The sequence below is a fragment of the Nycticebus coucang genome, chromosome 2, assembly GCF_027406575.1.
Source record: "Nycticebus coucang isolate mNycCou1 chromosome 2, mNycCou1.pri, whole genome shotgun sequence".
Lineage (NCBI taxonomy): Eukaryota > Metazoa > Chordata > Mammalia > Primates > Lorisidae > Nycticebus > Nycticebus coucang.
This window is the reverse complement of record NC_069781.1, coordinates 114,310,933-114,432,828: the sequence shown is the minus strand read 5'-3', so window position 1 is coordinate 114,432,828 and position 121,896 is coordinate 114,310,933. Positions and strand designations below refer to the sequence as shown.

Sequence of the window (121,896 nt, the reverse complement as noted above, 5' to 3'; positions counted from 1 at the left end):
GCTCTGGTGTCACTTCTGGTACGCTTTAAGTATACCAGTTCCAGTGGATCAGAGCTCCACCTTTATGACTTCACTAAATCCTTTTTTTTTGGGGGGGGGCATATTCTCAAGTTGTCTCCCTGGGTAGAGTGTCGTAGGGTCATAGTTCACAGCAACCTCAAACTCTTGGGCTTAAGTGATTCTCTTGCCTCAGCCTCCCAAGTAGCTGGGACTACAGGCGCCTGCCACATGCCCAGCTATTTTTTTTGTTGCAGTTGTCATTGCTGTTTAGCTGGCCCGGGCTGGGTTTGAACCCACCAGCCTTGGTGTATGTGGCCGGCACTGTAACCATTGTGCTATGGGCACCGAGCCCTGTGTTTAATTTTTGAAATTATTTTTATTAAGATAAATTTTAGCCAGGCGCGGTGTCTCAGGCCTATAATCCTAGCACTCTGGGAGGTCGACGTGAGTCGATTGCTTGAGGTTGAGACTAGCCTCAGTAAAAATTGAGACTCCTTAATCTCCACTAAAAGTAGAAAAACTGAGGCAAGAGCATCGCTGGAGCCCAAAAGTTGGAGGTTGCTGTGAGGTATGATGCCAGGGCACTGTACCCAGAGTGACAGCCTGAGACTCTGTCTCAAAAACAAAAACAAGAAAACCCAAACAGGGTGGCCCCTGTGGCTCAGTCGGTGAGGCACCGGCCCCATATACCGAGGATGGCGGGTTCAAACCCGGCCCCGGCTGAACTGCAACCAAAAAAAATAGCCGGGTGTTGTGGCAGGCGCCTGTAGTCCCAGCTACTCGGGAGGCTGAGGCAAGAGAATCGCTTAAGCCCAGGAGTTGGAGGTTGCTGTGAGCTGTATGATGCCATGGCACTCTATCAAGGGCCATAAAGTGAAACTGTCTCTACAAAAAAAAAAAAGAAAAGTAAACCCAAACAAACAAACAAAAAAATCCCAAAGAAAAATTCCCATGAATAAGGATTTTTTTGAGATTGAAGTACTATCTTTGTACTCTGTGATAAAATTCCTCCATTCGTTTCTCCAGAAGTTGATATAGGGTTAGGGTTAGAAGTTGATATATAGAACCCAAACTTCTCACTAACATCCACAAGACATTCTGATAGGTCCTCAGTGGACCCCTGCTTCTCCCTCCATACTCCCTCAGTTGACCCAGAATCAGAGGTATGTACTTGCCATCCCCTCTGCCCTAGATGCCCTCCCAGGGCCCAGCTTACTACATTGGCCAACTTCTCTATTCATCCTTCAACTCTCTGTTTATAGTTACTTCCTCCAGGAAACTGTCCATGGTTCCCCAAATGGACTAAGTCACCTCCATTATTCAGCTTTCTTCTTCAGCACCCTGGTTCTTTTTTCTTTTTTCCTTTTTTCGGGGGGAGGGGGGACAGAGTCTCAAGGTGTCGCCCAGGGTAGAGTGCTGTAGCATCACAGTTCACAGCAACCTCAAACCTTGGGCTTAACCAATTCTCTTGCCTCAGCATCCAAGTAGCTGGGACTACAGGCTCCCATCACAACACCGTTATTTTTTTTTGTTGCGGTTGTCATTGTTTAGCTGGCCCTGGCCGGGTTCGAACCAGCCAGCCTCAGCGTATGTAGCCGGCCCCCTACCCACTGAGCTGCGGGCGTCAGTACTACTGGAGATCCTAATTGTAAAAGAAAATTAACATTTCTTTGCACTGCTAGACTTGATTCGTGCAAGGAAGCGTCACAGCATCTTATGCTCCCTATATTTTCTTTCTTTTTTCTTTTCCTTTTGCAGTTTTGGCCGGGACCAGGCTTGAACCCACCACCCCCGGTATATGGGGCCGGCGCCCTACTCCTTGAGCCACAGGCGCCACCCACTCCCTATATTTTCTAATGCCTGGCATAGTTCAGTGAGCCTTTGGAGTGTGTGGTGAAGTCAGTGTATTCTCATAACCCTATAAGGTTGATATCATTATTAAGTTCCATTTTACAGATGGAGAAAGTGAGGCACAAAGCATGTAAGTACTTGGTCTCGTAGTCCATACATTTTTCGTATATAACTTAATATGTATGTTGGCTATTTCGTGGCTCTGGCACACAATCTTGTTAAGTGAAGAATTAAGCGTGAATTAAGTGCTCTGTGCGTTTTGTGACCGAGCATCCTTGGAGCACCCACATAGCCCGCCCCTACCCCTAAGCCCCACCCCCTCGATCTTGCAATGGCCAGTCCCTGTTTGAACCTCTATTCTTAGGACAGCCAGTGGCCGACCCCTGACTAAGCCCCGCCTCCTGCGTTGGCCAATACCTGCTCCCTACCTTGAGGCTTTTCTCACGGTATCCAATGACCTGCACCCCTACGTTAAGCCCCTCCTCTGGGGGGAAGAAGTTATGAGTGACCCGCCCCCTACGCTGATTGGCTCTTTCCTGTGACATCCAACGATCTGTCCCCACATGAAAGTCCCTTCTCTTGTGGCCGCTATGTCCCGCCCTTCTGCACTAAGCTCCACCCCTTCAATCCCTTAGCGCCTCTGTTTCTCTCCTCCCACTTTTTCCCTTTCACCTCCCATAACCTCCCGTTAGGCCTCTGGGTCACACCCCTTGGTTCTGCCCGTTATCCAATCCCGTTAACTTGCTCTCCTCCATCTCCTCCTCTCATTGGTCATTGCACTTCTCTGTCCCCGCACGTGGTCCTGAGCGACGGTGTTGCCTGCCCGTGACGACCGGAGGGCGGAACTTCCGGCGGCGCAAAGCCCAATAAGCGCGCGCCAGTCGGCTGCCCAGGCGGCCGCCCTCCGCCCCCTCGGCGTCCCGCTCCCGCCCCCGGCTTCGCCTCCCGCTGCCGCCGCTGCCGCCGCTTCCCGCGGCCTGGGCCTCCCTCTGCCAGCATGCCACACGCCTTCAAGCCAGGGGACTTGGTGTTCGCTAAGATGAAGGGCTATCCCCACTGGCCGGCCCGGGTGAGGCCGCGCGGGAGATGGGCCCGACGGGGGGGGGGCGTGGGTCAGTGGGGGCCCCCTCATTCTGAAGAAGCCGCGCGCCGGGTTCTGGGGGTGTCCGGGGCCCGAGGGAGCCGCGTGCCGGGGTCTTGAGGTGTCCAGGGCCCGAGGGAGTCGCGCGCCATGGGTCTAGGGGTCTCGGGCCTGAGGAAGGTGTGCGTCAAGGGTTTGGGGGGTGTCGGCCTGAGAGAGCCATGCTCCAGGGTAGGGGGGTGGTGGTATCCGTGGCCTAGGGTGCTGCTCGCCACGGGTCTGGGCTTTTCGAGGTCTGAGGGAGCCACGCGCTATAGTCGGGGAGTGTCCGTGGTCTGAGGGGACAAGATTCAAGACTGAGGGAGTTCAAGGAGTCTGGGGACAACTTGGGATTTGAAGATGGGGTTAGATCTGATCAGAGGGGTGTGCCCCAGGCTGAAGCACTCTGCTGTGGGGCCTGGAGAAGCTCAGGTCAGAAGACCAGAGGAGCTTTAGGGATTAGGGTGACAGTAGTGGGGAATGGTTATGAGGCAAGGCCAAGGGATGCTGGGTCCCCTGAGCGATGTGGCTGAAGGAAGTGGGAGTGGAAACAGGGCTGCGGGCTCTGCTCACAAGGTCGCTATGGATGGGAGAACTGGACCTGAGAAAGGGTCAGCTTTAGATTGGGTGGGAGCCTGGAGACTGGCCCCCTGTGGTGAGAAGGATGAATAAACTGGTTTCTGGGGGATTTGAGGGTAGGGGTCTCCTCTCTAACGCCTGAAATGGAGACTAGGCCTGGTCCAAGGGGGTGGGATTGCAACTGAGTGAAGGGGGCTGACCAAGGGGACTTTGGGTTCTCCTTTGGAGGAAGCTGGGATCCAGTGAACCCAGGTAGTCCAAAGTGTTCAGGTCTAAAGGGTGTCTCAAGCCTGGGAGTCCTAGGTGTGCAGGTGGGTGGAGTTCCAGGCCCTGTCAGCAGCAAGCCAGCATCCTAAGGCCATTGTCATCCCCAGGTCTCTGAGCTAACATGCCCCAGGGCTGAGGTTGATGGAATTTGCATGGTAGGACTGAAGAGATTTTGGGCTGGGAGTGGAAGGCCCAGGCAGCGTGGAGTGGGGAAGAGACAGTGAAAGGGTAAGGCTGAAGGGTGGGCTGGACCAGAACCAGCATAGGAGGTAGCTCAGGGATGACTGACCAGGTGGCTGTTGGAGCCTGGAGCTGGTGCTGCCACCTGGATGTCCAGGCCTCAGGATCAGGGTAGGTCCTATGTGAGGTAAGAGGAGACGCAGGGCCCAAAAGGCACGCCTGCTGGTCCTTAGCAGACTGAATGGGGATGCTTCTGCCAGGGACAGGGATGCTTGGTCTGGGAGCCTGTGGCTGAGCCCAGGGGAAGGACTTTGAAAAAACAGCTCAGAAGAAAGCTAAGCGGGAAGGAAAAGATGGAATGTGACGGGAAGGTTCTATAAGCCACCCAGGAGCTGGAGAAGTGGGTGGAGAAGGAATGAATTGGGACCGAAGGACCCACTCTAACCTGATTTGCTCATGCTTATTTTCTTGGGGGAGACCAGACTGATGAAACTTTATAGACACTTCCCTTCTTTGCCCAATTCTCATCTTTCCAGAGCACTAGGTTTTCCCTCCCTGTCCTCCCTTGTCTAGCAGCTCTCCTAGACCAGAATGTTTCCAGGCACCTGATTGGAAGTGAAGGGGCTGCTAGCCTCCTGTTGGGAGGTGACTGACAGCTGCCAGAGCCCATGGGCCTGCAGGGAGAGGGTGGGACTTCCTGGATGCCCAGTGCTGTCCCCTGTAGCCCACCCCCAACTCTCCGAATCCCTGGAGCTCCTAGCTGCACCCTCTGGGGGACCAATGTCTGCTGATTGCCTATTGCTTCTTTGTGGGAGGAGTCGCGTGGGAAGGTCCTGGGAGTTCCTAGAGGCTGAGCTTGGCCCCACCCCTTGGTTGCTTCATTGGGCCATATTTGGCTTTGCTCAGGTGAAGCACCTGCCCTGGAGCCAGCTTTCTTCCTGAGGTAGAGAACACTCTAGGTGGGAGACAGATTTACAATGGAGGATATACAGAAGAATGCAGATTCCTATTTGGAAGGGGATGCATCTTCCTGGATTGAAGGCTGCCGCCCCCTAGCATACTTTTCCCCAAGTAACTTGGCTATTTTCTGGGTGATTTCCTGGGTCAGTGGGTAAAGCTTTCCCCCTGGCTCAAGCCACCTCCTGATTGGCCTGGCTGGCCTCTTGCTGCAGATTGATGACATTGCTGATGGTGCTGTGAAGCCCCCACCCAACAAATACCCCATCTTCTTCTTTGGTACACACGAAACGTAAGTGTTCCCTGCTGGGGCTTGGTTTTCCCCTCTAGTGCCTCCTGGGGTTGGCCTGACTCACCTGGAACTGGCTTGTCATTCCTTTCTCTAGAGCCTTCCTGGGACCCAAGGACCTGTTCCCCTACGACAAATGTAAAGATAAGTATGGGAAACCTAACAAGAGGAAAGGCTTCAATGAGGGACTGTGGGAGATCCAGAACAATCCCCATGCCAGCTACAGTGCTCCTCCAGTGAGTACCCTGGGGGTGGACAGGAACTCAGGCAGGTATTTCCTTACCTTGGGGGCTAGAGGCTTCCCCTTGTCACTTAGGAAGAGAAAAGAACTCTAGGCTTGGGTGTTTCCTCAGGCACTGTGGACACTGGGGGCTGGATCCTGCTCTGGAGTGGGGCTATCCTGGCCATTGCAGGATGCTAAGCAGCATCCCTGCCTCCACCCACTCTATATCAGGAGCATCCCCACCCCCACTGTGACAACAACAAATGTCTTCAGACATTGCCAATTACATTTCTGTTGGGGGGGCAGAAGGGTGGGTGCACATTCACCTCTGGTGAGAACTATTGCTGTAGGATTAGCCTGAATTTGTAACAGTGTTATAGCATTTATCAGAGTTTTTGCTTGCTATGGAATAGAAATTTTTTTCTTTCAATAGCACTCTTGTCACTGCCAGATTTTATACTTGAGTAAAAAAGGTAATAGATTGGGTGGTGCCTGTAGCTCAGTTGGCAGGGGGCCGGCCACATACACCTAGAGTGGTGGGTTCAAATCTAGCCCAGGCCTGCTAAGCAACAATGACAACTGCAGCCAAACAACAGCTAGGCGTTGTGGTGAACGCCTATAGTCCCAGCTGCTTGGGAGGCTGAGGCAAGAGAATCGCTTAAGCCCAAGAGTTTGAGCTTGCTGTGAGCTGTGACACCACGGCACTCTACCCAGGGCTACAGCTTGAGACTCTGTCTCAAAAGAAAAAAAAAAGGTGATAGTTTGTAGATGGAAGAGTTTGCAGTCAGGTGGAAAAAGGTGCCGAGCATCATAAAGATGACATCTTGGTGGCAAATCAATGTCTGGAAATACTCAGAGGAAGAAATTTAGAAAAGTAGAAATCAAATTGCCAGAAGGCCATGGAGAAGGGTGCCTTGCTTTTGGCATTTTGGGGTGATTTGGAATATGAGAAGATGAGCTGGAGTTGTTTGCTTCTTTTTTTTTTTTCTTTTCATCTCAATCTGTCATGTGGAATTGTTCTGCCTCTGCTTTTAAGCACTGCTTTTGAGGTTTATGTCAGAGGGTAGGGGGTAGGACTTAGCAGTGTGGGCATGAAGTTAGGGAAGAAAAGGACATCTAAGGTGGTCTGAGGGGAGGAAAGTGGAATCAGCGAGGGTGCGATCCAGCCTTTGGCATTTGTGAGAGGAGGATGGATTTGTTTTGTGGCTCCTAGTCTTGTTTCAGAACTCAGGTCTTTTTTTTTTTTTTAAGAGATAGAGTCTCACTTTGTTACCCTTGGTAGAGTGCCATGGCATCACAGCTCACAGCAACCTCCATGTATCCATAGACATTTCCATGTTGACACCTGCTATATGCCACATGCCATGCTAGGTGAGTCAGTTACAGTCCTTGCCTTCTGGGAGTGCATGGTCCAGAATTCAGAATTCATTCAACAGATGTCTCTGGAGCACTGAGGATTTAGCAGCCCCTTCTCAAGGGGGCAGGGCCCACAGATACTGCAGATTGGTGGTATTTTACTTTTATCACCTGTGACATGTCTAGGAGGCAGAGGTTCCTCTGGTTTGATGCCTGGCACATATCTCCAGACTTTGCTTGTCCTCATCTTGGATGATTAGATCAGGAGGCCTTTAAGGTAGTTGAATTTCATGATATCCTTTTCTGGCCCCAGCTCAAATTCTCTTTGGTTACGTCCCAAGCCTCTTACCTCTTGGTGAATCATCATACCATTTAATATTTATTGGACACCCACAGCTTGCTAAGGTGCCTGCCCTCGAGGAAAGGAAATTCAAAAATAGGGCACTTTAGAAATTACATGAGCTCTATGCAGACCCCTGAGTTGAGAGGTAGCTTTATTGGAGCTTACTGTTGTTGCTCTTTTTTTCTTTCTTTCTTTCTTTTTTTTTTTTTTGTGGTTTTTGGCCGGGGCTAGGTTTGAACCCCCACCTCTGGCATATGGGACCGGCGCCCTACTCCTTGAGCCACAGGCGCCGTTTTTTTCTTTTTTTTGAGACAGAGTCTCAAGCTGTTGCCCTGGGTAGAGTGCCGTGGTGTCATAGCTCATAGCAACCTCCAACTCTTGGGCTCAAGTGATCCTCTTACCCCAGTTTTTCTACTTTTAGTAAAGACAGGGTCGTTCTTGATCAGGCTGGTCTCAAACTCCTGAGCAAGCAATCCACCTGACTTGGCTTCCCAGAGTGCTAGGATTACAGGTGTGAGCCACTGCACCCAGACTTACTGTTGTTCTTTGGTTCTCTAGCTTTTCTATGCTTCTTAATGCTGGGTATTTAAAATGCAGATTCCTGAGTCCTACATGCCTCTAGAGACATAGATTTAGTAGTATGGGATTGAGCTTTGGGAGCCTTGCTGTTTTTCTTCCCAAGCATTATTTTGGATGCTTTTGATGTAGCCAGTACATAGGCAGGCTTTTGGCACAGAGTTTTTTTGTTTGTTATTTTCTCTGTACATATACATGTGTTTATTTGGTTTCCACTTTTTGCCTTCACAGAATTAAAAAGGCTTAAAATTTAATAAAAGTAACAATGTTTAAGATAAGGACTAGAAACAAAAACCTCATAATGAATGAAGATAAATACATTCAGAAAAGAAATCCGACGATTGCTGCAATGAAATATTGAGCAATAGTAATAATAATGTAAAAAATGTAACATTCACATTGTCAGATAAAAGTATGTCTATCATAGAATGCTTTGACTCTGAGGTTCAGTATGGAGACATCAGTTAACTTCTTTTTTTTTTCCAAAGTCTCAAAAATAGACAACTAATATTTATAAATAAAAATAGAAGATAATTTCAAAAAACAGATTATGCCAAATCTTATAGACAATAGAAAAAGAAGAAATACTTCAAAATCATTCTACTTCATCTGGCTATACCTGATATTAAAAAGAAAAAATATATATATATTTATTTATTTATTTTATTTATTTATTTTTTTTAAGGCAGAGCCTTACGCTGTCGCCCTGGGTAGAGTGCCATGGCATCATGGCTCACAGCAACCTCTAACTCCTGGGCTTAAATGATTCTCTTGCCTCAGCCTCCCAAGTAGCTGGGACTACAGGCGCTTGCCACAATGCCCGGCTATTTTTTGTTACATTTTGGCGAACCTGCCACCCTCAGTATATGGGGCTGGCGCCCTAGCTACTGAGCCACAGGCGCTGCCCCCTTTTTTTCTTTTCCTTTCCTTCACTCCCTCCCTCCTTCTCTCTCTGTCTGCTCTCCCCTTCCCCCATCCCCCACCATGTCATTAATTGTCATTAATTGTTCTCATATCAAAGTTGAATACGTAGGATTCATGCTTCTCCATTCCCGTGATGCTTCACTAAGAATAATGTGTTCCGGGCGGTGCCTTGTGGCTCAAAGGAGTAGGGCGCCGGCCCCATATGCCAGAGGTGGCGGATTCAAACCCAGCCTCGGCCAAAAGCCACACACACAAAAAAGAATAATGTGTTCCACCTCCATCCAGGTTAATAGAAATGCTGCAAAATCTTCATTTTTTTTTAATGGCTGAATAGTGTTCCATGGTATACATATACCACCGCTTGCCAGTCTATTCCTGGGTTGAGGGGCATTTAGGCTGTTTCCCCATTTTAGCGATTGTAAATTGAACTGTGATAAACAGTCTAGTACAAATGTCTTTATAATAAAAGTTTTTTTTTCCTTCTGGATAGATGCCCAGTAATGGGATTGCAGGATCAAACGGGAGGTCTAGGTTGAGTTCTTTGAGGTCTCTCCATACTTCCTTCCAAAAAGGTTGTATTAGTTTGCAGTCCCACCAGCAGGGTAAAAGTGTGGCACAGAGGTTTTTTTTGTTTTGTTTTTTTTGAGATGGGGTCTTCCTCGGTCACCCAGGCTGGAGTGCAGTAACACAGTCACAGCACATTACAACCTTGAACTCCTAGGTGAAAGCAATCCTGCCTCAGTCTTACATAGCTGGGACTACAGGCATGTACCACCACACTCGGCTAATTTTGTATTTTTTGTAGAGATGAGGTTTGCTCTGTTGCCCAGGCTGATTTTTTTATTATCATTATTATTTTTTTTTATTGTTGGGGATTCATTGAAGGTACAATAAGCCAGGTTACACTGATTGCATTTGTTAGGTAAAGTCCCTCTTGCAATCATGTCCTGCCCCCAGAAGGTGTGGCACACACCAAGGCCCCACCCTCTCCCTCCTTCCCTCTCTCTGCTTTTCCTCCCCACTCATGACCTTAATTGTCATTAATAGTCCTCATATCAAAATTGAGTACATAGGATTCATGCTTCTCCATTCTTGTGATGCTTTACTAAGAATAATGTCTTCCACTTCCATCCAGGTTAATACGAAGGATGTAAAGTCTCCATTTTTTTAAATAGCTGAATAGTATTCCATGGTGTACATATACCACAGCTTGTTAATCCATTCCTGGGTTGGTGGGCATTTAGGCTGTTTCCACATTTTGGCGATTGTAAATTGAGCTGCAATAAACAGTCTAGTACAAGTGTCCTTATGATAAAAGGATTTTTTTCCTTCTGGGTAGATGCCCAGTAAGCCCAGGCTGATTTTAAACTCCGGCCTCAAGAGATCCTCACTGGGATAAACTAGGGGCAACACCCTGGAGGAGAAGGCCTGGAGAAGAACCTCTGGGTTAAGAGCCCTGCTGTGGGCAGGTAGATCTAGGTATTTGCTGTGTATCTTGGGAATTGATGTCCTCTCTGAGCCTCAGTTTCCTCATGTAAAAACAGAGGCTCACTATAGCATCAGCCTCTCACAAGGCTATTGGGAGAATCCAGTGAGAAAAAGTGCATCACACAACTTGCACAGTGACACATAGCAAATGCTCAGTGCCTGTGGTGATGATAGTTGGCAAGGCTGGGTTTGTCCCTTTTCCAGTTTAGTCCCTTGTAGACCCAGACCCATCAAGACAGAAACAAGCCATGGGTCTCGTTCATTCCTCCATTGGGTCTAGAAATGGTTGGAAGTTGGCTGGCTTTAGCCTTTATTTTTGGATACTTCCCTGTTGCCAGCCTTCACGTCCTCCAGATCACTGGTGTGGATCAGATTTCGTCAGACCTTTGCTAGAAGGTGGTTCAGTCCCCTCTGCAGGAGATGCAGAGGTCCAGGCTTTAGCTATAAGTACAACAAAGGGCAAGTTATTCATTTTCCCAGAACCTCACTTTCCCCACTTGTGGAACACACACATTCTTCTTAATCACCTGCCATGACTGCAGAGACACAAATCACAGGTGGTTGAGAGTGAGAGGAGACTTTGAGTGAAGGGTAGCTGTGACCAGTGACCCCAGCCTCAGCAGGTTTCTGCTTGTAGACAGCTCTCCAGCTACCTCCTATATGTCCTGAGCTGTTGCTTAGCCTTTCTCCAGCTTTTTTCTCATCTGGAATATCAGGGTCATAATTCCTACCCGTTATACAGAGAGAGGCACAATGAGCCTTGTGTCACTTAACTAATACTGGTAGCTCTTAGGACTATCGTACTGACCTGCTCTTCCTGTGGAAGACCCTTGGGCCAGCCATCCAGTCTCTTAACCTCTGAGTTGCTGCTACACTCATGAAAAATGGAGGTAGAATCTCCTTTCTCTCCCTTTTTTTTTTTTTTAGACAGAGTCTCACTTTGTCACCCTGGGTAGAGTGCCGTGGCATCATCATAACATAGCTCACAGCAACCTCAAACCCCTGGGCTCAAGTGATCCTCTTGCCTCAGCCTTCCAAGTAGCTGGGACTGCAGGTGCCTGCCACAACACCTAGCTAATTTTTCTATTTGTAGTAGAGCCGGGGTCTTACTCTTGCTCAGGCTGGTCTTGAAATCCTGAGCTCAAGCAGTCTTCCTGCCTGGGCCTCTCAGGAGTGTTAGGATTACAGGTGTAAGCCATCCCACCCAGCCTTTTTTTTTTTCTTTTTTTTTTGGCCGTGGCTGGGTTTGAACCTGCCACCTCTGGCATATGGGACCGGCGCCCTACTCCTTGAGCCACAGGCGCCGCCCTCCACCCAGCCTTCCTTCTCTCTTTATTAGGGTTCTCCAAAGAGAAATAACAGACTTGAGAGCCTTCTGAACCTGTGGAGGGAAATCTATCATGAGGGCATTATTATTCTTTCCTAGCATTTTCAGTTTGTAACTTGACCTACTTAGTATTCTTTTTAATCTTGTCAAAATTTATACAGATAGGACCTAAGGGCTGTTGGCCATAGTGACACAAGGGAGACAAAACAGGTGTGGTGCTGAGCAGTGAAGTTGTTACAACACCTGCTTCTTATTTTTCTTGTCTATTGAGTTGGGATTGTTGAGCAGTGAGGTTGTTACAACACCTGGTTCTTATTTTTCTTGTCTATTGAGTTGTGATTGTTAGGGAGGCGCCTGTGGCTCAGTGAGTAGGGTGCCGGCCCCATATGCCGAGTGTGGCGGGTTCAAACCCAGCCCTGGCCAAACTGCAACAACAAAAAAATAGCCGGGCGTTGTGGCGGGCGCCTGTAGTCCCAGCTGCTTGGGAGGCTGAGGCAAGAGTTGGGATTGTTAGCCCGAGTGTGGGAGACTGGTGTGGGCTCAGCCTTTGCTCTCCGTGGGGGAGGAACAAGGGCTGTAAGAGAGAACAAGCCTGGTTGGGGAAGAGGGAGCAGAAACTAAAGAATGGCCCAGGGGTGGCACCTGTGGCTCAAAGGAGTGGGGCGCTGGCCCCATATACCAGAGGTAGTGGGTTCAAACCCGGGCCCCAACCAAAAACTGCAAAAAAAAAAAAGAATGGCCCACGTCGTCTTCTGCCTAGCCCATTTCCATTCTGTCCTGGCATCTCTACTCTGATATGCTGGCCTGGCCACCAGCATCTGCCCCCATCCTGTACCAGGTCTCCTCCCTCCTCTGGCTGTGCATCTCTGACCCCTGGTACTTGAGCCTCTCTGCTTTTCCTTTGTAGTCTCAGGGTCTATGCACTCCCTGAGATGCCTCTTGCCTATTCTCACACTCTCCTCCCTCTTGCTTTTTTTTCTAGCCAGCATGCTTATCCCCTGCCATCCATTGCACCCCACTGTAATCACATCAAAGGAATGTGGTTTTCTTTACTCATATATATATATATTTTTTTTTTGAGACAGAGCCTCAAACTGTTGCTCTGGGTAGAGTGCTGTGGCATGACAGCTCACAGCAACCTCAAATTCTTGAGCTTAAGCGATTCTCTTGCCTCAGCCTCCCAAGTAGCTGGGACTACAGGTGCCCGCCACAATGCCCGGCTATTTTTTAGTTGTAGTTGTCATTGTTGTTTGGTAGGCCTGGGCTGGTTTCGAACCCGCCAGCTCTGGTGTATGTAGCTGGCACCTTAGCTGCTTGAGCTATAGGTGCCGAGCCTCATAATTTTTTTTTTAATGAAGTAAAATTCACATGAGATAAAATCCACCATTTTAAAGTATACCCTACAGTGGCTTTTATGCATTAAATGTTGGGCAGTTATCACCACTAATTTCCAGAACATTCTTATCACCTCAGAGAGAAAGCTGTACCTGTTAGCAGTCACCTCCCAGTCTCTTCTTCCTGTAGCCCCTGGCAATTTGTAAGCTGTTTTCTATTTCTATGGATTTGCCTATCCTGGACTTTTCATATAAATTATCACTCCGTGTAGCCTTTTATGTCTGGCTTCTCTTACTGTCACATCTTCTGGGTTCAGAAGCCTGTGTCGGAGCCTCTTTCTTTCTTTTTTTTTTTTTGAGACAAGTCTCACTATGTCACCCTGGGTAGAGTGCCATGGCGCCACAGCTCACGCAACCTCAAAGTCTTGGGCTTAAGCGATCCTCTTGCCTCAGCCTCCTAAGTAGCTGGGACTACAGGCACCTGCCACAATGCCTGGCTCTTTTTTGTTGCAGTCGTCATTGTTTAGCTGGCCTGGGCTGGGTTCAAACTAGCCTTGGTGTATGTGGCTGGCACTGTAACCACTGTGCTATAGGCACCAAGCCCTCTTTCTTTTTACAGCTGAGTAATATTCTATTATGCAGCTATTCCATGTTTTGGTTATTAATCTTTTAATAGACACTTGGGTTTTTTCCAAAGCATGTGGTTTTAAAAATCTCAGTCTCTTTTTTCTCAAAACATGACAGTTATTTAGAAAAGAAGTGACATGAAATGACTCTGTCAGATTTTATACGCAGACGTGGCCAGGCCAGGTGCTGCTGAGCACCTCATGCCTGGGAGCTATGCTGGCACCCCCTCATCATGCTGCCTTATAACTGTGTGTTTACTTGTCTGTCTCCCCATTAGACTGTGAGCTCCCCTCAAACAGTGACCTGTCTTACTTGTCTCTAGCCCCAGCAGCCAGTACGGGGCGGGGGGCACATAGGTATTCTGTGGTATTTGTTGGATGAATGAGTGACAGCTGAATACAACTGGGGCTCATAAATTTCCTCCCACAAACATAAAGCATCAAGAATGAATTCAGAAAGAAAATTGAGCAAGCCCTATGACCTGGGTTTCATTGTGCCATCTGCCTGATTGGTTTTTAGGTCCTTGATAATACCCTGAATGATCTAGCCCTGACCTACCTCTTCATCCATTTCTTTTTTTTTTTTTTTTTTTTTTAAATTTGGCCGGGGCTGGGTTTGAACCCGCCACCTCCGGCATATGGGACCGGCGCCCTACCCGCTGAGCCACAGGCGCCGCCCATTCATCCATTTTTTTACCATCTCCACTTCTCTCTGTGCCCCAGCCATATAGTCTCTTCTGGATCCTGAGGGGACTTTGATTCATGCCATTCCTGTTCTCTGGAATGCACTCAATCTCTACCCTTTTTCATGCTTGGGACGGCTCCTCTCCTAAAATGTCACAGCCCTGCAGGGGCTTCCCTGACCACTCTGGGCAAAATATGATACTCCTAACTCTCTCATAATCCTCACAACCACATGCCCAGATTTGTTGTTTTCATGATTGGGAGTTACACTTATCTGTTTAAATGGGAATTATTAGTCTCCCCCACCAGATTGTTAGCTCCCATGGGTAGGGGGCCATGCCATGGTCACTTCTGTTTACTCCATTCCCCCCCGCAGCCCAGTGCTGACACATAGCACTGCTCAGCAGCCCTTGGCCAAGTGTGTGAAGGAACACAGTCACACGGCTGGCATAGGAGAAGCATCCTATAAGCGTTTGCTATTTTTTGTGGCTGTTATGGCCTGAGTGGGTGTTTTGAGTGTAATAGAAACAGCAGTGCCTAGAAGGTAGATGCCTGAAGGTCTCATCCTAGGTTGGCTTCCTCATAATAATGAGAATGATTTAGGGTCAGGTGGGGTGGCTCATGCCTATAATCCCAGCACTCTGGGAGGCCTAGGCAGGGGAATCGCCTGAGCTCACAGGTTCGAGACCAGCCTGAGGTAGAGTGAGAACCCCATCTCTAAAAATAGCTGGGCATTGCGGCAGGTGCCTGTAGTCCCAGTTACTTAGGAGGCTGAGGTAAGAGAATCGCTTGAGCCCAAGAGTCTGAGGTTGCTGTGAGCTATGACACTACAGCACTCTACTAGGGGCAACAAAAGGAGACACTGTCTCAAAAAAAAATAAAAGTAAGGAAGAATGATTTAAAAAATAAAAAAGCAACCATTACTTGACTTTGCCATAGTCAGGGCACTGCCCCAAGTGCTACCCATACTACCTCTGTTTCTTCCTTGCCACAGCCCTCTGAAGCCCAAACCATGTTATCCCTATCACTGGGGTATGAAAAATGAGGCACAGAGAAGCTGAAGTCACTTGCCCAAGATTTAATCCTGAAGCCCATGGTCCAATCCTGGTGCCCACCACATATATACCTATCTTACTCTCCAGCCTTGGTTCTCATAGACATTCTGGGCCTCAGTTCCCCCATTTGTAAATCGAGGAGACAAGAACTAACATTTGAGACTCTACTGGTGGCTGCTATCTTCTGGGTTGTTCCAGTTGGGAAACCCACCCAAGACTCTTAGTGACACACAGTCTCTGTTCTCTTCCCCTCTAGCCAGTGAGTTCCTCTGACAGCGAGGCCCCCGAGGCTGACCAAGTAGGTGGGAGTGACGCAGATGAGGATGATGAAGACCGAGGGGTCATGGCTGTCACAGCTGTAACCGCCACGGCCACTAGTGACAGGATGGAAAGCGACTCAGACTCAGACAAAAGCAGCGACAACAGTGGCCTGAAGAGGAAGACCTCAGCACTAAAGGTAGGGATGGGGCAGAGCAGGGTGGGTCTGAGGTCTCCCTCTCCTGCCTTTCTTTTGATTTTGTTTCAATAAGTGTTTGAAAAAATTGAGCTATGGCTTGGCACCTGTGGCTCAAGCGGCTAAGGTGCCAGTCACATACACCTGAGCTGGTGGGTTCGAATCCAGCCTGGGCCTGCCAAACAACAATGACAACTACAACCAAAAAATAGCCGGGTGTTGTGGCGGGCACATGTAGTCCCAGCTACTTGGGAGGCGGAGACAGGAGACTTGCTTGAGCCCAGGAGTTGGAGGTTGCTGTGAACCGTAATGCCACAGCACTCTACCCAGGGTGACAGCTTGAGGCTCTGTCTCAAAAAAAAAAAAAAAATTGAGATATGATCCACATACCTGTACCATGTTATTCACCCTTCCAAAGTATATATAACTCAGTTGTTTTTAGAATATGCAGAATTATGCAGTTATCACCTCTGTCTAATTCCAGAACATTTTTTATCACCCTAAAAAGAAACCCCATCCCTATTAGTAGCCACCCCCCACCATCTCCCCAAGACCCTGGCAACCATGAATCCACATCCTGTCCCTATGGGTCAGCCTGTTCTGGACATTTCACATAAATGGAACCACACACTGTGTATCCTTCTGTGTCAGTCTTCTCTTGAGCACAATGTCCTCAAGGTCCATCCACATGTGGCTTGTGTTTGACCCTCCTTCCTTTTCATGGCTGAGTGATATTCTACTGTGTGAATGAACCACATGTATATCCTTTTGCTGATGGCCATTTGTGTTGTTTCTACTTTTTGGCCTTTATGAATCATGCTGCTGTGAATGTCTGTGTATGAGTTTTTGTGTGGATGTGTATTTTCAGTTCTCTTGGATGCAATCACTCCTCTGCCTTTTGATTGCTACTAAGTATTTGAGTGCAGAATGAAAGGACCAGATTCTAGCAGCAAATTCTTTTTTTTTGAAACAGTTTTGTTATGTCGCCCTCCGTAGAGTGCTATGGTGTCACAGCTCACAGCAACCTCAAACTCTTGGGCTTAAGTGATTATCTTGCCTCAAGCTCCCAAGTATCTGGGACTACAGGTGCCTGCCACAACGCCCGGCTAGTTGTCATTATTGTTTGGCAGACCTGGGCTGGGTTTGAACCCGCCATCTCCCATATATATGGCTGGCGCCCTAGCAACTGAGCTATAGACACCAAGCCTTTTTTTTGAGACAGATTTTCATTATGTTTGTCACCCTCGGTAGAGTGCTGTGGTGTCACAGCTTACAGCAACCTCAAACTCTTGGGCTCAAGTGATTCTCTTGCCTCAGCCTCCCAAGTAGCCAGGACTACAGGTGTCTGCCACAATGCCTGGCTATTTTTAGAAACAGAGTCTCGCTCTTGTTCAGGCTGGTCTCAAACCCATGAGCTCAGACAATCCACCCTTCTCTGCAGCCCAAAGTGCTAGGATTACAGGCGTGAGCCACCTTGCCTGCCTAGCAAATTCTTTTGATAGAATAAGGTGTTGAGGGCAGCACCTGTGGCTCAGTGGGTAGGGTGCCAGTCCCATATACAGAGGGTGGAGGGTTCGAACCTAGCCCCGGCCAAACTGCAACAAAAAATAGCTGGGCGTTCTGGCAGGTGCCTGTAGTCCCAGCTACTTGGGAGGCTGAGGCAAGAGAATTGCCTAAGCCCAGGAGTTGGAGGTTGCTGTGAACTGTGATACCATGGCACTCTATCGAGGGTGATTAAAAAAAATAATAATAAGGTGTTGACTTCATTATTTTAAAAAATAACACTTGCTTTGATTCTAAAATGACAAACCATGTTTATTATAGGTAATGTGGAAGATGCAAAAAGCATAGAGTAGGCAGAAAAAAATGCCTGTACTATCTGATGGGTTTTCTGAGCCAACCAGTGGTTATTTCTTTGTGTTTCATGCAGGGATGTGTATTTGTGTAAAGTACAGACTTGGCAGTGTGTAATACAATTATGTGTCTTATTTCTTTTTACCTAATATTAAGAGCATTTACTTGTCATCATGTTTTGTTTTGTTTTTGAGATAGTCTCTCTGTTGCCCTATGTAGAGTGCTGGTGTATTGTAGCTCACAGCTATCTCAAATTCTTGGGTTCAAGTGATCCTCCTGCCTCAGCTTTCTGAGTAGTTGAGATAACAGGTGCCCACCACCACACCCAGCTAGTTTTTCTGTTTTAGTAGAGACAGGGTCTTTCTTTTGCTCAGGCTGGTCTCGAACTCCTGAGGTCAAGCAATTCACATGCCTTGGTTTCCCAGAGTGCTAAGATTACAGGTGTGAACCATCATGCCCAGGCATGTGTTATTTTAAAATGAAGTTTTTTGTTTTTTTTTTTTTTTGTAGAGACAGAGTCTCACTTTATGGCCCTCAGTAGAGTGCCTGGGGCATCACACAGCTCACAGCAACCTCGAACTCCTGGGCTTAAGCGATTCTCTTAGCTCAGCGTCCCAAGTAGCTGGGAGTACAGGCGCCTGCCACAACGCCTGGCTATTTTTTGGTTGCAGTTTGGCCGGGGCCGGGTTTGAACCCACCACCCTCGGTATATGGGGATGGCGCCTTACCGACTGAGCCACAGGCGCCACCCTAAAATGAAGTTTTTAATGGTCTAGAAGTAGTCTATGATATAAATGAATTCTAATTCATATCTTATTAGATTGCTGGGTAATTTTCCCTCCAACTTTTTATGATACACTTAGCATTAGTATTATTAGTTTTTCTTTCTTTTGTTTTTTTTTTTGAGACAGAGTCTCAAGCTGTCGTCTTGGGTAGAGTGCCATGGTGTCACAGCTCATGGCAACTTCAAACTCTTGGGGTTAAACAATTCTTTTGCCTCAGCCTCCCAAGCAGCTGGGACTACAGGCACCCACTACAACGCCTGGCTATATATTTTTTGTTGTTGTAGTTGTCATTGTTGTTTTAGCTGGCCTAGGCCAGGTTCGAACCCGCCAGTTTCCGTGTATGTGGCCGGCACCCTACCCACTGAGTTATGAGCACTGCCAGCATTATTTTTTGAAAGTCCCTGCTTATGGCCAGGCGCAGTGGCTCATGCCTGTAATCCCAGCTCTTTTGGAGGCCGAGAGGGTTGGATAGCTTGAGCTCATGAGTTCAACACCAGCCTGAGCAAAAGCAAGACCCTGTCTCTACTAAAAATAGAAAAAGTGAGGCAGAAGGATCGCTTGAGCCCAAGAATTTGAGGTTGCTTTGAGCTATGATGCCGTAGCACTCTACCCAGGGCGATAGCTTGAGACTCTGTCTCAAAAGCAAAATAAAACAAAAAAACAAAAAACTCATTGGGTATTGTGGTGCACACCTCTGGGAGGCTGAGGCAAGAGGATCTCTTCAGCCCAAGAGACTGAAGTTGGTGTGAGCTATGATGGTGCCACACCACTCTGTCCAAGGCGACAGAGTGAGACTGTCAAAAAAAAAAAAAGTCCCTGCTTACCACTAAACAGAAATATTTAGAAAATGAATCCTCCCACTCCATCAATTAGAGATAACCAGTATTCATAGTTTGGTGTATATTCCTTCCAATTTTTTGCCAACTTTGCATTACAAAAATGTAAGTTATTATTACAGCTCCTTTTAATAGCAGTAAGGAAAACTTTAAAAGACCTTTTCATTCATAATCCCACACAGTAGCACACTTTCAGCATCCCTTTCCTTGATCCAGGGGGCTGTGGTATCATGGAGGGCCCATCTTTGTGCTCTTCCTTCAGGTCACATTTTTTGTCAGTGCCTTTCCACCTAGCCCCAGATCAGGGCTTCACATTTACCTTTCTTGATAGCAGCTAGAAGACCTCCTTTCAAAAGCATCTTATAGGTTAAATGACATGCCAGACTCTTGACACTAGCCCCTGTGGAAGGGTTCCCAACCCCAGTGAGCTAGGCTGATGCCATAGCCCTCTAGCCTGGGCAGCAAAGCAAGACTCTGTTTCAAAAAAAATAAAAAAACTAGTAAGTTGGCTTTTGGGGGCAGACTTCAGGGAGCTCATGAACCCCTGAAATAGAATGCAGAATTTTGTGTTTGAGTGTGTATATACATTTTATGTTTTTTATGGAGTAAAATTCATGTAACATAAAATTAGCCATTCTGAAGTGCACAGCTCAGTGGCATTAAGCACTTTCATGTTGTTGTGCGACCATTGCCACCCTCCGTCTCCAGAACTTTCTCATCTTCCTAAACTGAAACTCTGTCCCCATGAAACACTAATTCCCCTCCGCTGGCACTCCCCCTTCTACTTTCTGTCTCTGTGGCTCTGGCAGTTCTAGGGACCTCCTAGGAGTGGAATCCACAGGATTTGTCCTATGTCTAGCATCTCTTACTGAGGATAGTGCCCTCAGGGATGAAGATCCATGGCTTTTATTAGATTCTTAGAGAGGTTCCTGATGCCCCATGAAGGTTCTATGACTTCAGCTATACCCAGGCTGTGAGTAGTCAGGACTTTCTGGTGAGAGCATAGCTTTTTCACTGATATATTTGGGTGGCTTCTTTTCCAGATGTCAGTCTCGAAACGAGCTCGAAAGGCCTCCAGTGACTTGGATCAAGCCAGCGTGTCCCCATCCGAAGAGGAAAACTCAGAAAGTTCCTCTGAGTCAGAGAAAACCAGTGACCAGGTGAGCAGGTGGTTGACACCTTGGGAGGGCAGCAGAAGTGGGTATGCACAAGTGGGAGTCCAGTGGTGGCTGCCAGTGCATCCCATTTGGCTCACTTCTCCCCACCCAGGACTTCACCCCTGAGAAGAAAGCAGTGGTCCGGGCACCACGGCGGGGCTCCCTGGGAGGACGAAAGAAAAAGGTAGAGTGTATTTGGGTTTTTCGTTGCCCATGCTCACTTGTAGAGCTCTTCTTGGTCACCAGCTCTGTCGTTTTTGGAGGGGGCTAGGGCATGGGCCACGGGCAGACCCGTGGTCTGATATGGAGTGCTCCTGTGTGCTCAGCAGTTCCCCCAGGAAGTAGCTGGCAAGCTACACTGCTCCTAAGGGAGCTCACAAGCTGGTTTAGGAAACAGGTTTCTAGAATTTGGCATTGGATGGGATCGAAGCAGTCTGGAAGGCGCTGTATGTAAGAGAGTGTATGTACTGTTAATGTGCATGTGTGTCCATTACGTGTGCACATGTATGAGTGTGTTATATGTCTGTACACTAGTGTGTATGCTTATATTTGTACTCATATGTATATCTGTGCATGTGTGTGTGGTGCCTGTGTGTGCCTGTGTGCTGCGCCTTCATATTTGTGTGTACTTTGGTCCAGGGTGCTCTGGACATAAAGCCAGCAGAGAGCAGTTTATCTCATTTGGCCTCCACACAAGATGTTGCACAAAGTAAAGATCTTGTCATTGGGAGACCTGGGGACCCAGAGTACCCTCACTTCACTGATGAGCTCCGAGCTGAGTGGCCCAATGGTTTCCCAAAGTACCTTGGGTAGGCTATGATCCCTGGTTTTCACTCGGGGGTGAGGCAAGTTTGCAGGCAACGTGGGCGGGCTCAGTGCTGAGCCCCGAGGAGCTTGTGGGGGTGCAGAGGTGGGCCTGGCATGGCCTTGTGCTGCTGCCCTTCTCCACACTCCTGCCATCCCTGCTTGTCCCCAGAAGGTGCCCTCAGCCTCAGATTCAGACTCCAAAGCAGATTCTGATGGGGCCAAGGCTGAGCCAGTGGCTGTGGGGAGGTCAGCATCCTCCTCCTCCACCTCCTCTTCTTCCTCCGACTCGGATGTTTCTGTCAAGAAGCCTCCACGGGGCCGGAAGCCAGGTAGGGCCCACCCTGTGTCCACGGCCCTCTCAGCCTAGCCTCTCCTGGGGAACCCTTGGAGCCCTCCTCCCCAGAAGCCCATGCAGCTCTGGGAGACAGTGCTGTGACAGTCTCCCCCTCCTTTTCCCAAAGCTGAGAAGCCTCCCCCAAAGCCTCGAGGCCGGAAACCAAAGCCTGAAAGGCCCCCATCTAGCTCAAGCAGCGACAGGTGGGTATAAGGTTATTTCTGGGGAGAGGGCCATCCATCAGCCAGGGCCACAGGTGCAGGAGCCAGGCATGCTTGGGGGCTGGTGCTGAGGATCTCCCAGGAACAGGAGCCCAACCCTCCCCTGTCCCACAGTGAGGAGGTGGACCGCATCAGTGAGTGGAAACGGCGGGACGAGGCTAGACGGCGAGAGCTGGAGGCCCGGCGGCGTCGCGAACAGGAAGAGGAGCTGCGGCGACTGCGGGAGCAGGAGAAGGAAGAGAAGGAGCGACGGCGAGAGCGGGCTGAGCGCGGAGAGGCTGAGCGAGGGGGCAGTGGCGGCAGCAGTGGCGAGGAGCTCAGGGATGAGGAGGAGCCTGTCAAGAAGCGGGGACGCAAGGGCCGTGGCCGGGGCCCCCAGTCCTCTTCTGACTCAGAGCCTGAGGGCGAGCTGGAAAGAGAGGTGGGCCCCTCCCTGGCGCCCTCCCCTTCCTCACCTGGGCTGTGGCTGCAGCCTACAAGTCCCTGCCTTCACTCCACACATTTATTGAGCAATTGTTGGGTGTGACACACGGTCACAGGTGCCAGGGATAAAGCATAACAGCACAGGAACCCAGAAACCCCTGTCCTGGAAGAGGTGACATCCACGGGAGGGACTGTTGTGTACATTGTTTTCTGGAGTGTTCATTGCTGAAAAGAATAGTGTGTGTTTACCTGTTTTAAATAGGGTAGACCCTAAGGTGTCAATAGATCCCAAAGGCTTGTGTTCAGATTTAAGGAAGTATCCTAATGAAGCAAGAGGAAATCTGTGAAGATATCTAGGGGGAGAGATGTTCTAGGCAGGAGGCTCAACCAGTGCAGAGGCCCTGGGACAGGACCACACCTGGGGTTTTGGAGGCATAGCAAGGAGGCCCATGTGGCTAGAACAGAGTGAGGAGAGAGAAAGAGGAAGGAAGGAAGGGTAGAGGGGATGGAGGATCATGCAAGACCTGGTGGGCCATGGGGAGGACTTGGGCTTTGACTCAGGAGGAGGTGGGAGTCATGGAGGGCTATGGGCAGAGGAGGTATGGGCCCTGATTCAGGTGCTCACTGGTACCCTCCCACTGGTGGGAGCAGCTTGTGGGGTGAGTTTGGTAGTAGTGGGATGCCTCTGAGGGGTAATGGTGGCTGTCAGGCCCACTGTGACTATAGGCCCCGTCAAGCTCCTCACCTGTGGCGCTGGCTGGCGTGAATCCACAGTCTGACCTTCTAGAACAGGCATCCTCAGACTTTTTAAACGGGGGGCCAATTCACTGTCCCTCAGACCGTTGGCAGGTCGGACTATAGTTAAAAACAAACTATGAACAAATTCCTATGCACACTGCACATATCTTACTTTGAAGTAAAAAACAAAATGGGAACAAATACAATTCACACTGCTTCATGTGGCCCATGGGCCACAGTTTGAGGACGCCTGTTCTAGACCAATGTTTTTCTTTTTCTTTCTTTTTTTTTTTTTAGACCGAGTCTCACTATATTGTCCTGGGTAGAGTGCTATGGCGTCACAGCTCACAGCAACCTCAAACTCTTGGGCTTAAGTGATTCTCTTGCCTCAGCCTCCTGAGTAGCTGGGACTACATGCACCCACTACAACGCCTAGCTATTTTTTTGGTGCAGTTGTCATTGTTGATTTTAGCTGGTCCACGCTGGGTTCAAACCCGTGAGCCTCAGCCCACAGCCTCGGTGGTATGTGGCTGACACCCTACCCACTGAGCTACGGGCACTGCCAAAACCAGTGTTTTTCAACCTTTTTTTTATCTCATGGCCCACTTAAATATGATGATAAAAAAAAAATATATACTTACTGTGCTTTGAACTTCTTTCAAAAATAATTTAATTAATGAGTTTTAAAGATTTTCCTGGACTGGGTGTGGTGGCTCACGCCTGTAATCTTAGCACTCTGGGAGGCCAAGGCGGGTAGATTTCCCTGAGCTTAGGAGTTTAAGACCAGCCTGAACTATAGCGAGACGTTGTCTCTATCAAAAAAAAAAAAAGGGCATTGTGGTGGGCACCTGTAATTCCAGCTACTTGGGAGACTGAGACAAGAGAATCGCTTGAGCCCAAGAGTTGGAAGTTGCTGTGAGCTGTGCTGCCATGGCATTCTACCGAGGGTCACAAAGTAAGATTCTGTCTCAATAAAAAGATAAATAAATAAATGGATTTTAAAAAAGAAAGAAAATCAGCCAGGCGTGGGGGCTCACACCTGTAATCCCAGCACTGGAAAGCTGAGGAGGGAGAATTGCTTGAGCTCAGGAGTTCGAGACTCGCCTGAGTGAGAGTGAGACCCCAACTCATGAAAAAAATGGAAAAATCTAGCTAGGCACCACTGTGAGCACCTATAATCCCAGTGGCTTCCAAATGCCCACAGCCCGAGTCTGAGGTTGCAGTGAGATATGACACCACTGCACTCTGCTCAGGGGGATAGGGTGGGACTCTGTTTCAACAAAAAAAAAACAAGAGAAAATTAAAAATGTTCTCAGCATACTGGTTAAAAATCACTGTTTTAGACCAAGGCCCAGAGACCTCATGATGGTGACCCCTGGACCAGGCCTGCCTTTTTTGGGAGAAGCAGGAAGAATGCCCTCTTCTCTCCTTGTCGGTCCCTTTTTTTTTTTTGTTTGAGATGGAATCTCATTATGTCGCCCTCAGTAGAGTGCCATGGTGTCACAGCAACCTCAAACTCTTGGGCTTAAGCAATTGTCTTGCCTCAGCCTCTCTTGTAGCCAAGACTATAGGCGCCTGCCACGACACCAGCTATTTTTTTGTTTGTTTAGCAAGCTCTGGCTGGGTTCGAACCCACTAGCCCTGGTGCATGTGGCCTGTGCCCTAACTGCTGAGCTATGGGCGCCGAGCCTTTTCACTCCCTTTTGCCACAGAATGGGGATGGTACTCCTGGCCCAGGAGGTGTTTCGGCCTCTTCCCCTCCGACCCGGCCTACCACCTCACACAAAGAGGAGGGGTAACAGAGAGTTCCACTATACCTTGAGGTTCAGGGGTCTGAGCCTATCCATACCCCTATTCCCACTGCTCCAACCACCCCCCTTCTCTGCTGCTGTAGGCAAAGAAATCATCCAAGAAGTTGCAATTGCAAGGTGCAGAGCCTACCAGGAAACCCAGCCAGAAAGAGAAGAGAGGGAGGCCTGAGGAGAAGCCCCGAGCCAAGTGAGCCCCTGCTCTGCATCTTCCATACCCCAGGGGCCTCCGCCCCACATCCTTCACAAGAGAGGCTTCTGGATTTTGTCTTGGGGGGCAGCTCCAGCTGAAATTTCCAGTTCTTGAGGCCAAGCAGATTGTGTAGGAACCACTACACAGGGCTGTGGTCTTCCCCTTAGGGAAGGGGTCTCACCTGAAGTGATCCTGCCCCTAGGGTATGCTGGGCAATATTTGTGGACATTCATGGGTGTCATAGCTGGGGAATGGGGCACACAGTGGGTAGAGGTGAGGGGTGCTGATCAGTGCCCTGCGGTGCCCAGGACAGCCCTTCCTCAGAGAACAATCTGGGCCTAAGTGTTCTCAGTGCTGAGGCTGAGAAACTGTGCCTAGCCCAGTAGTTTTAATTTTGAGACCCACCAAGGTGCGGAGACAGCCATCTTCCGGCCCATTTTGTATATGGAATTCCAACTATCAGTGCACAGACCTTCCTGGTGGGAACTTGGGGTGTGGGCCAGCAGCCTAGTGTGGAGGGGCACTCAGAACTGAGCCTCAGTAATGCACTGGCTTTTGTTCATGAGTGTCATGATTTAATACCTCATTCACTTGGTTTTACACAGCCAGCCCTTTGCCACATGTAAAAGAAAAGAGTTCTAGGATTTCATGTTGTTTATCTGTAGGAACCAGAGGGCAGGCTCATGTCTGAGTCAGCTCAAAGTGTGTAGCTTCCTTTGGCCTCTACCCTAGACCTGGGTTATGACAGGGCCTTGACCCCTCCTCACCTCCTTCCCAGCTTCTGAGGCTTCCTAAAGGTTTCCTACTGCAACAGGTGCAGGCCCACCCTCCTTAGGCCCTGGACCCTCAGTGGGAGGGGGCTACATGGACACTGGTCAGGGTCCTTCTGAGGGAAGCACCTCTCCACAGGCCTGTGAAGGTGGAACGAACCCGGAAGCGGTCTGAAGGGTACTCGGTGGACAGGAAGATGGAGAAGAAGAAAGGTGAGGGCCTGGCTGCTCTGGCCCCTTATAGCCTGTGATCGCTGAAGGGAGGAAGGAAAGGCTGTGATTCAGCTTGTGATACAGTCCTGTTCCTAAAAAGGGTGCTCTGCAACAGGGCCCCCTAGAGTATGTGCAGGGCTGGGGGACTGAGCAGGACCCAGCATGTGTATAGACTGGGACCCCCCCTCCCAGTGACTCCTCCAGAGGGTCTTAAGCTACTGCCTCAAGCCAGCTGGTCACCTAGGAACTCCATGGCCCTGCCCAGGCCTGGCAGCATTCTCTCTTCTGGTCCCAGAACCTTCTGTGGAGGAGAAGCTTCAGAAGCTACACAGTGAGATCAAGTTCGCCCTGAAGGTTGACAGCCCGGTAAGAATCTCCTCGGGATCCCAGGGAGCACAGCACAGCCACTTCCCTGAGCCAAGCAGTCCCCTCTACCACCTTCCATCCAGGCTTCCTAGTGTCCTGGGAAATTGAGACAAATCCAGGGCTCCACAGATGAGTCAGGTTGGGGTCCCCATTCCTGTTGCTTATAAGCATGTGGGGGTCTCCTGTCCTGAGTGCAGTGCTCAGCTCCCCAGCAGGTGGTGCCACAGCTGGTCCCAGCCTTCCCACCCCAGGGACCGCCTGTTCCCAGAGTCCCCACCGCTTTGAAGGGGGTGGGAAGGCGGTGCAGTTCTATACAGCCAGCCATCTCCACAGGGAGGGAGAAAGTTCCTCCCTCCACAGCAGGGCCTCTGGGACCTCCTTGGCCATGCTGTCTCTCCTCATCCCCACCCCATCCGACAGGACATAAAGAGATGTCTGAGCGCACTAGAGGAGCTGGGCACCTTACAAGTGACCTCACAGATTCTGCAAAAGAACACAGATGTGGTGGCCACGTTGAAGAAGGTATTGTGGGAACACAGGCAGAAGGTGATGGTGGCAGGTGGGGTGCAGCAGGGAGTTGGCATCTGCCTGGAAACTGAGTTCCTGGCAGAGCAGCTGTCATTGAGGAAGCAGTGGGCTGGTGGGCAGAGGTACTGGGGCCACGGAGCTACACTCCTGGGAGTCATGGCCAGGAGGGGTGGCATTGCTGGGGGTAGATGGAGATGGGGTCTTGGAGCTGGGGGAGTAAGGCCAGCTGTGCTTGGTCAATCGGGCTTCTTCATGGCCAGATTCGCCGTTATAAAGCCAACAAGGATGTGATGGAGAAGGCAGCAGAAGTCTATACCCGGCTCAAGTCCCGGGTCCTGGGGCCCAAGATCGAGGCAGTGCAGAAAGCAAACAAGACTGGAACAGAGAAGGAGAAGGCTGAAGCAGAGAAGGCCGAGGATAAGCTGGCCGGGGAGGAAGCGCCAAAAGGGAAGGTGGAGGATGAGCCAAGCACTGGTGAGGGGCGGGCAGATGGGCTAGCCAAGCACTGGTGAGGGGTGGACGGGTGGGTGTCTGGGCCCTGAGCCTTGCTCTCCCCAGTGCAGAGGCAGATGCTTTGTAGCACCTTCTGGGAGGGAGTCCAGCTTTGCTTTCTTCCCCAAACCTGCTGGAATGGTGTGTGCCTGTCAGGGTCTCAGCACAGACCTAACTCTGTCCCCAGGAAAGTCAGTGAGGGGGTTTTTGGGCTATGCCTTGTTCCAGTCAGGGTGCAGGTGACCTGGGCTACACACTTGCGGGGCTGAGGGGGCCGAATCATGACACACACACACACATCCATGCTGGTTGTGGAGCTCAAAACAGATATGAGGGCTGTGCATGTAGCAGGGCTCAGGAGTGAGTCATGCCCCGCGAAGGCAGTCAGTGAAGATTTGGGGGGACAAAGGCCTCAGCTGAACTTGCTGGGCCGTGGATGGGCTGGGAGGAGACAGAAGGTGTGTCCAGCAGGGATGGTGGCCAAGGGTGCTTCTGGGATCAGACATTCCCAATTACAGGTGCTCAGAGCAGCCCTTCTGATGATGCTCAGGCCAGGGTGTGCTTGCAGGCTGGCAGGGGAGTAGCAGGTAAAACAGGTTACTGCACTGGGCAGCTGTAGGCATCAGAGTGGACAGGGACTCGATGGGCCACAATGTCCAGTGCGACCCCACCCCAGGATGCGTGAAGGGTGCTGAGGGTCCTTCAGGGCCCTGTCTCCAAGCTGACATGGCTCTTGATGGAGAAGGTGGAGGAATCCCCAACTGGAGCCCAGCAGTAGCCCATGATCTCTCTGTCCCACCCAGATCTTTCAGCTCCGGTGAATGGTGAGGCCACATCCCAGAAGGGGGAGAGTCTGGAGGACAAGGAACTTGAGGAGGGCCAGGACTCGGAGGGGCAGAGGGGCGGTTCCTCTGAAGACCTACATGGCGAGTAAGTCACAGGCCAGTGCAGCCCCGTGTCTGAGCTTCTCACATTGGGCTGAGCCCTGCTAGTCTAGAAAGGGTCCCAAGGGAAGTCACCTCCACTTTTATGGCTGGCCCCCAGGACCCAGCTGGCTGGCACTTCTTCCTGCTGGCCTCTACCAAGGTGACTTGAGGGCTTTGAGCCGCCAGGGCTCTGCCTCTTGGGCAGGTGGCTTCTTGCTGACCCTCCAGAATGGCCCCAACAGGCAGAGTAAACATTTGAGTGGCTGGCCTGCACTGGGCCTGGCTGGCCCTTGGGACATTGCAGCCTCTCTGGTGGGTGATGGAGGAGAGACAGATGGAAAAGTGTTACGGGGGCTTGGGTGCTAGACTTGGGGCACAGCTGTCCTTGAGGTCCCCATCCTGATGGTCCCAGAGATTGGGGGGTGGCTTGGGAGCACCTCATGCCACCTTTGCTGTGTCCCCATCAGCAGCCTGCAGGAGGGTCCTGACCTGGACGGGCCTGGGAGTGACCAGCAGGAACATGAGAGGTCACGGATGGACTCGGAATCCCTGGATGAGGAGAGCTGAGCTGCAGGCAGCCGAGCCAGCCCCTACCCCAAGCTCAGCCCACAGTAGATGCCTGTAGGCCTGCCCCGTCCTTCACAGCCTCCCAGGGAAGCAGAGAACTTTTGGGGAAATGCTGTGCTGTTTGTTTGTATTTGTCCCCTTGGGTTTTTTTCTGCCTAATTTCTGTGATTTCAAACCGACATGAAATGACTATAAAGGTTTTTTTAATGAAAAAAGAAATTACTTTTATTGGCTTGGTTTTTCTAGTTTTACCAGTGCAGAGGGGCTGGAGCTGGGAATGGGGCCAGAGCTTTTTTGAGGAAGAAGTAAAAATGTCTCGACTTTGTCCCTCCTGCAGAGGTTGTGATTTGACCTTTCCTGCATGTGGCAGCCCAGTGCCAGGCAGGACAGGAACCAAGATATTGGGAGGAATGGGGTACAAGTGGGCCAGGAGGTTGAGGACTATGTCTCTCTCCTGACTGTTCCCCTCCCACCTAGGCTGTAGGTAGCTCTGGGGCACCCCTGGGCTATGAGGGAGGCCTTGACTTAGCCATGTGGCCTTGGGCAAGGGGCCTTTCCACTCAGGCTTCCCTTTCCTCATCTGTGTAAGGGAGTTGACCCTAGCCTTCACAGGACTGTTGTGTGGGTTCTCACAGGGAATATGAGCATAGCTCCTAATGAGGTGCCCAGCACACAGTGGTTGCTTATTTGATACCCCTAGCCCATGATGGCCAAGTTCCCTCCAGCCCAGCCAACAGTCAGACTGAAGGGAAGGAGGTCCTAACCTTTGTTCCATGTTTGCTTGGATGGATGAGCCTGAGCCTGTTTTCTGCCAATGGCTGTGTGTCTAATGTAGCCTCAGGTGACTGTGTGAGACAGACTGAAAAGGAGGTGCGAAAAGGCTTCCTGCCCTATCTCTTGTCACAGCCCCATCACCTGGGGCTATCCTCGAGGTGCCTGCTTCCCTAGTTTGGAGCTTTTGTGCACCCTGGGCCCTCACTGCCCCTGGTGTCCAGGGCAACCCCTTTGGGGTGAGCTGGCCCATCTATCATGCATCTTCTGGGAGTTCAGAGTACCAGAGCCATTTTCTGAGAAGAGGGTGCTTTATGGAGACAGCAGAGTTATGGTTTGTCAGCAGGAGGGCAACTTCTGGGATGGTGGAGGATGCACAGAGCTCAGGCTGTGATGGGGTACCTGCTTGGCTGGACCCATGAGCAAGGCCAGCAAGGGAGCTGCTCACACACGGATATCCTGAGTGTGTATTTCTTTCTTTCTTTTTTTTTTTTTAGACACAGAGTATCACTTTGTCATCCTTGGTAGAGTAATGTGGCATCACAGCTCACAGCAACCTTCAGCTCTTGGGCACAGGCAATTCTCTTGCCTCAGCCTCCTGAGTAGCTGCAACTATAGGCGCCCAACACAACGCCTGGCTATTTTTTTGTTGCAGTTTGGCTGGGGTTGGGTTCGAACCTGCCACCCTCGTTATATGAGGCCGGCACCCTACCCACTGAGCCACAGGCACAGCCCTCTGAGTATGTGTTTCTGTGGCACATGGGGTAGCAGGACAGGGATGGGATCAGATGCAGCAGATGGGTTCACTGCCTGCCAGTGTCTTCTGAAGATCATAGCCTCTGACCTCTGGTTTGCCTCCTGCAGCCCACCTCTCGCACAGAGGAGAGGAAGAGGCTGCATTAGATGCACGTGGCCCAGCCCTGGTCTCCAGCTCCAAGTGCACATAACATGTGGAGCTTTGGGCCTGGCCTGCTATGTGGCCACAGAGCCTTAGGTATGGATCAGAGGTGCCGGTGACACTGGTGAGCAGTTGGAGGCAAGAAGCAGCTAGTTTTGTTACCACCTCCTGCCCTTTCAAGTTGTGCAGTCCTTAAGCCAGGCTGGTACAAAGGCCCTGGCAGCTTTGTCCCTGTGAAAACCCTTCTCTTGACCACACAAGGGCTTGACAGAGTCAGCAGCCGTCTGCCTGCAATGCTGGCAATTTTCTAGTGCATTCTAATATGTGGGAATGTGGTTCTCTAGCCCCCCACAGTGCTGGTTGAGGGCTGGGAATAGGCTTTCAGAGTGAGGATGGAGCTGCCTAGAGCCCAGGACATAGCAGCACTTCAGTTAAGCTGTTAGCTGTGGGACCAGACTGGGGCTGGAAGAGCCCCCTTAAAGATGAAAGTTTCCTAAAGTGGGGTAAATGGGAAGCCTTCTAGGCCTGGCACGTTTCTGCTTTGCTTTGGTAATCACAGTGCTCGCTCAAAGTGGTTCAGGGAAGGTTAGTGGCGTGTGGTCTTAGTGACCCCAGGCTCCCAGGTCAGGAGAGGGACCAGCAGCGCTTAGGGAGAGGTGGCAGGTGTGAGGGGTTTAGAGAGTGAGGGCTCAGCACAGGGCCAGCTCTAGCCCCCAAGGTCCAGGGCTTTGGGGAACTGAGCTGGCTTTGGGACCTGGGAGAAGGATTGGAGTTATCTCCTGGGTATAGGAGATACCCTATACCCAGCCTCTAGGGTCTATCCCTAGGGTCTATCCCTATCCCTGTTGCTGTCCAGCAGGGGGTGAGGCAAAGGGCCCTACCAGCCAGCCGAGTGGAGGGCTGTGCTGCAGACTCTCCAACAGCTCCTCCAGCCCCTGCCATGCCTGACGCACACCCTCAAAGCTCTGGGCCAGCTGCGCAGCTGGCAGCTCCTCCATGGAGCCAGTGGAGGACACGATCCCATACAGGTTGCAGAGGCTGTGCCGTGCCTGCCCAATCCGCCCCTGGAACTCGGCAGGCAGGCCCTGGAGGCCACAGGCCAGGCCACTGTAGGCTGTGTGCAGCTGTTGGGCAAGGCCACAGACTTTGGCCAGAACCCCTGCATCCTGCTCTTGTGGGAGGAAGGTACCAGGTGAGAGGCAGGAGGAGGGATCATCAAGGGGACAGGAGGACCTCAGTTCAGCCGGGCGCACCTCATGGGTATTGGTGTCCTCAACACTGGTGCTCGAGCCCTGGTCCAGACACAGCTCCTCATCCAGAGTCTGCTTGGCCTTTTCAATCTGGAAAGAGAGAACCCAGCTTCAGGGGACAATAGCTTCTTGGCAAGGACCTGTCATGCTCCCTCCCAGGGCCTAGGGGAGGTGTTTAAAGTCCTGGCCCTGGAACTTTGTGTCCAGATCTTTCCCAGGGCAGGTGGAAAGGCCATGAACTTAGAATCATTTGTACCCTGGTGGACTCACTGTCTCGTGTAAGGAGGCAATAATTCAGGGTTCCTGTGAGCTCATCAGGAGATGAAAAACATAACTCTTCAGCTCAAGACCCTCCCATGGCTCCCCATTTCCCTGAAGATAAAATCTAGTTCCTCACCATCGTGGCCTACATGTGCTGGCCCCTAGGACATCCCTGGCCTCATGTCCATCTACATCCCATTGCTGTGTCTGCCCTGGCCACGCTGGCTCATTGCCATACCCAACCACTCCCAACATGCCCCTGCCCCCACCCAATGCTGTTGCCCTCCCAACCTTTGCCACTGCTACGGAGACCTAGAGCCAGCTGCTCATGTAGACCTGTCCCTCTGAGTAAGTCCAGGCTACTCAGTGTGGTACTCCCAGACCTCCTGTCACATCTCTGCTATTCTCCTCAGAGAGACATCCCTGTCTGGAGTGTTCTGGATGTTTATTTGGTATTTATCTCCCCCTGGGGTGGAAACTCTTTGTTGATCACATTTTCCTTTTTGTTGATCACTATATCCCTGGCACATCGTAGTCTGCCAGAACACACACACACACACACACACACACACACACACACACACACACACACACACACACACGGTCCAGTCTTCCTCGTCCTCTCAATAGCCTGTAGAAAAGGCAACAAATGTTGCCTCCAAATTGCTGTTGCCCTCCCAGACCCCTCCCCTGCCATGGAGACCCAGAGCCAGGGGCTTGTGCAGACCTGTCCCTCTGGGGGCATCCAGGCATGTGCACCTTGCCCTGTCTCTCTGCCCACCTCTAACACCTCTGCGGACCCTGGCAGCTCCGCTTTTGAGATATACCCAGAACTGCCGCTCACCTCTGCCGATGCCATTCACAGGGACCATCATTACTTGGCTGGATTTTTTCAGAAACGTCCTAGCACAGCTGTCTCCTCCGACCTCCCCTAGTCTACTGGGTCTGACTCCTCAGTTGTAGTCAGGGAGCCTCTTTAAAGCCTACCTTAGATTTGGATACTTCTCTGGCTACAGACCTCCATGGCTCCCAACTCCCTTGAGGTCAAAGCCCAAGTCCTCCTTGAGGTCCATCTGGCCCGCCCTGCACAACCTGCCCCATCCCCTCCCTTCTCTCCCCTCCTCCCTCTCTCCCCTTCCTACTCTGCTCTAGGCACAAGAGCATCCTCATTGTGCCTCCAACATGACAGACTATGTCTTACCTCAGCCCGTTTGCTCAGGCTGTGTCTCTGCTCAGATGACACTTTCAGATCTGACTCAAATGTTTCCCTCTCAGGATGGTCATCCCAGCACTCCCATTCCCTTACTTATCCTGACACTTTTTTTTTTTTTTTTTACAATTCTGAGCATCACTGGATATACCATATAGTAGTTTGTTAATTGTCTGTGTCCCCCCAACTGCAGTCTCAGCCCTCAAGGAGAAGACTTTGTCCTTAGGACCCCCCCAAGGCATGCAATAAATACTTGTTAAATAGGGGAAGAGAGAGGGGCAAATAGGGGAGGAGAGAGCGGATTGGTGTGTTCCCACCTAATGGGCACAACGTAAGAGTATATGGCACACCTCCTGTGTGCGGGACACACCAACAGAACTTTACCTAACACATGCAAACATTGTAAATTAATCATTTGTACCCTCATATTAATCTGAAATTAAAAAGTACTTGTTAAATGAGCAAACCCCTTTCTCTTTCTCTTGCTTCAGTTTCCCTTTCTTGAAAACACTGGTGGTGAATTCTTGCCCAGTCTACTTTGGTGGGAGGATCCAAGGCAGAAAAATACTTTATGAAGAGCCACTCACAACATGCTGTGAGGGATGGCATGTTGGTTCATTCTTTGACACATGTTTACTGAATTCCTGCCAAGTGACTTCTTATCCTGTGTGCTGGAGACACAGCAGCCATTCTGCACCCTGGGGATGTCTGCAGTGAGGTGAGGTGTCCTGAGGGTCCCAAGGATAGACTTGCCTTTGGGAGATGGGATCTATTCTGAGCCCTACAGGGTGCTGAGCAGCATCGCTGCTTTCACCCACTCCATGCCTGGAGTACCATCCCCAGTCCTGACAACCACAAATGTTCCCACACATCCACCAAGTGTTCCCTGGGGACAGAATCAGCCCAGGCAAGACCTCCTGAGTTAGGGGATTTCACTGACCTCCAAAAGACTCTGCTTCCTACAGTCACCCACCCTGCTGAGGTTCTGGGGGACTGCACACATTTAAATCCACACCCTGAGAGGGGAGGGAGTAAGAAGGGGAGTCCCAGGGGCTGGAGGTCCCCTGGGCTGTACGATCTGCCCATTGAGAGCTTATTCTGGTGTTCAATGTGAGCAGGGAGCAACCTAAATATTCCTCCAAACAATTAACTCTGGTCTCCCCCTGGGTTCTGTGGACATTGGGGCTGGGGTGGGGCCTTCTTGTGCACTGTAGGAATCCTAGATGTGCTTAGGGCAGGGAAAAGCTCTTACCAGTGTGAAGCAACCCTCCAGTTGGGCCAAAACATCCCTGGCTTGGAACTGGCCGTGCTGCAGGTGGCTCATGGCATGTTCAAAACCTCGCTGGCGGAATCCAGGGGTCAGGTCTCCTAAACGGACAAAGTAGCTTCCCTGGTCCGCAAAGATCACCTTTGGCCCTGGCTCAGAGGCAGCCAGCTGAGCTGGAGAGGGGAGCACAGACTTAATCTAAGAACCCCCTCTGGGCGTCTGGCCAAGAGTTTTATAAAAGTTAAGCCCCCACAAGAAATAGCGCGAGCCTGGAGGACTCAAGATAGGCTCAAGATAGGTGTGCCCCTCCCCAGCATCTTGTCCTCACCTTGCTCCGCAGCACTCATGGGGTGGAAGATTTCCCCCATCCCCTTCAATTCATCCCGCAAAGACGCAAAGCCCAGGATTCCTTCACGGCCACACATGGCTCCCAGGTGCCCCACATCCTCGCTGACCAGGGCTGCCTCTTGGGGGAATGTGGCCTCATCACACACAAGGTGCCTGGTGGTGGCTGTGGCCTCCTGGGCAAACTCCAGGCCTGCACAAAAAGTGTCTAGGGGACTGGAAATCCCAGTGGTCAGGGCTTTTGGGGGGCTCAGGGTATTCTGTTCCTTGCCTTTGTCTGTGGTCCTGCAACTGGTGAGTTCACCCCAGATGGTGTCTTGGGTACGAGGTAACAAGTTTTGGAGAGTGCCAAGACCAGTGTGGACAGCCCCTATGGCCACACTGCCTGCCCCACTGAGCCCAGTGGACATTGTGTCTTTGGTGCTGGTCAGCATGGTCTTGGTGGTGTCCATGCCAGTCTGGACAGCCCCTTTGGCCACATTCACAGTGCCGGTCACCCCACTGTAGATGGTGTCTTTGGTACCAGTCAGTGCAGTCTTGGTAGTGTCCATAGCAGTCTGGACAGTCCCTTTGGCTAAGTTCACTGCCCCAGTGATCCCAGTGGTCACTGTGTCTTTTGTACCCATGACCATAGTCTTAGTGGTGTCCAGGCCCCCTTGAACAGCCTCTTTGGCCACATTCACAGCACTGGACATTCCACTACAGATGGTGTTCTTGGTGCCAGTTAGCACAGTTTTGGTGGTGTCCATGCCAGTCCTTGTGGTTCCTTTGGCCACGTTCACTGCCCCCATGACCCCAGTAGACACTGTGTCTTTGGTGCCACTCAACACAGTCTTACTGGTATCCAGGCCAGTCTGGATAGTCCCTATGGCTGCATTCATGGCACTGGTCACGCCAGTGCCGACAGCATCCTTGGTGCCAGTCAACACAGTCCTAGTGGTGTTCAAACCAGTCTGGACAGTTCCTTTGGCCAAATTCACTGCCCCTGTGACCCCAGTGGACACTGTGTCTTTCGTACTCATGACCACAGACTTGCTGGTGTCCATGCCAGTCTGGACAGCTCCTTTGGCCACATTCACAGCACCAGTAACTCCACTGGTGAGAGTGTTCTTGGTACCAGTTAGGACAGTCTTGGTGGTATCCAGGCCAGTCTGGACAGTTCCTTTGGCCACATTCACTGCCCCAGTGAGCCCAGTGGTCACTGTATCTTTGGTGCCAGTCAGCACAGTCTTGGTGGTGTCCAGGCCAGTCTGGACAGTTCCTTTGGCCAAGTTCACTGCCCCCATGACCCCAGTGGACACTGTGTCTTTGGTGCCAGTCAGCACAGTCTTGGTGGTGTCCAGGCCAGTCTGGACAGTCCCTTTGGCTAAGTTCACTGCCCCTGTAATCCCAGTGGACACTGTGTCTTTCGTACCCATGACCACAGACTTGCTGGTGTCCATGCCAGTCTGGATGGCCCCTTTGGCCATGTTCGCAGCACCGGTCACCCCACTGGAGAGAGTGTTCTTTGTACCAGTCAGGACAGTCTTGGTGGTATCCAGGCCAGTCTGGACGGTTCCTTTGGCCACATTCACTGCCCCAGTGAGCCCAGTGGTCACTGTATCTTTGGTGCCAATCAGCACAGTCTTGGTGGTGTCTAGACCCCCCTGGACAGCCCCTTTGGCCACATTCACAGCACCGGTCACTCCACTGTAGACAGTGTCCTTGGTGCCGGTCAGCACTGTCTTGGTGGTGTTCAGGCCAGTCTGGACAGTTCCTTTGGCCACATTCACTGCCCCCATAGCCCCAGAGGACACAGTGTCTTTCGTACCCATAACCACAGACTTGGTGGTATCCAGACCCCCTTGGGCAGCCCCTTTGGCCACATTCACAGCACCAGTCACTCCACTACAGACAGTGTCCTTGGTGCCAGACAACACATTCTTGGTGGTGTCCACACCAGTCTGGACAATTCCTTTGGCCAAGTTCACTGCTCCCATGACCCCAGTGGACACTGTGTCTTTCGTACCCATGACCACAGACTTGGTGGTATCCAGGCTCCCCTGGATGGCCCCTTTGGCCACGTTCACAGCACCGGTCACCCCACTGGAGAGAGTGTTCTTGGTACCATTCAGGACAGTCTTGGTGGTATCCAGGCCAGTCTGGACGGTTCCTTTGGCCACATTCACTGCCCCAGTGAGCCCAGTGGTCACTGTATCTTTGGTGCTAGTCAGCACAGTCTTGGTGGTGTCTAGACCTCCCTGGACAGCCCCTTTGGCCACATTCACTGCCCCAGTGAGCCCAGTGGTCACTGTATCTTTGGTGCCAGTCAGCACAGACTTGGTGGTGTCCAGGCCTCCTTGGACAGCTCCCTTGGCAATGTTCATGGCACTGGTCGCCCCACTGCAGACGGTGTTCTTTGTACCAGTCAGCACAGTCTTGGTGGTGTCCAGGCCAGTCTGGACAGTTCCTTTGGTCAAGTTCACTGCCCCCATGACCCCAGTGGACACTGTGTCTTTGGTGCCACTCAACACAGTCTTACTGGTGTCCAGGCCAGTCTGGACAGTCCCTTTGGCTAAGTTCACTGCCCCTGTAATCCCAGTGGACACTGTGTCTTTCGTACCCATGACCACAGACTTGCTGGTGTCCATGCCAGTCTGGATGGCCCCTTTGGCCATGTTCGCAGCACTGGTCACCCCACTGGAGAGAGTGTTCTTGGTACCAGTCAGGACAGTCTTGGTGGTATCCAGGCCAGTCTGGACGGTTCCTTTGGCCACATTCACTGCCCCAGTGAGCCCAGTGGTCACTGTATCTTTGGTGCCAGTCAGCACAGTCTTGGTGGTGTCTAGACCCCCCTGGACAGCCCCTTTGGCCACATTCACAGCACCGGTCACTCCACTACAGACAGTGTCCTTGGTGCCGGTCAGCACAGTCTTGGTGGTATTCAGGCCAGTCTGGACAGTTCCTTTGGCCACATTCACTGCCCCCATAGCCCCAGAGGACACAGTGTCTTTCGTACCCATAACCACAGACTTGGTGGTGTCCAGGCCTCCCTGGATGGCTCCCTTGGCAATGTTCATGGCACTGGTCGCCTCATTGCAGACAGTGTTCTTCGTGCCCATCAGCACATTCTTGGTGGTGTCCACACCAGTCTGGACAGATCCTTTGGCTAAGTTCACTGCACCCATGACCCCAGTGGTCATTGTGTCCTTGGTTCCAGTGATGACAGCCTTTGAGGTGTCCAGACCCCCTTGGACGACCCCTTTTGCCATGCCCACTGCCCCTGTGATCCCACTGGACACTGCCTCCTTGGTGCCTGTGAGTGCAGATCGGGTAGTGTCCAGCCCTCCCTGGACCATTCCCTTAGCTGTGTCCACCATGTTGGCCACCCCGGAAGAGATGGTGTCCTTGCTCTTGGTCATCGTAGAGCATACCAAGTCTTTGGCCCCTGACACCGTCTGCTGAGAAAGGGCATAGGTGGTTAGGAAGAACTGGGGGGTACCCTCCACCCCAGACATCTCCCTTCCTGCCTCCCTGGCATGCCTTGTGGGGAAGGATGGCAGTGACTGAGAGCCCCCCCACCCCCAAATGAGCTCCCTCCATGGACATCCCCCTGGGCTGCTCCTCACGCATTAGCAGGTTCTTTTTTTTTTTTTTTTTTAGAGACAGAGTCTTACTTTATCACCCTTGGTAGAGTGCAGTGGCTGTCACACAGCTCACAGCAACCTCCAACTCCTGGGCTTAGGTGATTGTCTTGCCTCAGCCTCCCAAGTAGCTGGGACTACAGGTGCCCGCCACAACGCCCAGCTATTTTTTTGTTGCAGTTTGGGGCCGGGTTCGAACCTGCCACCCTCGGTATATGGGGCCGGTGCCCTACCCAATGAGCCACAGGCATTACCCAGCCTTAACAGGTTCTAAGTCACAGAGTGCCCCCCAATTCCCTCCCCCTAGCTCCCAGCCCCTGCTTTAGTAGAGGCCCCATTGGTAACAGCAGGCCCCTGACTCCTGTCAAGCCCTTGCCAAGGTCCCAAGGCCTGGCTCGATGCAAATCATAGAATTAGATGTTTTGGTGCATCTCGTCTATTCTCTCTATTCATGGCAAATTTTGAAACTCATTTCCTACTAACACTGCGGAGACGAAATTGCTTATTAAAATTAACATGTTCAAGTAAAAGAAGTGAATCAAGTTTAGAAAAGTAATAACCAGGCTGGGCACTACAAAAAAAAAATTAAAATGACCAGGTGTAGTGGTCATTAAGCTCACACCTGTAAGCTTATCACTCTGGGAAGCTAAGGTGGGTGGATTGTCTGAGGTAAGGAGTTTGAGACCAGCCTGAATAAAAGCATCTCATCTCTAAAAAGTAGCTGGGCGTTGTGGCAGGTACCTGTAGTCTCAGCTACTTGGGAGGCGGAAGCAAGAGAATCACTTAAGCCCAAGAGTTTGAAGTTGCTATGAGCTCTGACGCTACAGCACTCTACCAAGGGCAACAAAGTGAGATTCTGTCTCAAAAAAAAAAAAAAAAATTTAAAAATTAGCCAGGCCTGGTGGCGTGAGCCTAAAGTCCTAACTATTCAGGAAGTTGAGACAGGAGGATTGCCTGAACCCAGGAAATGGAGGCTGCAGTGAGCTGTGATGATGCCACTGGACTCCAGCCTGGGTGACAGAGCAAGACCGTCTCAAAAATAAAACAAAACAACACCACCACCAAAATACTAAAAATTTTAAATATAATAATAACTGGAACATGGCGGTGCCTGTGGCTCAATGGGTAGGGCACCAGTCCCATATGCCGGAGGTGGCGGGTTCAAACCTGGCCCTGGCCAAAAAAACTGCAAAATAATAATAATAATAACTGGAACAGTATAAAGACAGGTATAAGATTTGAGCCATGGGAACTTGCTAATAATTTTAATCAATTTTGACCTACTAAGGGCAGTTTTCTCTAATTTAACCAAACCAAACAAAGGTGGTGATGGCCTAGGAGTTGCCACCACTCAGGTGTTGCCTGAATGGGCAATGGCTGGGACATTTGTTGTTGTCACAACTGAGTGGAGCTACCAGCATGGGGTGGGTGGAGGGAGGGATGCTTCTCAGCACCCTCCAGTGCCCAGGGTAGCCCCACCCCAGAGAACAAGATTGGGCCCCAAATTGCTATAGTAGTGAGGTTGAGTAGCCCTGAAAATATATTTTCACCACCTGACTCCTGCCCAGTGTTGGCTCAGGTGAGCACCTTGGGCTTTGTAGCTAGAGACACCTGGATTCAAATCCTAGCTCTCCTTCCTGCACTTGATGTATGACTTTAGGCAAGCCACATCCCTTCTCTGAGCCTACATCCTCATCTGAAAAATGTGGGTTAAAAATAGTTCCTCCTTCAGGGATGGTGTAGATGAGTCAAGGTGCCTGAAGCATTCACAAGCAGTACTGCGTAATTAGTGCCAGCACAAGTGGGGCATGAGAATGCATGAAGGGGGGCCCTGACTGGGGGGCAGGCTCTGAGTTCCTCTGATCTGGCAGGTCCTGGGGGCAAAGGGGAGTTGTGGGAGACTGGGGGGGGGTGGTAGCTGGAAGAATTGTGCCTTGCTGTTCACTTGGTATTTAGGTATCCTAAATTAGCTCCTCTGCTTGGTCAGGGCTTGGGGACAGTGATAATGCCATAGGATGCTAGTTACCCAGGACTGAGGGTGGATGCTGCATAGTTGGTTGTTCAGCTCCTGAGTGTCCAGGGTTCAGATCCCTCACTACCACATCTCACTGTGTGACCTTTAGCAGGTGGCTCAGCCTCTGCTGCTGCTGTCATGTGGGACACTGTCACTTCCTGGGGAGGAGGAGTAACTGTGAGAAGTGCTCAGCATAGAGCCTGGCACACCGTGATTACATTGTTATTATTTTGGTGGCATTGTCCTAGGCAGAGACTAGCGTAGACTGTCGGGAGCCTCCCCACGCTAAGTGAGGCAACACTGCACCCATTTCACAGATGTGGAAATAGAGGCTCAGAGGGGGAGGCTGTGCCTGGAATCGCCAAGCAGGACACTCAGGGATATGTCTGCCTTCTCTTTGGCCTATAGCAACCCAGGATGGGACACCCCAGGGGTTTCTGGTCCCTTGGCCCCTCACCTTTTCTGAAGGCTGCAGCAGTTTCTCCATCCCCCTGGCTGTCTGCTCCGGGTTGGTGGCCACTGCAGGGACAGGGGCCAGTCATGGAGGGTAGCAGCCACTGGGTGGGATCACCCACTCTGGTGCCCATTGCGTAATTACTGGGCACAGCCCGAAAGGTTAGGAATGTCCCAGCCGCCTGGCCAGGGACAGCAGGAGGTGACTTCCATGGCCACTGGCCAGGCTCAGCTGCCTCCAGGCACCAGCCCAGGACTCCCTTGGCCCCCAAGGCTGCAATCCCCTGGAGCAGAATTTTCTCTGCTGGGTTCTGGGTGCTGGACACTCACCTTGAGTTCAGGGGGACCCCATAGCCCAGGAGAGTGCAGGCTCTGCCCTGCCCTTTCCCACCCCCACCATAGCTGCCAGCTGCTTGTCCCAGGGTGAGGTATGTGGAGCAGAAGTCAGCTGCCTGGGGCACTGGGCCCAAAGCGGGGCACTGGGCCCAGAGCAGGGCCCAGCCCAGGCAGCCACCCTCAACCCTGTTTTCCCTGCAGCAGCCTCCCAAGCACCCAGAGAAACTTCTGCCCTTCTCTGTGAGCCAGGATAGAAATCTTCAATGTGCTCAGACACATAGAGCACCCTGCCTGGGCCATGGTGCACCAGAAATGGGGTTGGGGGGCATTGCAGGGAGACAGGCCTGGTTCACACCCTGCTTTTGCTATTTATGCCACCTTGGGTGACTCATCTCCCAATATCAATGCCTCAGTTTCCCCATGTAACACTAAATGAGTGTCGCAGCCTCTTGACGTCTAATGAGACTATATGAGCACATATGAAGGGTTCCCAAAGAGTTTCTTTCCCTGAATCCCCCCACAGAGGCCCCCACTTTTGGGCTATCCACTCACCATCAGCCTGGGGCTGGACAGCCTCTGTAGCAGGAGCACCCGTAGAGTTGGTGGCCAGCTGGTCTTCTCTTGCTGAGCTGTGGGTATTGGCCACTAGATTCCGGGCAGAACTGAAGCCGGGGAGGGACCCCAAGAAACTGCTCAGGGTCTGCAGGAGTGGGGAGGGCAGCTTGAGCCAGGCCACAGCAGGGACAAGGTGGGAGGAAGCATCATTCAGCCCAACACTGACCCACCCCTCATCCCTAGAAGACCTCCAAAAGTGTCAAAGCCACTCTGAACCTGTTTCTTCCCCAGGCAATGGGCAGATTCAGCCTGCCTCCCATGGACAGAGGATAAAGGGCTTCTACCAAGTCCCTAAAGACCTTTTATTCCTCAGTCTCCACTGCGCAAATGGAAAAAATGAGGCTCAGAAAGGGGCTGAGGCTGGCCCAAGGTCACACAGTGAGGAAGGTGCTGAGGTCCATGTGAGCCTGGCTTGGGGCAGGAGGGATGACTTGGCATTGTGACTCTCAGTGCACATCAGCCACACTGGGGAAAGCTCTTTCTTGACTCCAGACCCCAGGACCATGGAAGTCACCTTCTCGAGGCTCAGCAGGGATCTATCCCTCTCTCCCATCCCTCACCTTGCCCTTGGGTTTGGGGGGATCCCGGCTGCCTTCATCCTGAGCAGACATGGTGGTCGCCTGAGAAGCTGGAAGGGGGCAGAGAAGATGCATGAATGTGGGGGTCCCAGGCCTTTTGTTTTACACCTGTCCCCCTGGCAGGCTTAGCACTCCCTGGCACCTGCCTGGAGGCCTGGTCTTGCCCTGGCATCAGCAGGAATGTTACCACTCACCTGGACTGTGTGGGGGTCCCTTGGAGCAATAGGCTATCTCGGCTGGCGGCCGGCTCTGCTCTCTCTCTCAGGCCTTATAGGGTCTGGGGCAGGCGTAGGCCCAGCCAGCAGAGGCAGGTGGCCAATGGGCTGGGGGGGCAGCGTGGGCGATCATGTGCCTGCCCACACGGCCCAGCATGGGCTGGGGCCCAGCACCTTTCCCCTGCTCTCTGCCCACAGCACTTCCTGCCCACGGTCCAGGGCCAAGGGCCTTACCCGCCAGCTGCACTCCCCTCCTGGGCCTCCAGGGCACCCCCTGCATGGCCTCTCTTCCTCCAGCTTCTATCCGTAAGGTGGGCACCATCCAAATCCCTGCTTCACTGAGATGTCCTGGCCGGTTAGCATCTTTGTGTCTCAGTTTCCCCTTCCAGACTCCTTACTGTGGCCCACAAAGTCTTGCTTCCTCCCTGCTCTCCCCTTTCTTCCAGTCTCCCCCTCATTTACATCACCCTAGACACAAGGGCCCCCACACTGCCAGCAACACTGTCAGGCATAGTCCTGCCTCAGGGCCTTTGTGCTGGCTGTACCTTCTGCCTAGAGCACCCTTCCCCAGATACTTACATGGCTCTCTATGTCTCTCACATCCATCAGGCCTGTTTTGTTGCTTGCTGTGTCCCCGCACATAAAACAGTGCCATTTAGCACTTAATAAATGTTTGGGGTCAGGCCCAGTGGCCTATAATCCCAGTACTTTGGGAGACTGAGGCAGGAAGATTGCTTGGGGCCAGGAGTTTGAGACAAGCCTGGGCAACACAGTGAGACCCTGTCTCTAAAAAAATAATAATAATAATTGGCTACGTACCCGTAACTCAGTGAGTAGGGTGCTGGCCACAAACACCAAAGCTGGCAGGGTTTTTTCTGTATTATATGGGGCCGGTGCCCTAGTCCTTGAGCCACAGGCGCCACCGAAGCTGGCGGGTTTGAGCAATGACAACTGCAACCAAAAATAGCCAGGTGTTGTGGTGGGCGCCTGTAGTCCCAGCTACTCAGGAGGCTGAGGCAAGAGAATCGCTTAAGCCCAAGAGTTTGAGGTTGCTGTGAGCTGTGACGTCACAGTACTCTACCAGGGTGACATAGTGAGACTCTGTCTCAAAAAAGAAATAACTGAAAATAAAAATTAACTGGGAGTGGTGGCACATGCCTATAGTACCTTGGGAGCCTGAGGCAGGAGGATTGAATGAGTGGGCTATGATGATGCCACTGCACTCGAGTCTTGGTGACAGAGTGGAGACCCTGTCTCTAAATAAATGAATGAAGATTGGCCTAAATGGACCAACTCATAGGGTAGTTGTGGGCATGAAATGGGGTCCTCCTGTGTGTGTGCTATCTACTCCTGTGCCTGGTACCTGCAGATACTAAGCAAACATTAATTTAGCATTGCTCAGGTATAGATGGGGTTTCTGAGAGGGGTTTCCTGACAGGGAGAGGGCATGTCACTTTCAAGAAGGCACTTGGGTCAGAATGCAGACTGAGGCAGAGCACCAACAGAGCTGTGGGGGCCTACTGGGAACCAGGCCTGGTGGACTTAGGTCGACCCAGGGAAGCTGCTCAGAGGAGGTATCCTTTGCCTGAGGCCACGTAGCCACAAAGTGGTAAAGACAGAATTCAATCCAAGACCTGAGACCTGCATGCCAAGTGGGCTGTCTGTGGGCACACAGAGGAATGCCTGCCATCCCCTCCCTGGGCCTTGTCCCTCCTATTCACCCCTGAGACAACATTCCCAACCACATGCTATTGGCGTGAAGGGTATACCAAAGCCAGGAGGAGGAAGAGTCAGGCCGCTGGGCCTCATGACCCTGGGGCCATCTCCTTGGAGCCATCACTGTGTTTGCCAAACAGTCAGGGAACAGAGGGGAGTATCCCCCAACCTCTGTTCTCCCAGCCAATGCCTCTCAAGGGTGGAGGGAAGACCTCTGGGTGTTCCCCTCCCCTTCCTGCAGGGCAGCCACAGCAAAGAAAATAATAAAAATGTTCATAAACACCCCAGTCAGAGCCTGTTCCTCCTTTGCTCCATGGCTCCTACCTCTCTTAGGGTCAAAGCCTAAGTCCTCCCTGAGGCCCATCAGGCCCTGCACGACCTGCCCAACCCTCCTGCCCCCTCCTCCCCACTCTCTCCCCCTCCTACTCTGCTCCAGCCACATGAGCCTCCTCATTGTGCTTCCAATGCCAGGTGTGGTCCTGCCTCAGGGCCTTTGCACAGGCTGTGCCCTCGCCTGGAGCTCCTTCAAGGGCTTTCCTCAGAGAGACCTTCCTGGACCCCCATTTTAAAAATACATACCTCCCCACTCCCCACACACATTTTATTTTTCCCATCATCTATAAGCACTAATGCAAGTATTTTACTTGTCTGTCTTCCCTGCTATACTATAAACTCCCAGAGGACAGAATATGTTTTGCTACTGCTGTGTCTCCAGGGTGGAGAACTGCTTGGCACACAGCAGGTGCTCAATAAATACTTTTAAATGAACACTGAATGGTAAATGAGGCATTTACTAGGTAAATGAACGTGGAGGGATAGAGGAGAGAGCTATCTTGCTGGGGTAAAGTCTGAGAAGGCTTCCTGGAGGAGGTGACTTTGGAATTGGGCCTTGAGCATGGATGAGATGTGTCCAAGAGACGGGTGGGAAGGTGGAAAGGTGGGAAGGGCATTCCAGGCAGTGAGCATAGCCCAGACAAAGGCCAGGAGGTATGGGGACACTATGCACAATTCAGTGGGAATAGGGCAAAGTATCCTAGTAGGGCTAGAGGGCGAAGCTAAAAGGTAGAGAGCTTGAGTTGTAGTCTGAGGGCAATGGGGAGCTACAGAGGTTCCAGAGTAGCAGCAGGGAGGCAAATATGGCTGGCCAGTGGGAAGTGGGTGGGGTTCCCAGAGCTGCCCTTTGGACAGGATCCCAGGGAAGCCAGGGCCACCCTGACTTCACTGCACCAGACTGTGGTTTCCCAACACCCCACCCCACCTCAGGGGAGGCTGAGGGGCAGCTGAGAATGTGGTCACAGGATGGAAGGGCCCTCATGAGACTGTCCCATGACCCTTGTCCTGCCTCTGTCTCCCTTATCCTGACCAGTGCAACTGGAGAAATCATAGCGAGACCAGCTCCTCCAGGGCCAGGCCCAAGAGCTGCCCCATCTCCCTCTTCCCTGTCCTATTTGTTCCCTGCAGTTTCCAAGAAATTCTAATTAATACTAAGATGAGAAGTACATGATAGGTAGATGCAACTGAGAGGGCACTGCTTAGCCCAGGCAGGCTGGGTAATAAGGGGGGAATCCCAGACAGGGTGACAGGTGAATAGGGAAGTATCCTTCCTTCCAAACGTCAAACTCTGGCTTGACTCCCTGCCCCCCATATCCCTGATACTCTGAGACTGAGACTCATGCAGGGCAGAGCAGATGCCATGGCCTCTGGACAACACAAAGCACCTTTATTCTGGAGCATGATTCCCAAATGGCTAAGCACGTGGGTCTGGCACAGTTGGGAGGCTTTGGGGGGACCCCTCAATCCAGTATATTCAAGCTGGGGGAGAAGGGGTCTCACTTTTCAAAGCCCCAAATATTATAGAAGCCACTGGGCAAACGTGTTTTGGGGGGGAGTTTCTTTTTTCTTTTCTTTTGAGACACAGTCTCACTTTGTCTCCCTCAGTAGAGTGCTAAGGCATCATAGCTCACAGCAACATCAAACTTTGGGCTTGAGTGATCCTCTTGTCTCAGCTACCAAGTAGCTGGGACTACAGGCGTCCACCACACCACCTATTGCTCACTCCCAGCTATTGAGAGAGTTTCAATCAGCTTCTTGGGGTTGGGGAACAGGACAGAGATGAAGAATCCAGCTCAGGACTAAAGTCCTTGTGGTTCTCCAGGGTTCTTTCCTACCGATCCAAGGGAAAGACCGGAGGGTCCCACATTACAGGTACAAAGTGTTATTGACTTGGTGCTTATGTAGAGCCACAGGGGAGCAGCTGGGACCTTGGCATGTGGGCACCCACAGTCAAAAGTCCAACTCTGGCATGAGAGTGTGCTTGATGGAGGGCCTGGGAGGGTCTAGCTCCTCCTCACGAATGTCCCCTTCCCCATGCTGGGCCTGCCAGGCTCTCTGCTGAGCTGGCCAGTCCAGATGTGCCCAGCGAGGGTCAGGGCTTCCAACAACCTCGTCGACGTAGGCTGCCAGGTCAGGCAGGGGTTCGGGGGACTCCACAAGGATAGGTGCAAAGGGCCCCACCAGCCAGGGCAGTGGCACAGCCTGCACCACTAGCTCCAACAGCTCGTCTACACAGGCGTGTGCCCGTGCCACACTGCCCCGGCCCTCGGCCACTGCAGTTGCTGGCACATCCTCCAAAGAGCGGGCATTGGCAAAGGTGGCCTGCAGGGCGTCCACACTACGCCGCACCTCAGCCACCATCTCCTGGACGCCAGCAGGCAAGCCCCGCACGTTGGCCTCCAGGGCGTCCACCGTGCTCCTCAGGTCCTGGGTCAGGCTGCGGGACAGCACCAGAGTCTCTAGCTCCGCCTACAGGCAAGGGTGGCAAGGAACTCAGTTTTCCTGACAGACACCTGATGTGACCGACTTCCTGACTTTTTTGCAGTGTACCTACAATGGAGCCACCGACCTGGCTCAGTTTCCCCCATGCACACAGACTATGACCTAGCTGTGCCTCAATCTCCCTAATAGGCACAAAGGGGCCCCGAACCTGCCTCAGTTTCCCTGACAGAAACACAAGGGGACCCAGCTTTGCCCATTTCCCCAATGGAAGCCCAGAGGGACCAATGCCTTGCCTCAGTTTTCCTTGTGGAAACACAATTGGAGCCTGCTCTTCCTGTTTCTTCCATGGACACCCATTAGGACCATTACCCTTCCTCAGTTTCTCCCATGGACACCTAGCACTTGGTTTGAGACAGCTTGAGCCTGCCCCTGGCAGCAGGGACTGACCTGGAACCCCTTGCTTCCTCTCCCTACCCAACCTGGTGGCAGCCACCACCTCATCTGACCCCCCAGGTCCTTCTCACCTGGCTTTGGCGCTGGCCGTTCTGCAGAGGGTGCTGGCTCCACTCCCCGAACAGCTTGTGTACCTTCTGAGGGAAGGCTGGGACACTGGGGGTCACCCCGCCCTGCATGAGGTCAATCTGCAAGGACAGAGACCATGGCTGTCAGGGCTAGAGGATTCAGAGAGAGGGATGCAGGACCAACCCTTACCCAGATCTGGCTTCAGTAAGCATGTAGGTGACACAGGCACATCATGAATGGCCTTGTGGGCTGCGGGGAGGACTTGGGCTTTGGCCCTGAGGAAGGTGGGAGCCATGGAGGGTTGTGGGCAAAGGGACAAGCCCTGACTCAGGTGCTCACATGCGCCCCCTGATGGATTCTTTTTGGAGACGAAGTCTGGTTCTATTGCCCCAGGCCAGAGTACTGTAGTGTCATAGTTCACAGCAATTTCAAACTCCTGGGCTCAAGTGATCCTCCTGCCTCACCCTCCCCAGTAGCTGGGACTACAGATGCCTGCCACAATGCGCAGCTAATTTTTTTAGTAGAGATGGGGTCTTGGTTCTTGCTCAGGCTGGTCTGGAACTCCTGAGCTCAAGGGATCCTCCTGCCTCAGCCTCCCAGAATGCTGGGATTATAGGCATGAGCCACCCAGGAATGCTGTGATTATAGGCATGAGCCACCAAGGATTCTGATAATAAGCAGGCCAAGGTAAGAGGAATGCTATTTAGCCCTTGAGCCCATGGGGATGGAGGCAGCCAATCCTGGCTCTGCCTCCCCCTTCAAGCTAGCACTGGACCAGGTACTCAGCTGGTGCTCAATTTATGCTGATTAGCCTGATCCCAGAGCTGGGGCAGGCAGAGAATGCTCACCAGCTCCAGTGTCTCCTGCAGCTGGGCCAATGCGTCCTGGGCACGGCGTTTGCTCTGCCTCAGTTTCCCTAGAGAGTGCTCATATGCCAGGTGGCGGATCCGTGATGACAGGGAGCCCAGACGCACAAAGTAGCCCTGTTGTTTTCTCTGATCCTCCACTGAGCCCACTTCTGGGCCCTCAGCCTCAGCCGCCAGTGCCACTGGAGGATGGACAGGGAAAAGAGCATCATCGTGGCCACCCCTTTACATCTACTCACCCCTCTTCTGGGTAGACAAGCCCATGGCCTCCCGAATTTTTTATTTCCCTTTACTAATATCAATGCAGTTAATCTTCCCCAAACCCTAGGGTTTTGGCACTATTACTGGCTCCATTTTACAGATGAGGACAATTGATGTAAACTAGAGGGTGCAAGGGGCAAAACTGGATTCAACTCTAGGTCATGCTTAACCATTCTATTAAACAGCATCCTAAGGAATAGATTGCAAGTGCATGGCACACAGTATGTGCTTAATCAATGCCTCACTGCCTTCCTGCTAAGGAAGGAATAAGTGAACACATTCTTCTGATACTATAAAGCAGGAGCTGAAATTTCACATCATCTCCAGGGTCACGCGGGTATCAAGAATGACTGAGGGAGATTAAGATGTAAAAGATCATGGAATAGTAGGGGGAAAGAAACCAGATTTATCCGCTTGTCTTCAAGAAAAGCCAGAAATTAGGATTTGCAGTGCAAAATCTGATTGTGAAATGCATGAAAAGAATTAAAACGTTTAAAAGATATTGAAATAAAAAAGATATTGCATGGGCCAAATAATGCCATTTAATAACACCACAAGTTTGAGACCTTGGTCCTCAATCCTGTAAGTCAATTATGCCCTCTGGGGTCTACGTGACCTTATTTCTGGTGGGATATGGGCTGGGGGCCGCACAAGTGACATAGAGGTCAGGCCTGGGTTGGAGCTCCATGTTTCCAGCTGATCTGCTGTGTGTCATTGGGCTAGTCTTGGGCCTCTTTGATTTATACCATGGGGTGATGGTGACTAGGTGAGAAGATTTAGGGTTAGGTGGAGAGGGTGCCAGCCTCACCCAGCTCCTCCTCGGTCATGGGCAGGCAGTGGTCCACCAGCTCCTCGGACTTCTCCAGCACAACATCCACAGCATGGCTCATGGAGTGCTTCAGGTCCACACTCCAGCGCCGGCCCCGTCGTGCTAGGTCCACCATGCCTGTGACACCACTGACCACTGTATCCTTGGCTGTGGTCACCACCTGGTGAGAGGGGTCCCCACTCTAGGCAATGCAGGGCTCTAGTTCTGTTTTTCCCACCCACACTCCCTGGGGCCGTGACTCAATGACTCTCAGACCTCTCTCTGGCTCTGGGCCTCATTTTCCCCTCTATAAAATTGGTGGGGGGAGGGTTACAAAATCCAAGATCCTTCCCTCAGAGAGGTTGTTTGGTTTTTTTTTTGGAGATCGAGTCTCACTATGTTGCCCTCAGTAGAGTGCTATGGCGTCACAGCTCACAGCAACCTCAAACTCTTGGGCTTAAGCGATTCTCTTACCTCAGCCTCCCTTGCAGCTGGGACTACATGTGACCACCACAACACCCGGCTATTATTTGGTTGCAATTGTCATGTTGTTTAGCAGGCCTGGGCCAAGCTTTAACCCGCCAGCTTTGGTGTATATGGCCAGTGCCCTACTCACTGAGCTACGGGCGCTGAGCCCATCAGAGGGGTTGTTGAAGGAGTTGTGGGTTACCAGCACCTACTGGCACAATATATGTTAGTGGTGATTATTTTAATCAGGCTGTTATTTTATTTTTTTGTTTATTTTCTTTGAGACAGAGTCACCCTCCATTGCCCAGGCTAGAGTGCAATGGTGTCAGCCTCGCTCACTGTAGCCTCAAACTCCTAGGCTCAAATGATCCTCTTTCCTTGGACTCCCAAAGTGCTGGGATTATAGGGGTGAGCCACCAGACCAGGCTATTTTATTTTATTATTTTATTATTTTAATTTAATTTTATTTTTTTAGAGACAGAGTCTCACTTTATCACCCTTGGTAGAGTGCCATGACATCACAGCTCACAGCAACCTCCAGCTCCTGGGTTTAGGAGATTCTCTTGCCTCAGCCTCTCCAGTAGCTGGGACTACAGGCGCCTGCCACAACGCCCGGATATTTTTTTTTGTTGCAGTTTGGCCGGGGCTGGGTTTGAACCCACCACCATCAGTATATGGGGCCAGCACCCTGCTAACTGAGCCAAAGGCGCCGCCCTATTTTATTATTTTATTGAAACAAAGTCTTGTTCTGTTGCCCAGGTTAGAGTGCAGTGGCATCATTATAGCTCACTGCAACCTTCAACTCCTGGACTCAAGTGATCTTTCTGCTTTAGCCTCCCAAGTAGCTGGGACTATAAATGCATGCCATTGTGCCTAGGTAATTTTTCTGTTTTTTGTAGAGACAGGGTCTTGCTATGATGTCCAAGCTGGCCTCAAACTCCTGGCCTCTAGTGATCCTGCTGCTTTGGCCCCCCAAAGTGCTGGGATTACAGCCATGAGCTATGATGCCTGGCCCTGGCTGTTTTTTGCTTTTTGAGGGGTGATGATGTTGTTGTTGTTGTTTTATTTTTGAGTCAATACAAAACCTGGCTGGTACCATCCATCCCTCCCACCTCTACTCCGGCCCAGCCCAAGGTTGTCCCCATGGTCTGGTCATGCTAGGTACCGTCTCTGAAGGCTGCTGGAGGAAGGGTAATTTCTCTTCCAGCTTGTCCAGGCCTCTGCAGGCAAGATCATTCACTGTGGCCACTGAGGGGAGAGAGGCAGAGATTTAGGAGAGATAGGGACACAGCAAGGGATATAGAGGGATGGAGGGCTAGAAGGAGAGATGAAACAGAAAGAAAGAGAGGAAGCCCACACTCAGGAGCTGGATAGTCACCCATAGATGTAGGAAGGCCTCTTGAGACTTTATGCCTGATGAATCTAGGGAAGCCATGAGGAGGTTGGGATGGATGCCCAGGTAGGAAAATAGGAGGAGGTCCTGACCACAGGGTGCTGGGGGCCTCACTGCATTTTGCTGGCTCGCTGGGAGGGCATGCCACCCTGCCAGTGTGGTAACTCCTCAGCCTTACATGCGGCTCAGATGCTTTCACAGACAGACTCAAGGTCACAGGAGCTGGCTGAGAGGGAGGTCAGGGAGGTGCTAGGCTCTTACTCTATCACATGAGAGGCCAGAGATCCTTCTGGCCCTCACCTGTCACCCCTGCCAGGTTGGACACCTGAGATTGTCAGAGGGGTCTGTAGAGATGTCAAAACTGCAGAGGTGAGGCTGCAGGGATCAGGACAGGTGGAAACAGGGCAAAAGGGAGGGAGGCTGGACAACAAATGGACCCAGGCATGTCAGGCCAACAAACAAGGGAGGGGGGACCGAGGAAGGGGACCACAAGTGAATAGGGAAGGGCAGAAGGCCAGGCAATCAGATTTAAGGGGGACATAACTGTCAAAGAGATTGAGGAGAGGTGAGATAGGGGCAAGATTGGCAGATGGACATGTGGACGGATTGAGGAGGGACACCTAATTCAGGAGGATGACCCCAGGTATGTTATGCAGATGGACCAAGGATGGGGTAGAACACGGGGCAAACCACAGACCAGGGGCACTTACACTGGGGCTGCAGGTGGTCAAGCAGTGGCTGGGCATGTTCGAGGGCCTGGGTGGTCAGGGAACACACACAGTGCTCAGCCAGGCGGCAAGCGGAGCCCAGCAGTGGGTGCCTGTCCTTAGCTGCACTGTAAGCATTGAAGACTGCAGTACATGTGTCCCTAACCAGAGGCAGAGCCACCATACGCTGCACCACGTTCTGTGGGAAAAGGTGACATTAGAGGGGCCCCCTGGGGAAGGTAGGGGTCTCAGACTCATCTGAACCCCCTTTCCCACTCTGTGCTAGGACTGAGGCATGGGAGAGAGAGTCGAGGAAAAGTGTAGTGAGCAGGCACTATAGCTGCACAGACAGTGCAGCCGCACATGGATGTGAGATTGTTGAGGTCCCTGCCCTGCACTCACTGGCTCCCATTCTCAATGGCGCACACGCAGCAATGCATGTTTTGAAACACACTTGCCCTTAGTACTTGTGGGGGATTGGGTGGCAGGCCCAGCCTACCCTCAGTATCCCAACTCTACACATACTCAATTCTCACAACAGCCTTGTAAACCTGCGGATATGAAAAGTTGGCCTTTAGTATATATGGTTTTGCATCCCACGAATATTGCAATTTGTCTGTTTGAGGGAGGAGGCATTAGAGTTTAGCAGTTACAGGCAAAGCCAGTGGGGCAAGACAAACCTGTTTTCAGTCCTGGTTCAGCCACTGCCCAGCTTTGTGAACTTGTGCAAGTGATTTAACGGCTCTGTGCCTTGGTTTCTGTATCTATAAAATGGGTTTCTGGGATTGCAATGAAATATTCCAGGAGTCTGGGCGGCGCCTGTGGCTCAAGGAGTAGGGCGCCGGTCCCATATGCCGGAGGTGGTGGGTTCAAACTTAGCCCAGGCCAAAATAAAAAAATAAAAAAATAAATAAATAAAAGAAATATTCCAGGAGTCAATATAAGTGAACCACTTAGAGGTCTGACTGATACAAAGTACGTGCTATGATTGCTGTTGTGAATACTATTGTGTCATTGTTGTTGTACAGAATGTAAGCTGTGATCCCTGTCATTACTTTTACTGTTGCCATTGTTGTTACAAAGTATATGCTGTGATTGCTGCTGTTACTATTATTGTGCCATTGTTTTTGGTCAGGGTGTTGCGAGAGTTGGCACGGAGACCCAGGGGTAGCGGAGGAAAAATGTTGGGCAGCGGCCAGATGAGTTGACTGGGTGTCCTTGGACAGACACTCCTCTACCAAGACCCTATTACACCCCCTAAGCAATGAGCAGGATATACCAGACATGCTCCAAAATGTTTTCAGAATCACATTCACCCAGTGAAGACAGGAGTGAGAGGGGGAAACCTGCCTGAAACTGCCCCAGAAAGGACTGTTCCCACACCTTTCCCCTCACCTGCTGGTCATGCTCCCATGAACTGGGGCTGGGAGCCTCAGCAGCCTCATCTTCAGACATGTCTGCTGCAGAGTCACCTGGGGGGCAGGACAGAGTGAGCAGGGGTGTCTGCACACCACTCCTTTGGGCTCATGCCTTGGCCCTGCCTGGCTGGACTCCGTGACTGGAACAAGTCTCATTTCTTCTTGGGGCCTCAGTTTCTTCATCTGTGAAATGGGATGATGTATGGGACATGGACATTGCATGCACAGGGCTTTGCATACAATAGGGGCACAATAAAGAGTCCATGGCAAGGTGGAGTCACTGTAGTGACTCTTTGAGCATGGGTTTTGGGGTAAGAAAAAACTGAGTTTAAATCCTACCTTTACCTGCTGTGTGACTTTGTGCAAGTACCTTCACCTCTCTGGGCTATTTCCGCTTGTGGAATGGGGGAGGTCCCTCCTGCCCTTGCCTGGGGCCAGAATTGCACAAGCAGCCCTCTTGCGAGGGTGGATATGGTAGCTGCAGAATCCTGATTAACTCCACAGTTCATCTGACAGATGGGGAAACTGAGGCACACAGTAGGTATATGCTGGGCCCAAGGTCACTCAACTAACTAGGGGTTAGAGCCTGGAGCTCGACCTTAGGCCTCAGACTCACTGCCTGTGTTTCTTCCCCCTGTTACCACCCTACAACCGCTGAGCCCTGGTCCTCATCCAACTGGGTCCCTAAGCTTCAGCCAAGTGGGGCAAGGGTCTCACCATCTGCTCTGGCCCGTCGTACCCCTCCCACGCCGCCAGACCTCCGTCCAACCACCTGATCCGGAGGTCCTCTTACCCCAAGCCCAGGGGCACTCCTGGATGCCACCCACACTGCACTCACCTGGACGCGCGCAGCCCCTAGAGGAGCCTCCACGGACCCCTGACTCGGACTCAAGTCTCCGCCCACCGCTGGCCCGCCCACTTATACCTGCTCGGGGCGGAGCCTCTGGGAACCGACCAATGGGGAGACGCTGTTAGGGGGCGTGTCAAGGGGCGTGATTACACGCTACCTCCGCCCTCTCTTTTTGCCCGCCCACTCTGCGGTTGCCATAGCAATCCGGGGACGCTGGTTGGGAAGTATTAAGCTGCTTTAGATGGCCAGTTTGGGCCACCTGTCCCTCTCACTGCTGTTGTTGTGGAGACTTCAGAGGGTGATCACAGTCCCTGATGCCTTGCCGAGTAACCTTGGCAAAGTCCCCAATGACTTTCTCTCTTTATTTTTCTTTATTTGCTTCTTAACTCAGAAGCCAGGCCAGCCCTTTGGCTCGGATCTCCATTTTACAGACAGGCAAACTGAGGCTCAGAAAGCTTAAGCCACTTGCCCTGTGAACCATAGCGATTGAGAAATTGTATCCAAACCCAGTTCTGCTAGACTCTAGACCCCTGCCGTTCATCGTCACGCCTGGAAAGACTCCCAGAATGTGGGCATAACCCTCCTTCCAGGAGGCTGAAAAAATTGGCCTTATGCCCCAACTCTCCAGGATCCCCAAATCCAGCTCTGGTCCCCACATTCCCAACATGGGCAGGTGGTTCTGGTATCTGAGTTGTGAGCACACAGCCCCTTGGGCCCCTCCCTTCAGTCCCATCTAGCCCCCTCAAGTTTGCTGTGGGGAGGTTCCCCCTTAGATTATCACAGGCCAGCATGACAAATTGTTTGGAGACTTGGGTAACCTGGTTTAATTTAAACCTCCCCTGGGACACAAGCTCTGGCAGCAATCCACTGGTAAAACAACACCCGGGCAATGGTCAGAGTTTTATTTCCAGTTAATTCCTGGGATGGGGGAAGGGAGAAGAGAAGCCACAGGCCATTGATTCCAATTGCCATACACTGGGAAGCCCACATCTCTCGCCCCAGGGCCTGGGTCATGCCTCTTCTCACCTCCTCCTTCCTCTTGGAGTGGTAAGAAGTGGACTTGGGAGGGAAACACTAGAAGCACAGGGAGTATCAATTCAGCCAATTCAGTTTGCAACAGTTATTTATTAAACTCCTCAATTCTGACTCCAAGCGAAGTAATCCCAGACCCTGCACTCAGAGAGCCCCCTAAACTGGGAAGACAAAGCCACATTAAAAAAAAACAACCCAGTGTGTTCAGGGCTTGTCCAGAGGGAGGGAGGGGGACTGGGGGAATCCAGAGTCCAAGAGATCTGGGACATGGGAAAAGGCATGAGGGAAAAGGGTACAACTTGGGCAAAGGCAGGAAGGTCTGGAGAGTCCATGGGGTGTGCCAGGATGCATGGTCACAGGCCCCTGAAGCCATGGAAAGCCTTGACTCTCACCAGGAGCAGGTGGAATTATTTTCTAAGTGGGGTGCCATGTTCTGTCAGGCCCCCACCCCTACCCTAGCCCCAGGCCTCACTGGGACTCAGCCACTGCCAGGAGCGTCCGGCCCCTCATGTCTTTGGGTCCAGCGCAGCGTGTGTCATTCTGGGAGAACATCTTGTCTTTTTTGGCCTTTAGCCAGCAATAGAGGTCATTCAGGTTCTGGTCACAGATCCAGGGGTTATTGGAGATGTCGAAGCCATCATGCATGTCCCTGCCAGACTGCGCTAGGGGTGTCCAGAGACCCTTGGGCACACTGGCCAGAGAGTTATTGGATAGGTCCAGCATGTCCAACTGCCGTAGGCCTTGGAAGGTGCCAGCAGCCACCTTGGCCAGCTTGTTGTTGTTCAGGAAAAGGTAGCGCAGGTCTGGCTGTGGCTTGAGCAGTTCCTTCCCAAGCACCTGCAGTCTGTTGCCCTCTAAGTGCAGTCGTTCCAAACGCAGTGGGCCCCTCAGAAGGTCAGGCTGCAAGGTCTCCAGCTGATTGTCCCCAAGGTCAAGAGTGTGCAGGAGGGTGAAGTTGGCCAGCAGTCCAGCAGGCAGTTTCCGGAGGCGGTTACCGGATAAGTCCAGATGCCCCAGTCCTTTCAAGCCATGTAGCCAGGAGGCCTCCAGGTCTTCCAGCTGATTTTCCTTCAACACCAGGGTGTCCAGGGAGGCTGAAGCCTGGAAAAGGCCTGGAGGCAGTCTGGTCAGGGCATTGTGGGTTAGATCAAGCACCCTTAACCGTGGTACAGGAAGAAGAAACTTGGCTGAGAGGCTTTCCAGGCGGTTGCTAGAAAGGTGCAATTCTTGGAGTTTAGAGGTGCCCTGGAGGAGGTCGGCTGGCAGCTGGGTCAGGTTGAAGAATTCCACAACCAGGTGGACAGTGTCAGCTGGGAGGTAGCTAGGGAGCTCAGCAGGCGGGTGACAGGAGACGGAACTGCCTCTTTCGAAATGGAACACCAGGCAATCTTTGGGGTTTTGGGTGGTGCTGTGGGCTGAGTCTTTGGGGCTTTGGGTGACACCTTGGGCTGAGGCCACAGACAGCAGCAGCAGAAACAGGGTTCTAGAAAGATGGAGGTCAAAGCCCCGTGGACTGCAGGCAACAACAGAAGGTGCTTAATAAGCTAAAGTGAAAATTTATCTAGGTAGGTGAAAATACATCCAGAATCTGCACACCTCTTCCCAACTCCACTCCCACCACCCTGGACTGTGCCACCTTGTTACTCACCTGAACTAGAGTAGCCACTTCCACTTTCTCTCCTGGCTTCTACCCTTGCCCCCATAGCTGCCAGATGTGAGAATTCTGATTCCATTAAATTTAGTTCCTGATCTACATACTACTCTTCCCCAACACTAGCCCAGCCTCAATGGGCTATTAACTACTCACTGTCTGACTTGCTAGTTTCTTTGATCTGTTTTATTTTGGGGGAAGTTCTTATCTTCCTGGCTCTGTGTTTTGAAGGTAGAGCCAGTGAACCCTTACTCATCTTGAAAAGTCCAAGCTCCAATGCCCCTTTTCCACGAAGCCTTCTCTGCCCTTCCCAAGAAGTGCTCTTAGTCTTCAGAGAGAAGTCTCAGGCTCCTTGTCTTTCTGTCCAGCCCTGACCAAAAAAGTTAAGGATATCTGTGTCCAACATCATCTTCCTCTAAGCACTCAAGTGCAATACAAGACACTAGGAGCCAACAGGAGACTCTGAACATGAAAAGTATGTCCTGCTGTTGGGCAGGTGTTGGGCAGTTGGCCTTGGGAAGGGGTGGCTTATAACTGCCACAACAACCCTTGAAAGCCTGCAGCTTCTCCTTTTCCATGGCTTCCCTGGCCCAGCAACATCAGCTATCACCTGGACAGTCTTGGTCTAGGGGGCCTCCTCCCACTCCTTTCCTGGCCCATGGCCCACCTGGGCTTCTGTAGGTGTGTTTCTGTATGTGGGATTGAATTTTTCTGTCCAGGGTTAGGATTGATCTGTTCCAGCCTGCAGGCCTGTATCTTCCCCCTGCAACGTTAGTGAGTCAGGTGGAGTGTCCTCTTATCTCTTGTGTGGCCTGGTATTCGAGTGGGGACCTACCTTTGGTGTCGTCTGCTCCAAAAGGACATGGCGGCCCACCTCATCTGCTTCTATGTTCTCTTGGCCTGGGGAGGTGGCCTTATATCTGCCTGGGCTGGGATTAGGGGAACTGACTTTGGGGAATTCCCCACACCAATCCAGTTCCTGATAGGAGCTAACCCAGAGATAGGCAGAGGAAGAGGAGGAGCAAGAATTGCAAAATCTTCCTGGCAATTGTTTCCTGCTCAAGTCATTCTTGGCTCCACTTCTAAAGCTAATTTTTCCTTTCCTTTCCTGTTTTTTGGGGGAGGAACTCAAAAGTCTCTCTAGCTGTAGCCCCATTTCCCCCAACCTAGGATTCAAGGGTCAAGGTTGCAAAACACCATCCTTAGGAGGATGACAGGACAGCTCTCTGAGTAAAAGATACTATTTACAATAAACTGGAACAACCAGGAAGTTCAATGTAAAGGACAAAAATGCTCTTGTATTCAATTCATGGCTTGTTATTGTGGGTTTCTTTAATGAAGTTTTTTTTTTTTTTTAAATAAAAATAGAATTCGGTGGTGAGTAATGACAGAAGTTTCTGTGTTCTTTGAACAATGGCTTGGGAGGAGTAAAACCTTGTTCTGAATTCTAGCTCTGTCATGAACTACTTTGTTTTGTAACCTTAGGCGATTGACCTTTCTTTGCCTCAGTTTACCCATCTGTGAAGCTGAACTCAATGTCTGAGGGCCTCTTGGGCTCTTTTTTCATCTAAAGCTGACATGCTATTTGTTTCAGATCTTTTTGTTTCCTAATGAAATGCATTGGGAAGCTACAAATTTTCCTTTGAGAACTGCTTTGTCTGTGTCTTATGGATTTGACTATGTGATGCTTTTTCTTGTTGCATTCTAAATATTCAAGTTTGATGTGTTATCTTAACCTGCACCCAGGACTTCTGACATGCCTGGCCATGACCCCCTCTCCCAGCCCAACCTCTGACAGATTTTGTCCCCATTCAGCTGTGAGGATTGATACAGGGTTTCCCCTTCAGAGGTAGACAGAGACCCCCCCTACCCCATTTTTCTAGGCCTGAGTGAGCTCAGAAGTCAGTCTCAGGTCCAGGCCCCCATTTGTAGGCACAAACAGGTTCTCTGCAGGCTGTATTCTCCAGACAAACAAGCTCATAAAAAGTAGCCTGACCAGTGTCTCATCTGAGCTGCCTCTGTGGGAACACACCCTACTGCTTCTTCTGGAGCAGAAAAGCATGCCTCAGGTGAGACCACATCACTCTGCACTATGGCAGTTTTAAAATTAACTTCTGCCAAGCCTCTGGCACCAAACAGTTGTGACATACTCCAGACATACATTCCATCTTCCCCAAATCCCCTGCCTGCAGGATAGGAAAAGCAATATATAAACTCCTACCTAGATAGAAGGCCCAGCAGGCTTCCCGCTTGGGTCCCCCTCTCCACTGCCAGAGGTTCTGTTCCTCTCTTTTGGTTATCTTCTCTTTTATCTTTCAACAAAATCTGTCCTTTCACTTATTTGCATGATCTGTGGATTCATTCCTCGAATCTCAGGGACAAAGGACTTAGCAGAGAGAGAAACTTGGCTACAGGATGACTAAGAGTTCTCTCAGTGAAACAGAGACAAACGCTCTGGCTCACAGCAGCAGTCACAGAGAAAGAAAGATAGAGCACTTTGGGAGGCTGAGATGGGAGGATTGCTTAAAGGCAGGAGTTTAAGACCAGCCTGAGGAAGAGCAAAACCTCCTTTCTACAAAAAACAAAAATTATCCAAGTGAGGTGGCACATGCCTTTTGTCCCAGCTGTTTGGGAGGCTGAGGCAGGAGAATCACTTGAGCCCAGGAGTTTGAGGTTGCAATAAGCTATGATGACACCACTGCACTCATGCTTGGGCAACAGAGTGAGACCTTGTCTCCAAAAAGAAAAAAGAAAAAAAAAAAAAAGGAAAAGAAACGGACATATACATGAATATACAGACAAAGACACAGATACTGACACAGATAAAAGATACGTGTGAAAATACTTAGATAGAACCAGAGTCACAGAACCAGAGTCACACATGGCAGAGAATGATAGATTTGCAGAGTTCCTGGTAGAAATAAACCCATAAAAACAGATACACAGGTTCAAGAGGAGCTGTTAGGCACCGTCATGACGATTTGCATTTCTTTGTTGAATTTCCCCATAATGAGGGGCCTGTGTCTATCATGTCCCCTGCTCTGTCCCCAGAGCCCAGCCATTAGTAGGTATTTAATCAACATGGGCTGTGAGGAAGGAAGGCTTGTGAAATATAGACATATGATACCAAAGCAGTTTTTTGAAATCAGATCACATCTCCTGCTTAAAACTCTCTGATGGCCTTGTGTCCCACTTAAAATTCAGAAGACTAGGTAAGGAGAATGTGGAGTTAGTGTTTCATGGGGACTGAGCAGCCTCAAACTCCTGGGCTCAAGTGATCATCTGCCTCAGTCTTCCAAGGAGTTACAGGTGTGTGCCACTGAACCCAGCTAATTTTTTAACTTTTTGTAGAGACAGAGTTTCACTATATTACCCAAACTGGTCTTGAATTTCTAGCCTCAAGTGATCCTCCTGCCTGAGCCTCCCAAAGTAATCCCAGGTGTGGGCCACTATGCCCGTCCATCATGCTTTTTCTTACACAATTAGCTCAAATCAAGGTTTAATTTGCTTGTATGGTGTTGGTCCATGCCCCTCCTCCACAAGGCCATGAACTTTCATAAGGGCAGAGCACAGAGTAGGTATACACTATATACTTGCTGAAGAAACAATCAGTAACTGTCCTCTATCCAGATGAAGATGGAGATGACCCCCACATCTCTCCAAATTTCTATACCCAGCCCTCCCGATTTCTGTCTTGATCTGGTCAACTGCCCCTTCTACCCACCCGGAAGACAGCACAGCCAGAGCCTTGGGGGCCGGTGGTTGTAAACAGAGTTTTATTGATGGGAAGGGGCTGGGGGAGGCAAGCTCCAGAAAGGGTACAGGACTCAACTGGCCACGTGGCATGCATGGTCAGCTGGAGATCAAAGGGGGGAGGTATCAAGAGGATGGGTGATATGGGTCTCTCTGACCACCCCAGGACTGCACTACAGGGGGCCTGCCCGCTTCACCTCTCCCCAGACCTCCTTGAGCCCTGTAGACTGCAAATGTGACTTCTGGGCAGGCTGTCCTGATTTCTGGCCTGAAATCCCAGCACTGTTCCCCCTTCCCTCTGCATGGGGGGTTCAGACTCTGGACCGGCAACTTGGAGGCCCTCAGCCTTCTGGAAGCCCCAGCATCGGCTCAGCCAACACCCAGGCTGCTGGGGAGACCACACACTCGCACTTAAACACACACAGCACACACCCACAGCAGCCCTCACAGGCACACACACACGCCCCTCCCCAGCCCCTTGCACATACGAACACAGCATGCACACACACACACACACACACCCGCACACACCAGGGACCTGGGGCAGGGAGGGACATCTTTTGGGGGGGGCTTGGGTCTGCAGCAGTGGCCCCTCTCCTGTCCCCACCCCACTGCCAAGCCCCTGGTCACCACCCCAAGAACGGAGTTGTGCAATTGGTTAAAAAACTGCAAAAGAAACAAAAATTGCAAAAGAAACCAAAATCTACGCGCATAAGGTCAACCTCAAATCCATAGCAAATTCCTCCCACCCACCCACCCCAAACCATCTCAGTGTCCTGTGCCCTGGGTGGGGGGAGGGCGAGCTCGTTGTGCTTCCGTGTGGCGGAGGGGGCCCCCCACGCAGGTGGGGTGGGGGTCTTAAGCACCCACTCGGAGCTGGCCAGGGCCTGGCGTTCTCGCGCCCTCTGTCGCTCCTGGTTCCCGTGGCTGGCACTGCCAAGGTGGTGGGAGGGCCCATGCCTAGGGCACCGGGGGTGCAGTCCTGTCTGCCCCCCCATAGGGGAGGAGGTGGGCCAAGTCCGTACTTGGCCGGGCATGGCAGCCACGGTGTCGTTCCCCGGGCCTGCCCTCACCACTGTTGAACGTGTGCGTGCGGCGCAGGGCGGTGGCTGGTGGGGCATGGGGCCCTGGTCTCCGGAGGCTGCCCGTTGGGGGTGGGCTCCAGGGCCGAGGGTGGCTGTCAGAGGCTGTGGTTGGGTCTAAGGGGCCCGTGGGTGCTGACACCACTCGCCGGCGGTCCGGGCTGGCATGAGGGGTGAGCGGGAAGTCGCCATAGGAAGCTCGGCCAGGCCGCGCAGCATAGAGGCGGGTGTCAGGGGCCGGCTCCCCTGGCACAGAGGGCTGCTCTGGGGCCCGGGTGGGGGCCAGCAGCAGCAGAGAGGAAGAGGCGGAGGCAGAGAGCAGGGGGTGGCCATGGTCCCAGCCACGGGGGGCCAGGGCATGAGGGTGGGGGTGCGGGGTGGGCAGGCGCTTCTGGGGCAGTGGAGTCTGCTCCGGTGTGGGCAGCAGCCCCGAGTCCAGGTCGTGGGGGCCGCCCTGCAGCAGCGTGGCCTTGGCCCACCCATTCTGCATGAGGGGTGCCAGCAGTGCCTCAGGGGGACCCCCGACCCCACCAGCCCCGCCAGCCCCACCACCCCGACCCCCAGGGCCAGCTGCCCGGCGCTCCCCCAGCCGGCTCACACTCAGCACTGCCTCGCCACCCCCATGGGCCAGGATGGCCTCCTTGTCCTTGCGGCGGGCCAGCTCACGCCGTTCACGGAGACCTACAAACCAGCCCACACTGAAGCCGGACACCACTGCGCCCACTACGAAGGCCGCCACTGACGATGTCACCAGCAGGTTCACAGACACCAGCCCAGCACGCTCCTCGGAGAGGCTTGCCCGAAGGAGCCCTGGCAAGGAGGTTGGGTAAGAGGGCTAGCCTGGGTGTGAGCGTGACTTGTGTGAAGTCTGCACAGCCCTCCAGCCTCTTCAGGCCTGTCTGTCTGCCCTGTGATGTCTCTTTGTTCCTACCAATGTCTGTCCGTTTTCACAGTGTCTCTCTATTTTTGTGGGGTCTGGGTGTCCTCTCAGAGTTGGCCCATCCTTCTGTTTCTCTGTCTTCTGGGGTCTGTCTGTCCTTCTGCTCTCTCCCTCCCTCAGAAGTGGGAACCAGGCCCTTCTAAAGCCCTGGTAGAGTCTAGCTGTCCCGCCCCCACGAGCATGGTGAGGCAAGAGAAGACTTGAGAACCAGGATTGGGGGTTCTTGGGCCTTCTCCCTCCCTCCCCCCATGGGTATGGGGGATGGGGGTTCCTCACCTGACCTCCCCTACGTCTTACTCACCTGTGCAGTCCCCTAAGCCTGAGGTGCTGGCCCCGGACACATCCTGCTCAAAGGTGGCTCTAAGGGGTGAGAGGAGGCACAGTAAGCAGAAATCTCTGGTTAGGTCAGCCACACACCCTCCACCCACCTTTCTCTGAACCAGTACCTGGTGCCAGGGCTAAGGAAGATGCAGGAGCCATCGGGGGCCCACCCACAGTAGGGGTCCTGGCTGCCAACACAGTTCCTAGAGCAGACAAAGGTCCCTTATCATTGGCCCCTTCCACAGCCCTGACTGCATGCCCACTAGGCCCTGCTGCAATCACCTGCCTCTTAAGAGCCATTTCTGGGTCCTCATGATGACGTACCTGTGGTGGGGACTATGGTTCCCCATTTTACAGACAAGCAAACTGAAGCTCAGGAAAGGTGGAGCTGGGATGAGCACCCTAGCAGGCTTGCCCCAGATTTGTGCCATTGACTCAGTGGGGGTCAGAAGGTGGGGTCCTCGGTGCTGAGGGTTCGCATGGAGCCCAAGGGTCACCCATACGCTGCATGCACCCTAACTGGACACCAGCTTTAGACACAGGGAAGCAGCCTCTTTCCTTTAGCCTGTCCTCCCCACAACAGCCACCAGAGGACGCCTGTGAGCACCAGAGCCAGGGCCTGTCCCTCCACTCACCGCCCCCATGGTCCTACCTCCCTCAGGGTCAAAGCCTAAGTCCTTTCTTCCTTCCCTGGTGCCTACCAGGCTCTGCATGACCTTCCCTGTCCCCTCCTCCCTTCCTTTCCCCTCCTCACTCTGTTCCAGCAACACAGGCCTCCTTGCTGTGTCTCTAACACGCCAGACACAGTCCTGCCTCAATACCTCTGCACAGGTTGTGCCCTGTTCATTACTCAGCAACTCAGGACACTGTTGGGCCCCCAACTGGAACCTGGTTCCCCTCCTCCCTGTTCTTATTTTTCCTAGCTTCCCACCCACATCCAGCCTAGAGTGGGCTACTCACTTCATACACCCTGAGTGCTGCTGGCAGCGCGCCACGGGCACACGGACCACACAGCGGGGAAAGGCCGCCAGCAGGCCGCCTGAGGCTGTGTCCAGCTCCAGGCTCAGTAGCCGCTGCCCTATCTCACCACCACCAGACCGACCACACCTGGGGACAAACAGAGTGGTGAGGCTGAAATGCCCATCCATCTTTGCACCCACTGGTGCCCCCTCCCTGCCTTAACCCAGACACACCTGTCTGGCCGATAGGTTTCAAACTCCTCTAGAAAGACACTGGGCCCAGCAGTCCCTGAAGCGCTGGCATTGGGCCGGATGAGAAACTTGAGGACAGTGCCCGCCTCGGAACCCAGGAAGACGACAGTCTGGTTGCCCCAGGGGCCAGCGCCCACATCCACAGCCACACGGGTCAACTGGTGCCTGGAGGCCAGGTCAGGGTGGGAGTCAGGCTGGCCTTACAACCCCCTGGCCCCACAGCCATCACATACCATCAAGGCAGGCACAGGTGTGGTTACACAGTTGCATAAGGACACTGACATACTAATATTCATGACAGCAATAAAAGTGGGCACATGGATAAACACACTCAGGCATGTGGGAACACACACCAGAAATAAGAGGACACGTGTGTTCATCTCAGAACAGATTCCCCCAAACTGGGCTCTCACCTGGGTCTCTCTGTCTCCCTCTAGCCTACAATAAGCCCTGTCCTCCCTCCCGACTATCCTGGCCTGGGTCCTTGTCCCCACATCCCTGCCTCTCCAAGACTGACCGCATCAGGGTCCGCACGATCCAGGGCCCATGGCCTAGCGAGGGCACAGCCTCATCCATCAGGGGGTGGGTCTTGACGAAATTAAGAATGTCATCGGGCAAGGCGCTGGAGGCATTGTACTGCATGCCGGGAGCAGCACAGCACCCGGGCCTGGGCAGAAGAATGAAGGGGAGGTAGGGTTAACTTGAGGGGTCCCCCCATAAAGGGCCCTTGATTCTCCAGCAGGAACTTCTGCCCAGAGATCCTCAATTTTCCCCATCTGCACAGCTGAACTTGGCAACAGCTAAATGTCTGGGCATCTTATCTGGGCACTCAGGATGGAAGGGGCTCTCACCGGGGCCGAGGCACCTGATCCTCTGGCACAGGTGTCCAAATGGACTCAGGGGACTTCTGCTCACGGAAGCGGCCTTCGAACACAGCAGCCACATGTGTCATGTCAAAGGCGCAGACAGCCGAGCCAGGGATGCTGGGGAGTGGTGGTTTGGATTAAAGAGTTTGGTGAGCCTGGTGGGGGCACCACCTTGGGCAAGCGTGCAGAAGAGTCCTTGACCTCAGACACCAACAGATGTTTGGTTCCCTGGGCCGCACATGCCTCCCTTCCTCCCCCCATTGCATGTCCTGAGCGGCTCTCAGATAGGACCATTGTCTGGCTCCTCTGAGGTCACCTACCCATTTAGGCTCCTATTGTCACTTGCCTAGTGTCCCCCCTCTGAGATGCTACTTTTGCACCCTTAGAATCTTCAAAACCCAGGGAACTTTCAAAAAATGTGAACCTGATCTCATCCCTCTCCTGCTCCTTTAGAACCCCAGGGAACTTTTAAAAAATGTAAACCTGGTCTCATCCCTCTCCTGCTCCTCACTTTCCCATGGCTCCCTAGTGCTCTCAGGATAAAGTCCAGGTCCTCTCTATGGTCCACAAGGCCCTGCACAACCTTCCCCATTCTCCCTTCCTCCCTCTCTCCCCCTCGGCTCACCCTGCTCCAGACACATGGACCTCCTCGATATTAAACATACCGAGACTGCAGCCTCAGGACCTTTGCCAATGCTGTTCTTAGAACATACTTCCCTCTTTCTCCATCTCACACCCAAACCTTAGCTCCAAAGTCCCTTCTCCTAGGAAGCCCTTCTCGCCCCTATCCCCCAAAAACAGAGGATAAGGGCCTTGGATGGTCAGTGTCTTTTTCATTCCACCCTAGCCTGGGGCTGAGGCCTCTTGACATCCAGGTTTACCCAACCCAAGACCTGGAGCATGTTTGATGAGTGAATTTGGGACCTCCCCAATCAAGCCTACCAAAAGCTCTCAGTTTGCTCCCGTGGTGGGCTCTGACCTATTGCTAGGTGTGGAAAAGACTGCGAGGACCACGGGCCGGCCTCCCAGGCTGACCACGCCTGTGACGGCTTGCAGCACGTTGAAGTAGAAGTGGGAGTCCCCAGGCACAGAGCAGTTGAGCCGTGCCTTCAGGAAGGACGTCCACTGCTTCTCCAGCACACGGGGGGAGCCTCCCACGTCGTTCTTGCACACTCGGGCCACGCGGGACACCACCACCTGGGCATGACAGTGGACAGACAGGAGGCCTGAGTCTGTGTCCCAGGAAGACTTGCCCATGGGCCACACTGGGATGGAGCCGTCTGACCCTGGATCTAGTGGGACCTCTCTGGGCACCTGCTGTTCCAGTGGAAATTTGGGGAAGATGATGGTGACCATAGTAACAATGATGACTATAATCACCATTTCTGCCACTTGGTTCTCACATCTCTTACACTCCTCCCAAGGGGAGCCAATGATGTTCCCATTGCACATATGGGGACAGAGGCACTGAGAAAGGGAAGTGACCTGCCCAAGGTCACACTAGTAGTAAGAGGGAGTCTGTGCACTTCATTACTGTCTGGCTGCCTGGATGGGCAGATGGATGGATAAGTGGATGAGTAGACAAATGGATAGTTACGTGGAGGGGGTGTGTGTGGACAAATGAATGAATCTGATGAAGGATGATGGATAATAAAGGAGATAAAGAAGAAGGACATATCTGATAGACTGGTAGGTAGGTGCATGGCTTGCTGGCTGGATGGGTGCATCAATAGATAGGTGAGTGGGTGGATGGATGAATGGGCGGGTGGATAGATGGGTACAAAGAAGGATGGATGGATAGATGGATGAGTGCATTGATGGACAGATGGGTAGGTGGGCGGATGGATGGGTGTGTGGATGGATGGATGGATAGATGGATGAGTGCACTGATGGATGAGTGGGATGGATAGATGGGTGGGTGGGTGGATGGATGGGTGAGTAGATAGTGGGTTTGTGAATGGATGGATGAGTGTGTGTTGGAGGGATGGATGGGCGTGTAGATGGATGGGTGCATCAATAGACAGGTGAATGGGCAGATGGATGGGTGGATGGATAAGTGGGTGGATAAATGTGTGTGTGGATGGATAGATGGATGAGCGCATTGATGGATAGATAGGTGGGTGGGTGGATGGACGAGTGTGTAGATGGATGGATGCATTGATAATAGATAGGAGGGTGGGTGGATACATCAGTGCTTGGGTGAATGGGTTATGGATGGATGATAGATGATGGATAGATGGATGCATGAGTAGTGTGTGGGTGGACAGATGAGTAGTGGGGGGAGGGATGGATGGATAGATGGGAGGGTGATGAGTAGATGGATGGATGGTTGGTGGGTAGTTAGATGGGTGGGGGGGCGGGTGGATACAGATGGATAAATGAGCTGATGGAAGTGTGGGTGGACTGAAGAACAGGCAGATGGGTAAGTGGGAGGCTTAGCAGGTGGATGGAAAGGCAGTGGATGAAGAACAATAAATGATGGTAGCTGGGTGGGTGGACAGTGGAGGAGAAACAGCCCCAGGGTGTATTTGACTTCAGGTTCGTATCCTTTGCCAGGGCTGAGTGCACCAGGCTGTTCCATATATGCCTTCAGCCTCTGGGCCATGGTCCCAGCTGGAGGGGAAGCCTTGAGGACCAGAGGCAGAGTGTGGGACTCTCACTTTAGGTGGAGTTTCATGGATCCACTTTGGACCTCCACATCCCATGATCAGAGCCTTTCCACTCCATTTCCTACTAAACAGATCTCTTACAGGGAAATAGGGCCTTACCTTCTCCAAGTAGTTAAACTCCATTGCGATCTCCCGGAAGAAGAAGTAGACGTGGTTGCCCCACTCCACTGCATGAACAAAGTATGGCTCTGTAGGACAGAGGGGTCAGAACTCAGCCCCTGATATGACAAGGGGGTTCTAGGGCTTAGAACTAATCAGCTTTTATGGTGAAGGGGAGACCCAAGCAAAAATGAAACAGACTCAAAGTTTGGTTATTTTGGGGCAAGAAGGGAGGTCAGAAGCCTGAAATCACCATATCTACTCCCTACAAATGGCAACATCTACTATTTTTTGTCACCTTCCTCCCTCATGTTGAAGAGCTGAGTTCCTGTTATACTCATGCTATAGTTCCATTTCGGGCATCTAAAGCCTCCCACTTCCAGCAGGTTCTCCTTTAGATCCAACTGAAATCATTCCTCTAGATTTATGTTCAAAGAGGTCAATAGATTCCAAAAATGAGAAGTCCCCTTCCTAGCTTCTCTGCAACTCTTATTCTGGTGGGGGGATTTGATGAATGTCAGCCCTGCCAGGACTGGGCCCACTGCTCTCTGGACTTCACCTTTAAACCATTTGGAGTCGTGTTTCACGGTGCGTAGGGTGGGCCGGTCCCCAAGGCTGCGGTAGATGACAGCATCAATGGCTAAGAAGTCAGTAACAGTAGCTGTGAAGAGCATCCCATCTGCATAGGGTGGATGGGAGAGGCAGGCAAAAGATAAAATTGTAGTGTCCAGGGGCTGTGCTGGTCTAAACTCAGTTTTCAACACTGAGTCCTGAATCCAAGGGAGCCCCTGCCTCCAGGCTGAGCCCCAACCCCATCTAAGCCCTATTGCTAACTGAGCCCCTGACTCTAGCTAAGCCCTGAACCTGGCTGAACCTTAATCCCAGCTGAGCCCAAACTGGGTCTGTCCATTTCACAGATGAACAAATGGTCACTCAGTTGTCTGCTAAATGACCCAGACTCCAGAGTGGAAAATGCCAGGCCCTGCCCAGGGCCAGGCTGAGCAGATGCACAGTGGCAGAGGATACTCACCAGAGAAAAGGGCAACATTGGCATGTTTGGGGTCATAAGGGCAGCGGGCCATGCCACTGATGTTATCCCCAAGAGGCTGCAGGGTGTCTATCTGTAGGGCAGATGAGGGTTAAGTGACAGATCTGGCCATGCCTGGCAGCCCCTAGATCCATCAGCCCCAACTCTCCGGGAGTCCTCTCTTTACTATGGATTAATGTGTAACTGTGGCCATGCACTTGACCTCTCTGGGCCTCAGTTTACTGATCTATAAATATGTCTAAGAATTGTGGCCAGCCCTGGTGGTGCATGGCTGTTTATCCTAGTATTCTGTAAGGTAGAGATGGGAGGGCTGCTTGGGACCAGGAGTTTGAGCCTGGGCAAGATAGCAAGAAAAATTAGCTGGGTATGGTGGAGGGTGCCAATTACTCAGGAGGGTCGCTTGAGCCCAGGATTTGGAGCATGATCATGTTTCTGCAATGAGCAATGATCATGCCACTGCACTCCAGCCTGGTTGACGGAATGAGACCTTACCTCAGAAAAAAAAAAAGTTGACTTTTGTTAGTTCTAAAATTGGATGATAGCTTAAGTAGCTACAGCTCTCCTGACCCCTTTGGAAGTAACTGACCCCTCTTGAACCCAATCTAGGCAGGAAGGACATATCTAGCAAGACCTCCTTTAGGTGACACCGCCTGGGGAAAAGCCCTGGCTAGTGGAGGGAGGTGAGCAAAGGTCTGGAGGTTGCACCTGTGTTGGGCAGGGGGTCTGAGAGGCAGAGACTCACGCTGTAGTTGGCGCACACCGGGTTGAAGGCGTTAGAGCCGCACACGAAGAGCGTGGACTCATCCCGAAGTAGAAGCACCTTTACGAAGTTTCGGCACTCGCCCTAGGGTGAGGACGAGGGGTGGGGGATGTGTGTGTGAACGTGGCTACTCTGTAAGTTACTCGGTAAGCGTGGCCTGAGCTGTGCGCCAAGCGTGCGTGGCGAGGGCAGAGGGCAGAGCCAGGGCGGATCTGGGGCCCTTGAGGGAGGGGACAAGTAGGGGACCAATGTTGTGGGTATGGCCTGACTAAGGACTATTTTATGGGCGTGACCAGGGTCTGGGCATAACCATGGCAACATCAAGGTCCTAAACTAGGAAATAAGGAAGAGGAGGAAGAGGTGGAGAAGATACCGCCTTGGGCGTGGCCATGGCTTCTGGGGGCGGTACTGGGGCGGGGCCAGGGCCCACTCACCTCTTGCTTGCCTTTCATTCGACACACGTCAATGTCACTGGGGTTAGATCGCCAGGTCAGCTTCTGCGGGCAGAGAGAGCTGGTGAAGGGGCAGCAGGGTTCCCAACAACCCCAGGAACACCCCCCCCCCGCCCAGGGCAGGGTCGAACCCATCCGGTTCTCCAGCGCAGTGCGTGGTCCTTCTGATGGGATCCCAGGCCCTGCCCCTCCCCTCCCGCCTGCGCTCCTTCCTCACCCGCTGGTAGCGCAGCTCTGTGGAAGTGGGTGGCTCCAGTTCCACCCGGTACAGGTTGTCCCTGGGGGAAGGGTATGGTTAATGAGATTGGGGGGGCCACCCTTCCCCTCTTTCCAATCTGTCCAACAGGTAAAAGCAGGTATATGCTGAAGCCCCTAACACCAGGTATATGCTGAAGCCCCTAACACCAGTGCTAAGCAAACCCCGCCATACATTCCCCTAGGGCCCTCTCATGTCCTAACAACACGAGGGACCACCCAATGTTCTTACATCAGACTTCCCACCCACCATGTCGAGGAAACTGTCCTGCACAAGGTCACTGGTGACCTCGAGAAGTCAAGTCCAGTGGTCATTTCTGCATCCTCCTCATCCTCTCCAAAGCATCTGACCTAACCGAGCCCCACTCTTCCTGGGACCACCGTCTTTCTGGAGCCCCAGACCCCACACTCTCCTGGCTTCCCTCCTACCTCTCTGGGACCCTCCTGGTCTGCTTCTGTCATGTCGTGGGCCCTGGGGTGGTTCCTCCTCCCTCCTCCTTCCTTCACCCTCCCCACCCCCCCACCCCCTCCTGGGCAACCTCGTTTATTCATGGAGTTCTAAGTGCCCTCTGCATTCCGATGATGTCCCCAGTCCCATCTCCAGATCTCCAGCCCTGGCCTGACACTGAACTCCAGACACAGGGCACAGCTGCCCATGAATGTCCCCCCTTAGGTGACTCCCGGGGTCTCATACTCAACACAGACTCTCTGGGCCTGACCCAACCCCCAAACCAGATCTGAGTCTCAGCTGGGGGCAGTTCCATCCTTCCAGGGGTTTGGACCACAAGTTTCCAGGATCCCTCACCTCTCCTCCTCCTCCCTTCCCCATCTTACCACATTCTATATATGCTTATATAAGGCAGTCGACTCTGTCTTAAAGTCTATCCAGAATGTGCTCCCTTCTCCCCTTCGTGGCTTCCATCAGGTTGATCCCCATCGCTGCCAGACTGGACCAGCCCAGTCTCCTCCCCCTTGGTTCTCCGCTCCCACCCAGCCCCGCCCCTAGCCTGTTCTCCTCGCGGCAGCCACCAGACTGCGCTCATGCTCACCTGAGTCAGGGCCTTACCCTCTGCCTACAGCCCTCCATGGCTCCAGCCTCCCTCGGATCGAAGCCCAATTCCTCCCCCAACTGTGTCTGTCATACCTGTCTCCAATGAACAGCGTCCTGTTGACCCGCAGAACCCTCTGTATGTTGAGGTCGTCAGCACCCTCTGTGGGGGTCAGGCGTCCAGGTCCACTGCCCACGAACACGGGATAGTGGTTCAGGTCTGGGGGAGAGCAATGGGAAAGGATTTGAGCTAGGGCCTGGGGTGGGGGTGGGGTGGTCATGATACTTCTAGAGGTAGCTCCTGGTGTGGTAAGGCCCTGGAGGCAGGGAAGGGACAGCAGACCCAACTGGGTAACCAGACTCTCACGAGGGACTTCACCTTCCCCACCCCTCAACTCACAGTCTCTGGGGGCCACACTGAGCGGCGGCGGTTCTTCAGGAAAGAGGCTGTGGGCGCCCCGCTGTAGCAGCAGCAGGAGCAGCAGGGCCGGGCGGGGAGGGTGCGTTCGAGGAGTCCGCATGGCGAGAGCCAGGCGACCAGAGGTGGCACCTGCAGGCGAGGGGCGGCGGGATGAGCGGGAGACCTGTAGTCCCGATGATGGCCCGTAGAGGGCGTGCGCGAGCCTCCGCTGAGTCCTTCAAGTCCCAGAAAAATTCCCCGCTGGGATAATAAACAACAACAACAACAATGGCACTAATAATAACAATAACAACCGTACACAGCACTTATTTCACCATCAGAACTTTATAAGCACATGTGAATGAAATCCCAGGAAATAAACAGCTTCAAACAAAAAGGCATTAGGTAATTAACAACTAATAATAATAAATATAATAATAGGTACAACATCTTACACCATATATTTAAAGATTTAGTCTCTGAGAACACGTATAAGAATTCTGGACTGGCGCCGTGGCTCACACCTGTAATCCTAGCACTTTTTTTTCATTTATTTTTATTTTTTTATTAATATTAAATCATAGCTATGTACATTAATGCGATCATGGGGCACCATACATTGGTTTTATAAACAGTTTGACACATTTTCATCACACTGGTTAACACAGTCTTCCTGGCATTTTCTTAGTTATTGTGTTAAGATAATTATATTCTACATTTACTAAGTTTCACATGTACCCTTGTAAGATGCACCGCAGGTGTGATCCCACCAATCACCCTCCCTCCACCCATTCTCCCCCCCCAAAAAAAAAGTATCCAATGTACTCAGCCCTACTATGAAACCAATTTATGGCTTTTATGAAAGCTATAACCCAGTCATAACCTAAGAATATGGGGAAGGGGGAGGGGGAAGGGGGAGAGGGAAGGGAGGGAGGAGGGGAGGATGGGCATCCTTAGTGATTTTTGAGCACACAAAACATTGTATCTGGCTGGGCACCGGATGCCCAGTGGTTAGGGCACTGGCCACATGTTCTGGGCTGGTGGGTTGGAACTTGGCCTGGGTAATCCTAGCACTTTGGGAGGCGAGGTGTGTGGACTGCTTGGGCTCAGGAGTTCAGGACTAGCCTGAGCAAGAGTGAGACCCTATCTCTACTAAAAATAGAAAAATTAGGTGGGTGTGGTGACAGGCACCTGTGGTCCCAGCTACTCAGGAGGCTGAGGCAAGAGAATCACTTGAGCCCAGGAATCAGAGGCTGCTATGAGGTAGGCTGATGTTATGGCACTCTCTTTCAAAAAGAAAAAAAGAAGAATACTTAGGATTAAAATATGAAAATGTCAAACTCAAAGGCTCAAAAAAAAAATAAAAGAATCAGTCTTGGAATTTTTTTTTTTTTTTTTTCAGTTTTTGGCTGGGGCTGGGTTTGAACCCACCACCTCCAGCATATGGGGCCGGCGCCCTACTCCTTGAGCCACAGGCACCACCCGTCTCTTGGAATTTTTTAAGCCACAATCTGAGACTACAAGACTTTAGAATCACAGAATATTCCTGCTAGCCAGGGGCCCCAGAGGTCTCAATAGGTCTGACTTCTTCCGGAATTCAACCTTTCTGTCTTCTGCTTGAATACCTCTCTGACAGGTGCTGTGCCTCACCACCTCTCTAGGGGGCCTGATTCCTGCTCTCATTCAAGGTAACTTTGCAGAACCTTCTGGATGTCTGGAGCAGAAACCCCCACTACCCACCAAGCAATGAAGAGTGAGCTGAATTCACTCTGAAATTCAGCCCTCCCTGCCTAAAGGCCCTGGTGCAGTGCACTCCCTACCAGAAAGGGGTGCAGTCCAGATTCCGGAGGCCCCAAATTAGAATCTCAGCAGCCTTGTTCTTCAAAGTCTCGAGCAAGCCCTATGCCTCAGTTTCCCTGTCTGGACAGCAGGGACCTCTCCCAGCTCTGCCAGGGGCCTTGTGACTTGGGGATTCCAAGTCTCTGGAGGTAAAAGTGATTCAAGATCATCAGCCCTGAACTGCCTGCTGCTGAGTATCCACAGTCAGAAAACAGGAAGACCTTGTGTAGCCCAAAAGGGCTTCCTCTACATGACCCCAGGCTTCCAGGATTTGTGACTCAGAGGACGCCCGGATCCCATGTGTGTTCAGAGCATGACTCTGCTTCCTTACGAGTTTCCTTCCCTAGCTCCTCCCCTGCTCAGCAGCCTTCTGTGGTTCCCAGTGACTCCTGAGTCCAGGAGGCCCCAGGCTCTTGTCTGGCAGACAAAGCCCCTGACCTTCAACCCCGCTACTGCCCACCCAACCTACAGACCACTGGTCCTCTAGGCCTCTCCCCAAGAAAGCCTGCCCGAACACCCTGTCTGCCCTGCCCTTTCCGTTATATATAGGGCAAGATGTACACAATGAAATTCACTATTTTAATCATTTTTAAGTGCAGAGCTCGGTGACCTTAAGCACATTCAGAGTGTTGTGCAGGCATCACTACCATCTACTTCCAGAACTTTCTCATCCTCCCAAACTGGAATTCTGCCCCCATGAAACATTAACTCCCCACCCCCTCTCTTTCCCCTGGTATCCACTATTCTACTTTCTGTCCCTGTGGCTCTGATGACTCCAGGGACCCCCTGTGAGTAAAATCACATAGGATTTATCTTTCTGTGTCTGCTTCTCTCACTGAGCATCATGTCCCCAAGGTTCATCCCATGTTGTAGCTTGTGTCATAGCCTCATTCCTTTTTTCCTTTTTTTTTTTTTGAGACAGAGTTTCATTATGTTGCCCTCTGTAGAGTGCTGTAGCATCACAGCTCACAGCAACCTCAAACTCCTGGGCTTAAGCAATTCTCTTGCCTCAGCCTCCCAAGTAGCTGGGACTACAGGTGCCCACCACAACTCTTGGCCATTTTTGTTGTTGTTGTCACTGTTGTTTGGGGGGCCCAGGCTGGATTCGAACCTGCCAGCTCTGGTGTATGTGGCTGGTGCCCTTGCCTCTGAGCTACAGGCGCTGAGCCTGGTGTTTTGTTTCGTTAGATAGGGTCACTCTGTCACCCAGGCTGGAGTGCAGTGGTGTCATCATACCTCACAGCAACCTCAAATACCTGAGCTCAAATGATCGCCTGCCTGCCTTAGCCTCCCAAGTAGCTGGGACTATAGGCACCTGCATGATGTGCAGCTAGTTTTTGTATTTTTTGGTAGAGATAGGTTCTGACTCTCAGGCTATTCTCGACCTCCTGGCCTCAAGTGATCCTCCTGCTCGGGCCTCCCCAAGTGTTAGGATTACAGGTATGAATCACTGCACCTGGCTTCCTTCTTTTTTAAGGACAAATAATACTCCAGTGTGTGAATGGACACCGTTGTGTTTATCTATCCATCTCTTCATGGTCACCTGAGTTCCTTTTTTGGGCTGTTGTGAATAATGCTGCTATGAACATGGTGCAAAAATATTTCTTTGTGTCCCTACTTTCAATTCCTCTGTGTATATATGCAGAAGTAGAATTGTTGAATCAGACAGTAATTCTATTTTTCATTGTTTCGGGAACTGCCACACTGTTTTCCACAGTGCTGTACCATGTTGCATTCTCACCAACAGTGCGTAAGAGTTCCAATTTCTCCACGGCCTCACCAACACCTGTTATCTTGGTTTTTTTCATAGTAGCTATCCTAATGGGTATGAGCAAGTAGATATTTAACATAAGAAACTTTGAGGCTCGGTGCCCATAGCACAGTGGTTACAACGCCAGCCACATGCACCAAGGCTGGTGGGTTCAAGCCCAGTCCGGGCCAGCTAAACAACAATGACAACTGCAACAAGAAAATAGCCAGGCGTTGTGGGGGGCACCTGTGGACCCAGCTACTTGGGAGGCTGAGGCAAGAGAATTGCCTAAGCCCAAGAGTTTGAGGTTGCTCTGAGCTGTGATGCCACAGCACTCTACTGAGGGTGACATAGTGAGACTCTATCTCGAAAAAAAAAAAAAAGAAAAGAAAAGAAACAATGAAACAACAGCTTCCATTCATTGATCATGCAGCATTGTGGCAGGGAAAGCCAGAGCCAGGCAGCAAGTGTTCAAATCCTTGTTCTGCCACTTACATGCTTTGTGACCTTGGACAGGTCACTCTCCTTTTCTGGGCCTCCTTAGTTCCTCATCTGTAAAATGGGCCTGGTAAGGCTGGGCGCAGTGGCTCATGCTCGTAATCCTAGCATTCTGGGAGGTCAAGATGGGTGGATCACTTAAGCTCAGGAATTCAAGACTACCTGGAGCAAGATATTTAACAAAATAGTCCCATCTTTAACAAAATAGCCATTGGTTGTGTTGGGCACCTGAAGTCCCAGCACTTGTCTCAGGAGGTTGAGGCAAGAGGATCACTTGACCCCAGGGTTTGAGGTTGCTGTGAGATAGGATGATGCCGGAAACACTCTACCAAGGGTGAAAAAGTGAAACTCTGTCTCAAAAAAAAAAAAAAAGTGAGCATGGCAATTGTACTGACTTCATAGGCTTATGGTATTAGCACAATGCTGGGCACACAGTAGGTGCTCAATAAATGTTAGTTATTATTGCTATTGGTGTGGTGCCATATTAAGTAGTAGGAACCAGCCTTGATGATTTCAAGGAATTACTTCATGGAAACTATCAATGGTTTTAGCAGGGTTGGAGTAACATTAAGCCCATTTTGCAGATGGAGAAACTGAAGGTCAGGTTCCAGAGCTATATCTCTGCCAGAAAGGAAATATCACCTACAGTGAACCCAGGGCCCCATTCACTCATCTCTCAACCCTATGAAGTTGGCTGTCGCCTTAATACCTAATTCACAGATGGGCAGACTGAGGCCCCAGGCCATGATGGGACCTCATGTCTACTTTCCCCTCATCTGGTTTTCTCAGCTTTATGAGGACACAGTCACTTAGGGACAAGAAAGGACTTCCTTTCCTCCCTCTGTCACCAGCTACCTCCCAGCCCTGGAAAGCCACTCTAGGGCCCTGAGATCCCATCTAGGCTCTAGTCTTGCCTTAAAATTGCTTCTACTGTCCAGCCCTCAACTTAGGGTTGGCCCCACTACCAAGCACATCTTCTTCTTGGTAGCAAAGGAAACTTTCCAGAATTTAGGTCTCAACTGTTTGTCCTCTGATCTAACCCAGGATTTCTCCCTGTACTTCATTTCAACACATGGGGCAGGATCATTCTCTGGGGTAAGGCTATCCTGGGCACTGCAGGGTGCTGAGCCGTGTCCCTGCCCTCTACCTGCTCTAAGCCAGGAGCACCTCAAGTCATGACAACCATATATGTCTCCAGACACGTCCAACTGTTCCCTCAGGGCAGAGCTACTCTGGTTGAGAGCTGCTGCTCTAACCCTTCTATGGCTCCCTAGGTCCTTGAAATGAAGTCCCAGCTCACCCCCTCCATTCTGTCCCCTCTTCTGGGCATCTGCATATACACATGCTATTCCCTCTGCCTGGAACCCGATGAACACAATTTTGGGTCTCACACGCCTCCTCCAGGAAGCCTTCCCAGATCAGCCCTCAGGCTAGGCAGAGAACTCCTTTAAGCCTCCCACGGTGTCTGTATGTCCCTTATGAGTGCCCTGCTCACCTTGTCTTATAACTGCCTGCTTAACTGTTCTTCCCCTACTGGGCTGTGAGTCCTGAGAGGGCAGGGCTGGGTCTGTCCTGTCAACTTGACTGTGTTCCCAGCACCCAGCAATGGGCCCCCGTATCCTGTGGAAGCTCAATAAATAATAGAACACTTGTGATGTGTCAGGCATTATTGTAAGTACTTAACTCATTTAATCTATACAACACCCCTCCACAGGGGTGGATGCTCTAAATAGGCCCCTTATCCAGAGAGGAAAACTGAGGCACAGAGAAGTGAAGTCATTTGCCCCAAGTCAGGGAACAGCAGGGCCAAGACTGGAACCTTCTCAAATCAATTTTGTTTATTTTGATGATAATATAGAACTGGGCTGGGCACAGTGGTTCACACCTATAATCTTAGCACTTTGGGAGGCTGAGGAAGGAGGATCACTTGAGCTCAGGAGTTTGAGACCAGCCTGGGCAAGACTGAGACCCCATCTCTACTAAGAATAGAAAAACTAGCCCATGTGGTGGCAGTTACTCGGGAGGCTGAGGCAGGAGGATCAGCTGAGCCCACGAGTCTGAGGTTGCTGTGAGCTAGGCCTACACCACGCCACTGTAGCCTGGGCAACAGAGTGAGACTCTGTCTCTTAAAAAAAAATGCAGAACTGAATCTCACGTTTTTGATGTGTGTGGAGGATCCAGACCACCTTCTGGATCAACCACAATACCTGGCTTCATTTTACCCTGCGATCTGAGGTTACTGGAGGCTTAGGCACCTCCTCCAGCCCCCAAGACCATCTGCTTCTCTCCATGAAACTTGAGGCAACTCTGCCAGCATCCGCCTGGCGCCTGCCTGCCCAGAAGTGGCCCCACCACCTGCTAGGCTGAGGCTGCCTGGCACCTGGTCCCAAGGAGCTGCCACCAGGGGCCAGGCACAGGGGAGGCACGTGGCTGGCACGTGCATCCCACGGCATGCAGGATTTTCTGAAGCACCCCACGTGGGCACCCACGTGTCTACATGCCCATAGTAGGGGGAGGCTCCTGCCAGCAGGCCTGAGGACATGAACTCATACCATGGGGACCAGAGTGGGTGGGACAGCCAGTCATAAAGTCTTACACTGTGGTGAGGCCCCTCTGTCAGACCCCTAACTGCCACTCCAACTCCCCACACAATCCCACTGCACAGATGTGGAAACAGAGGCTTGAGGCTTGGGGATGGAAACTTCCCTAAGGCCAGTCTCCTACATGTCCTCTTCCTGGGGCTTCATGGAGCCAATACAGGTTCCCTCCCACCTCTCTGGAACCCTGGTCCACTCCCAAGGCTCTAAACCCTAAACCTTCACCCAACGTGCCCACAGTTCTGTCTGCAGCCTGGGGCTTCCCCCAGCTCCAGATTTGGGGCTCAGTTGCTCTCGATGTTGCCACTCAGGAGTCCCACAGGATCTCACTGGTAACCACACTGGGCCCATCTTCTTCCCCAGGACCACACTGCCTCCGTGATTATCACTCTGTCATCATGAGTTTGAATTTCCAACTGAAACACTCCTCCCAGCTTGTCTTCCTTCAGGTCAGTGTGTCTGGGCTGTTCTTGGCCCCTGGGACCCCAGTATAAATTTTAGGACCAGCTTGAAAGTTCCAAAACAAACAATAAATGAAACAAAAACCTGTTAGGATGATGGCTGGAATGGAGCTGAGTCTATAAATCAGATCTGGGGAAAGTCTGGGCTGATGGCACAGGCCACACCTGGGCATCATGCCCCAACTCCCCTCTGAACCTTACATCCAACACAAACATCAGTGCTGGCCCCTCCCGTGGTCCCAGGCTCCCGATCTTGGTCCCCATCCAATTTGTCCTCCCTGCAACAACCACCATGGGACACCGGTGAGCACTTGAATCAGGGCTCCACCCTCCTCCGCTCAGAGCCCTCAATGACTCCCACCTCCCCCAGGGTCAAAGCCCAAGTCTCTCTCTTTTTTTTTTTTTTATTGTCATGTCAACTTTAATTCTCTCATTGTTAATGGTATACAACAGATATTTGTATACTGAAATGTAATCCAAAAAAATAAAACATATAAAAGTCACTGAAGGGAATGGAGTCAGAGAGCTCTGAGCTGAGTAAATAGGCTGCAATAAGGGCTCAGCTAAGGCTGAAACAGCACATCTGTGGGGACACCAATTCCAGGTTTGCACTGTGTCGCTCAACTGCAGTCAGCAGTCCCGGTGGGCGAGAGCGCAGGAAGCGGAGAGTTGAACTGAGCCGAGATTAGCAGTCTCAGGCCGGGCATGGTGGCTCAAGCCTGTAATCTCAGCACTCTGGGAAGCCGAGGCGGGCGGATTGCCTGAGCTCACAAGTTTGAGACCAGCCTAGACTACAGTGAGACCCCATCTCTAAAAATAGCCAGGCATTGGGCAGCGCCTGTGGCTCAAAGGAGTAGGGCCCCGGCCCCATATGATGGAGGTGGCGGGTTCAAACCCAGCCCTGGCCAAAAACTGCCAAAAAAAAAAATAGCCAGGCATTTAGGTGGGTGCCTGTAGTGTCAGCTACTTGGGAGGCTAAGGCAAGAGAATCACTTGAGCCCAAGAGTTTGAGGTTGCTGTGAGCTGTGATGCTACAGCACTCTATTGAGAGTGACAAAGTGAGACTCTGACCCAAGGAAAAAAAAAGATTAGCAGGTCTGCAGGCCTGTTGACAGGCATGGGGCTCAAGAACTCTGTGTTGCAAGCAAAGTGGGTCAAAGCCCGTTTTATTCGCTGCCCACCAGTCCCTGCATGACCTGTTTGTCCCCTCCCTGCCTGCCTTTTCCTCCTCTCTCTGCTCTGTTCACTTTGTCCCAGGGCCTTTGCACTGATTGTCTCCTCCACCTGGAATGGCCTTCACCCAGTTATACACATCATTCACTTTCTCACTTCAGGTCTCTGCTAAAATGTCACAGCCTTCTCAGAGAGGCCCCATGTTAAACCCACGAGCACAAAGCACTCTCAGAGCCCATGTTCTACACCTTTGAATGTTTTGTTTCTCCAAATGTGGTCCTTGAACCAGCAACATCGGCTTCATTGTCAGAAATGAAGAATCCCGTGTCCCATTTGCTCAACCAAAAGCATGCATTTGAGCAGGATCTTGCAAGAATCCATGTGCATGGAAAAGTCTGAAAAACTCAATATTGTGCAAAGATCCATCAAAATAAAACAATCCCCCCCAGGGCGGCACCTGTGGCTCAAAGGAGTAGGGCCCTGGGCCCCATATGCCAGAGGTGGCGGGTTCATATCCAGCCCTGGCCAAAAACTGCAAAAACAAAAACGAACAAAAAACAACAACAATCCCCTGTCTACCAGTGTGTTCAGAGCCGATCTGCCCCACTGGACTGTGAGCCCTGTTACCACAGGCCTGGGTGTGTCTTGGCCAATGACATATCCCTGCGGGGTCTGGCACATTGTCAGTGCTCAGTAATTGCTTATTGTATGGGAAGAACTAATCAGTCAGCATAGGGAGTTGAACAAACCCAAATCTGTCCCCCCACCAATGCTTCCCGCCTCCTCTGCAAAATGCACAAGTGGCTGAATGTGTGTGCCCACACCTGTGTCCAATCAATCGTATACACGCAAACCCCAGAAAGCAGCTGCCTGTGCCCCACTGCCATGGAAGGTTTTCTGGCTGTCAAACCATTTCCGAGGACCCCAGCTGACTGTGGCCACCATGCTGGTCATCACAGAGTCTATCCACCTCTTTCCCTAGCCCACCCCACCTAGCCCAACCTTGCCAGCTGGTGGGGGAAACTGAAGCCCAGACAGATAACACTGCCAGCTGCAAAGACCCCAGGTTGAGAGCTTTCACTCCAGAACCACACAGCCCACGTTCAACCCCTGGCTCTACCTTTTATCAGCCACATGATTTTGGAGAGTTACTTCCCTTCTCTGGCCTTCAGTTTCCCTACCTATAAACTGTACAGGATTATAAATCCAAGCTTAAAGCATTGTATGTGGAAAAAAGGACATAATCTAACCAAAGTCATCTAATAGAAACGCTACAGGCACACTAGGTGCAATCATGTGTGATTTTCAAGTTCCTAGTAGCTCCACTAGAAAAGGTAGAAAGCAGCAGCTGAAATGTATTTTGATAATGTTTTACTTAACAGATCCAGAATGGTATTATTTTCACTCATAATCCATGTAGAAATGATTAATAATACATTTTACATTCTGTCTTTCATACCAAAGACAGAATCTTTGGAATCCAGTGTGAATGTGAATTCAGAATTCACACCTCAATTCAGAATGACCACGTTTTGAGGGCTCATCAGGCATCCACGGCCAGGGTCTGTATCTGGACACTGAAGTTCTAGATAAAGTGCCAAGTGCAATGATGGGCACACAGTAAACCCTCAGCAGGCATCACGTGGCCATATTATTATTATTGTAGTCATTGTTATTCACAAAAATATCAACCATGTATCAATTTGGTATTGGAGGATATGGCCATATGCTCCCCTTGAACAAGTCTATTGAGTACCCATGGTGTGCCAGACATCACTGCAGGCATGGGGAACACAGTGGAGACTAAGAAAGCCACAAAGCTCTGCCCTCAAGGGGTGCCCAGTCTAGTGGGGAGATGGGGGTACACACATTACTCAAGAATAAAACTCGGTAGCTTCTGACAATGATAAATGTTATGATGGGGCGGCGCCTGTGGCTCAGTGAGTAGGGCGCCGGCCCCATATACCGAGGGTGGTGGGTTCAAACCCAGCCCCGGCCGAACTGCAACAACAAAAAAATAGCCGGGCATTGTGGTGGGCGCCTGTAGTCCCAGCTGCTTGGGAGGCTGAGGTGAGAGAATCACATAAGCCCAAGAGCTGGAGGTTGCTGTGAGCCATGTGACGCCACGGCACTCTACCGAGGGCAGTAAAGTGAGACTCTGTCTCTACAAAAAAAAAAAAAAAAAATGTTATGATGAAAACGTAAAGAATGATGGGAGAGTGCAACAAAGGGGCTGCTTTAGCTGGGGTCAGGGAACCTCCTGGAGAAGGGGACATTTGTGCTTCACCCTGCGACACAGCTGTAAATAAGTGAGGAAGGATGCTCCAAGTGGAGCAAACCGCAAAGGCAAAACCTAGAGGCTGGATCCATGAAAGGGACAGCAAGAAGATCTAGGTGAGTGGGGAGGTTATCATGTCCCAAAAAGACCCCTGGGGGTCTCCCTGTTCCAGGTACTGAGCCTCGATATATTTTTTTGAGACAGAGTCTTGCTCTGCCATCCTCGATAGAGTGCAGTGCTGTCATCACAGCTCACTGAAGCCTCCAACTCCTGAGCTCAACTGATCCTCCTGCTTCAAGTCTCCCGTGTAGCTGGGACTATAGGTGTCATCACACCCAGTTAATTTTTCTATTTCTTGTAGAGAAGGGTCTCACTCTTGTTCAGGCTGGTCTGGAACTTCTGGCCTCAAGGTATCCTCCTGCCTTGGCCTCCCAGAATACTGGGATTATAGGTGTGAGCCATCATACCTGGCTCGAGGCTCAATTTTTTTGCTCCTAAAATAAGGCACCAGGCTCGACGCCTGTAGCTCAAGCAGCTAAGGCGCCAGCCACATACACCAGAGCTGGCGAGTTCGAATCCAGCCTGGGCCTGCCAAATAACAATGACAACTATAACCAAAAAATAGCCAGGCGTTGTGGTGGGCGCCTATAGTCCCAGCTGCTTGGGAGGCTGAGGCAAGAGAATCACTGAAGCCCAGGAGTTGGAGGTTGTTGTGAGCTGTGATGCTATAGCACTCCACCCAGGGCGACAGCTTGAGGCTCTGTCTCAATAATAATAATAATAAATAAATAAATAAAATAAAAATAATAATAAAATAAGGTACCAGAACAGGGTCTGTGATGCATACATTCACTGTGTGACCTTAAGCCAGCAGCTCAGCCTCTCTGGGCCTCTCTATACCATGATTAGGGACTCAGAGATCCTAGGCAGGCTTGGAGCATTCATTTCTCCATCTGCCACAGACAGCAAGGTTGGGGGCAGGATACCTGTCTCCTGTTCCATAGGAGCTCCCTCTTGGACCTGGCTGTCCAGTGTTTCTGGCTCCAGGGCCAGTGTCCCTGGGGGGATTGAGTAACCTGCTTGGCAGCCAGGCCCCCGCGTCACCTAGGTCTAGTTACGGGCTCTGCTTACAGCTGCCTCTTCCAGCTGCCTCAGTCACCCTCAAAGAAGCCTAGTCAGGCTTTGGGGCTGTCTAGGAACTTGGCAGAAAGTCCAGAGGGAATCTCTGGGGCCCCTGGGCATTTGGGGGGCAGAGGAGAGAGGCTCTGTGTTCCCCAACACTTGTCAGATGCCAGTTAACTCATTCCTCCCAGCCTGAGAGTGGCTAGTGAGTCCCCATCCATTCCTGACATTCCTTCCTGAGTCCTCAGCTCATAGAGGCTCAGTTTCTCCATCAGTAATTCAAGCCTTCTTGGATTCTCAAGAGGGATAAATGAGCAACTCTTTTTAGATGCTTAATTAACTGTATTGAATGCTGTGCAGCCTTGGTTTAGAGTCTTCCCTCTCTGAGCTTGTTTCTGCCTCTGAAAAATGGAGATGAGAGTATTGGCTCCACGGGAGAAGGGGAATGTAGGTGCTCAGACAGGCTGAATGTATGTCCCAGAAAGACCCCCTCACTTATAAAATAGCTGCAAGGATTCATTCATTCCAAACTTCTTGAATATTTACTGTGTGTAGATACACTTGGGATCTTGTGTGTCCAGGGCTTGATACAGAGCCTGGCATGCATTAAGCACTCAATCAATACTGAGTGTCTCTTTTGAAGAGGATAGTTAGTACTCAGAATGCCTGAATTGCCTCCCATGCCCAACTCATGGCAGCCCAGGACAGCAGGGTTTGGGATTTAAGACAAGATTTAGGAGGGCTCTACCTTTTGCATGCTGGGCACTATACCAAGCACATATGAACTCATTTCATGCCTGTATCAACCCTCCAGACAGTACCCTCATCTCCATCCGCAGGTGGAAAAATAGCTCAGAGAGGACAAGTCACTTGGCTGAGGTCACTCAGCACATAAGTGTGAACCTGGGACTCAAAGGCTACACTGCCTCTTGCTGCCCTTTACTGAGTGCTCACAATGTGTCATTGACCCATGATGCTGGCATAGTCCAAATATTTTACAGATAACCAAGCAGAAACCCAGGGAGAGGTTGTCCCCAGGCCACTCAGGAAATCAGGGTGATGAGGTCAGGTGGCACAGGTAAGACCTCAAGCGGGGACAGGGATAGGTCTCTGGGGCTCTTGGCCCAGGCAGGGAGGGGGCTCCTGGGTAATTAATTTTAATCACTGTTTGGAAATTGGGCCACCAGGAAGTAATTCGGAAGGAGCAACAGGGGTGGTTGCAACCACTATTCATAGGAAATTCAAGTGTTATTTATACCCAGGGGGTAATTAGAGGGCCTGGGAAGGGGTGGCTCTACTGGGCTGGGGGATCCAAGGGAATCTAGGATGGGGATGGGGTGTCAAGCATCCACAGATTCCCAAGCAAGGGACTCTGGTGGTCTGTCCTATAACTGTAGGAAACATAGAGGAACTGGGCCCTGCCCTGGGGCCCCGTCTGGGGGGGACAGAGAAGAGTAAGGCTGTTATAGGGGCTCCATTTTAGGAAAGACAAAGGAGGGATGGCCCCTGCGAACTTAGGGTTCTTGGGAGCCACGCCCCAGTCACTGCTCCTTCCCACAGGTCACATCTAGGAAGACAACAGGAATCACCAAGGAGGACAGGACCAGAATGAAAGGCCTAGAGGGGTAGGCAGGCAGGGAGTGCCAAGTGCTGCTGGGAACCAAAGACCTGACAAACGAACTTGAAGAAAACAAAGGCGGGAAATAGGTCTTGGGGGGTGGGGTGGGGAAAGGCCCTGGGGTCAGAGCGGACAAGTCCTGTGAGTCAGGGCTCAGGAATGGCAGAGAGGCTGGAAGAATGATGTCGGTGCTAGGGGATGGGGGCATGAGAATTGTCCAATGGTGGAAAAAAATGTGGAGGGGCAGGATCCCCTGGCTTACTGGGTGACCTCAGGGCATTTGGAGCTCAGGTCTTCAAGGGAGAACAACAGCAAATATTTATGGAGCACCTACGTTGTTCTAAGCCCTGTGCTATAGGCTTGACAAGAAGTACTTAATTTACCTAGTAGAGTAGGTGGGAGAAGCTCTTTTGACCATATTATAAATGAGGAATCTGAGGCTCAGAGTGGCAAGTGATGTGCCCAAGGGTGTATAGCCAGGAAATGGCCCACCTCCCTTGGGATCAAAACCAAAGTTCTCCCCATGGCCCACAAAGTCCTGCATGCCCTGTCCTGGCCCCTCCCTCTCTCTCCCTCCTCACTCTACTCCAGCCACTGTTCTTCAACACATGGGTGTGGTCCTACCCCAGGGCCTTTGCACGGGCAGTTCTCTCTGCCAAAATTTCTGCTCAAGATCTTTGCATGACAGGCTCCTTCTCATCTTCTAGCTCTCTGTTCAAATTTCACCTCTTCAGAGACATCCTCCCTGACACCCTAAGCTAAAACAGCCTCACCCTTCTCAGTCACATCATCCAGTCTTACTGTCTTTGGAGCACTGAATGTACTTGATTTGCTTTGTTTATTTCTCTACTCAGTGTCTGTGTCATCACTTGGCTGTGAATTCAACAAGGACAGGATATAGTCTGCCTTGGCCATTGCTAGGTCCCCAGCACCCAGCACATAGTAGGTGCTCATTAAATATCTGTCAACTCATCACATTCAAGCAAAGCCCTCACAACGCCAAGTGAAATCAGGGCCACAGACACCAGGTTTCTGCTTTTGAAAGTAATTTCTTTTTCTGGAGTCAGAAAAACAACAGAACTAAACCTGGCATTTTGCCTCCATCCTCTTGTTTGTTTATTTATTTATTTATTTATTTGTGTTTTTTTTTTTTTTTTTTTTTGGCCGGGGCTGGGTTTGAACCTGCCACCTCTGACCCGCCACCTCTGGCATATGGGACTGGCGCCCTACTCCTTGAGCCACAGGCGTCGCCCCATCCTCTTGTTTAAATGATCAACCCCGAGGGAGATAGAATAGTATCCTTGATTTACAGGTGGGGATACAGGCTCAGAGAGAGAGTAAGGAAGTAAGGAGTAAGGAAGAGATAAGATTCCAATACAAGGGAGTCTGATTCAACTGGTGTAGCAGTCTCTGAGGACAATAGTGCAAAATAGCTACCTTAATTGCCCCAGGGGCTCTGACTCCTTAGCCTCCAGGGAAGAGAGAAGGCAGAATGCATAGAAAGGAGGAGGTTCTTGTGCAACTACTAGAAAACAAGTGTCTGCCCCCACCCCAGTGAACTCCTACACATCTATTGTGGTCCTAGTTGCAATGCCCCTTCTCAGTGCATTTCCCTTGATCCATGAGGCAGAGGCCAGCTTTCTCCAGCCCCAATTGCTTTCTCTGCCCTGATGCCACATAGCATAGTGGGCCAGTGTCTGCCTTTGTTTCCCTCCCCCTATCCTGGAAGCCACTTGAGGGCCAACTAGACACCAGAGTTAAGGTTCCCTCTCTGGTATCCCAGCATCACCCAGCACAGGGCATGGCACACAGGGAGTACTCGCAGCATTTGTTGATTGACTCATCACCCTATCTTTCTGAACCAATGCACACCTGAGAACGCACAATTCTCTGGGTTCCTGTATTTTAGAAGTTCCTTCCCAGGTCAGCCCTTGGAAGGCTGGCCAAAGTGCATTCTGGGAAATGTAGTCCTCATTAGATCAGTCCGAACTCCCATCAGGGAGCCACCTTTGGACCCTGGTGCCAGATAAGGAAGGGTGGCTAGTGGAGACCAACATGTCCCTGTATAAAGAAACATAAGAGGGCGGCACCTGTGGCTCAGTGAGTAGGGCCCCATATACCGAGGGTGGTGGGTTCAAGCCCAGCCCCCGAACTGCAACAAAAAAATAGCTGGGCGTTGTGGCGGGCGCCTGTAGTCCCAGCTGCTTGGGAGGCTGAGGCAAGAGAATCACATAAGCCCAAGAGCTGGAGGTTGCTGTGAGCCATGTGACACCACGGCACTCTGGCGTCACATGGCTCACAGCAAAGTGAGACTCTGTCTCTACAAAAAAAATAAATAAATAAAAAGAGACATAAGAGAGGGCCCCAGCCTGCCAAGCCACTTCCTTGAGTCATTGTAATGTCTGTCACTTTATCTGGACATCCCTGGAGGACAGGTAATGAAGGATTGTGATAACAACAGATAATTATGTGCTTCAGACCCAGGCTCCTCTGGCCACGCACAGGACCCTACCTCTGGCAGCCAAACCTAAATGATTTGTGATGGTGCAGGTGTCTAGGATGGGGGGTTTGTTCTGGGATAGTTCAGCCACAGGATGTGGGGCAGGTGGTAAGGCCCGTGTCCTGGGCTGCATTGAGCCTCAATTTTCCTATTGCTGCTACACAAAGACAGCAAGGGGAGGAAACACACTCATGATAGCCAAGAGAAAGCCACCACCAGATCAAATCACACCTGGGTCTTGGAGGAGTTCAAGCCTTAGAAGCCACAGCCCCTTAAAAAATGGCTTAGAATTTCAGAACCACAGTATCTGAAACACTACAGAAGTTCAGAGAACCTACAACACACAGAAATTGAAAAGAAATCTAGAAGGTCAGCTGGGTCTGACTATTATCACAATTATTTTCCCAGGATTCTGGAAAGATGGCTGTCCAACTCCTTTGCCTGCCTCCCAGGATGGGCAACTCATCATCCCTTTGAGTAGCTCACTTGATTTCCAAGGCCCTGTCTCCCCATGGCTCCCCTTCCACACAGCTGCTAAAGGTCTGAAATCTTACTCATGTCCCTTCCTTGCTCTAAAACCTTCCATGACTCCATATTGCCCTTGGAATAAAGTTCACTCATCAGCTTAACTTTCAAAGCCACTGCTCACTTCTTAGGTCTCATTGCCATTGCCTCCCATCCTTAAAATAGTGCAGCCACTCAGGGCTCCTCCAACATACCCCACTATGGCCATCTTTACTATTCCAAGTATATCCCCCTCTCCTCCTGACAAAATCTTTCTCATCCTTCAAACCTGGTGCCAGAATCCCCTCCTCAGGCAGTTTTCCCTGCTCCCACCAGTCTGTACTGATTGGCTTGGGATTTTCTCCCTCTAGAATTTACCCCTCTGGGACCACAAGATGGGGCCACACCTAGGTTCAGCTTGGGACATCTTCCTTCCTGGGAGACAGGGAGCAACTGGTGTGTCCTTCAGCCTCTGGGGACCCAGCTCACTTGTCTTGCAGGCTGATGTCATGGTCACCTTTCCAAGGGCAGTTTGATTTCTATCTTTCAGGCCCAGCCCCAGGTAACCCAGCAACTCCTGCCTTGAGCCCTGGGTGGCCACTGCAGACACTAAACCAAATTTCCAGCACCTTCTTTGCCCATTGGACAGAAGCAAGGGCTGATGTCTAAGGGGAAAAGACCCCACCCCAGGTGACTCAATTCTCCACTTATTATCACCTTCTCACCTTAAAGCAGAGGCAGTGACTACAACCCATGAGTGCTCAGCCCTAGCAGAGGTAGGTAGCAACTGGAGGTGGCAAAATAGCGCAGTTACTGATTCAAGACAGTCTTGTGTGACCTCCCTCTGTCTCATCTCAACTCCTAAAACCAGAAAGCATCACCTGGAGAGACTTCAGCCCAGAGAAGAATAGGGACCAGCCTGAGGCCATGCAGCTAAGCTCCTCCTCTCAAAGTTAGAGTCTAATACCTGCACAGACCAGAGAAGAGGGGGACGGGAGGAGCAGGGGCTCCCAGGCAACCATCAGCTAGGATGGGGGAGAAGGAAGATGGCGGTGTCCAGGGTTTCAGCTGCTTCCCTAGGGGTGTTTCCCCACTTGCTTTTGAGAATGGGCCGGTTCAGAGGAGACATGCTACAGTTTAAGAGGCTTATGACAGGCTGCTACCTGACTCCCGAACAACTTACTAGGATTCCCTCCCAAGTGGATCCTGACCCCAGCCTTGAACCCCCACCATCTTCCCACACCCTCCTACCTAAGCCTAACCCTATTTCCTCAACAGAGTTTGAAACAGTTATACCGATACATCCAGAAATCCTGCCCCTGAAAGAAATTGGGTCTCCTAGGATGTGGGAAAAGCGTCTGTGGGTATCTGTGGGTGTGGGGATGCGCCAGGGGTCCTGAATTTTTATTTTGGAGAGGGAATTTGGACCTTTCGAGAAGATGAGGAAACCCAGAAAAATATGAAGAAATGCACTTTTGCAGATGGGTCGGGGTGTCTCTGGTGTATTTCCATTTACACCCTAACCAACCCCCGCCCCCAAAGCTTGAGGGCGTCCTTATAATTCCAAGCCCCAGTTTCCCGTTTGTCTGTGGGTCACAGATGACAACCTTAGGTGTAGACCTCAGTCAGAGAGGGTCAAATGGGGGTGAGGATCTGGGAATGCCTCCCCCAACCCCGGGACTCTTGAAAAAGCTTCTTGCTCTGGCACTTATCGGTCGGGGCAGAGGTGGTTCGCTGCACTAGCGCCCCCTTTGGGAGATGCCCCAAACTCGGGAGAGCGCCCCAGGCCCAGAGCCGGACCCGGGGCACGTGACCCTCATCCGGTGGACCAATCAGCGCCCGCAGGAGGGGGCCACAGTCGGCGACCCCCACCCAGCCCAGCGCTCTCCAAAAGAAACATTTGCTTTGTCCCTTTGTCAGCTCTTAGGGTACCCCGAACCCCCAAGCCCCCACTGCAGCGGAGGGATCCGGACCTGCTGGCCTTGGTCTGTCCACACCGTGGCCCCTCCCTCGCTACCCAGGCCGGGGACGGTCCGTTCCCGGCCAGGAAGGAGGCCAGAGAAGACTCAGGGACGCCCAAGGTGCGGCAGCTGGACCACGGAGAGGGGCGAAAGGGGCCCACAGTGCCGGGACCCCTACACCAGCCCCGGGTCGCCCCGGACTTAGCTTTTGGGGCCCCGCCCCCCAACACCACCTCCTACCCCCGAGCCGCAGGCCCCCAGCCTGTCCCGATCCCCCCACACCTGGGCCCAAATCCAGAGCCCCAGCGGCGCAGCCGCGGGCCCCCATCATTGTGCCTCCTGCGGCCACCCCCCCCCCACACACAAATCTCCACCCGCTGCGGTGGCGACAGAACCCTCATGATAGCTTCACACGCAGGCCCCCAGTCAACAATCCAAGCTCTCCCCCGCCCCCTCCCCCAGCTGCGGTGCCATTGGATACCCTCATGATGGAGCCTCATTCAGCGCCCCAGTCCAAAATCCAGCCCCTGAAAAGCGGTGCTGCCGGACCCCCAGAGCTGCTCCATACAGCGCCCCCCTCTTGAATCCAGCCTCCTCTCCAGCTGCGCGGCTGATGGGTAGCGCCCCCACCCCCTCTCCGGCCCGATCCTTCCTTCCCCGTAGCAGGGCCCTCAGGGTCTTTCATTTTAGCGCCGGACCCAGCCCACAATCCAGCCTCCCGACTGCGCACTGCCAGATACCCCTATGGCAGCTTCTCCCCTAGTCCCCATCGCAGACGCCCTGGGGCGCTTACCTCGGAGCCGTTGTGGCCGCGAGTGCGCGGGAGGGAGCGCGAGGGCGGGCGGACGGCGGGGTGGGGGGGTCCGTGCGCGCACCTGTCCCGGCCCGGACAGCTCAGCCCGGCATCCCGGGGTGGGGCGGGGGCCTGGGGGCGCGCGCTCTCCCCGCCCCCGGGCCCGCGGCGCTGCGCTGGGGGAGGGGGCTCAGCCCCGGCCCCCCGCGCGCTGGTGTCTGCTCCAGGGAGGGCGCTGTGCTGTGGCCGGACCGGGGGCGCGCCGCGGCCGCATCTTCTCCGCCCGCCGCCGCGGCCGCTGCGACTCGCAGCTCCGCCACCTCCACCCCCCCCTTTGCCAGCACCCCCCAAAGCCAAGCTGGAACCGCACAAAACCCGGCCCAGAACAACGGCGGCGCGGAGCGGAGGGCGGAGCCGGTTGAGTGGCTCTTGGCGAGGCAGGTTGGAGGGTCATCCTGCTTTTTGCATCCAGGTGATGACCTTAATAGGGTCGCTTCAACTCCCTGCTCTGGTCCCCTTTGTCTAAACTCGCGTCCCCACGATTCTTCCCCAATCAGACTCACAGGGCCCATAGGCCTAATGCACTACCAAGACCCCAGGGCTCTACTAGCCCCCTTCATATATGAGGTCATTTACTCAACCCACAAGCATTCCGCTTGACAACACCCTCTGGACGTGTGAGGAAACTGAGGCACAGAGACGTGTTTTGTCCAAGGTCATGCAGAGAGTGGTGGCACAGGTATTTGAACCTGAGCAGACTAGCTATAGAGGTCTCTATGGTTGCACCTAGTGTCCCAAAAGGGGGTTATTAGGGGATGACGGTATCCCCTACCCATGGGAACATTCTTGCCTGCTGCTTTTGAGACCCCAGGACAGAGCCTTGAGGTTTCTTTTTTTTTTTTTTTTACTTTTGGCCGGGGCTGGGCTTGAACCCGCCACCTCCGGCATATGGGACCGGCGCCCTACTCGTTGAGCCACAGGCGCCGCCGAGCCTTGAGGTTTCAAACACCTCTGGTAACCTTGCTGACCCTCTTTATGCCTCACTGTCCCTATCCCAAACATCTCCCCAGGTGCATGTCACCCTGTACGTCTCCAAATACTAGGCCGGTTGCTGTCCTATCCCCCCACACACACCCCTCTGGTATACAGTAGGTGCTCCATAGTTACTTTTCTTACACACCTATTGTGTGCGGGGGCCACTATTTCCCATCCTTGGCTCCCAACAGTCCTGGAGGCTCAGATGGGCTGTGTGCTGGCTTCCAGAAGCCACATGGCAGAGAATGGGTGGTGTCAGGACTTGGAACCCTGTTCCCCTGGCCACGCTGATCCCTGGGCAACCTGCAGGCTCCCTGGCATCTCTAGAGACAGCCTAGGCCCTCCAGCCTTGGCCCTGACCAAGCATGTGCAGGGGCCATCCTGGTGACCACAAACTTTTGAGAGCAGCCTGGTCTTCCTGTCAGTGGTTTTTGCCCTTACTACCTTCCGGCTGTCCCAGCATCCCAGGCAAATCAGCCAAGACACCTGCCACCATCCTCTGCATCCTGCCCACTGTGGGACACTGAGGCCTGGTCTTTAAGGAAGAGGGCTGAGTCCCAGCATCTCAGCTTGGCGCTGGGGATCTGCACCCTCCCTCCCCCCACCCTCCTCCCCAACTGCCTGTGCTGTGTCCACCCCCTGGCATGCCCTCTTCCTTGCCTGTGGCCTTGGCTGGGACCATCTGGGCAGTTTTGCAATCCATTCCTTCAACAAACATTTATTGAGCGTCTGTTGTGTGTCAGATCTTGGGCAGAGGAAACAAATCTGGCTCCTGCCTTCAGTCTAGACTTGGGAGATACAAAAACCAATGGCCACAGAACTCAAGGGACAGGCACAGACTGAGATGGACAAGGGGGGGTCCATGAGGACCATGAGGAGCTAATATGGGGTGGAGCACAGGAGGGGTAGGGTAAGAGGATGTGGGGAGGGCATTTGAGGTTTGGACAAAGGCCCTACAAGGAGGCCCCACCCCCGTGCAGGGCTCAGCTGCCACCCAGGCTTCTGTGGCCATGAATGGGTCTTTCATGCCCTGGACGGGGACAAGGTCAGGTCGGGCTGCTCCCTCCTCCCGCCCAGGGCTCCGGCCTGTCTGAGCCCTGAACGAAGGAAGGTGGCAGAAGTTCACAGCTCGCCCTCCGGATGAGCCAAGGAGGCCCAGGGAGGGGTAGGTCCTCGTGCGAGGTCCCGGGAGCCAGCAGTGCCTTCCTAACTGCGGGACTCTGGGGAAAGCCCCGCCCCACTGGGCCTCAGTTTCCCCGTCTGGGTGGGCACGTGGGCAGCGCGGCGCTCCTATCCGGCTCCGGTTGGGTAGATTCCAGGGCGGGTTTTGTAGGCGCCCGCGGCCACTGAACCTTCTTCCCAGAGCGGCCCGGGACGCAGCCCTCGGACCCAGGGAGACCCGGAGGGGGGGTCAGCCAGGATGGAGTGAGGCTGGGCCCAGCGTCTGCGAGGAAGGGAGGCCCCGCTGCACTGCCTGCGCACTCCCCAGCAGAGCTCTGCGCCCCTCCACTCCGCTGTGTGACACCTGCAGGTCCCCGACCCTCTCTGGGTCAGGCTGGAGCCAGGCCAGGGGACAGCCTTTCGGAGAGGTCTCCAGGGTCCCACTTCTTCGCCCCTGGGCCTCATCCTCATTTTCCCTGGCCAGGTGTAGGCCCTCTTTAAGTCCAGGTAGGGGGTCGTCGCTGCTCGGTGGCGCCCTGGTCCTGGCTCGGGCCAGGGAATCCCCCGGGGACTCTGAAAGGGCAGCTCTGATTGGCCAAGGCCATAAGTGACGCCAGGGCCTCCCCGACGTCAGGGCCTCCCCGACGCCCCCTCCCCCAGAGGCACTAGGGGCTGTCGCGGCGGGGGAGGGACCTGCTGTCAGAGCCGATTGGGGTGTCCCCCCAGCCTGATCTGGCAGCTGGGCCACGCAGACGCGATTCTTTTCGGACAGATTTTCCCCTCGTCCCAAATCCCCCCTCAGCCCCCCCAAGAACAGCAGCTGCTCCGGCGGCAGATGCGCTGGCTAAATCCTCCCAGCTGGTCCCTCTGCGGAGCTAACCTCCTAGAGTCCCTGGGCTGGGGGTGAGTGCTGGTGGCATGGCCCTAAACCTTCCTCACTCCCTGCTCTCTGACACGTTTCTCTTCTGGGGGCAGGATCCTCTTGTGGACCCTTTCTCAAGCTCAAATTCTCTTCTGGAACTCCTGAGAGGTTGGGGGGGCGGGGCTGTTGCCCAGAGAATGTAGCCCTTTCCAGAGATCACACAATACCCTGGGCCTGCTGCCCAGAAAATGCTCTATGTTGTGAATGTATTAATAATTATGATGATGATCTAACATATATTAGGCACCCACTATATGCAGCCCCAGGATTCTAGAACATAGCTACTGGTATAATCCTATTCCATTTTCATTTTCAAGTGTGGAAGCTGAGGCCCAGAGACAAGTGATTTGACTGATCACAGACTGATCACATTACTAGGAAATGGTAGAGCCAGGATTTGAACCCCAGCCTTTTATTTTTTTTGAGACAGAATCTTGCTCTGTAGTCCAGGCTGGAGTGCATTGGCGCATTCATAGCCCACTGCAGCCTAAAACTCCTGGGCCAAAGCAGTCCTCCTGCCTTGGCTTCCAAAGTGCTAGTATTGCAGGCGTGAGCCAGTGTGCCTGGCCTGAACCTCAGCGTTTTAAGTATAAAGTGCTGATTTTCCTGGAAGAACTTCCAGGGAGTCAGAGATTCCCTAATTGGAGGGCTCATAAGGCATGTGAGTTGTGACCTGGGATGAGCAAGTGGGGTCCCCTCCACCTTTTCCCTTCCCCTTGCTTGAGTGCCCCCTGAGCCTGACATTAACCCTCCCTCTCCTGCTTCTTCAGCACAATCGTAGTTGCTACTGAGGATCCAGGAGGCCTTCCTGAAAGAGGAGGCAGCTCCATTCTAAAATGTTAGAGGTATAGCTATATAGGGCCAGACAATATTGCTGTGTGTGTGTATAGTTTTAGTACTAAGTCTGCCCTGCCTCAGGTCCTTTGCACTTGCTGCTTCCTCTGCCTGGAACACTCTTCCCACACATCTCCAAGTGACCTTCCCCTCTTTGGAGTCTCAGCTCAGATGTCCCCTCCACCGTAAGGCCTACTCTGATCTCCCAGCTGTAGGAGCATACCTTCCCTCTCTCCCATTTTAGCCATGACTGCATCCTTTACTCCTTCATCCAGGAGTCCCCTGATCCCTGCCCTCCTGCCTTCCCCTCTATTACTTTGCTGCAGTCCTGTGGAGTCTCTTCCCTCCTAGCTGTTCCTCCAACAGGCCAGGTGTAGTCTGGCCTCAGGGCCTTTACATTGGCTGTTGCCTCTGCCTGGTGCATTCATTCTTCCCCCAGATCTTCCAGTGGCTTCCCTTCCTCCTCCGCTAGGTCTCAAGTCAAATGTTCTCCATCTCCTCTCATTTACAAATCACCCCTCCTAATCTCCCTTTAGCCGATTATGACTGCTTTGCTGAACTTTTTACTAGGAAGATTTCTCTCATCCATTTCCTTATTTCCCTCTGCTTTCTCTCCCAGCCAACTATCTGGGGGCAAAGCCAGAGTCTCCACTGTGTCCCAAAGTTTAAAACAAGGCCTGGCTTGGGTGGCGCCTGTGGCTCAAAGGAGTAGGGTGCCAGCCCCATATACTGGAGGTGGTGGGTTCAAACCCAGCCCTGGTCAAAAAAAAAACAACAAAAAACAAGACCTGACACACAGTAGGCAACCAACTAATGTGTTGAATAAATGAAAGAATGATTGCGTGAGGGGGGTCAAAGAGCTCACCAGGGCCTGCCCTCATTGTGTCCAGGGGGAAATTGAGGCATGATTGAACAAGGGGTGAGCCCAGGGAGATATTGACTTTCCTTCTTAGCAAAATGGCATAAGGATGGCCACCTCCTCAAGATGGAGCTGGGTATCCGATGAAATAGCAGCACTTATTAAGCACCTATGTATGCACTACACAGCTTCGGGCACTTTGCACATTTTGAGTGGGGGCAGGCTGCAAAATTTGCCCAGAGCCCCTCTCCACTGCACTGTTTCCCCCCTCATTGAGAGAGGGGTGTATGTGTAAGGCCTGGGCACACAATAGGCCATCAGCTACCCAGGCAGAGGAGAGTGGGTGGGGGCTGCCGAGCCTCAGACCACCCCCAACATGTACACAGCCCCTCAGACCCTGGAGCTGAAGCTCAGGCCAACTGTATGTTTGGCTGGAGCTAATGCACCATATTTGCACCCTGGAAATAGTAAGAGACATAAGCAGCAGTATAAGCTGCCTGATTTATAAGTGGAAATTAAAGAGCAATTACAAAAAAAAAAAAAAAAAAAGCAATTACAAGGCTCCCTCCCACTCAGAAATCCCCCAGAAAGGCCAGATGTCTTCTGGGTAGTCCCAGAAATCCCTCCCCTAAGGTTGCCTCTGCATATGCAAATGAACAAGTGGTCCCATAAAAGGGAAGTGGAGTGGGGCCATCCAGGAATCTTGGAGCTCCTGGGGATCTGTCCTTGGGTATGAATAGGAATCTAAAGCACAGAGAGAGAGGGCAGGATTCAATGTCATTTGGGCACAGGGAGCCTCACACTCTCCACGTTCAGAATCTACCCTCCTTTGAACTCCCCCCAGCCTAATGAATGCACTCAGCTCAGTCTTGGTGCAGCACCTTAGCTCTTGCTGTTCCTTCTGCCTGGGAAGCTATTCCCCTTCTCTGGGAGGCCTTCCCTGACCACCCCCAGTTTGGAGGGACAGCTCCTTTCTACTCTGTTTTGTTTCCTCTCAGGTCATTATACTCATTTATTTCCTAACCAGTGATGGAGTGGTGAGCTGCCCCTCATCAGAGGCAATCAAGCAGGCAGTAGAATGCATCTCTGCATCCACAGACTGGGATCCAAAGCCTGGCTTGGCCACTCACCAGCTGTGAGCAAGTTGTTTAATTTCCAAAGATGCCAGGGCCTGGCATATACATGTAGTAAGTGCTTCATAAAGGCAGGTTTTCTTCCCTTTCCCTCTACTGGAAAATTCTGTAATTCTGTGTTTCTTCCTCTTGGAGATTTTTCCTGATCTTCATCTTTTCTTGGAAGTTTTGAGAAGAAGCTTTGATGTCCCTAAGATTGTTCAGGGCATTGTCAACAGATAAATAGAAATGGATAAAACAGATACACAAACACCAACATTCACAGCAGCACGATTCACAATAGCCAAGAGGTGGAAACAACCCAAGCATTCATTGATCAATGGATGGATAAATACAATAAGGTTCATCCACACACTGGAATATCACTCAGCCATGACAAGGAACGAGGCTCTGATGGAGGCTACAATGTGGGTGAAGCCTGAGGACATGATGTCGACACAGAAGGACAAATCCTGTGTGATCCCACTCACAGGAGGTCCCTAGAGGTGTCAGATTCACAGAGACAGAAAGTAGAGTGGTGGTGCCAAGGGCCAAGTGGGGGGTAGGGAGTTGGTGTTTCATGGGGACAGAGTTTCAGTTTGGGAAGATGAGAAAGTTCTGGAGATGGAGGGTGGTGGCAGTTGCACAGCAATGTGAGTGTACTTGATGTCCCTGAACTGTAGAAACAGCTAAAATGGTGGATTTTTTTGTTATGTGTGTTTTGCCACAAATTAAAAAAAAAAAAAGAAGGAAAACCAGAACTATTAGGGAGAAAGAACAACAGTAGCAAAAAAATACAGTAATGGTGGAAGGTGTATGTGTGAATGACCTAAGCTGGTGTCGGTTTGTCACTGCCACCAGGGCCGGACATGCAGGTGACACCAGCGTCAGTGTGAGGGGGTGCACATCGTGGGTGCTGAGCTCACACCCTTTGCACTTCACCTTGGCTCTGCCTTGGCTGTAAACCCTCGATGTCTTCAGTCTCAAGGAAGGGAAACAGCCCTGTGGGTCTTGATCCTACTGGCTTGTTTGTTCAGCTGACTTTATTAAGCACCTACGGCTTGCTGGATTCTATTGGGCACACAATGTGCCCCCATCTTGGCAGAGTTCAGAGATCAAGGGTAGGAGAGGATCAAGTTATTTAACAAATATTTATTAAGCACCTATTGTGTGCCTGGCTTATTCTAGTCAGGGGGGACGCACGCAGTGAATGCAATAGATGAAGTCTCTGACCTGGTACAGCTGACATTCTAATGGGGGAGAAACAGCATAAATGAGAGAAATCTGTTGTGAGCCAGATGATGCTAAGGAGAAAAATGAAGCAAGGAGAGAAGATGGGGAGTTTGGGGTGTGAGTGGGAAAGACTTTATGTATTTATTTTTTGAGACAGAGTCTCACTTTCTTGCTCTGGTAGAGTGCTATGGCATCCTAGCTCACAGCAGCCTCAAACACTTGGGCTCAAGCAATCCTCTTGCCTTAGCCTCCCGAGTAGCTGTGACTACAGCTGGTTCATTTTAGAGACAGGGTCTTGCTCTTGCTCAGGCTAGTCTTGAACACCTGAGCTCAAGCATTTCACCCATCTTAGCCTCCCAGAGTGCTAGGATTGCAAGTGTGAGCCACTGCGCTCAGCACTGGGGGAGACTTTAAATAGGTAGTCAGAGGAGGCCTTGGAGGGACGATGGATTCTGCAACAGCAGAAGGCAGGAAGAGAGAGAGCTGGTAGCTGACAGGCATTTTCCCTGCCCCAGGACCTTTGCATGGGGCTGTTCCCACCTCCGGGCCCTCTGCCTCCCTCTCCTTTCAAGTTAACCTGGTTAATCCCTTCTCCTTCATTCCCAAGGTGAATGTCTCAGTTTGAATCTTACTTTACACCAGACTGGCATCCCCAGGGCAGGCACCAGTACTGCCCAAACACAGAGCTGACACACAGTGGCACTCAATAGAGACAATGGGATATTGAGTACTGTTCAAGCCTCTGTCCCCTGCCCCTGCCTTGGAATGATGGTGCAGGTAAGGCTCGTGGCTCCTGTTGTCTAAACTCAGTTTCACCTTCCAGAAGATTCCAATCCTCTATGACCAGTATGGGCCATTGGCGCTCTGCTCCAAGGGCATGATGGCAGGCACACCCAGCCACACCCTAGCCCCATGCACCTGAGGCTGCAAGGGACCCCCTCAGCTTCCCTCCCTCTCAGTCTCTTTCCATAACCCCTCCCACTTCCTCACCCCTCAGCCTTGCTCTCTTGCTGTCTCTGTCTCAGTCTTCCCCTTGGTCTCTAAATTTCCACCCCTCATCCCACACCCTCCTTTGAAAGTGTAGAAATTTTGCTCACTTTGGGCAAACCCTGGAGGCCAGGAAGGAGGAGGGAGTAGGGAGCCTGCAGGTGCTCCGAGAATGCTCTCCTCTGAGAGTGGGTGGGTCCCCAAGGAACTCAGACTGAGATACTATTCCTCCCTAGCTTTGGGGATCCGGAGGCCAGTGGGAAATTTCTAGGGAGAAATAAACACACGTGTCATTTACATAAAATCTGCATCAATTAGCATATCGATTACAAGAGTCTACAGAACCAGGCAAGCTGTTTGCAAGGGAAATAGTAACTTTATTTTTTATTTTTTTGAGACAGAGTCTCACTCTGTGCCCTGGGTGGAGTGCCGTGGCATCATATCTTACAGCAACCTCAAACTCTTCGGCTTGAGCAATCCTCTTGCCTCAGCCTCCAGTAGCTGGGACTACAGGCACCCACCACACAACCCAGATAATTTGCTTTTGCTCAGGTTGGAGAAATAGTAACTTTAACGATACATGAGGCTGGTAGCTTCTCAGAAGGGAACAACTTGTCATATTTGCACCCCAATTTATAGATGGGGAAACTGAGGCCTATGGAGGTGCAGTCTAGGCACAGAGAGGGAGATGATGGAGAAGATGGGATTTCTGCTCTCTTGAGGGCATCCCCAAACAGCCAGTAAGGAAACAAGTAAATGACTGCAGTAATTTCAGATCATTATTATTATTTTTTTTTTTTTTGAGACAGAGTTTCACTATGTCACCCTTGGTAGAGTGCAGTGCCATCACAGCTCACAGCAACCTCAAACTCTTGGGCTTAAGTGATTCTCCTGCCTCAGTCCCCCAAGTAGCTGGGACTACAGGCGCCTGCCACAACATCTGGCTATTTTTTGTTGCAGCTGTCATTGTTGTCTAGCTGGCCCAGGCTGGGTTCGAACCCACCATCCTTGGGTATGTAGCTGGCACCATAATCGCTGTGCTACGGGTGCCAAGCCAAATTTCAGATCATTATAAAGGCCAAGAAAAGAGAATAGTCGGTGGCAATAGTCTAGGGGCATTAGGAAGGGCCTCTATGAGGAAGTGACATTTGAGCTGAGACCTGAAGGAGGAGGATGAGCCACTTTGGAGAAGAAATAAGGGAAGGGCAGAGGGCACAGCCTTTGCAAAGCCCTGGAGCAGGAGGCATAGCAAGGAGTTACTGATGGCTGGAGCAGAGGGAGGAGGGGAGGGTAGTGAGTGGGACAAAGGAAAGAGTTTGGATTTTATCTCAAGGACATTAGGAAGCCATGGGAGAGTTTATGGAGAGCAAATGAGATAATCTGATGTAACTTTTGCTCATGATCTCAGCAACTAGGCTGAGACAAGAGGATCACTTGAGGGCAGGAGTTTTAGACCAGACTGGGCAGCATAGCAAGACCCTGTCTCTAAAAAAAAGATCTTTCTGACCACCTTGTGGAGAATGATGCAGCTAGGGCACGAATGAATAGCCCTGAGGAACCAGGAAAGAGTTGATTATACTAGTCTGAGGGAGCAATAAGGGGGCCAGGACCACAGCAGTGGAGAGAAATGTGTGTATTTGAGAGGCATTCGAATGCAAAGACAGGGGACTTGGGGAGTAAGAAACAGGGAAGGACTGAGGGGGACCGCAAACTCTCCTCCATCTGCCACCCAACCTGACTCTTCACCCTCCATCACTCCCATCCTCCTTTTGGCTTAGTGCATGTCATCTTCCTCCAGGAAGCCCCCCTGACTGCTCTGCCTAAGTCTGGACTGTCTGCCTTGTCCCCGCCAGCTTCCTAGAGCCTAGCACAAGAAAGAAACCCTATGTGTTCCCCACGAGAAGGAAGATCCCAGGCTTCTGGGATCCAAAGATTTGGATAAACTGAGAATCCTCCTCTATAGCCTCCTCCCAGTGATGCCTGGTAGAGAAGGAGAGGGCAGAAGTAGTTGAGCTCATGGGAGGAGGGGGACTGGAGTGCCACCAGCTGTTCCCCTCTACTGCTTTCAAGGAAGGGGATCCCTGGGGCGGAGGGCTTTAGCCCAGCTCCTGAGGTGGGAGTCCAGCCAGGAGTGATTTGGAGTGGGAGAGAAGGGAGACTGGAAGGGCTAGGGAAGTGTCTATTTTTCCTCCTGCATCTGTATTTATAGATTCCCTTTGATGTCCCAGCGTTGGGCTGACCTGGTTCTTGGCTGCAGCAGGAGGAGGAAGGCAGATTCTCAGTGCAGCTTCTGGGAGCTGGGCAGGGGCTGGGGGTGGGTGCTTAGATGAGGTGGGTGCAAGGATGGAACCCCTGGGCTTGGGAGGGAAAAGGCAGTGAGCTGACCTCTGTTTCCCCATTTGCAAAGTGGGGATGTCAACGTTAGGTTCTCAAAAAGTTGAAATCTTGACTCACCCAAATATCAAGCAAACACATGTCAATGATTCATTAACTCGTTATTGAGGGAGCCAGTAAAATTGTCAGGCTGGTGCTAAGAGCATTTGAGAAATTGGGTATCTATGGAGATTTATTTTTTCTTTTTAATTAAGAATGTTAGAGGCTGGGCAAAGTGGCTCACGCCTATAATCCCAGCATTCTGGGAGACCAAGATGGAAGGATTTCTTGAGTCCAGGAGTTCAAGCCCAGCCTGGGCAATATAGCGAGACCCCCATCTCTACATAAAAATTGAAAATGTAGGCTCAGCGCCAATAGCTCACCCGGTTAGGTTGCTAGCCACATACACCAGGGCTGGCAAGTTCGAACCCAGCCCAGGCCTGCCAAACAACAACAACAACAACAAAGCTAGGCATTGTGGTGGGCACCTGTAGTCCCAGCTACTGGGAGGCTGAGGTGAGAGAATCACTTAAGCCCAAGAGTTTGAGGTTGCTCTAAGCTGTGACACCATGGCACTCTACTGAGGGTGACATAGTGAGATTCTGTCTCAAGAAAAAAAAAAAAAAATTTAAAATTTAGCCAGGTGTGGTGTCATGTGCCTGTAGTCCCAGTTACCAGGGAGTCTGAGACAGAAGGATCCCTTGAGCCCAGAAGTTTGAGGCCACAGTGAGCTGTGATTGCACCACTATATTCCAGTTTGGATGACAGAGTGAGACTGTCTCTAAAAATTAAAAAAGAAAAGTTAGAATAAGATTAGCCTAGATATAACTGGTAATGACCTATATTGCAATAAAACCATCATTGAGTTTCTGTTTTCTATATCAAGTTAACAGAAACTTCACAAGGCTGGAGCTCTAACCAGATGAGAAAGAGCAAATTCAAGAAGAAACACATTCTCCCAGAGCAAAGTCCCAACAGAATGTTCTGCAGTGACAAATGTGTTTTGAAATCTGTACTGTCTAACACAGTAGCCATTAGCCATGTGGCTATTCAGCACTTAAACTGCAGCTAGTGCAAGTGAGCAATTGAACTTCTAATTTTTTTTCATTTTAATTGATTTCAGTTTAAATCTATATAGTCATTCGTGGCTATTGGTTATTATATCTGACAGCACAGTGAAATGAAATAATCTGTTAGGGCTGGGTCAGTCAACACCCCAGTGAGGCATCAAAAACCCCTGCTATACTCCCTTCTGCCTTATTTCCAAGTTTCAGCTAACTTTTCTTAACAAGTGTAACAATAACAATGACAGCTACAGCAACATCAATAATAGTAACAGGTTCTCTTTAGGGACTGCACCCATATGCTAGGTGCCCTGACGGGCACAAGAAAAGTATACTATTGACTCTACTGGGTCCCTGTGGTACCATTGAATGACTTCGTGACTTTGGGAAAATTGCTTATCCTTTCTGGGTCTTAGTTACTTCATTTGTAAAATGGGACGTACATTAACATTCCCCCTCGGCCCAGCACGGTGGCTCATGCCTGCAATCTTAGCACTCTGGGAGGCTGAGGCAGATGGATTGTCTAAGCACTGGAGTTCGAGACCAGCCTGAACAAGAGTTAGACACTGTCTCTGAAAAAAAAAAAACAGTGGGGTGTTGTGGCAGGCACCTATATTCCCAGCTATTTGTGAGGCTGAGGCAAGAGGATCATTTGAGCCCAAGAGTTTGAGGTTGCTGTGAACTATGATCTTACAGCACTCTAGTGAGGGTGACAAAGTGAGATTCCTGGGGAGGCTGAGGCAAGAGGATTGCTTGAGTCCATGAGTTGGAGGTTGCTGTGAGCTACGACAGCATGGCACTCTGCCGAAGGTGGCAAAGTAAGATTTTGTCTCAAACCTCCTCCCCAAACAAAAAAACATTCCCTCTGACTTCCTATTTGGTGTTTGGGAGAAATACATGAGTTAATCCAATCCATGTAAAACACTGAAGTTTAGAGGCAGGCACACACTGAGCACATGATACTTATTGTGGTTATCACTGATTGGATAATTTTGCCTGTGGTTCACAGTTTTCCTATCTGTGAAATGGGGTCACAGGGAACTCAGAGAATTGTTCTAAAAATATGTTTATTCACAGAAAGGCTGTGAACACAGACCCTGCCCCATAATAAGCACTGAGGACGTGTTAGCTATTATTATCATTGGTGGAGATAACCAGAGAGGTTGACTAATTTTCCTGAAGACACACAGTCAAGCAAGGCCAGAGCTTAAGAGTTGAAACAAGGTCTTTCCAGCTAATGTTGAGACAGTGCCAGGGCCCTTTATGAGGTCAAGAGACAACAGTGGTAGGCTTTTGAGGACCCGGCACTCAGGCTCCAGGGTTAAGCCCATGTGGCAGCTGAACTTCCGTGGACCTGTCCCTGTGAAATCTCTGGGAAGCAAGGCATCAGGTGTTCCGGAACAGGCGCCTCTTTTAACAGGCTGGTGCACACGTGGTGGGACAGCTGGCAGGGGACTGGTGGGCCAGGAGGAGGAACCCAGGGAAATGGGGTTGGCCTTGGCCAGAAAAAAAGCAATCATAAGCTGCCCCAATTCACCCACCCCCAGACAGAAGCCACATGCTTCCTCTGTCCTAGTCATCTGCATCTGGCAATTTTTTTTTTCCTTTAGAGATAGGGTCTCATTCTGTTGTCCAAGCGGGAGGGCAGTGGCGTGATCACAGCTCACAGCAGCTTTGAACTCCTGGGCTCAAGTGATCCTCCGCACCTCAGCCTCCTAAATAGCTGGGGTTACAGGTGCACCACTGCACCCATGATTTGGCAAATATTTATTGAGGGCCTGCTGTGTGCCAGGAGCCCTGTTGAATCTATTTGCTAAGCAATGTGTTAGGAGGCCCCTTTACAGATATGGAAATTACTGCTCAGAAAGGGGCAGTCCCTTGTCTGGGGACACACAGCAAATATTAATGAATGGCAAAACTGGGACTGCCAGCCAAGGCTCCTGCTTCAGGGCCTTTGCACTTTCTGTTTCTGCTGCCTAGAGCACCATCCCCTGCCCTTTAGTGTGAAGCTTAGATGGCAACTTCTGTGAAAAGAAAGCCTTATAGGACCCACCAGCTCCCTGACCCAACCCAGAGCTGCTGCTGTGCACCTCCCACCAGGGCTTACTGACTTTTACTCCTCACTGTGACTACAACCCTCATGGGAGGGGGACCTGGGCTCTGCCAGGGTCACTGTTATATCTCTGGTTCCTAGCACAGGTTTGCAGACAGCAGGTGCTCATGAAGTGTTTGTTGAATAAGATGCATGAACAAATGAAGGAATGAAGTCAGAATTTCTATCAATCCTGCACTTCAAAGTTGGAAATGCCCAGGCTCCCATGTGGGAGGCCAGATATGGGTGCCAGAGGCTCTGCTGGGATTTGAGCAGGTTTGGATGGAGGAAGGTCCCCTCCAGTAGCTTCCTGATCAGAGGAGCCCAGCCCAGGATGGATGTGTGGGGTGGAGCGTCACTGCAGATATCTGCTGTGCCCAAGAAACCCTGGGCCCCAGAACCTCTGGTTGTCACAGAGGGTCTGAGTCACAAAACCTGTGATATTGCCTAGAAGGAAAAGCTACAGGACTAGGGGGTTACGTTTCCAACTGACCATCCCAGAAGGGACAGCCCCCAAAAGAGTGGGGTGAAGGGATACCCAGTAAAGGGATGGACCTGTAAGAGGGAGATGGGCTGGGGACAGGTAAGGCCTGGAGGGAAGGGCCCCCCTAAGTTCTGCCCTCCCCTGGGGCTTTAAGACACCAGGGTCAGGAGTGTCTCATGTTACTGGGTTTCTGTCCATTCTGAAACCTGACCATGTTGTTCCCAGGGCTTGGGGTCGCCCCCAACACCCTGCACCCTCCATCTCTCCCTCCCTCTTCTTGAGTCCTCCAGGTTCCTTAGGAACCCCCACCCCCACCCTAATCAGCTGTGTCCCTCTGTATTTATAGCAGTGCAGGCCTGTGTCACTTTGCTTCCGAAAGGGATTGTGTCCTGATTCCTGCCTTCAGAAACCCCCCGCACCTGTTGCAGCCAGAGGGGGCAATAGTGCCAGCAGAAAGGGGCGCAGTGCCAGGGGGGAGTGAGTGGCCTCACTTTCTGGAGCCACTTGGGGGAGGGAGCTAAGCTGTGCCCCTCCCGGAGGTTCCACCTCCCATTGTGCACCCCCTGCCTTCTCTGAGCCCCTCCCATCTCGCCCCCTCTGGGGCCCCCTCTCCCCACACACCAACCCCAAGCTGCCTGGTTCCCAGGCCCTCATGGACCCCCGAGGCCACAAGGCCCCTCCTCCCTAGCCCACCCATTGTCCTAGGCCTGGGGTCCCGGCAGCTGGGCGGGCAGGGGACTGCAGGCAGGGGATGGGAGCTGCCTGCTACTCACGCGTCTCTGGGCAACGCTGGCAAAACTTGAGGCTGGATATAGAGTCGGCGCTGTTCCCTGGAAAGGGACAGAGGGGGCAAGGTGACCAAAGAGACCCTGCAGGTCTCACAAAGGGGATGCCAGAGGCGGATCTAACTGCCCCAGGTGGGAGAGACAGGCCATGGGAAACCTTGTCCCTATGTTGTTCTCATTGTGACCCCCAACTCACTCAGTCCCCATCCTTCCTCTTCAGGCCACACTACTCTGCCAGGCCTCACAACTGTCTTCCATGCCTGCCATATGCTTCATCAAAACAGCCTTCTAGGCTGTATTCTGCAACCAAACTCCCTTTACAAATGAGGAAACTGAGGCTCAAAGAGCATTTGGTAACTAGAAAGTTAAGAAACCTCATTTTAGGGGCCACGGACTTGGACTAGAGTCCAAGCTCTGGTTGTTTTCTCCCCAAATGACCCAATAGCATCTATTTCCTCATCTATATGATGAGTGGGCAGCAACGCCTGCCTCTGAGCTGTTCTCTGGATTTCTGGGCTACTTTGTGCAGAATAAGACACTTAGCACAAGCCCAAGGTTCAAACTCAGACTGCCCCTGACCAGCTGGGCAATTCTAGACCAGGTCTCCTGTCTATGCCTTTGTTTCTCCATTGATAAAATGGGGATTATATGTAATAGCATCTTCTTCGTCAGGTTGCTGTGACCCTAAAAAGAGTTGATTCATGTATGTATAGGCTTATAGTAAACCCTTCATAAATGTTAGCTTGTTACTATTATTTTCTCCCTCTGAGTCTGTGCTTCTTATGAGGCTGTGCACATGGGGGCTTCATAGTCTCCAGGGCCACAAGACCCCCAAGCTTGGAGTCAGAGATTAAGGGCATGAGATAGTTTCCCGAGGTAATTCTATCTGGAAACCGGTCACCCTGCCTGGTGAGAAATATAGTAGGTTTCCCCCCACACCCTCTATCTCCTGTGCCTAGACAATATGGACTGCTCAGAACCCTTCGATAGTGGGGGCTCACCTTCTTCTTCTTCTTTTTTTATTTTGAGACAAAATCTCACTCTGTCACCCAAGCTAAAGTGCTGTGGCCTCAGCCTAGCTCCCAGGATCCTCAAACTCCTGGGCTCAAGCAATCCTCCTACCTGAGCCTCCCTAGTAGCTGGGACTACAGGTGCATACCACCACACCCAAATAATTTTTTTATTGTTATTTTTTGTAGAGAGAGAATCTTGCTGTTTCTCAGGCTGGTCTCAAATTCCTGGTCTCAAGCAATCCTTCTGCCTCAGCCTCCCAAAGTGCTGGGATCATAGGCCTGAGGCACTGCACCTAGCAGGGCTCTAACTCTGTCCCTATCGGGATTATCCCAGACAGCACAGAATAAGGCCCCCACCCCAGCCCAGCCTGAACTTTGACTCCCAGGTGCAGAGGACTGCAGGCTCTATGTTCTGCATAAGCAAATGAGCCTGGTGGGTCCTCAGCTGAGGCTGCTGGGCCAGCAGCACCCCCAACACTCTCACTCTAAGCACAAATGGCAGCTTTCCCATGGGGAGAAGAGGCCCAGCTGTTCCCTCCACCTGCCTCGGCAGCCACCACAGCAGGTACTCCTGCCACTGCTTCCTTTTTGGAGTTCACTGGACATCAGACTGCCAGATGTCCCACAACCCCGCCCTTCATTCTGGAACTACCACAAACCAACACTAACAGCCCTACCCAGCACTTACTGATGGATACCTAACACATGTGATCACATTTAATACCCTCAACCGTTGCAAGGAGGCAAGTACTATTGTGATCTCCATTTTACCTCTTCGAGGCCCAGAGAGATTCGGTCATTTGTCCAAGATCACAAAGCAGGGATTCAAATTCCAGGCTATGCGCTTAACCAGGACCCTTTCCTGCCTATCACAACAAATAAACAGCTAAGTGTGGTCTCAGAGGTCACTGTGCAAGCCTGGGAGGTCTGTGCTGTGACTGATCCCATTGCACTGAAGAGGAAAGGGAGGCCCAGAGAAGGTGAGGGCCTAGCTCAAGGGCATAGAGCAACTGGGCAAAGAGAGAAAGACTGGCACAGGACTCAGCTTGTTTCTGAGTGAATGAATGCAGGAGATAGGGAGAAAAGGAGAATGGATGGATGGAAGGTCAGTTAAATGGGCAGGTGGGTAGGTAAATGGTTGGATGGATGTATGATAATGGATGGATGGGTGGATGGATGGAAAGGTGAGTGAATGAGTGGATTGATGGATGAGTGGGTGGGTGGATGGATGAATAGGTTGGTAGATGGATGGGTAGATGGGTAGATGGGTAGGTGAATGGATAAATGGACAGATGGGTAGATGGATGGGTGGGTTGCTTTCCATCCTTCTCCTGTAGGGAGCGCTGATCTTGGTCCACAATGCAGATGAGGGTGGGAGGCCATGGTGGGATAGACTCTATTGGAGAGGGTTCCAAATAGATTGAGAGGGCTTCTGGACTCAATACCAGGACAGGGTTTAAAGAAATATCCAGTCATTCACTCCTTCAACAAACACATATTGAGCACCTGCTACATGCCAGGGGCTATTCTAGGCCCAGGGGATCTGGCAGGGAAAAGAGCAGAAAAGACCCCTCTCCTTGAGGGGCTGATAACCTCAAGAGCACATGGGGAGTGTGGCAGCCCCATTGGAGCAGATTCAGGAGGAAATGAGGTGGTGGTAGGGAATTGGAGACAGTAAGTGCAGACAGATGACTCTTGGAATTTTGCTATAAAGAGAAGCAGAAAATTGGGATGGTCACAGAGAAGGATGTGGGTCTAATGAAGTAGGGTTAAAAAGGTGAGAAGAGCCTTGAATGGTGCAAACACTCCTGAAATGGACACTGCTAAATATACTTTTATTAGATAATAAAATCATTATCCTAATGAGGGTTATTACCAGTTCCTGATGCTTTGTGCAATTCCCAAATAGCTCCAAAGTCTGTCATCCCCTTCAGACCCACAAAGGAAGGGCTAAAAGTAACAGCAGAGGGCCAGGGGCTCACAGCCCAAGGTCCCAAGGGTCTCTATGTGGATTTTGTGTTGATTTTGATTTTAATGTGTTAGTTTCAAAGCCCAGGAGGCCACAGGCTCCTGCCTGTCAGCCTCAGGAACAGTAATGAGGCTTCTCCAGGGAGGATGAAAAGTTGCAAGCAGCTTTGAAAAGTGGGAGGGCTGCTGTAGGAACAGACTTGGATGAAGGTTGGGAAGGGGGTACTCTCCCAGTCTGGCCTGTCCTACCAGCTTAGAGAGTATGTCTGAGAGAGGCTGAATCCACTAGCTGGGCTTGAATACAGGTAACTTCAGCCAATGAACATTCATGGAGGGCACAGCAGAGTCAAAGGCCCCAGGGCCATATGGAGCACAAACTGGTGCACAAACTACATGTGTGGGTCCCCCAATAAGCCTGTTTTTTTTTTTTTCGTTTAGTCTCAGAGTCTCACCTACCCATCAATGAAATGGGAATAATCACCAAATCTGTCTCTCCAGGATGTATGTGTGTGTGTGTTCTCGCAAAATGCTCCAATATTCACTTTTTTGTTAGGTTTACTCTCTTTCCCCATTTGAATGTCAGCTCCATGAGGACAGGAATTTGTGCAAATTTTGTGCCCTGTTACAATCTCTCTGCCTGTTAGGCAGTAGGTACTCCGTCAACACTTGTAGCATGTGCTCGGCGTGGTAGCTCATGCTTGTAACCCCAGCACTTTGGGAGGCTAAGGTGGGAGAATTGCTTGACCCCAGGAGTTTGAGACCAGCTGGGGCAACATAGTGAGACCTCCCACCTTTCAAAGAAACAAAGATTTTTTTTTTTTTTTTTCAGTTTTTAGCCAGGGCCAGGTTTGAACCCGCCACCTCCAGTATATGGGGCTGGCACCCTACTCCTTGAGCCACAGGCGCTGCCCCAGAAATAAAGATTTTTTTAACTGTGTAGAATGCATAAATAAAAAGCACCTAGACCAGACCCTAGGTCCAGCATTTCCTAAGTATGCATTTATTTAAATCCTCAAGAAGCCCCATGAGGGAGATAGTATTATGGTCCCATTTTACAGATGGCAAAACTCAAGCATAGAACTGTTAGATTCTAACCACCATGGGACACTGCCTCTCAGCCTGGACACCTGTGGGTTTGTCTGTGTGTGTTGTTGTCCCAACCGAGTATATGAACATCAAACATGCTAGGAGTTTGCATAAGCTTGGGTAGGGGCCCTGTCAGCCCCCTGACCTTGAGCCAGCAGGTTAGGGGGTTCCCCAGTTCCCTGGAGAAGGGAGTGCAGGTGGGTAGGAGGTCTTGCCTCTATGGCTTATTCCCTCTCTTGGAGCAGCTTTGCTCCCTTTTGACTCCGACTCCGCCTGGATCCAGCCCAGCTGCTGATCTCAAGAACTTGAGTCCCCCTGGGGACAGGGGCAATCAATTAGAATTGGCAGCACCCGCCTAAGTAAAAGTCCTGCTTTAATGAGGAGGCTGTGGAGCCGCTGTGGAAACAGACAAGGAGCTGAGCCAGGCTGGGGTCAGGGCTCCAGGATCCAGTGGCACCTGCACCCACCTGCCTGGCAAATTGTGCGTCCCTGTTCTCTCATTATGTTCATTATCATTAGCCCAGAGCTATCTCCAGACCCTGGCAGAACAGCCTTGAACACAGGCAAGCTTCAGACATTTATTGAGTGCCAACTGTGTGCTAAACCTTGCATTGGTTCCAGACGTGCTCCCAAGGGACTGGAGGAGGCACAAGGGCACCTTCCTGGAGGAGGTGACACATAAGCTGACATCTGAAGGATGAAGCAGGGCAAGGGGCAGGGGTGTTACAACATGGTTAAGAATCAGTCCTGGTGTTTGGGTTGTCCAAAGCAGATAACACAGCAAAGGAAAACTAAGATGCTGGAATTTCATCTTGACATCCTTAACTAATGACATGTGTAAAGACCATATTTCCAAATAAGGTCATATTCTGAGGCCCAGGGTAGACATATTTTTTTTTTTTTTTTTTTTTTTTTGCAGAAGGGCACTTATTTGTGCCTCTTTCCCCCTCTGGAATGTCAGCTCCAGGAGGACAGGACATTTGTCTATCTTGGCTATCACATTGTCCCCTGTGCTTAGAATACTGCCTGGCACACAGTAGGCACTCAGTAAATGTCCATTTGTTCAGCAAATGATTATGAAGCAAGCACTTCACTGTGATGGTCTTGTAACACAGAGGGGGAGCTTTTCTTTCTTTCTTTTTCTTTTCTTTCTTTTTTTTTTTTGAGACAGAGTCTCACTGTGTTGCCTTCAGTAGAGTGCCGTGGCATCACAGCTCATAGCAACCTCAAACTTTTGGGGCTTAAGCGATTCTCTTGCGTCAGCCTCCCAAGTAGCTGGGACTACAGGCAACTACCACAACGCTTGGCTATTTTTTGGGTGTAGTTGTCATTGTCGTTTGGCAGGCCCAGGTTGGATTCGAACCCACCAGCTCTGGTTTAGGTGGCTGGCGCCCTAGCCGCTGAGCTACAGGCGCAGAGTTAGAGAGGGAGAGTTTTTCATGTTCCAAGGGCCTGGGGTGGAGACAGTGATGGAGGGAAAGCACCCAGGGGACCAGTACTTTTGCTTTTTCTCTGCAGGCTTGGGAGCCAACAGCAATAATAGAGGCCCTTAAGGCAGAGGAAGAGAAGCGCTGATGGAGACAGGGATTCCATAGGAGGATAGAGGCCCTTTGAGGACTAGGGTGGGGAGCATGGCAGGAGGGAAGGGGGCAGTCAGAAAATCCCACCCACATCCTGGAGAGCCCACAGGAGAGTTCTGCTGCCGCCCCACCCCAGCCCTGGCTGCTCTCTCCCTCTAGCCTGGTTGGGAGAGGCTGAAGCGGCTGAGGCAGGGAGGGAGTCCTGTGTGGACCAAGGAGGTGGTGGAGAGAAAAATACAGAGCCTGGGAAGGTGAGATGGAAGAAGTGAGGAGAGTCAGAAAGAGAGAACCAAAGAGAGACAGAGACGCACATAGAGAGAAACTGAGCTGAGGACAGACAGATAAAAGGAAACACAGAGAGATATACACAGAGGGGACAGAGATAGAAATACAGATGGACAGAGACAGTCAGATTTAAAGGGAGGCTCAGGAAGGTGCCGTGGCTCATGCCTGTAATCTCAGTGCTTTGGGAGGCTGAGGTGGGAGGATTGTTTGAGGCCAGGTGCTCAAGACCAGCCTGGGGCACACAGCAATACCCTATCTCTATTTCTTAACAAAATAAAATAGAATAAAAATAAAGGGAGAGACAGAGATATATGTAGACCCAAAGAGAGGGGCAAACACCTAGAAAGGGACACAGAGAGATAGAAAAAGATATGTGAGATGCTCCAAGCCTCCCCCCCCAATTTTCCTATCTGGACATCTTTGGGGTTTGGTGCTCTGTCCCTGTCCTAGCCCCCACCTTTCCCCCCAGGTGGTACTCGAGACACCCCTGAGGGCCCACAGTCGCTAGCTTGGGGTCTCTCCACTACAGAGGTCTGGGGCTCAGCCTTGAAACCTTCTGGGAGTCGGAATCTTAATGCCCAGGTAGGCCAGAGCTGGATCAAAGGCAAGAACACCATTAATCTTTAAACAGGGAACATGTCCCCAGTGCAGGTCTGAGCTGCGTGGGGTGGAGGTGGCGGGCTGTTAATGAAGCCTCCACTGGATGCTAACCCTACCTGTGGGGGGGGATTTGCTCCATTTCCCAGGGAGGAAACTGAGGCTGGAAGAAGGTACATGTTCATTCACTGGAAAACATGTACTGTGTACCAGGTCCTGGGTTCACTGTGGTGCACAAGGCTGAGCAGCTCCCCATGGGAGTGAGTGACAGACTCAAAATGGGGCACTTACAACCTAGGATAATGAGGATCATGATGGGAGCATCCGGGCTCTGTGGGGATACAGACAGGACACTCTATCCAGGCTGGGGTTCAGGAATGGCTTCTCAGAACAGGAGCCATTGAAGTTGAGACCTGAAGTAAAAATAGCAAGGACAGAGAAAGCCATCCAGGGAGTGGGTATGGCATGTGCAGAGACTCAGGGATAAAAACCAGAGAAAAGATTCTTTTTAAGAACTGAAGCAGGGACTGGGTGTGGTAGCTCATTCCTGTAGGAGTCTGAGGTGGGAAAATTGCTTGAGCCCAGGAGTTTGTGGTTGCAGTGAGGTATGATGGCATCACTTCAATTTAGCTTGGACAACAAAGTGAGACCCTGTCTCTTTTGGAAAAAAAAAAAGTAGGCTCAGCGCCTGTAGCTCAAGTGGCTAAGGCGCCAGCCACATACACCAGAGCTGGCAGATTCGAATCCAGCCCGGGCCGGCCAAACAACAATGACAGCTACAGGCTTGGCGCCTGTGGCTCAAGCGGCTAAGGCGCCAGCCACATACACCTGAGCTGGCGGGTTCGAATCCAGCCCGGGCCTGCCAAACAACAATGACAGCTGCAACCAAAAAATAGCTGGGCATGTGGCGGGCGCCTGTAATCCCAGCTACTTGGGAGGTGGGGGCAGGAGAATCGCTTGAGCCCAGGAGTTGGAGGTTGCTGTGAGCTTGAGGCTCTGTCTCAAAAAAAAAAAAAAAAACAATGACAGCTACAACAAACATATAGCCAGGCGTTGTGGCAGGCACCTGTAGTCCCAGCTACTTGGGAGGTTGAGGCAAGAGAATCACTTAAGCCCAAGAGTTTGAGGTTGCTATGGGCTGTGACGCCATGACACTCTACCCAGGGCAACATCTTAAGACTCTGTCTCAAAAAAAAAAAAAAGCCATTTTTGTTTTTTTAGTTTGAAACAGGATCCAAATAAGATCCACATATATGATTTGTTAATATGTCTTTAAGTCTCTCTTTTATTATTATTATTATTTTTTTTTTTGAGACAGAGCCTCACTCAGTCACCCTGTGGTTGAGTGCCATGGCATCATCATAGGTCACAGCAACCTCAAACTCTTGGGCTCAAGTGATTCTCTTGCCTCAGCCTCCTGAGTAGCTAGGACTACAGGCACCCACCACAATGCCTGGAGAGTTTTTCTGTTTATAGTAGCAACTGGGTCTTGCTTAGCTCAGGCTGGTCTGGAACTCCTGAGCTCAAGCAATTCATCCATCTTGGCCAGAGAGCTGGGATTATAGCATGAGCCACCACACCTGGCCTTTAAGTCTCTTTTAGTTTCCATCTATAGGTTTCCATCCATTTCTTTCCCTTTTTTCTTTATTCCTTGTATAATAATTTATTTGTTGACAATGAATTATTCTATTTTAGATGTGTGTCTTTAAAAGAACATAGAGATTGTCAGTGGATCACTCATGTAATTCCAGCACTTTGGGAGGCCAAAGCAGAGAGATTGCTTGAGGCCAGGAGTTTGGGACCAGCCTGGGCAATATAGTAAGACCTTAGGAAGAACATAGAGATAGATTTTGTTTGTTTGTTATTGTTCCTACTCACTATCCAACTTGAGAGTCTATGTATTTTAAGTGGTGAGTTTAATTCATTTATATTTATTGTGTTTACCAACATATTTGTAACTTTCCATAACTTTATTTGATTGTTTTATATTTAACATGATCTCTTTCTGTTTTCTCCTTTCATCTCCCTTTCAACCTTTTGCTAAATTTGTCAGATTTTCTTTATTTCCTCTGTCTTGTGACTAATCATTTGGAAATTATTCATTCCATTTCTGTCCTTTGAGTAGGCACTCTTACACTCTTGGACATGAATACTTAGCTTATTATAACAGAAAGTTAACCCTGTCTCTTTCCTCCTCCTAAAAACACAAGAACTTAAGATGTATGCAGAATGGACTCTTCCTCCGATCTGAATGTCACTCTTATCTGTATTTGAATCTTTCCTTGGCACACACAAGGATGGAGATAAGGATGGGCAGGGAGGGTGGTTTGTGTGCCCAAAAGGTCACTATTTTTTTTTTTTTTTGGAGGAATGTCAGAAGAGGTGGAAATGGATTCCAGAGACCCTAGTGTGACTTCAGGCAAGTTCTGCTTTGGGCCTCAGTTTTCCCATTTGTAACGGAGCACCAAGTCTCTCCAGTGTTAATAGGTGAGGATCACAAGCCTCCGACCCTTTCTCTTGTCCCCACCACTCCACATGCAGAGGTAAAAGACTCCATAGGCAGCTAGAGTGCAGGACCAAAGTGAGGAGGCTCCACTGCCAGGCCAACCACAAAATGAACTTGCTGGAGAATGCGACAGCTAATGTCATTACTTACTTCATTGAGCTAAATAATCTCAGGAATTGCTCATCAAGGCCTAATAATTTGATTGGATTTCATGCACAATTAGCCCTTCAGAGCTGAGGCATTAGTTGTTAAGACACTAGTCTCCCTATTTGAGAGGCTCAAGGTGAGCGGGCAGATATGGAGGCCCTAGCTCTGGGCAAGGGTCAGGTGTGCTGGCCAGAGAGAGGGCTAGGCTGGAGTAATTTGGAGAATTATTTTTAATAATATAAAAGAATAATATGACAAAAACATCAACCTCAATGAACACAGTTAATGGTTGATCACTTTTGCTCAAGATTTTTATTCTTATATGAAAGAACTCAGAATGACTAATTTAAAAGCTAAATCAGATCAAAATCCTATTCCTAAGTCAGCCCATAGCCCTCCATAGCTTCCGCCTTCCTTGGAGTCAAAGCCCAAGTCCTCCCTGAGGCCCACCAGTCTCTGTACCTACCCTATCCCCATTCCCTTCTTCCTCTCTCCCCATCTCATTCTGTTCCAGCCACATGGGCATCCTCACTGTGCTGCCAACACGTTAGGTGCAGTCCTGCCTCAGGGCCTTTGCACAGGCTGTGCCCTCTGCCTTCCCTCAGATATCCCCATAGTTGGCTCCTTCTCCTATTTTCTAGTCAGCTTAAATGTCACTTCCTCCAAGAAGCCATCCTGACTAAAATAAACCCAGCACATCACCTTGTTAAATCATTATACAGATTGAGTATCCTGAAATGCCAAAATTCAAACAAGAAGCTCCAAAGTAGAAATTTTTGAGCATTGACAAATGAGAGAAAGAGAGAGAGGCACACACAGAGAATCCCTTTCTACCACTTTTCTGTGATTGCCTGTCTCTCCTTGCCCTTTATATATATCTCTGTTTCTCTGTCTCTGCCTGCATCTTTCTGCTTCTGTCTCCTTTTTTCTCTGTCCTTCCCATGGGGAACCTCCTTCATTTACTATCTCCCTTCCCTCCCCTCAGCTCCCTCACTCCCATTTCCTCCCTTGCTCTACTTTCTCCCCTCCCCCACATCACTAAGAACCCCCGTTCCCTTCTGTCACTGGCTAACGGGGAGGTCTGGCCTTCCTCCTCAGCACCCCCTTCTCCCGTCTCTTTGCCTCTCCTCTGACAGTCTGTTTCCATCTCATGCTGTTTGCAGAGATCTCGGTGCACGTATCTCCTGGGGCTGCCAGCCTCTGGGCTCCACACCCCCTTCCTCTCTCAGCGTGGGCCCCCCCATTTGTTCCAGGTCCTTCCACTTGCTCTCTGCCTCCCAGATACCTAAGGCAGAGCTGAGATGGAATTTTAAATGCATCTTGAGGCTTTACCTCCTCCTTGCCTGACTGGGGGGACCAGAGAGGGGTAGGAGCCTCCACAAGATCACACAGCCCCTGTCCTGGGACCTGCCCCCTGCAGCCTTAGTGGCCTGGAGAGACCCCACAGGTCAGGGATTTGAGTTTCAGCAGCCCCGCCTTGCTGTGTGATGGGGACCACGGGCTCTGAGTCTCTGAGTCCCCACTTCCTCATCATGTAGGGACAGTGACTTTGCCACCTTCCCAGGTGACAATTAAGCAGGCTAACACAGGAAAGACAGAACCATGGGAACTGCTGCAGATCTGTTCCCAGGAGGCAGGGAAGGGATGGCAGGGCATGGAGACACCCTCCCTCCATCACTTCTAGAGGCCAGTTTGGTTCAGTAAGGATGGCCCAGGGATGTCACAGTCTGAGGGTGGGACTGGCAGGAACGGTATGTCTGGTTCACCAAGAAAGGAGTGCGAATAGGGGGTGGGGGTGGGGGAGTCAGCTGCATTGGGGTTGCCTAGCAACAGGGATGAAGCTGATAGACAGGATGGAGACCACTGTTGTCCAGGCCAGGAGGGTGTTCATGGAAGGAGGCTGAAATGAAGGATCTTATGTTTCTCTGGCCTGGAAGAAACCCCCACCCATGGCACTCCAAACTTCAGCAGAGTCTACCCCAGCCCCACGGGCCTTAGACACATGAGTGTCTAGAACAGGAGATTAAGTACCAGCACAGGATTCACTTACTGGGGACATAGTGTGGACCAAAACAGACCTGGCTCCATCTCTTCTCAGTACTCCCAGCCTTAGGGGAGAGGCAGACACTAATCAATCTATGTGTGTGTGTAAATTCATTTGTTCAATCACTGTTTATCAGGCATCTATGTATGCTAGGCAATGGCAGTAGGGGAGACCGAGTGTTAACAAGATAGATATATATAAGATTGAGTGGTGAGACTGCTATGAACAAAACAAAGTAGGATGAGGTCGGGTGGGCTGCCTCATGTCTGTAATCCTAGCACTCTGGGAGGCCAAAGTGGGAGGATCATTTGAGCTCACGAGTTGGACACCAGCCTGAGCAAAAGTGAGACCCCAACACTACTAAAAATGGAAAACTTAGCTAGGTGTTGTGGTGGGAGCCTGTAGTGCCAGCTACTCAGGAGGTGAGGCAGGAGGATCACATGAACTCATGAGTCTGAGGTTGCTGTGAGCTAGGCTAATGCCATTACACTCTAGCTTGGGCCGCAGAGTGAGACTCTGTCACAACACAAACAAATGAACAAAAATCTAAAGTAATGTGTGGATGGGGCTACTTTAGACAGGGTGGTCAGGGAGGGCCTTTCCAAGAATGTGACTTTTGGTCATAGACTTAAAGGAGAAGAGGTAAGGAGCCATGCAGAGATCTGAAAGGAGCAGCAGGTGGAAGGAAACAGCATGTGCCCTGGGGTAGGACTGCATCTGGCATGCTGGAGGCACAGAAGACGTGTGTGGCTGCAGCAGAATGAGAAGGGGGAGAGAGGGAGGAAGGGAGGGTAGGAAGAAAGTAGGGGCAGAGGGGAAATGGAATTGACTCTGCAAGGCCGATAGGCTTTGGTGAGGCCACTGGAATTGTTCTCAGTGCAATAGGAAACTATGGAAGGCTCTTGAGCAGGAAAACAACGGGGTGTTATTTGCCGTTTTCTTTTTGGATTTTTTTTTTAGAGACAGGGCTTTGCTCTATATTTTTTATAGAAATGGGGTCTTGCTATGTTGCCCAGGCTGATCTCAGAGAACTCAAGTGATCCTCTTGCCTTGGTCTCCCACAGTTCTGGAATTACAGGCATGAGCCACTGTGCTCAGCCTTATATATGCAATTTTTTGTTTGTTTGTTTTGAGACAGTCTCTCTCTGTCTTCCTGGGTAGAGTGCCAGGGCATCATAGCTCACAGCAATCTCAAACTCTTGGGTTTGAACAATCCTCTTGCCTCAGCCTCCCGAATAGCTGGGACTACAGATACCCACCATAATGCCTGGCTAATTTTTCTATTTTTTTGTTTTTGAGACAGAGTCTTACTATGTTACCCTCGGTAGAGTCCTGTGGTGTCACAGCTCACAACAACCTCAAACTCATGGGCTTAAGCAATTCTCTTGCCTCAGCCTCCCAAGTAGCTGGGACTATAGGCATCCGCCACAACACCCAGCTATTTTTTTGTTATAGTTGTCATTGTTTGGCAGGCCTGGGACGTGTTTGAACCTCCCAGCCCTGGTATATATGGCCGGCTCCCTAACCACAGAGCGATGGTGTCGAGCCTAATTTTTCTATTTTTATTTATTTATTTATTTTGAGACAGAGCCACAAGCTTTCACCTTGGGTAGAGTGCTGTGGCATCACAGCTCACCACCTGTGAGCACCAACTCAGCAACCTCCCACTCCTGGGCTTAAGTGATTCTCTTGCCTCAGCCTCCGAAGTAGCTGGGACTATAGGCACCCACCACAACACCCAACTTTTTGGTTGTAGTTGTCATTGTTGTTTGCCAGGCCTGGGCGGGATTCGAACCCTCCAGCTCTCGTGTATGTGGCTGGCACCTTAACCGCTTGAGCTACAGGGGCTGAGCCTAATTTTTCTATTTTTAATAAAGTCAGGGTCTCACTCTTGCTTAGGCTGGTCTCAAACTCCTGAGCTCAGGCTATCCACCCATGGTGGCCTCCCAAAGAGCTAGGACTACAGGCTTGAGCCACTGTGCCCAGGCTATATTTGTTTAACAGTGACTAAATAATATTATACATCAAAATCTCCCTGACCACTCTTAATAGCTATATAATATTTCACTATGTGATCATAAATGACATCTTTAATGACTGGAGAGCCCAGTTGCTTATAAACTCCTGCTTTTATCTCCACAGGCTAGATGGAAGTCCCTTGAAGGGGGTTGCTTGAGGATATGTGGCAAGCAGATTTCTAGAATGACCCTCCAAGAATCCCTACCTCCTGATGTTTGTGCCCTTGTGTATACCCCTCCAACTGAGTGTGGCCAAGGCCTGTCCCTCACCACTAACCAATAGAATATAGCAAAAGTGGGCTTGGTGCCTGTGGCTCAAGTGGTTAAGGCGCCAGCCACATACACCAGGGCTGGCGGGTTCGAATCCAGCCTGGGCCTGCCAAACAACAACGACGCTGCAACCAAAAAATAGCCAGGCATTGTGGCGGGCGCCTGTAGTCCCAGCTACTTGGGAGGTGGAGGCAGGAGAATCTCTTGAGCCCAGGAGTTGGAGGTTGCTGTGAGCTGTGATTCCACAGCACTCTACCCAGGGTGACAGCTTGAGGCTCTGTCTCAAAAAAAAAAAAAAAAAAAAATATATATATATATATAGCCAAACTGATGACTAACATTTTGTGCTCTCTCTCTCTGCCACCTGGCAAGGAACTAAGGGTGGCCCCTGGCTACTAGAATGCCACCAATGTACATGGGCATCGATTCAAAAGCTGACCCCTCCCCAGCTGAATCCAGATAAGGCCACAATCCTGGCTACCTCCTTTGATTGCAGCCTTGAAGATCCCGAAACAGAGGACCCAGCTTATCTGTGATGTTTTAAGCCTCCAAGTTTGGGGGTAATTTGTTACACAACTGAAGATGGCAAAGACAACACATATGACTTCTTCTTTCTGGTCTGTTTCTAGAAAGGGCTGAGGAGAGCCCAGTGGAATAGCACAGCAAAGGCTTGGAGGGGAGACTCATGCAAGAAAGTGATTTTTCACTGGCTGGGGAAATAGAGTGGGGCGGGAAGGGCAGAATTTGGGCTTCATTCCCAGAGGAGCAGGAAACCATGGCAGGTTTGGGGCACTGCCAAGGGGGATGGGAAGGAATCTGGATTTTTATTTGGCCATTCTGGTCCTGGCTGTGTGGGGATGGTGGGGGCTCTTAGAAGAGAAGCGGGGGCCTCCCCTGGGCAGAGTGGAGAGATGTGACCCATGGAGAGGTCAGGGCAGAGGCTGCGGCCCTGGATGCCCCTGGACCCACAGCTCTGTCTCTGCAGTCACCCCTGCATTTGACATCTTCTCTCATCCTCTGAATTCCCCTGTCTCTCCCTGCCTCATTCTCTCACTGCCCGTGATAGAGAATGGATTATATTTTTATAACTCCTTGTTTTTCCTGAACCAAGTTCCATGTGCACTGGGCTAAATTTAAAAAGCGGATGGATGTAGAGAAATTCATATTCACTCTTACTCTCTTAGAAAAAAATAAACACCTCAGTTCAGATGTCGTTTGCCTAGGGGGACACTGGAGGAAGGGGGGTGGTAGGTTGCATTTTTGCTCAAAAGTGGCATGGCTGGACAGGGATAAAATATACCTGGATTTCAGTTGCCTCCTCCCAGAAGACTTCCCTGAGCCAGGGGCCACCTTTGGGATCTTCCAAAGTCCTGGGCATCCCCCCATTATAGCCTTGATCCCCCTATGCTGGAGCCACTTGTCTCTATGCTTGTCACCTCCTCAGGGCCTTGTCCCTTGCTGTTCCCTCTACCTGGAATTCTTTTTCCATGGATCTTTAGGGCTAGTTCCTCCTCAACCTTCAGGTCTCCTCAACTTTCACCCTCCTCAGGCAGCCCTGACCACCCTGGCTAAAGAAGCTGCCCAGTCAATTTTCTATCTCATCATCTTCTTGTATTTTCTTTAGAACTTTTATTACTGCCTAGAATTCTATTTGGCTAATGAGACCAATTCACTAAGTACAATTAAGGGAACAGGATCTTAGCTTTCCAACCTTTCCCAAGTCCAGACTACAGGCTGGCAGAGGTCTTCCTTTTTACTCTCGTTTCATAACCAATCACCACTCGGCAAACATGTCTTAAATGGCTACTGTACTGGACCGTATATCTAGAGGTGCACAGCTTGCTTGCATATTATACTGACCTGGGGAGTTTTTAATTCCAAGTACCACCTTCCACCCCACCTTCAGGGGTCCTCAAACTATGGCCCATGGTCCACATGCGGGGGTGTGATTGTATTTGTTCCCGTTTTGTTTTTTTATTTCAAAATAAGATATGCGCAGTGTGCATAGGAATTTGTTCATAGTTTTTTTTTTTCAAAACTATAGTCCAGCCTTCCAACGATCTGAGGGACAGTGAGCTGGATCCCTGTTTAAAAAGTTTGAGGACCCCTGGTATATGATTCGAGGTCCTGGGACAGCTGCTGTGGGTTCCCTGATTTTCCAAAAAGGCCATGCTCATTGCTGCCTCCAAGATTTTGCTGAAGCTGGTACCTCTGCCTGGAACACCCTCCCACTTCCTCTCTACCTATTTAAATCCTCCACAACTTTCTCTCTTTGTTATAAACATTTTTTTTTTAATTTTGAAGAAGGTAAAAAAGAAAGAAAAGTGCAAAGACGAATATAGCAAATACCTGTGTATCCTCCACCAAGGATCGCAATGGTTAACACTTGTCATATTTGCTTCGGGTCTTTTTCATTTTGTAAGTAAGAATTAAAATATTAGAAATATTAGATTTAATTTAATTTAATAAATTAAAATATTAGAAATAAA

The 121,896-nt window shown here is 51.3% G+C and overlaps 5 protein-coding genes across 16 annotated transcripts; 1 reads left to right on the top strand and 4 right to left on the bottom strand.

Moving 5' to 3' along the window:
* The first annotated feature begins 2,752 nt into the window (after window positions 1-2,752).
* Window positions 2,753-28,870, top strand: HDGFL2 (HDGF like 2). 3 transcript variants are annotated; one of them, XM_053579593.1, is made up of 16 exons: window positions 2,753-2,920; window positions 5,170-5,246; window positions 5,341-5,479; window positions 15,436-15,636; window positions 20,152-20,268; window positions 20,378-20,449; window positions 21,245-21,401; window positions 21,534-21,609; window positions 21,742-22,048; window positions 24,683-24,786; window positions 25,699-25,772; window positions 26,068-26,138; window positions 26,559-26,660; window positions 26,927-27,140; window positions 27,962-28,088; window positions 28,552-28,870. In XM_053579593.1, exons 1-16 carry the CDS (start codon window positions 2,849-2,851, stop codon window positions 28,649-28,651), a joined length of 2,010 nt encoding a protein of 669 aa, XP_053435568.1. In that variant the 5' UTR covers window positions 2,753-2,848; the 3' UTR covers window positions 28,652-28,870. The 3 variants fall into 3 exon arrangements, with proteins under 3 accessions (XP_053435568.1, XP_053435559.1, XP_053435551.1); XM_053579584.1 differs by having other exon boundaries at window positions 21,242-21,401; window positions 28,555-28,870; XM_053579576.1 differs by having other exon boundaries at window positions 21,242-21,401.
* A 2,270-nt stretch (window positions 28,871-31,140) lies between these two features.
* Window positions 31,141-42,546, bottom strand: PLIN4 (perilipin 4). Of its 3 annotated transcripts, XM_053579566.1 has the most exons (8): window positions 42,467-42,546; window positions 42,255-42,322; window positions 41,632-41,779; window positions 40,748-40,809; window positions 34,637-38,093; window positions 34,294-34,481; window positions 31,574-31,660; window positions 31,141-31,492 (listed from the first exon to the last, which is right to left on the bottom strand). In XM_053579566.1, the coding sequence occupies exons 2-8, from the start codon at window positions 42,303-42,305 to the stop codon at window positions 31,157-31,159; spliced, it is 4,329 nt and encodes a 1,442-aa protein (XP_053435541.1). In that variant the 5' UTR covers window positions 42,306-42,322; window positions 42,467-42,546; the 3' UTR covers window positions 31,141-31,156. The 3 variants fall into 3 exon arrangements, with proteins under 3 accessions (XP_053435541.1, XP_053435524.1, XP_053435532.1); XM_053579549.1 differs by having other exon boundaries at window positions 31,141-31,660; XM_053579557.1 differs by having other exon boundaries at window positions 31,141-31,660; window positions 34,637-38,090.
* A 3,356-nt stretch (window positions 42,547-45,902) lies between these two features.
* PLIN5 (perilipin 5) lies at window positions 45,903-54,332 on the bottom strand. 3 transcript variants are annotated; one of them, XM_053579539.1, is made up of 10 exons: window positions 54,260-54,278; window positions 53,399-53,475; window positions 52,684-52,782; window positions 52,007-52,202; window positions 51,069-51,151; window positions 50,052-50,111; window positions 49,436-49,616; window positions 48,349-48,548; window positions 47,503-47,619; window positions 45,903-47,005 (listed from the first exon to the last, which is right to left on the bottom strand). In XM_053579539.1, exons 4-10 carry the CDS (start codon window positions 52,185-52,187, stop codon window positions 46,487-46,489), a joined length of 1,341 nt encoding a protein of 446 aa, XP_053435514.1. In that variant the 5' UTR covers window positions 52,188-52,202; window positions 52,684-52,782; window positions 53,399-53,475; window positions 54,260-54,278; the 3' UTR covers window positions 45,903-46,486. The 3 variants fall into 3 exon arrangements, with proteins under 3 accessions (XP_053435514.1, XP_053435501.1, XP_053435507.1); XM_053579526.1 differs by lacking the exon at window positions 52,684-52,782 and having other exon boundaries at window positions 54,260-54,332; XM_053579532.1 differs by lacking the exons at window positions 50,052-50,111; window positions 52,684-52,782 and having other exon boundaries at window positions 54,260-54,332.
* A 1,044-nt stretch (window positions 54,333-55,376) lies between these two features.
* On the bottom strand, window positions 55,377-57,907 carry LRG1 (leucine rich alpha-2-glycoprotein 1). 2 transcript variants are annotated; one of them, XM_053579507.1, is made up of 2 exons: window positions 57,790-57,907; window positions 55,377-56,816 (listed from the first exon to the last, which is right to left on the bottom strand). In XM_053579507.1, exons 1-2 carry the CDS (start codon window positions 57,831-57,833, stop codon window positions 55,772-55,774), a joined length of 1,089 nt encoding a protein of 362 aa, XP_053435482.1. In that variant the 5' UTR covers window positions 57,834-57,907; the 3' UTR covers window positions 55,377-55,771. The 2 variants fall into 2 exon arrangements, with proteins under 2 accessions (XP_053435482.1, XP_053435488.1); XM_053579513.1 differs by having other exon boundaries at window positions 55,377-56,786; window positions 57,790-57,883.
* Window positions 57,908-60,713: 2,806 nt separating this feature from the next.
* Window positions 60,714-91,264, bottom strand: SEMA6B (semaphorin 6B). Of its 5 annotated transcripts, none has more exons than XM_053579466.1 (17): window positions 90,953-91,264; window positions 71,859-72,119; window positions 71,555-71,678; window positions 70,373-70,433; window positions 70,138-70,200; window positions 69,686-69,787; window positions 68,926-69,016; window positions 68,455-68,574; window positions 67,896-67,984; window positions 66,107-66,324; window positions 65,113-65,244; window positions 64,779-64,928; window positions 64,244-64,426; window positions 64,011-64,157; window positions 63,176-63,253; window positions 63,031-63,089; window positions 60,714-62,599 (listed from the first exon to the last, which is right to left on the bottom strand). In XM_053579466.1, exons 2-17 carry the CDS (start codon window positions 71,977-71,979, stop codon window positions 61,668-61,670), a joined length of 2,670 nt encoding a protein of 889 aa, XP_053435441.1. In that variant the 5' UTR covers window positions 71,980-72,119; window positions 90,953-91,264; the 3' UTR covers window positions 60,714-61,667. The 5 variants fall into 5 exon arrangements, with proteins under 5 accessions (XP_053435441.1, XP_053435458.1, XP_053435467.1 ...); XM_053579483.1 differs by lacking the exon at window positions 90,953-91,264 and adding an exon at window positions 73,679-73,899 and having other exon boundaries at window positions 71,859-72,008; XM_053579492.1 differs by having other exon boundaries at window positions 61,203-62,599; window positions 71,859-72,094.
* Window positions 91,265-121,896: the final 30,632 nt, after the last annotated feature.

Bases quoted from the DNA above. Each gene is read 5' to 3' on its own strand.
- HDGFL2 (XM_053579576.1), top strand. From the start codon at position 2,849: ATGCCACACGCCTTCAAGCCAGGGGACTTGGTGTTCGCTAAGATGAAG. The intron at 21,402-21,533 runs GTAGGGCCCACC...CTTTTCCCAAAG, and splicing joins TCCACGGGGCCGGAAGCCAG to CTGAGAAGCCTCCCCCAAAG. The intron at 28,089-28,551 runs GTAAGTCACAGG...TGTCCCCATCAG, and splicing joins TCTGAAGACCTACATGGCGA to CAGCCTGCAGGAGGGTCCTG.
- PLIN4 (XM_053579549.1), bottom strand. From the start codon at position 42,305: ATGTCTGCTCAGGATGAAGGCAGCCGGGATCCCCCCAAACCCAAGGGC. The intron at 34,482-34,636 runs GTGAGGACAAGA...TCCCCTCTCCAG, and splicing joins CATGAGTGCTGCGGAGCAAG to CTCAGCTGGCTGCCTCTGAG. The intron at 31,661-34,293 runs GTAAGAGCTTTT...CTCTCTTTCCAG, and splicing joins TGGAGGGTTGCTTCACACTG to ATTGAAAAGGCCAAGCAGAC.
- PLIN5 (XM_053579526.1), bottom strand. From the start codon at position 53,458: ATGTCTGAAGATGAGGCTGCTGAGGCTCCCAGCCCCAGTTCATGGGAG. The intron at 52,203-53,398 runs GTGAGGGGAAAG...CTTTTCCCACAG, and splicing joins CATGGGAGCATGACCAGCAG to AACGTGGTGCAGCGTATGGT. The intron at 50,112-51,068 runs GTACCTAGCATG...TTGTGCCAGTAG, and splicing joins TCCAGCAGCCTTCAGAGACG to GTGCTGGTAACCCACAACTC.
- LRG1 (XM_053579507.1), bottom strand. From the start codon at position 57,833: ATGAGGTGGGCCGCCATGTCCTTTTGGAGCAGACGACACCAAAG. The intron at 56,817-57,789 runs GTAGGTCCCCAC...TGTTGCCTGCAG, and splicing joins TGGAGCAGACGACACCAAAG to TCCACGGGGCTTTGACCTCC.
- SEMA6B (XM_053579466.1), bottom strand. From the start codon at position 71,979: ATGCGGACTCCTCGAACGCACCCTCCCCGCCCGGCCCTGCTGCTCCTG. The intron at 68,575-68,925 runs GTGAGTATCCTC...CACCCTATGCAG, and splicing joins CAATGTTGCCCTTTTCTCTG to ATGGGATGCTCTTCACAGCT. The intron at 63,090-63,175 runs GTACTGGTTCAG...CTCACCCCTTAG, and splicing joins TTCCTTAGCCCTGGCACCAG to AGCCACCTTTGAGCAGGATG.